The 144,179-nt window shown below is 40.2% G+C and overlaps 3 protein-coding genes, 3 non-coding genes and 1 pseudogene across 8 annotated transcripts; 4 read left to right on the top strand and 3 right to left on the bottom strand.

The window, feature by feature from the left end:
- The window catches only part of LOC138089711 (vascular non-inflammatory molecule 3-like), a 10,625-nt pseudogene extending 9,733 nt beyond the window's left edge, over positions 1-892 (bottom strand).
- Positions 893-8,376: 7,484 nt separating this feature from the next.
- VNN2 (vanin 2) lies at positions 8,377-32,840 on the bottom strand. 2 transcript variants are annotated; one of them, XM_068984926.1, is made up of 7 exons: positions 32,628-32,840; positions 32,377-32,507; positions 21,700-21,892; positions 17,794-18,082; positions 15,604-15,977; positions 13,916-14,086; positions 8,377-8,778 (listed from the first exon to the last, which is right to left on the bottom strand). In XM_068984926.1, exons 1-7 carry the CDS (start codon positions 32,838-32,840, stop codon positions 8,587-8,589), a joined length of 1,563 nt encoding a protein of 520 aa, XP_068841027.1. In that variant the 3' UTR covers positions 8,377-8,586. The 2 variants fall into 2 exon arrangements, with proteins under 2 accessions (XP_068841027.1, XP_068841029.1); XM_068984928.1 differs by lacking the exons at positions 15,604-15,977; positions 17,794-18,082.
- Positions 32,841-46,399: 13,559 nt separating this feature from the next.
- On the bottom strand, positions 46,400-81,805 carry SLC18B1 (solute carrier family 18 member B1). Of its 2 annotated transcripts, none has more exons than XM_068984826.1 (14): positions 81,646-81,805; positions 79,868-80,007; positions 68,567-68,662; positions 68,177-68,250; positions 67,319-67,466; positions 65,021-65,177; positions 58,429-58,565; positions 54,281-54,382; positions 52,881-52,972; positions 51,323-51,418; positions 49,581-49,655; positions 48,172-48,265; positions 48,024-48,076; positions 46,400-47,792 (listed from the first exon to the last, which is right to left on the bottom strand). In XM_068984826.1, exons 1-14 carry the CDS (start codon positions 81,686-81,688, stop codon positions 47,726-47,728), a joined length of 1,374 nt encoding a protein of 457 aa, XP_068840927.1. In that variant the 5' UTR covers positions 81,689-81,805; the 3' UTR covers positions 46,400-47,725. The 2 variants fall into 2 exon arrangements, with proteins under 2 accessions (XP_068840927.1, XP_068840926.1); XM_068984825.1 differs by having other exon boundaries at positions 80,402-81,779.
- A 19,408-nt stretch (positions 81,806-101,213) lies between these two features.
- RPS12 (ribosomal protein S12) lies at positions 101,214-104,473 on the top strand. The gene is made up of 6 exons (XM_068985084.1): positions 101,214-101,285; positions 101,411-101,461; positions 101,639-101,755; positions 102,667-102,769; positions 103,207-103,308; positions 104,351-104,473. Exons 2-6 carry the CDS (start codon positions 101,448-101,450, stop codon positions 104,411-104,413), a joined length of 399 nt encoding a protein of 132 aa, XP_068841185.1. The 5' UTR covers positions 101,214-101,285; positions 101,411-101,447; the 3' UTR covers positions 104,414-104,473.
- Positions 101,976-102,048, top strand: LOC138090033 (small nucleolar RNA SNORD101). The gene has a single exon (XR_011145856.1). It is a non-coding gene; the product is annotated as a small nucleolar RNA SNORD101 (small nucleolar RNA).
- LOC138090040 (small nucleolar RNA SNORD100) lies at positions 103,049-103,125 on the top strand. Its single transcript, XR_011145863.1, has one exon. It is a non-coding gene; the product is annotated as a small nucleolar RNA SNORD100 (small nucleolar RNA).
- LOC138090039 (small nucleolar RNA SNORA33) lies at positions 104,101-104,230 on the top strand. Its single transcript, XR_011145862.1, has one exon. It is a non-coding gene; the product is annotated as a small nucleolar RNA SNORA33 (small nucleolar RNA).
- Positions 104,474-144,179: the final 39,706 nt, after the last annotated feature.

Consider the following 144,179-nt stretch of genomic DNA (forward strand, 5'->3'; position numbering starts at 1 on the left):
AAAAGGACCTCGTGTTCAAGCCCTGTGCAATTTCCAGTCACCATACTGATGCCATTGCACGCCGATATCAAAGCCCTCTGGAACATAAATACATTCATCATTTTACCATTCCTGCAAAGGAGGCAGGTATGCATGGGTGAGCACTTACTTACATGTGAGAACCCAAGTCCTAGATTTCACAACTTTCTCACTTTGTTGAAACCACTTAATCACATCTATTATAAAACTTGTGTGTACACATATTATTCATCCATAAATAACCAGCCAGACATCATCAAAAATCATTTACCAAACAGGAGACATGCCAGATGGTGCACAATACGAAGAGTTAGAGAAGTTAAAGTCCAATCCCACCGACTGTCAGCAACAATACTAGTCAAGCTTACTAAATCTGCTGTTACAATATCACAACGTATTGTTTAAAGATCAAAAGGTAATGACTTTACCTCTGGGGTCTCTACATGGAATCCAGTTTATTTCAGGGTCTGGGATATCCTCCAGATAGGGATAAAAGGTCTCCCTTTTGAAGACCTAGCCATAAATTCCATCTTCTGGGGTCGCAATGATATGTGCTCCCTGCTCAAAATAAGTAGGAGCAAAAAAATTTCTACTGAATTCGAAACACTCATATTCTTGTGAAGTTTCAGATTTTCTTTCCAATATCCCAGCCAGTGTATCAGGGGCAATACCTGCCTGGCTGCCAGTTTAAGTGCTTTCTCTAAAACATCTATATTCTTGTTCATCAGGAGCAAAGCTTCTTCTTTTAGCACAGGTGTTTCTGTTCTGTTTGGGTAATATAACAGCATGCTCAAACACTGCAGCAAGAAAAGTATCCAGTGCACCAACCAAGCACCAAAATGGCCACATATTTTAGAAAATATGATATAATCATAGATAAAATTTAGTGCACTTTGTTAAACTCAGATTGTTGTACTTTGTATTACTGGAAGAGCTTTTATGTTAAAGACCTGCCTATCTGCTACCACTATTTATACTATCTCAGGAATAGATTATACAACACAGTATTGAGAAAGGATATTGTGCAAGAAGTACATAATTGGATTGACTCTAGCACATGATGCTACTGTTGGCACTGTTAAGAGATCCACCCAAATCTAAAATTGGAAGTAATGAGCCAGGCAGATGAGTCCACCCCCTTCCAAAACACATTTGGGGTTGAACTCTTTTCTTTTAATAAAATATTTTATTAAACTATTTCAATATTTTCAATCAAAATATTTTATTAAATGGCTCAATATTTCCATTAATAGGACCAATGTGGAATCATTGTAGTAGGAACTATCATAGCAACAATTCGTGAAAACTTACATAGTTAGCTGCTGCTGCTGCTGCTGCTAAGTCACTTCAGTCGTGTCTGACTCTGTGCGACCCCATAGATGGCAGCCCCCCCAGGCTCCCCTGTCCCTGGGATTCTCCAGGCAAGAACACTGGAGTGGGTTGCCATTTCCTTCTCCAATGCATGAAAGTGAAAAGTGAAAGTGAAGTCGCTCAGTCGTGTTCGACTCTTAGCAACACCATGGACTGCAGCCTACCAGGTTCCTCCATCCATGAGATTTTCCAGGCAAGAGTACTGGAGTGGGGTGCCATAGTTAGCTGTGACAGACACAAAACAGAGTCTAAGGCAAGCCTCAGTTTTAATAGAGCTCCCAAACTAACAGGAGAGAACATTTGCATACATGCTAATGACTGAAGTCAATGTTTATGACCAGTGGCCCTAAATGTTTGTACTATAAGAAGCTATCGGCGGAAACCACAGTTGCCAGTTTCTCTTGGAAAACCTGCCTAATAGTCTCAAATATTGGAACTTTACCTGAACACTGTGTAAAACATAGATAGATGACAATATGGTCAGTGATGGTGAGTGCCCAGCTGGCTGAGTCTCTGGGCCTCTCTGGAACCCAGCCAATGCTGTAAAGTTTATGTGCAGAAACCAAAGAGCTAGGCTTTGGAGGCATACTATTTATTCATCTTTATAGGATTTGCTCACTTTTCAAGGGAGGCCCTCTTCCCTGTGTACTTATACATGACTCAAAATCTAATCTGCAAGAGATTTTTTCCTTATGCTTCATCTGATGTAGGGAAACTGGCAAGTTTTGGATATTTGTGTCTTTTTTGTTTCTTTGATTGCTTCAGTTCTACAATTGTAAACCCTTAAACTGGAAAAACCTTTTTTCATTATCAGAATATGCCTTCATTTTCCCAGGTCCCCTACTGAGTTTGCATGTGATTTTATGCCCTGAGATAATAATATCAATCAAGTGCAAATTCATTTCAGAAAAAAATAATCGAGGACAGTATTAGAATTACATAAGACAGATGAATTGCTTTATAATGAGTAGGAACTTATTTTCATGTCAAGTTGAAATTGTACCTGTTGCTTCGCTTGACCTGACTTTCTGAATAGAATCAGAAAGAAACAAAGAAATTTCCCTTCACACTCCCTAATTCCAGGAAGTATACCAACTTTTTATTATTTTGAAATCAATAGAATCATGTTTCAGATAGTTTGTTACCAAGTATGATTAATAATGTCTTGCCTCATATATATATGAGGAGTAGGAAGTGATTATGGATACAAGTTGTTTAAACAAGGTTTGAACTTAAATATTCAAGTACCTAACTTGAATGACAGTTCAAAATTATTATGGCATTAGGTATTTAGAATCTAAAGTTCTGTATTAAAATAAATATAATTATGCTTTTATTAATAAATATGTAAGTCACAAAATTTTAAAGTAGAGAAGGACCCCTGGAATTATGTCTCTGAGAGTTTACTGGGTCTCCCCAGGTCTTTAGTTCCAATATCCATTACAAAACCTGCTCTTAATTAAGTAAAATTCTTCCCATGTGTATATCAAATCAAGGCAGACAGTCAGAGCCTTCTCCCACTCTGTCCCACTTTATCTTTCCTGGTCTTAGCCAAGACCACTCTTCTTTTTACATTTTAATACATATACTACCACTCTGATCCTGGATTGATTCCTCACTAACTCGTGCCCCTCCAACTCAAATTTCTCACCTCTTGCCTTTGTCGTTGTTCAGTTCTCTGAACTCTGAATGCACTGATGGTCAATAGCCACAGTGTTAGCTTCCATTCCTTATTCTATCATTTAGCCCCTACAGCAGAGCCTTTTCTACGTCATACCTTTAACTTCCCTCTATGAACTGTTAACTACTGCCTCTATCTTTAGCTCAGACTTCTTTCCTGAACTCCAGGATTGTTTATCCAGCTAAATAGACTTCCACAAGCTCCTACAAAGCATCAGTCCACTTGCCAGCATCCATACCTATCAATTCCGTCTCCTATCCTCTCACTATCAATGACTGCTCCTGCTCTTCTCTAAGTCCATTCCCTATCTTTGTCCACTAGATCCCAAAGACAGTGCTTTGGAAATTCTCTCTTCGTCCCCATCATCAATTTTTCTTTGTCTATTGGGTTAATTATCTTGTTGTATCCCTTACCCTAAAAAAAAAACAAAAAACAAAACTACCCTCTCTTGATCTGACATCACCTTCCAGTTCCTGCCTCCTTTTTTGGCTCCATTGTACAAGAAAATTTTCCACATGATTGTATTTTCTCTCTTAATTCCTTCCTTCCCATCAGGATTTTGCCTCTGACTTAATCACCTTGTCAAGGTCACCATTGACCTCTCCTTTACTAAATCTGGAGAAGGCAATGGCAACCCACTCCAGTACTCCTGCCTGGAAAATCTCATGGATGGAGGAGTCTGGTAGGCTGCAGTCCATGGGGTTGCTAAGAGTCGGACACGACTGAGCGACTTCACTTTCACTTTTCACTCTCATGCATTGGAGAAGGAAATGGCAACCCACTCCAGTGTTCTTGCCTGGAGAATCCCAGGGACAGGGGAGCCTGGTGGGCTGCCGTCTATGGGGTCGCACAGAGTCAAACACGAGTGAAGTGACTTGACTGACTTGACTTACTAAATCAGTTGGTCAGTTCTCATTCCCAGCTTCATTGCCATGTTGGCTACCTCATTCTTAGAACAATTTCTTCCCCCCACAATCTCCTGGTTTTCCCTTTTCCATCCTCCAAACCACTATCAAAGTAATTTTTTATTGAAGTATAGTTGATTTACAATGTTGTGTTAATTACTGCTATACTGCAAAGTGATTCAGTTACATACATATGTATATTCTTTTCCATTAGGCTTTATTATAGGATACTGAAGATAGTTCTCTGTGCTTTACAGTAGGACTTTGTTGCTTATCCATTCTACATATAAAAGTGCAAAGTAATTTTTAAAACTATTTAGTTCATCACGATACTCTAAAATCCTTTGATGGGTCTTTTAGCTTCAGGATAAAGTCCAGACTTCATTTGTTCTTCAATGATCTGATCCTTGCCTATCTGTCTGGCCTCATATGTTTTCATTATGTCTCCTTATTCTTCCTCCTTTTACCCTCCCCTGCCTCAATATATTGGTCTCTGCTTGCAGCATGCCATTCTTCCTCATCTCTGCTGGCATGGCTAACTCTGCCTACAATGTCATGATTGACTTACCCAGCTGGTAGCTGACAACTCTCTTGTCTCCCAAGGCAAAATTAATCCATCATTACATTCTGTACCTTTCATCATGTGTTAAATAAGATGCCTGAATGCATGACACAGTGTGAGGTGTGAGGCATATTCCACTTGCTCAATATTTGATTATTATGATGAGTAATAAAAATGACGTTCTGTCTCCTCTTCTCGACTGATTCTTGGAAAAGTAGCTTTTGTTTTATTCCTCATTACCATCCAGCACAGGATCTTCCCAGTCAGCTGTAGGAATCTAAAAAAACATTGTTGGACACAGGGAGACATCCCCAAAAAAGATCAGAGAACCTTTATTATTTATTTATTTATTTTTTTTTTTTAGTTATCTTAAAGTTTAATTACATGCGTTAGTTATTATCTTTTCCTGATGATAGATGAAAATTTTGAGTTATTTTGCTATAGGGCAGGAACCTTTATTTATAATGTGAAATAATATTAATGATAAGTATCGTGAAGTCATGAAGTCGCTCAGTCACGTCCGACTCTTTGTGACCCCATGGACTGTAGCCCACCAGGCTCCTCCATCCATGAAATTTTCTAGGCAAGAGTACTGGAGTGGGTTGCCATTTCCTTCTCCAATAAGCCTATATCCCCAAAGTAAAAAACCTAAGCAAAACCACAAAAACACATGTAGGGACAAAGACTGTTGAAACTGATGATTCAGAGTCAGCTGACGTTACCTTTTGATTCAGTTTGTCTTTGAGAAATCACGTAAGTCCCAAAAAGTATATACTCAAAGTCAAAGATATGCGGCCACAAAGCCTGTGTTCTCACATAGGGGCACCCAAAGTTTATAGTTTCAGCAACCCTCCTGTAAGTGAAGAACATGGCAGCTCAGAAGTAGCCAGAGGATGGGCCCGCTATGTGAGAGGCCATGAGAACATGCCTGGGACAACCACTGTATCACCACTGACTGATTCCACATTTTGTTCTTTACTACATTATCCCAGCTGGCATTAGTAGTTAAGAATCCACCTACCTGCCAATGCAGGAGACTTAAAGAGACTCGGATTCGATTCCTGGGTTGGGCAGATCCCCTGGAGGAGGGCATGGCAACCTTCTCCAGTTTTCTTGCCTGAAAAATCCCATGAACAGAGGAGCCTGGTGGGCTACAGTCTATGGGGTCGCAAAGAGTCGGACATGACTAAAGCAACTTAGCACATACGCACATTATCAAACTTCCCAAGATTTCAGGGCAGCAGGTTTGCCATGCCCACCATATTCATCAGCAGGAAAGAAAACAAATGAATATTGTCTTATCTGCTGTATCAGACAAAATGCAGCCAAGAAAACAGAATCTGCACCAGTTACTTTGAGATAACTTGATGTAGGGATTTGGTTAAACAGGTATTTTATGACTGAAGGACAAAAAAGGAACACTGGGGTAACACAGGCAGTAACTACCATTCCTGGCATTCATGAACAAAAGGAAAAGGAGAGTGTAGGGGCTAGAAGCTTTCCAGGGAACCCTGTGGAGCTGAGGCTCAGAGCCCTAGGGTGGGGTGCTCTGCAGCGGTGTAATAAGCCAGCTCCTCAGGGGAAGGCCCCAACAGAGCTGGGACTCATCTCTTAAGGAGATATTGGTTGCTGCTGTTATTTCTGAAGGCGGTCAATGACATCAGTTCTGGGTATGGGAAAAAAAGCAGAACTAAAAGCTAGAACCAACTGGCACTGGAACAAACGACTGCTGCCAGGCGCAGGTACACTGTACTGTCAAAGTGCGCAAACAGAAGCTCCTCCGCTCCTTGTCCAATCTCTGGTGTCCCTCTAGCGCATTCTATTGGCAGAACCTAACAGGAAGCCGGGGGGCAAAGGAGAAATGTGTTTGCCTGCCCTCAACCTCATCATCACAAAGAGGACTACAGCGGTGGGTTTGGAGCTGAGACAATAGCTGAGTGACTAGCACGCTAATGTAACTGGACAGCAGACACTGTGAAAATGCATGAAGGAAACCGATGCTCACTTGCATAGATTGAACTCATAATTCCTTATGCAAAAAAAAAGAAATACGCAGAATATGTGTAATTTGATGCCATATATACAAAGTTTAAACAGATGAAAAACAGTACTCAGATACTTTTATGCATATGTAATCAACTACCAAGAAGTCATAAGAACGATCAAAAATAATCTTAGGATAATGACTTCCTTTAATAAAAACAGACACGAAAGGAGAAGAATGCATTTGGAAAGGAAATACAAAAAGTATCCACTCTGTAACATCTTATTCCATAAACTGGGCAGACAGCACATATTCTTTCACTTAATGTCTTGTACTATCCCTTTATTATTTTTTCTAGTATATTTGGATTTCTTTTACATTAATAAGAAATTTAATTTATGAATAAGTTGCTAGCCATGAGGCATGAGTTATGACTGACTAGTAAGGCACACATCTACTCTCCAACTACACACTTCCTATTTTTATTTTCATGGGTCAAAAGCATGTTTATACCAGATGTCTTCCAGCAAGAGTAAATTATAAGCAATTTCTTTTACATCATGTCCAAGTGACAGTGCTCTCACTAATTTACCGATATGTTCTATACATCCCTAAGACACGTAAATCTGAATTCATATATGGTCATATTGGGAGTATGGTCTGGCCAATGAAAAATTCATATCTTCTACAGTAGGATTTACAGAACTATCATGTCCCAAATACAGACAGACATCCATTTTGGGTGTCCATTCTTTCTGTTCTTAGTAATTTATTTTTTTTTCACATGCACATTTTATTTTTTCACATGCACATTTTATTTAGAAACTAGCTCTTTCTAAAGAGCCACTCCTTCAGGTGCATTTCCCTGAATCAAGGCCAAATTAAACTATACTTGAGTTGTTTGGTAAATAAAATGTGCATGTGAAAACCACTGATGAGATATGGATTAAAACATCGTAATGCAAACAATTTTACAGTTAAGTACTCTTAGTTTTCCTTGGGACTGGTGCTATTTGTTTTTCATTTTTGCTTTCGCTTTTAATGAGTTCTAGTATAGCTGACAACTCTAAATGTGAATCAGGGAAGAACTGTCCCTTAGAATCTCTGAGGAAATCCTTGTTTATATCTTTCTCAAACCAGTGAGTTTAACTTCAGAGGCTGACTACCAGTCAACACTGCAACTTCTGAAAGTTAAACATGATTGTGCATGCTTCATAAAACACACCACAAAACCATTGCATAATGTCTAACTTCCTCAAGCAAGACTGACAAATCTGAAATGTTCTATATTTTATGAAGAGATAAAAGAGCATACAGTGTTGAAGATTTTGGAATATTTACATACATGTACATTCCCCATCACTAAAAACAAACTACTCAATGTTGAAAATAGTGTTACTATTAACAGTCATGGTCTTTGTGTTATGGTATTTGTGACTGTTAAATTATACCACAACCGTTAAGTAGGACTTTTTGGAGCTATGACTACCCAAGAAACTGGACTAGGTATTAGTTTTTCTAGAATATCTCAAAACAACTTTTTTGTTAAGATAAACTTAAACATTGGAGTTTATGTTTCCAATGGAATTCCAATGAGTTTGTTTCCATCTGATTAGAAAGCAAATCCCCCCCACAATCATTAGCACAGAAAACTGAATAAATTCAAATTGTCTTTAATGTCAAATGGAATTCAGTCATAAATCTCTCAGTTCCCCTCATTCCCATCATTACTGCTCTCTTCCAAGGCCATCATTACATTTAAAATGTCTCTGAATCTCTTCTGCTCCTGCTAACACACACACAAGTAGACACAAAGTTATAATGCAAACAAGGCTGGAGCCAGGATTTGATCCTCATCTATCTGGCCCAAACATCAATCATACCATTATACCATACTGTGACATTTCAGCATAGCCAAAAAAAGAGGCAAAATTACTGTAGCCCTTAAAAATAATCCTTGATGAGGAAAAAATATTTGAAAATCATTGGTCTATACTAGTGAGCTAGTCATTCAATATTTCTTAGTAAATCTGAGATGAATCAGTGAATATGATAAAGCGATGTTCTACACCATCACAGTATACTGCAAGACTATGATCATTAATAACGTGGGTATCATCAGATACGTTGTTGCTGAGTTGCTGGTCCCGCCTGAGATGGAAAGTACGTCCTTGGTGTACCACCTCCCAAAGAGCGACACTGTTAGGACAGGTTCAGATAATCCATTCTTGTTTACCAAACGCCCATCTTCTAGTACCTAAAGGAAAAGTGGGAAGAGTATAGCCAACTTAATTAAAATATACATTACAAGCAGACTCATGATTTTGAAACCATTCTAGATATCACAGTTGATCAAGTAGGTTACTAGGAAAGGGCCCTGGGGCCAGGGATTGGGGAGCAGGTGGGAAGGGTAGGGGACAGCTATTTTATATGTAAGGAAGACTAGAGCCTTCCTATGAGGTTCAATAATTCAGTTTACACAATCAAATGTAACCTTTAACAGAAAGTCAGAAATCATCAGTAGCAAAAATTTATTGAGTCCAATTATATGCAGGATAACCAGGAGCCAGAAGAGTACAAATAGCACTCTTCCCTCAAGAAGCTTAAAAGTTAATGGTAAAACTGAGCAGATTCCAAATATAAAGAGAGAAATCAGTATATTAGTATCTCGGCAAGAGAAACAGGTATGTGCTTAGGAAGTCTGAAAAGTAATAGCTGAAATGGTCAGCTTCCCAGAGTGGGAAACAACCTGCTACAAGGAGGAGCAGTTGGAATTATGGAATTATTATTGTTATTATATTATTATTATTATGGAATTATTATTGGGTTGTATTATGGAAGACTCTGTGCCAAGTGGAAATCAAGCAGCAAAGGCTCATTCTAAGACAAATATGTGTGTGGCAGAGGCTGGGAGGGGTGAGGTGGGTGGCCTTCCCCAGGCTCACAGTGTGCTAGGCAATGTGTGTGCTTTCTCATTCCCATTTGGTTAGAACCAGTGAGATATTCTCCCCATTTTATAGGTAGGAAATTCAGAGGTTAACTGACTTGCACAAACTTGCATAATTAGTTTCAGAGACCAGTGCAGTGGTATATAAGCTCACAACAGACTGTTAAATCTCCAGGAACTTTGACAGCTGGTTGTTAAGCATGACTTTTCTTGAAACTGATCATGGTGAGAGTATTTACACCATGATAACTGGCAAATGCCACAAATCAGAGCTTTGTTTCTCCCTTAGAGAGTGGCTTATTACAATTTATAGTGCATCACTAGTTGAAGATTAGTGAAGAGAAGACTAAACCATATGGTCAAAAAGAAAAAGCAAGGATGAGATGTGCAAAAATTGTGAAGTCACAGAAGCTTCTCTGTAAGGGAGTAATGTATGCAAAATAATGGAACAAGAAACACAAATAGACAACAGAACAAGAATAAAGCAAATGAATTTATAGAAAAAACACAAATAGAGAGACAACAGAACAAGAATAAAGAAAATGAATTTATCAGTTGTGGAAAGGACAATTTAGATGGGGAAAGAACTTAGAAGGTAAGAAATTAGATGCTTCATAACTAGAAGTAGAAAACAGCTAAATATCCTTAAAGATAATGATTGCGGTGACACATAAACATAAAAACACAGCTCACTAGCAAGTTGTCAAATGCACAGCCTGTTGGTAGTTAGCTAAGTGTTCATTGTTTCTAAATTGTTCCTTGTTTACTAAATTGTTCATTAAAGGAACAAAAATGAAATACCAGAGGTATATTTCAAAGTATAGTTGGGTGAAAGTTTGAAACAAGTTAAACAAAAATATTTAGTTTTCATGTGACTTTTCATTAATACAGTAAAATCATGTCTATGTTAATTTCCTTGGGATTAACTTTTCCATATCAGTGATTGTCTCTTAGGTTCTAGCTAGAACTTAGCATTTTTTGCTAGTTTTCTGTTACAAATTTTCCTAAAATATACTGTATAATTAATTGACCTCCTAAGTAGTATATACTCAGTATAATTTGATCTTTTTTATTATTCTCTTACACTGGTAGTTCTTACCCACCAAAATCAAATCAATCAAGCAACCCACCAAAATGTGGGACGATGGAAAAATACAGGTCTCACCCCCAGAGACTCTGATTTACTGATCTACAGTGGGACCTGGTCTCTTCCCCCTCCAGTCTGTCTGCGCATTGACCTATATTTACACGATGTTCAGCACATGTGGCCTAATGCTGGCAACATTTTCCTCTAGTTGTTGATAAACAGTTAACTAGGGAAACCTCCTGAGGTAACTAACTAAAAATACATCCTGATACTTGTACAATGCTTCACTGTACAAGTGCTTTCACATGCATTCCCTAATCAGTGAGGAAGATATTCCCCCCATTTTATAGGTAGGAAATTCAGAGGTTAACTGACTTCAACAAAATTACATAATTAGTTTCAGAGGCCAGACTTCTGATAATATACCAGAGTTAACTTCAAATAGTAAAGCAATGTTTCCCAGTTGCGGTCAATAACACTTCATACTCTTAGCAAGAACTGGGGGTGGGGAAAAGATAAGAAGTAAATGTGTTGAAATCTCTGCAGATGTGATCTTCAAAGATAATGTGTAAAATATATGTTGATGGAGAGTCCATAACCAGGGAAACTGGGGAAATACTCAAGAAAACACGGTTGGTGTGACTCTTGCAAAGCTCTTGTCATCTATGGTGTTAGAACCGATATCTCTAGAAATAGCAAGTTAACAGATTAGCAAGTTAACATGATCTGCAAAGTTTCTAGAGAAAGAATAACTAAAATATAAAATTCTTGATTTTTTTTTTAACTGTTCATTTGGTTAGTTGATTCTTCCTTTTGTCTATCTTATGTGTTTACTTGGTGTCTGTTCCTTAGAACCTGATGAACTTTAGGGAAAGTCATGCCACAGAGAATCTACACTTGTGAAATGAAAACCAGTACGCTAACTAGGGAAAATCTTCCAAGGAACTGGTATACCAAAACCCCTGCTTGCCAGCAGACAAATGCCTCTTTTATAGCTCTGAGGAGTCAACACACAGTATATCTCATTTCTTCTTTGGGCAAATGAGCTGGAGTACATGAGATATGGCCCAAATGATAAATATAATGTAAGTGCCTAATTTATTTATTTATTATCATTTTGGGCCATACCATGCAGCATGCAAGATCTTACGTCCCTGATCAAGGATCAAACCCATGTCCCCTTCATTGGAAATGCAAAGTCTTAACCACTGGACTGCCAGGGAAGTCTCTGTAAGTGCTAAATTTAAAGGGTAGATACAACCCCTCCCTCTCCTCCCTCCTTCTATCCAAAAATAAAGGGCCAGTGTCCAAGGACGGGAGGTAGCATGACTAATTCTGAGAATTTTGGGTTGAGATCAACAAATACTACCGAGTTAAGTGCTTAACCAGTTACTGTTTTGTTCTATTGTCTCATTGTTTCCTACTGCCTGAAACCATTTGTGATGAAAAGTTTAAAACCTCATCAACTAGCACCACCCACTTCTTCAAGTATATTGATGTGGTTCAGAGTGATAGTCACATGGCATCTCAGACTCTGGAACTTTAACGTGATCCAGAAAACGCCAACAGTTTTTTATCTTTCTCCCATGGATGAGATTCTTTTGTGAGATAAATGTTCTGTCCTATTTTGGAGTAATGTCTCAAAAAGATACAAGTCTAAGAGAACATGGCATGGGAAAAATTTTTTCAAAATAGTACCCAGAAAATTAGACTGTGTGCTCAGTTGAAATGGCAAGGCTTAGCTAGGTGGGATGAGTGGTGACAAGGGAGATCCAAGAGGGAGGGGATATATGTATACATATAGCTCATTCCCTTCATTGTACAGCAGCGACTAACACACCATGGGAAACTAATTATACTGTAATTAACAAATAAAATGAATGGCAAGGCTTACAAGATACACACATACCACTAGACCCCATGTCTTCCTAAGCTTACCTGAGTGAACCCTACCCTCCCTTCTTTCACTTCCTTGAATTCGCAGATAATTTCAACCTATCGACACATGTTTGTGCCAGGCTATCAACTTTTAACTATTGGATTTCAGTTCCATATCTCTTACTTCAGATCTGATCATGGTTTTCTGTAGTTGGCACCAAAGTTTTTATTTCAGCCTCATGTGCTCCTGAGATTCTCTGCCTTACTGGGTTCTATGGCAGCCAAGGATTCCAGTTCTCTGTGTTTCCCAGCCTTACGGCTGCACTATATGTTAAATTGTTGGTGTCACAGAATTAAACACTTTTACAAATATGGCATATTCCAATCTGATAATACAAGCAGACACAGATATATTATCATAAGCAGTCTGCAATTTTAAAGGTTCCCTTGTTTGATGCTTTAGACTAATTAGCTTAGATCCTATTTTTCTTTGGTAAAAACAAAAAATGCAGTGATTCCATTCTAATTTCTAAAACTCTGTCACCATTTGTCACAGTTCGATGAAGACATTAAATTCCAGACTTCTGGAGTGTGTGTATGTACATGCGTGTATATGCACCATGTACTACGTAGCAGACATAAACCTGCAGAATCTTAATTTTAATTTGAGACCAGCTTAATTTGTGGATGAACTAGCTATGACCACTGTGGTTTATGAAATAAATATTTGATTTTCTGTTTGTCTTCACATGTTAGAAAAAAGAAATTAAAACTCTGTAAGTGAATATTCTGCAATGAATGGTCCCTCAGACTCATAGGCCTTAGGTATCTTATTGTGTTATTCCAACAAAGTGTCATCACATAAGAATTAGTTGCTGTAAGTTACAAATATGGTCACAACCCCCCCCCCCCTTATCCATACCCTTTGCAATATGATCTCACAGCTTTTCCCATTGAGAGTTTAGCATCATTTATTTCTTCACCCTTTGAATCTACATTGGTCATGTGACTTGCTTATGGTAGATGAAATATTTGCAAACGTGGTCCAAGCAGAGACTTGAACTTGCCTATTGTGTCTTTCTCTGTTTATGGTCTTGGACTCTTTCATTTAATATGTGAACAAGCTCAGGCTTCCTGGAAGTTAAGGGGCCACAGAACGTGCCTCCAGTCATTCCAGCTGTTCAAGACATGGCCATCACAAACCAACCAACCCCAGCCAACTCACTCGCTAGCAGCAGATGCATGAATGAGCCCAGCCAAGATCAACTGAGCCCCTTCTAGTCCAGAAGAACAGCTTAGTTACTTACACCCAGTTCACAGCACCAACCACAATATCAGGCTGAAGAAATGGTTATTGTGTAAAGCCATGAAATTTTGAGGAAATTTGTTACACAGCAAAAGTTAACAGAAATTGTTTTCTTGGCCTGTTTTGTTTGACTTCAGAAAACAGATAAAATGAACAAATTCTTAAGATGCTCTTACCTCAAATTTTTCAGGTGCCAGCTTGATTTTAGTAAGTAGCACTTCAGGAAAAACATACTCTGTTCCAAATGTGCCGCTTAGAGAGAACATTTCAAATCTCGTGAGAGCAGTTTCTACTGACTGTCCACAAGTTGTCAAATTAGTAGATCTGCATTTCAGCATTGTGCATACCTGTGCAGAAGAGATGCAGATGAAATCCAATACCTTGCATCTAAATTACTTGTACTAGAACTGTTGACTCAGTTTATAGCAAAGGAAATATTTTCTCCATTTGCTAAAGGGATTTGGATCATACAATTACTTGATTTATTGGAATTGGCAAATGATTAAGAGCCAACCCACACATCCTGGGCAACCAGTGGATTGAAAGAAAGAAGCCAGTTTTCATAACAGGAAAGAACAAATCTGACTCCATATTGGATCTGGTTTTTTTACTTTAACCTTTGTATTCTCTTGTTTTTGCTACAAGTTAATCACTAAATGGAGATTGGTAAGCTCAGTTGCTTAGTCATGTCCAACTCTTTGCAACTCCTTGGACTGTAGCCTGCCAGGCTGCTCTGTCCATGGAATTTTCCAGGCAAGATTACTGGAGTGGGTTGCCAATTCCTCCTCCAGGGGATCTTCCTAAGTCTCTGACATCTCCTACATTTGGCAGGTGGATACTTTACCACCGTGTCACCTGGAAGCCTAAATGGAGGTTGTCTATAAGCTTAAATTAACATAATGAACTGTCTCTGAGAATCGTGCCTTTCGTGTAATAAGCTAAAATACCTTTGTTTAGTTCATAAGGAATATCTAGACTAGGTCCACGTATGAATGACTACAAGAAGAAAAAATTTACATTTCCCTTCCAGAGTCTGACTGGAACCAGGACTTTACCTTTTTCCCTTTCAGTATAAAAGAAGCATGACTTCTACCTCAGGAAAGATGGTTCTTTGGGACACTAGTCCACCACCTCAGTCTGCTGGCTCTCCAAATAAGGTCACTGTTCCTTGCCACAACAACTCATATCTCAATTTATTGGTCTGTCCCACAGTGAGCAGTACAAGCTTGAATTTGGTATCAGATACAAACCATTCATCTAGCATGTCAGATGATGGCATTTGGTCCAAGAAAGTGGAACTCTTTGGGCAACAAAAGTACTAAAGTCAAAAGAATGATTAGAATTTTGACCATTTCTTTTTTTTTTTTTTCCATATCTGTTTCCTTAAAAGAAAGCAATGAGGTACAGAGTATAATAATAAAATACAAATGCATAGCCAACACTACATAAAAAGCTTACACTTAAAAAATTTGTCATTGGAAGGGCAGGAAATGACTAGGACATATGGTTACAAGAGCAGTTAATATATCCCTACTTATTGTTAGTTTTAAAAGTTAAAATAAGACTTTATATTTAGATATGTCAGCAAAATTACTTAAGGAAGCCACTTAAATATGCAAGCTAGTTCATTAGTCAATTAGAAAATCAGGTTCATATTTTTTTAATGTGTTCAGAGCAAGCAATCAGATGATACTTAGCTCCCCTGCAAATATCATATGATTAATCCCAAAGCGTGTGTGTGTGACGCTGGCAATGCATGGAGTCAAGCCAAGAAAAAGCACTTAATTCCCTGGGACAAATATAAAAAGTTAACCCTGGAATTTACTCACACCCAGACACTCGTTTTCACTTGAGTTGAGATTACCTGCCAATATTCTCTTCTCCTTCTCCCATGAAGTCCTGCAAAAGCTCCTAGAACATACACTTCATCCTCCTCCTTTCCTAACATTCTGTAGCTTAAATGACAGCAGAGCTCTTTTTGACAGACTGTAAGGTTTCCTGTGCTTTCAGAGAGCTTTGTGAAGTTGAACTCATCACGGGAAATAAATCCCCTGAAGGAATTTTTAGGTCCTGGAAAGGGTGTGATGGAGGTGGCGTAGGCACTCCAATTCACGGCTGGTGGGGAGGTCGAGGAGTTTCGGGGATGGGAATCCACCACTGCAAAGAGGATCTTTCCTGACTCTGTTTCCATATCATGATGGTAGACTTTGGGAGAGTGTGGTGCATAGATACCACTGCCTGTGAATGGAAGACAAGTTCTTTTAAAACCAAAAAACCAAACAAACTCAACACCCCCAGTTTCCCTATCAGAACTGAGCATATGGTCATGTCACAAGATTAGTCACGAGACAGCACAAGGCACTGAACACCTAAGTACTTCCCCTATTCTCCACTGGAGGAGATTAAATTGAATGATCAGTGGTCTCATTCAATAAACTTTGCACATAATTTATTACCATAACAGAAAATTAAGCCAAATATTAAAACCACTGAATCACCAAAGTGTTTGAGATGTGCGTGCTAAGTCACTATAGTTGTCATGTCATCCTCTGTGATCTTATGGGCTATAGGCCACCAGGCTCCTCTGTCCATGGGATTCTCCAGGCAAGAATACTGCAGTGGGTTGCCATTTCCTCCTCCAGGGAATCTTCCCAACCCAGGGATAGAATTGGCATCTCCTATGTCTCCTGCATTGGCAGGCGGGCTCTTTACCACTAGCCCTTTGAGAGGTAGGGAAGGTAATATAAAAGAACAGTTCCAAGTAATTAGCCTCCAATTAAAATAAGTAAGTTTACAATTAAAGAATAAATAAATAAATAAAACAATTGTTTTATCACTTTAAAAAAAAAAAAAAGAAAGAAAGAACAGTTCCTCCTTTTCTCCATTGTGGTGGTTTTCAGATATTTCCAAAAATTCTTCATCATTCCTCTCTCCAATGGGTGGATCTAATTTGTTTTACCTTGAGTGTGGGCTTGACTTAGTGACATACTCCTAATGAATATAACGTGATAGAAGTGACGGCTTGTGACAAGTCATAAAAAGCTGTGCAGCTTTCCCCTATCTCTCTCCATCTTTCTCTCATTACTAGCTCTGGAGAAAGTCAACTGCCATATCATGAGGAAACATCACACAGCCCTGTGGAGAGGCCCCTGTGGCCAGAAACGAAAGTCTCCTGCCAACAGCCACTGAGAAAGAGAGGAACCCTACCAAGAGCCACACACGTGAGCCGTCCTGAGAGCAGACCTGCCAGCCCCAGTCAAGTCTGCAAGTGGCGTTTAGCCCAGGCAAAAGCTTGATGTGACCTGAAGAGGTGGCCTGACCCACAACCTCCCAAGCTACCTCAAGCTCCTGACCGACACCAACTGTGAGATAACAGATGTTTGTGGTTTTAAGCCACTTCCACTTTTTACTCTTTGAGTGACTTATTGCACAGCAACATGCCAGCAGTACACTCCTCTGCCTTCACCAGTTTTAGAGCACATCTCGTTTAGTTTCCTACTTTGCTACATACTGCTGCTGCTGCTGTGTAGTCACTTCAGTCATGTCTGACTCTGTGAGATGCCATGGACTGTGGCCCACCAGACTCCTCTGTCCATGGAATTCTCCAGGCAAGAGTACTGGAGCGGGTTGCTATGCCCTCCTCCAGGGGATCTTCCCAACCCAGGTATTGAACCCAGGTCTCTGCATTGCAGGCACATCACCACTGAGCTACCAGGGAAGCTCTTGCTACCTACTAGCTGATGACTTTAGCAGGTTACTTGCACTTTTGCGTGTCTCAGTTTTCTAAGCTGCAAAACCAGACTGATAATACTCAGCCCACATGCAGAGTTGTCAGGATAAATGAAATAATACAAAAGTCTTAACACAGATATAGCTATTATAACCAACAGTAGCTGTTCTTTTCTTCTTCTTTTTTTTTTTTTTCATGAATGGATACAAGCTTAGTGAGAAGTCCCAACAAAGGACTAAAAAAATTACAACAGGTCATCTCCAAAGCAAGAGTTTCTCCCCACTTAGAAATATAATCTGCAAACCTCATCTGGTCAGGGATTACCTGTCATTTTTAGGCTGACATTATGTGTGTTTGCTGCAAGAAGATTAACTCTCATTCCCATTGCCCAGGCCGAATGAAATTCAATAGCTGTCAAAAAGGGCAAAACGTTCATCCAAGCTGTGGGGAACAATATGGTGTCCACGTGGAACTCTTTCACCAGGGTCACAGCAGGATCATGGAAGAGAATATCAAAGCACGTGAAGATGCCAAACTTCCCAAAGGCGGTGTTGAAAGTCACCAGCTCTGGCTTTTCGGGGACATCAAATTGAAGCTCACGGTAGAGGTGGTACTGTAATAAACACACAGGATAAAACCAGAAAAGCCTTATTTATTGAAGAGATGACACATGAAGACACTCCAAGTTAGTAATTACCTGCTCAACAGTGGGAAATCTATAGAAGGTGAATGCCACTGTGATTGGAAGCTAATTTTCAAAGAAAAATATGGAAAATATAGTTTCTCTCTGTCTGTCTGTGTCTGTGTCTCTGTCTCTCTTGCTCTCCTTTTCTTTCTCTCTCTCCCCCCTACTATTCCTCCTTACCTCCCTCCCTCTCTCAAGTAAGGGCCAAATACCTCCCCATGAATTGCAAATACTATGCGCTTCTTGAAAGCTGAAGATATACATCACTTTTATTTGAGTCCCTGAAACCTAAAAATATAATTGTTGTTGTTGCTTAGTCACTGAGTTGTGTCCAATTCTTTGCAACCCCACGGACTGTAGCCCACCAGGCTCCTCTGTCCATGGGATTTCCCCGAAAAGAATACTGGAGTTGGTTGTCATTTCCTTCTCCAGGGGATCTTCCTGACCCAGGGATTGAACCCAAGTCTCCTACATTGGCAGGTGGATTCTTTACCACTGAGTCACCAGAGAAGCAGAAATATAGTTGATACACAATAAATATCTGTTAAGCAGGTGAGGGAGGCCCAATCCCTCTTTACCATGTCCCTTCCAAAGTAATCTCATGGACTGTTAACCAGTTTTGAAAGTTCTTGTTTAAACATAAATGTTTTATTTCATTCTGATTTCTTCCAAGTAAGCTTGAGAAACAAACCTAGCCTCATTTGATAATCAGGGTCAATAGCTCAATAAAATCATTTGCAAAACAGGAAAAACTTAGAGTTGGAAGTAAGACTATTAAAACTCCTCTCAAAGTTTATTTTCTATCTAAAATTTTTTAAATTGAAATTTACTAGCATTTTAAGAATCAGTTGACAAAAGTTCTCTTATCAGATCCGTATGTCAGAGGATATGGGTCATGAACTGTTCTGAGGTACCCTGATGGGAGAGTGAGAGCTTCTCACTTTAGGATGACTCAGGTCCTCACTAGCTGCCCACATCCTGTACACTGTGCCATCCTGCCATTTACTGGGTCTGGCTAAGTGGATTGATCAACTATGTCATCAGTTTAATTTGGTCAACGCTTACAGAATAGAAGAGTAGCTGCAAAAATAGCCTTTAAAATGATACTAACAATGCAAACACAGTCTCCAAAATAACGAAAATGACATTCCTATTCCCAATTTGAGACACATTTGTGAAAACATAAAAGTTTAATTACATTTGAAAACAAGTTGTCAGACCCACAAGATTACATAGAAAACTCTTTGAAAGTTTTGGGTCTTATTTATAAACACACAAATAAATGCATAAATAAATATAAACATATTTTTAAGGACTCGTGTGAAATTTTTTTCCATAGAGGTATGTGATCAAAAACATTTGAAAATCACTGATGCTATATCTTTCTTCTTGACTAAAATTTATTTTTTACCTAGGACTTCCAGGAGATAATTTCTCCACTCAGAAGATTCTGAGGTTCCAATATAAGATGATTAGAAAAAAGAATATGGGACAGGAAAAGGGACATTCACACTGACCTGCATACCTCATTCAAGTAAAAGGTCAGTCTCTCTCCCTGCCCAATTTGGTACAAAACTATGACTTTAGGTTATTTTACTCAGATTTCAAAGTAAAAATTTTATAATTTGATGTTAAATCAATAAAAGGATAATTAAATCAACTGGTACAGAATCTAAAAAGTAAAGATCATTTTTGTAACTTGATAGAAAGTGAAGAAATTAGCTTCTGTGAAATTAATTCATACAATATGAAAACATCTTTTATCATTTAAGTGTTAAATGGTATCCAGGTCAGGAAGCAACAGTTAGAACTGGACATGGAACAACAGATTGGTTCCAAATAGGAAAAGGAGTATGTCAAGGCTGTATATTGTCACCCTGCTTATTTAACTTCTCTACAGAGTACATCATGAGAAATGCTGGGCTGGATGAAGCACAAGTTGGAATCAAGATTGCCAGGAGAAATGTCAATAACTTCAGATATGCAGATGACCCCACCCTTATGGCAGAAAGCAAAGAACTAAAGAGCCTCTTGATTAAACTGAAAGAGGAAAGTGAAAAAGTTGGCTTAAAGCTCAACATTCAGAAATTTAAGATCTTGGCATCTGGTCCCCATCGCTTCATGGCAAATAGACGGGGAAACAGTGGTTGACTTTATTTTGGGGGGCTCCAAAATCACTGCAGATGGGGACTGCAACCATGAAATTAAAAGACGCTTACTCCTTGGAAGGAAAGTTATGACCAACCTAGACAGCATATTAAAAAGCAGAGACATTACTTTGCCAACAAATGTCCATCTAGTCAAGGCTATGGTTCTTCTAGAAGTCATATATGGATATAAGAGTTGGACTATCAAGAAAGCTGAGTGCCAAAGAGTTGATGGTTTTGAATTGTGGTGTTGCAGAAGACTCTCAAGAGTCCCTTGGACTGCAAGGAGATCCAACCAGTCCATCCTAAAGGAAATCAAGGACTGATGCTGAAGCTGAAACTAATACTTGGCCACCTGATGTGAAGAACTGACTCATTGGAAAAGACCCTGATGCTGGGAAAGATTGAGGGCAGGAGGAGAAGGGGATGACAGAGGATGAGATGGTTGGATGGCATCACCGACTCAATGGACATGAGTTTGAGTAAACTCCGAGAGTTGGTGATAGACAGGCAGGCCTTGCTGCTGCAGTCCATGGGGTCGCAAAGAGTCGGACATGACTGAGGGACTGAACTGAACTGACTGGTATCCAGATGACAGTCATCTCAGTATCCTTTGTATCAATATTAAAATTATTTGTTTTATATATGCAAAAACTTTATCATGATTCTGGACTTACAAAACCTTTCTTACAGATCTCAGTCTACAATTTAATCCACATTTCTAAAGTGTCATTTTTTTTATTGCTCTCTTTTAAAAAATATTGGTAACATCATATTGACAAACCTAGATGACAAACCTAGACTGTGTATTAAAAAGCAGAGACATTACTTTGCTGACAAAGGCCCATTTGGTCAAAGCTGAGGTTTTTCCAGTAGTCATGTATGGATGTGAGAGTTGGACCATAAAGAAGGCTGAGAGTCAAAGAATTGATGGTTTTGAACTGTGGTGCTGGAGAAGACTTTGAGAGTCCCTTGGACTTCAAGGAGATCCAACCAGTCCATTCTGAAGGAAATCAACCCTGAATACTCATTGGAAGGACTGATGTTGAAACTGAAGCTCCAATACTTTGCCATGTGATGTAAAGAGACGAATCATTGGGAAAGGCCCTGATGCTGGAAAAGATTGAAAGCAAAAGGAGAAGAGGGTGGCAGATGATGAGATGGTTAGATAGCACCACCGACTCAGTGGACATGAATTTGAGCAAATTTCAAGTGATAGTGAAGGACAGAGAAGCCTGGCAAGCTGCAGTCTGTGGAGCTGCAAAGAGTCAGACATGACTTAGCAACTGAACAACAACAATAAAACATTGTATTATAAGGAAATGAAGCTCTATCTCCTAAACATAGAATATACCCTTCTCAAAGGAGGCTCCATTTTACACACTCACCCCCTCTTACCTTATGGTAACGCGCCACCAGCTTTCCCTTTGCATCATATACCACGTTGGTGTTGTACTGATAATGGCCATTAGAAGGACACGTGGTATTACGGGAACTACATGGCTTTTTGTCACCCATATTTGCCACGACATAGATAGAGTTGTTCTTGGCCAGGCAGCTGAGTCTTGCTTGTACTGGTGTATGACCAAATCTAAATCAAATTTTAATTAAGACATTTCAGTGTCAAAGAGAGAAAGGCCAATACTGTATGCTATAACTTATACATGGAACTTTTCAAAGTCAAACTTGTAGATACAGAAAATAGAATGGTGGATATCGGAGGTTAGATTGTGGGAAACTGGGGACATGTAGTTTAAGGGTACAAACTTGTTACTAATAAATAGATAAATCTCAGAGCCTGAATGTATAACATAGTGCTTATATTCATATATATGCATATATGATACACTTTAAAGTTGCTATGAAACTAAGTCTGAATTTTCTCACATACACACAAAAAATACTAATTATGTGACATGAAAGAGATCATATTTAGAAGTCACAAATTAAACTTGATGAGTTTTTTTTCCAAATTGTATCTATTACTCCAGCAATTCACTCTCCTGTAGCAGCAGTTTTCATCTCTTCAAGAGATCACTCCATCAGCACACACATATACACTAGTACCTCCCATCTGTGGAAAATAAATAAAATAAAAACCTCTCTTGACCCCCACATGCCCTTCTAATGGATTTTTTTCTTAGGTGCCCAGGTTCTTAGGTCCCTCTTACAACAAAACTCCCTGAAGGAGCTGGCCTTCTTCCTGGATCAGCCCATCTTCTCCCGTTCCCTTTGGAAGTGCTCAGATCAGGCTTCGTTGCTTTCATCCCACCTGACAACCCCTCCTAATGCAAGTGATGACAGCCACACCTCACCTTATCCTGTACTACTTCTGCATCAGCTGACGGAGTTACGCTCTCCTCCTGGAAACACCTCACCCCACTTACTGGACCCCACTCTCTCATTCTCCTACTCTGGGTGCTTTTCTCCATCTCCTTTTCTGGTTCCTCCTCTTCTGCCCTGAGTCTAAACATTGAAGTTTCCTGTGGCTCAAGCATTAGATTTCTTCTCTTCTAACTCATTCCATAGGTGAACCCATCTTGGTGATAAATATTGTCTCTCTATTAGAGATAAGTTTCTCTTCTTTTTCTAAGAAAACCTTATTCTTTTATTATTTCCAACAATAATCCAGTTCCTAAAGTCTTGAATTTTAGATGTATTGGGGAGTTTGGTTCTTGGTAGTTTGGGAATAGCCAAATGAGCTCTCCTTCTGGGTCGTGGAGGCGAGGGTGTCTTAGTTTGTTAGTGGTGCAATCCAAAGCTAAATTTACTATCTGGGTGGTGGAATGCCACTGGAACCCCCGGGAAATGGTAGCAGTGTGAGCCACTGCACCAAGGCCAGGTCTGAGGGCCATCACCTTTGGACTCTGGAGATTCCAAACAATGAAGTGACAAACAGCAGAATAAAAAAGAAGGGACATGATTTTTCCATTTGTGCCTTTCTTTCTGGCTGTGGCTCTGTGGCCTTATGTAGCAGTTATGCAAAATAGTCTATAATTCTTATCTTTGGGTTTGAAATGAGTGTAAAAAGGAATGTTTGCATGGCTTATTGAAAAATCAGACTACTGTGTCTTTACAATGAAAGAATAACTTTCTATGATGAAACTAATGTTTTTGTTCTTACTGTAGAAATACTTTTTTTTTTCAAAGTTTGTACATGATTAAGGACATAAAAAATGTAATTGACAGGTCTCTTGTTTTACCCAGAATAAAGAGTATGCAGACCTGTGGTTACATCTGTGAACAGATCATTCTTTGAGACAGTTCTTCCTCCTCTGAGGACCAAGATTTTTGCTCTTTAACATTACTGACCAGTGTGGAGTTGGCATACCTTTGTGTGTGCTCAGATGGTCAGTTGTGTCTGACTCTTAGCCACCCCATAGACTGTAGCCTGACAGGCTTCTCTATCTATGCGGTTCTTCAGGCAAGAATGCTGGAGTGGGGAGTCATTTCCTCCTCCAGGGATCTTCCCAGTTCAGGGATCGAACCCACATCTTTTACGTCTCCAGCATTGGCCAGCAGATGCTTTACCACTAGCGCCACCTGGGAAGCCCAGCATGGCTTTATTGATAAGTTATTAATATTGCTTGAGAATAGTCACACTAAATGTAAAAGAAATAGAGTAAGTGCCATGTCAGGATATCTTTTTTAAACTAAGTATGATTATCAATATAATCATAAATTAAAATGCAACTACTATTCTTTTATAGATGATAGATATTTTATTTCTAAAGCTTAATAGGTTTGAATATAGACTTTATTTGTAGAAAGCAAATAAGAGGAAATCTATAAAAGCATGTCTCAAAATAATTACCTATTTATCCATCCTATAAACTACATTATGACATGTGTTTCATTGAGAGCAATGTGATTTGAAAAAAAAGTGAGATTATGGGGGACCCAGATCTACTTAGATGTTTATAGATGGTTCCTAATTTGAACTGCCTCTGCCAAAGTACATCCATGACCTCACCAATGAGAATCTGATAAGATTCACTTTTGATTTTTAAAGCACAATTAAGTGTTCTGGGGCTTGCTTTTAGCAGGCAGTGTAAATTCAAACCCCAGATGACTCTTTCTCATGACTGCATTTCTACTTCCTTACTGTAGATCTCTAGACATTTGCCGGTTACATGGGTGAATGAGTGGATGAATAAATGACAAGGAATGGATTGATAAGTACTCTTATCCATGTTAATAAACCTGATTTGAAAATGTTTTTCTCCCTGATTTTCCACCTCCAACCCTGACCTTGTATTTCATGCCAGACTCAAATATATATCCACCAGAGTTACATCTCCACTTGGATGTCTATTAAATTACAGCTCAAACTTCAGATGCACAAAATTGATTTCCAAAGTTCTATCCCAGACTCGCTATTCCTTCAGTGGCTCCTGTAACTGACCAGGACCCTAGGGGACCTAACCAGGACAGACTCCCTCACCCCACCCCCACCGTGCTATATCCTCTACCTGCCTCTTTTTTGTAGAAAAACTTTAGTCTCCTGGGCCTCCCCTGAGTCACAAAAATTTAGCTCAAGAATTAATGACTGTAAGAATGTAAAGATATAGTAACAAAAAAATAGCAGTTGGGCCAGGAGGACTGGTAACAATTTAAACAATGGATCAGCCATATAGGAGCACAGAATGTTAGGTCTTCCCCTGAGGACAAAAAAATCAGTGTCTGACACACATTCTTAGTTGTTTTGCAGACACAAAAACCCTCACCAGATGGAAAAAGCTAAGTGCATGAAGGCCATGAGCAGGTAGCGCCCAGACCGGCTGGAATCTGAGGATTGATGACGTTAACCCCTGTGACATCACCCTATTACCTCTCCATCAGCTAATCAGAGAATTATGCATGAGCTGATCACATACCCTGCAACTCTCTCCCTTACTTTGTCTTTAAAAACCCTTCCCTAAAATCCACCAGGAGTTTGGTTCTTTTGAGCATTAGCCACTGGGATTCCTGGCTTGACATTGAGCTTTCCTTCACCACGACCTTGTATCAGTAGATTGGCTTTCCTGCACCTGGACAAGAGGAACCAGCTGGTTCACTAACACTCCCTATGTCCATAAATGGTAAGTTTGTGTCTCCAACTGCTTAGGCCAAACATTTGGGAGTCACTCTTTTGTTAGTTTGTTTGGAGAATTTTGTTTTGGTTGTGAGGCAAGGCTTGTGGGATCTTAGTTCCCTGACCAGGGATTGAACCTAGCCCCCTAAAGTAGAAGTTCATAGTCCTAACCGTTAGCAGTAATCTTTTGATGTTGGACTACTTTGTTTACTTTTATTTGTTTGGTTTTTTCTTGGAGGTGGGGGGCGTTGCAAAAACCCCTATATATCTTGGCTCCTCCCTTACCTCTTTGGAACAGTCCAAAGAAGTATCTGAGTGACTGAATCCCAGGCTTAAGGCTTTGGTAAAGTCCCAAATAGAACATAATTGTCAAGTTTTATATTGTACTTGGTTTTTTCCCATCAACACCCCTATTATTATCTCCAAATGACATTCTACATAATAAATGAGTTTGTTTACATCTATCTTCCCCCGCAAGAATATTCATAAGCCACGGGAAGGGCAAAGACTTTGCTTTAATAAGTGCTATATCTCCTATTCTTAAAATAGTATCTGGTACATAGCAGGTGCTCAAAAAGTAATCATTAAATGAATTAAATGTGACTACAGTAGATGACAATGCAAGCGCATTTTCTTTCAAAATTTCTTTTTTGTAGCATAGAGCTATGAAAGAGGAATAGAGGTAAACACCTCTATTCCACCTGGAATAGACCTGTCGTCCAACCGTCACCATGTGGCTCTAGTGGTAAAGAATAAGCCTGCCAATGTAAGAGACATAAGAGACGTGGGTTCGATTAGGAAGATCCCCAGGAGGAGGGCATGGCAAACCGCTCCAGTATTCTTGCCTGGAGAATCTCATAGACAGAGGAGGTGGGCCAGTGTCCATGGGGTCAGAAAGAGTTGGCTACAACTGAGGCAACTTAGCATGCCAACCTTCACCAGTTTTCATAGCTACTGTGATGTTTGACTAGCCCATAAATTGGCAAAATATGTTGGTTTTTTTTAAACTAAGAAATCCATCTCACAAACCTACTGTGAGATGAAAAACAAATGGGTTGTCCCCTTCTCAAAACTTCTAGTCAGAAAGACTGTCCAGCTGTCACCCCTTTTCTTCCACAACAAACACCATGGGAAGCATCAGCTCAGAACAAGAAGAACAGGAAAGTGGAGCTGCTCACTGTCATGGAACCCAATATTCTCCTCATTGTGTGGTTAAGCCCTTTAGAGCTGAGAAAAGCTGTTTTCTGATAACCCTTACATAAGCTTCAGCCTTATCAGTAGTGCCTCAAAAAGCATGGTCTCTATAATCCCCAGGAAAAGCATGGCAGAGGAATGTTTAATAAACTTAATTTGAGGTACCAGAGTGAAAAAAAGTATAAAAGGGTAAGAGATGGTGAGAAGATCTGAGAGTTGAGAAAGAATGAGTATGAAGTATAGAAGTGTGCAACCTGTACCTCAATATTTCAAGCCTTAGTAGATAGTGGAAATTATATATTAATATACATATATATTAAATATTTTATATTGGAAAGTGTCTAAATTAATTTTTCCCAGGAAATTTAGCTTTATGAGCCTAGGAAACTGCAAAATGTCAAAGCATAAAGTCTTATGATTCAGGTCTTTCTGCATGGGAAACAGATTCTAGAGCACAGAGACTATGAAACTGAAGTCTGGTACCGTCAATAGAGAGTCTCAGGGAGTGTTTAACAGGAGAATTCCTACGTGCTGTTTCTCACAAGCCCTTTGTTTCTTTTTAAGCAGAACAGCACGCTGCTCTCAGGAACTGAGGTCATTGTGTGAGACAGGCTTCAATCTCTTTTAGTAAACATTCTCTTTATGACAAAACTGCTTAGTCTCGATCCTCTTTCTTGAGATATGGATTGTCTCCTGACCTTGTTCCCTTGGTAACAGTTGCTGTACATTTGTTTTCTGATCTTTATCATAGTCGAAAGTAACTTCTTATACCCCAGCCTATATATACTCACAGAAAAATTATTTGCTCCATCAGAGCTTAGGTCCCGGTGTTGTTTTTGTTTCCCTCTCTCTCTCTCTCTCCGCAGCTAATTCTCTGGAGCGTAGAAACCTGTCATGCTCACCCTCCTGCCCAGGCTTCTAAGACCCTCTCAAGAAGGCACCCTGTGGCTTCAACCCCTCAAGAGGGCGCCTATACAAAAAGTCTCTTGCCAAACTGCAGAAATTTCTCAAACCAAAGCACAAGAAGTTTATCAAAATGTTCAAATCTACCCGTATGAATGACCAAAAGGCCAGCCTGCAACATTAAGATCTTATGTGATAGATGCACCCCTTAATCTAACAGGAAGGGACTTACTTATGCTATGGCAAACTCAGATATACATTCCACATTTTTCCTAAGGGCCACTGCTCATTTAACAAACAAAAGTGATGTCGCTCAGTCGTGTCCAACTCTGCCATCCCATGGACTGTAGCCTATCAGGCCCCTCCGTCCATGGGATTTTCCAGGCAAAAGTACTGGAGTGGATTGCCACTGCCTTCTCCAGGGGATCTTCCCAACCCAGGGATCGAACCCCAGTCTCCCGCATTGCAGGCAAACGCTTTACCTTCTGTGCCACCATGACGAGCCTATTTGGACAGAGAAATGGCCCTTTATGAAAGAAAAATTACAGGCTACTAAGGACTTCCCTGGTGGCTCAGACGGTAAAGTGTCTGTCTATAATGCAGGAGACCTGGGTTCGACCCCTGGGTTGGGAAGATCCCCTGGAGAAGGAAATGGCAATCCACTCCAGTACTATTGCCTGGAAAATCCCACAGCCAGAGGAGCCTGGTAGGCTACAGTCTATGGGGTCGCAAAGAGTCGGACAGGACTGAGCGACTTCACTTTTACTTTCAAAGAACTTATAGACACACAATTAGAATTAAAACATATTGAGGAATCTTACTCTCCTTAAAACTCTATTCTTATTATAAAAAAGAAATCTAACAAATGGCATCTCTTAACAGACCTTAGGAAAGTTAATGCATCTTTGAAACCTATGGGTGCTTTACAACCAGGGATCCCATCACCTATTACTATTCCTCAAAATAGTAATAGGCACGTTATTATTACTGATTTACAAGGTTGCTTTTTAAATATACCTTTACACCCTTTAGACTGGGAGAGATTCACTTTCTCTCTCCCTTATACTAATCATATTGGGCCTCATAAAAGATTTCAGTAGATTATGTTACCTCAAGGTATGCTTAACAATCCTACTATTTCTCAAAATTTTATAGCCAAGGCTTTACATCCAGTGTGACAGCATTTGGAGTCCTAGATAGAGTGGGCTGTGTATCCCAAGGACATGATAAGAGTTAACTTTAGGTTTTTTCTTAGGCCTGTTTTTGTTTCCCAGGCAGAAATGGAACTCCAAAAGAGTATTTTAACAAGTTAACCTTTTCCTAACTGCATGTGTAAGAAGAACTGGTTTTGCAATTTCAAAACAGATTTTATTTTAATCAGTTTTCTCTGGAGTCTAAAGAATATCATGGCGATTCAATGTCAAAAATATCATTTTTCCTTTTTGTAGTTACAGTATATTATTAATTATATATACTGGATGAGGGAATCAACCCATTAATTCAAAACCATAGCCAAATACCAGTCCCCAAACGGATTCCTAGATGACTTTTTTTTTTTCTTTTGGACTGAAATATTTCCTAGGAATGTTTTCATTATTATCACTTTCCTTTCTTTCTATAACTATTGTTAATATAGCTTTATTTGTTTTAAATTTTTTAAACTTACCGCAAGGAAATATTTTGACAAAAGCAGAAAAACATTTCGAGACATTGAAGGACACCTCCCTTCCTTTGCCTATTTGGTATCAAGACAGGTTAACTAATAGATGGAAATCTAAGAAACTGATCTTACAGGGAAAAGGGTATGCTTCTATTTCTCCAGATGGATCCAACGAACTCAGATGGCTTCCTCTTCGGAAGAGTCAACCTACTGGGGTTCCCAACATTCAAACTAGAGATGAAACAACAAAAACCCCAGGAAGAAGAAATTCCAATACAAGCCATGGCAGCTTTAAAAATTTCCAAAAAACACCTCACTCGACGCATTGAGCTTATGATCTCCCTACTTGGGGACAGATAAAAACCCTTACTAATCAAGCTGAAAATCTGGTTTCTCAACAGGGAATGCCTTGGAATCCTGAAAATATATATATATATTTTTCGCTATGCTTGCTGTGCTTGCTTTTGCTTCCCCTGCTCAGGCTGACTTGATTGATCACACTTATCGGGCTTATATACCTAACCCCCCTTTTTTATTGAATGGACAGATATAGTACCAATCGTATCCACTAATGACTCAACACATATGCCCCCTCCTTGGAGCTTGGAGAAAGAAGGAAGACTAATTAACATTTCTCTAGGCTATGATATCCTTCCTTTATGCATGGGCCCAACAAAATTATGTACTAATGTTAATTGACAAACTTGGGCTTTCGTCCTGCCTTCAAAAAAAGAACTTCCACACATTGCTTGGATCATTTACTGCCCTTTCTTTGTCCATGAACCATGTTTATACTACTGAAACTTTAGGGAAAGAATTAAAGAAAGAACAAAGAACACTAATACAAAGGTTTACTAATAAGAACTTTAAATATATTCCTGTTGATTGGGACAAATGTCAGGCCAAATTAGGAAAATTAATGTTTATGGCTAATCATACAATTGTCTATTGGGGACCCCATGGTATGTGGTTAAGAACTGCTCAGATGATATTAACAGCCTGTGTGTGATTATGTTACTCAAGTAGCATAGAAGGTTACTAATACTACAATGAAGCATTACCATGACAGAGGACTTCTTGGATGGCTTGATGGTGGAATGGCTCCCCCTCGACCTCGAATCGTCCTTGATAAACAGATTGGGCCTGAACAATGGGACATCTGGAAACTTGCTGCAAGCACTGAGGAACTTGGGACTTGGACTGGACATTTCACAGGGACCAGTCATAACCATAGGAATTATTTCTTTCACTATAATCAATCGTATTTTATACAAACCTCTGTTCCACTTCCTTTTGTTATAGGAAAATTTGCAATTCAGTAAGACTTTATGTTCTGTAACTTGCATAAATTGTAAATTATATACTTGTCTTAACTCCTCTATTTCCTTGAGAAATGATTCCCTTTTGAATTCTTTGATCTCAACATAATCTGTGGTTACCAATAAATCTCCCGCAGCCCTGGGAAGAAGGTCCCATGGCTGGACTTGCTTCCCGGTTACTTACTAAATTGCTCCAGCAAGCTAAACGATTCACTGGATGGCTGATTTTTGGCATTTTGGGATTAATAGCTATTTGTACCACTGCTGCTGTCACTGATGTTGCTTTACAAACCTCAATTCAAACACATAATTTTATTCAAAATTGGACTAAAATCCCATACTATGTGGGCCACTCAGGCTCAGATGGATAAGGATGTTCAAGAGGAAATACAGGAACTAAAAACAGCTATCAAATTGGTTGGAGATCAATTAACAGATGTACAGAAACAGGTAATGCTAAAATGTGATTGGCATTCTACTCAATTTTGTGTTACTCCTGTTCACTTCAATAATAGTGCCTACAACTGGGAACAAATCAAATTTCATTTACAAAACATGCATGACCCACGCAGATGGTTTCAAAGCATTACTCACAGCATCGGGTCTGGAACTGTAATTTTGGTGATTGTCTTGACAATTATATTTGTCATCTACCATTGCCTTCATGCAAAGATTGTTAAAACTAAACAAACTCTAATGGTCAGAACTCTTTTTACAAATATTATAAATAAATAAGGGGGAATTGTCAGGGAGTGTTTAACAAGAGGATTCCTACGTGCTGTTTCTCACAAGCCCTTTGCTTCTTTTTAAGCAGAACAGCAGGCTGCTCCCAGGAACTGAGGTCATTGTGTGAGACAGGCTTGAAGCTCCTTTAGTAAACATTCTCTTGACAAAATTGCTTAGTCTCGATCCCCTTTTTTGAGATGTGGATTGTCTCCTGACCTTGTGGCCATTATTAACCCCTTGTTCCCTTGGTAATGATTACTGTACATTTGGTTTTCTGATCTTTATCATAGTCGAAAGAAACTTCTTGTACCCCAGCCTATATATACTCACAGAAAAATTATTAAAGCACCTTTGCTCCATCAGAGCTTAGGTCCTCGTGTCGTTTTTGTTTCTCTCCCTCTCTTTCTCTCTCTCTCTCTCCCTGGCTAACTCTCTGGAGTGTAGAAACCTGTCATGCTCACTCTCCTGCCCAGGCTTCTAAGACCCTCTCGAGAAGGCACCCTGTGCCTTCACCCCCTCAAGAGTGTGCCCGGCGCCTTTGTGAGCAATGCAAACCCTGTGTCAAGGGCTTTCTTGGTTCTCTGTGTAAACCAGAGGATATCAGCCTCTTTCTGTCTTTCACTTTCTTATCGTCAACTCTAGACCACCAGGTTCCGGTCTGTTAAAGAAGCCCAACAAGAGACCTTGGAATATTTTCCGAACACAACCCACTGTCCATTTCAGAAACTAATTTACTGTTTATATTCCCCTTAGTTTCTAATCCCAATGATAAATATTTATATATTTCTCCAAATTTAATAAGCATATTAGATTATAAATAATTGTTAAATGGTATCTAAGTACAATTTTTAAAAATCAAATGAATGTCTATATATATATAAAACTTATACCACATACATGAACAGTTAGGATTTATCATTTTCTGTCGTAAGCATATACATTTTAGAGAATCACAGTACTTTGTACAAACAACTATGACTGGGACTTCCCTCATGGTCCAGTGATTAAGAATTCACCTTCCAGTGTAGGGGATGCAGGTTCTATCACTGGTTGGGGATCTAAGGAACTAAGACTCCACATGCTGTGGGGCAATGAAGCCCAGGCATCACAACTGGAGAAGTCTGCATACCGCAACAAAGACCCAGCATAGCCTAAACAAATACACAAATATTTTTTCAAAAATTGGATACTTCAAATACCTGTAGGGGTCTTGACATGGAATCCAGTTCACCTGAGGATCTGGGATATTCTCCAGATAAGGGAAAATAGTTTCCCTGGTAAATTTCCATCCATAAAGTGCATCTTCTGGGGTGACAATGATCTGAGCACCCTGCTCAAAACAAGTTAAATCAAAATTATTTCACTATGTATGTAGACAATTCAACACTCCAGTCTTCATCAGCTCTCATGCCTGTCTTATGAATTATGATTAGCAGAAATAAAAGAATACCTGCTCAGCTGCCTGCTTAATTGCCTTCTCCAGGATATCTATGTTCTTGTTCATGAGGAACAAAGCCTCATCCGGAGAAACAGGTGTTTTTGTGTCGTTTGGCAGTATGACAGCATGTTCATACACTGCAGCTTTAAAGGTATCCAGAGCACTGACATGTAGAATTATTAGGGCAAAAACTGCCACAGAGGTTTGTAAAGAGGAAGTGATCATGACCAAAGTATCCTCAGTTCTGCAAGTGAAAGTAACATTCATGCAGTATTTATAGAGGAAGGAACATTTATGTAACATGTGACTGCCAGCTCTTATTTTATAATCGCATGAATATTATGTCTCATCATTTGGGAGGAAAAAAAATTTCAGTTCCATGAATACAATCAAAAAGTATTACAAGGACTGTACAACATGTACCATTGATAAAGTGTAATGACAAATTTCAAAAGAAGAATTCAAATATAACACAATTGTACCCTTTTATTAATAGAAAGAAATTAGTTAACGAAATTAACTCTCATGTGAAAACAATGATACAATAAATTTCAGTTTTAAAAAGTACAAAAACCAAATAATAATTTTTTTCTGTTCTGTTGAAGGATCTACATTGTGTTTATTTTCAGAAGATGAAAAAAACTTTTAAAATATTTACCACTAGGAGGATGCAGTACAGGGTGATACTGGGGGCAAAATTCACCCAGATCAACACTCTGACTTACTTATTAAAGACTCCGAATGTGCACTCCATAAAAACAAGATTTTGTGTCTGGTTTGCTCATTGTTGCAACCTTAGTGCCCAAAGCACTGATCCTCCAGGAGCTAGTCCCTGGTGTTTGGCCAGAAGAGAAATCAAGAACCTCTCCTTAGGGAGCCTCTGTTCTTAGGGAGCTAAGCCTCCTTCCTCCCGCACTCATTTCCTTGCTTCCTTTCTCTCTTTGGAAATAGATGCAAGGAAAGGGGAAGCATCTCACTTGGGCTAGCGATTACAAAGATCATCTCTGCTGTAAACCCAGATAAGACGGAATTTCCATTTTTTTTTTTAGGAGCAAATGACCACAAAAATGAGCTTTAAAACACATACGCATACATTATGTGACCACTGATAGCCTCCTGAAAGAAGTGGAAGTGTTAGTCGCTCAGTCGTGTCCGACTCTTTGCGACCCCACAGACTGTAGCCCACCAGGCTCCTCTGTCCATGGGATTCTCCAGGCAAGAGTACTGGCGTGGGTTCCCATTTCCTTCTCCAGGGGTCTTCCTGACCCAGAGATTGCATCCAGGTCTCCTGCATTGCAGGCGGAGTCTTTGCCATCTGAGCCACCAGGGAGCCTGGTCCTTCCTAGGACATCCATATCTTCCCTTCTCCAGTCCAATTCTATCACACAAGCATTTAGTGCATTTTGTTTATTTGTCTGTTTGATTTTGTTTTTTAATCTGAGTCTTTCTTTTAAATACTTTTAAACAGCACAAAAGAGTAAAAACAAATAAAATTCTTAATATAGGTGAGGTCTAAAGGTTATAAACCAGGTCTGCCCAAATTTTCTGCATTGAATAGAAATGTTTAGTAAAGAAATAACGTATTCAGTTCAGTTCAGTCCCTCAGTCGTGTGTGACTCTTTGTGACCCCATGAATCTCAGCATGCCAGGCCTCCCTGTCCATCACGAACTCCTGGAGTTCACTCAGACTCATGTCCATCAAGTCCGTGATGCCATCCAGCCATCTCATCCTCTGTCCTCCCCTTCTCCTCCTGCCCCCAATCCCTCCCAGCATCAGAGTCTTTTCCAATGAGTCAACTCTTCACATGAGGTGGCCAAAGTACTGGAGTTTCAGCTTTAGCATCATTCCTTCCAAAGAAATCCCAGGGCTGATCTCCTTCAGAATGGACTGGTTGGATCTCCTTGCAGTCCAAGGGACTCTCAAGAGTCTTCTCCAACACCACAGTTCAAAAGCATCAATTCTTCGGCACTCAGCCTTCTTCACAGTCCAACTCTCACATCCATACATGACTACTGGAAAAACCATAGCCTTGACTAGACGGACCTTAGTTAGCAAAGTAATGTCTCTGCTTTTCAATATGCTATCTAGGTTGCTCATAACTTTTCTTCCAAGGAGTAGGCGTCTTTTAATTTCATGGCTGCAGTCACCATCTGCAGTGATTTTGGAGCCCAGAAAAATAAAGTTTGACACTGTTTCCACTGTTTCCCCATCTATTTCCCATGAAGTGATGGGACCGGATGCCATGATCTTCGTTTCCTGAATGTTGAGCTTTAAGCCAACTTTTTCACTCTCCTCTTTCACTTTCATCAAGAGGCTTTTTAGCTCCTCTTCACTTTCTGCCATAAGGGTGGTGTGATCTGCATATCTGAGGTTATTGATATTTCTCCTGGCAATCTTGATTCCAGCTTGTGTTTCTTCCAGTCCAGCGTTTCTCATGGTGTACTCTGCATAGAAGTTAAATAAGCAGGGTGACAATATACAGCCTTGACGTACTCCTTTTCCTATTTGGAACCAGTCTGCTGTTCCATGTCCAGTTCTAACTGTTGCTTCCTGACTTGCATACAGATTTCTCAAGAGGCAGGTCAGGTGGTCTGGTATTCCCATCTCTTTCAAAATTTTCCACAGTTTCTTGTGATCCACACAGTCAAAGGCTTTAGCATAGTCAATAAAGCAGAAATAGATGTTTTTCTGGAACACTCTTACTTTTTCCATGACCCAGAGGATGTTGGCTTTTTACCTATATAGAATAGAAAACTGTAAATAATTTTTTAGAAAAATGTTCAAGTCTTTTAGTGGATAATGTGAAGAGATTTTTTATCATCTATTTTCATACAGTAAATCATGAGTACCTTTAGAGTCTAGAGAGTGTGTAATACAAACAACACTATAGGACAGGAATTGGAGCATAGAGAGACAGTGATTTAAAACAAGGTGTAGAACTTCTCACTCTTTATTCCAGAATCTTTTCCTGATACCTAAGACATTATGCATGTGTCCGTATTCTAGTTTAACGTCTGTATCCAGGTGTCTGAATGTTCAGTTGCATCTTTTAAGGAGTCCTATTCAAAATGACCATCTTAGGATGATCACAGGTAAATCTAAATATTGAACAAATATTTGATGTAGCTGTTGGAAATAGCATGTACAGTCATTGATGGTATTTCCTCATAGGTAGCAAGGATGACATATCAAAAATAAGGAAGCAAAACAGAAAAACCAGGCCCTTCTTTTAAAATTGTTTTCTCTTGATACTATATACCAAAAAAAAAAAAAAAAAATGTAGTTGAGGCCTTTAAGCTCTTGCATTTCTACCAGTATAATTTTGGTCATGATCTACTTCTTTGTCATTTAATCTCACCAACTGGTAACAGTATCTTTTTCGCTTAGTAGTATTTAGGTAAGCTGGTGAAAATACACAAACAATCTTTACTTTTGGAGGGTAGGAACAGAAACAGTCTTATCTCTTTCGAATCTCAGTGTCTTCAGATTTCCTGGATGTTTTTCTCTCTTCGTCATTATACACAAGAGATATAGTGTTTTGTTTATCAGAGGTGCTGGAGGGCGAAAGGGGAAATGGTCTCTGATGCAAAGTCAAGGTGATGAAGTTCCCTTTTTTCTCTGTAGCATTTCAAAATTGTCTCATAAAAATTGACAATTTGAATAACAAAATATTGGAAGAGTCAGAAACTAGCAAATGAAAAAGCAATTTAAATATGGAAAGATCTATAATATATAAGAAAAAGAGAATGAGTTTTACAAACATTTGCCATAGAGTAGCTGATACACTTTTAAATCTTCACCAAATTCAGGACCGAGAACTTTAAGAGTTTACATTTTCATCTTCATAAATGTGATTGCTTAAGTAAGGCTGAATTAACTTCTTTAGTTTAACTCAGCTATAAAATAATGTTACTTGGCCACAGGGAACATTGATTAATTATAATTTATTGCTAATAAGATCTATTCCCTAATTTACCAGTTTGTGATTAATGGAATTCATTACAAGAGTGAAAAGTTCCAATCAATTCAAAGTTTTGAATGAAGAGTCACTATAAAAACTAGACAGAGCTCAAATATTTGTTTCTAACTGGGATCTGATCATCTCAAAATAGTACTCAATTGAGCTTGGTTTTCTGGCTCTAATAAGTAAGAAGAGTAGAAATGTAGCTTCTTTTCTTTTCTTTTTTCCTTTTTCTCATTTTTGACAGTACGACACAGCTTATGAGATCTTAGTTCCCCAACCAGAGATTAAAACCAGGCTCACTGCAGTGAAAGCACCAATTCTTAACCACTTGACCACCAGGGAATTCCCTAGACATGTAGTTTCTGCTTTGCATTCCACTTCTCTGAACCTCTATTTCTCACCTAAAAGTTCAGGTAATAATACATGATTTATCATTTTCACAAAGTTGTCCTGAAAAGTCAAAGACACATGAAAGTCCTCTGCAAGACTATGATGGAATGACAGTAATTAACAAAAAGGGGAGACAATTTATGTTAGGGACACAGAACCACTATTTTTCAGTTGAAGATCTAGTCCATTTGGGGCACTGTGCTGAGGATGAAATTAGGAACACAGCACCTGGGCACCAACTCCTGGAACATGCACAGCTGCACCTGGCAGACGCACATCCATGGGGCAGTGAGAGCACAATAAGAATACCAAGGCCCAGAAAGGCAAGGAGTAGCTCCTGGCTCTGACTCAAGCCTCAGCACTTCCTGGTTTCCAAGGCTGAAACAGCATTAACAAAGATTTGGAAATAGCATGTACAGTCATCGATGGCATTTCCTCATATGTAGCAAGAATAGCATCAAAAATAAGTAAACAAAACAGAAAAACCAGACCTTTCTTTTAAAATTGCTTTCTTTTGATACTATATACCAAAAAGAAAAAAAAAGATAATACTGTACCCCCAAAAAAGTACTTAGTGGTGAAGGACAATGTTTTGTCCTCATTGGGGTTGTGCTTTGGTCTTCAGCATGCCTCTCTGACTCAGTCTCTGAGAAAGAAAATGCTGCTTGAGCCAAATCAGCCTGAACTTAAGCAGAACCAGCCTGAATTTTAACCATGTTTTGGAGTCATGTCCCACCCAAATGAGGTGCTCCTCCAGCTCTGCACTTGAAAGGGTATTCAACTCTTCAGACAGTTTAAGCAACTCAAACCAAGACAGAATCTTAGAGAGTAAGGATTCCAGCCTGGGTCTCCTAGAATGGATGGAAGGGTTGCTCATAGGAAGTTGCTAATTCCCTCCTGTTTTTCACCTCTGGAAACAGCGATTTCACATGGTTCAAACTACCCTTCTGTTTTCTCGCTCTCAAAAGTTTAGGACCATGATATGATAAGCTATAGAAGTCTCTTTGATCTGGCTTCTATCAGTATGCTCCCACGCTGTCCTCAAAAGAAAAAGAGTAACAAGCTCTATTCTTAATGATTTCACTTGCAAATCCTTTATTTTGTTCTAATCCAACTCTGCCAGAAGTTCATTGACTTCACCAACAGGAACTTCTGAAATGTCTCTTAGTTGGTGCTATAGACTAAATATTTGTGTTCCCCCCACAAACAGATTCACAAATTTGTATGTTGAAATCTAAACCTCAGTGTGATTGTATTAGGAGGTGAAACCCTTGAGAGGTGATTAGACCATGAGGGTGAAGCTCTTATGAATGTGATCCCTGCCTTTATAATGTAAACCCCAGAGAACACTTGGTCTCTTCTACCACATGAGGACACAGTGAGAAGATCACCATCTATGAACCGGGAAGTGGGTCCTACCAGACTGGAATCAGCCAGCACCTTGTTCTTGAAGTTAGCCTTCAGAACTGTGAGAAAGAAATTTCTGTTGTTTTAAACTACCCAGTTGATGATATTTTCTTGTAGCAGCCTGGACTAAGACAGTTGGATTCAATGCTTTTGGTAAGGTCAGGATGACTGCCACAAATGACACGAATCCATAGGACCTAAATCAAAGTCACTTTTTTATTTGGGTAGGCAGATGTAGAAGCCTGCATTTGAAAGTGTTGTTGTTTAGTTGCTAAGTTATGTCTGACTCTTTGCAACCCCATGGACTGCAGTATGCCTAGCTCAAACTCAGTCCAGTGAGTTGGTGATGCCATCCAACCACCTCATTCTCTGTCACCTTCTTCTGTTGCCCTCAATCTTCCCAGCACCAGGGTCTTTTCCAATAAGTTGGTTCTTTGCATTGGGTGGCTAGGGTATTGGAGCTTCAGCTTCAGCATCAGTCCTTCCAATGAATATTCAGGATTGAGATCCTTTAGGATTGACTGGTTTGATCTCCTTGTTGTCCAAGGGACTCTAAAGAGTCTTCAGCACTACAATTCAAAAGCATCAGTTCATCCATTTTTTATGGTCAAACTCTCACATATGTACATGAAAAACCATAACTACTGCAAAAACCATAGCTTTGACTATACAGATTTTGGTCAGCAAGGTGGTGTGTCTGCTTTTTAATATGCTATCTAGGTTTGTCCTGTCTAGCTTTTCTTCCCAGGAGCAAGTGTCTTTTAATTTTATGGCTGCAATCACCATCTGCAATGATTTTGGAGCCCAGGAAAATAAAATCTGTCACTGTTTCCACTTTTTATCCTCCTATTTGTCATGAAGTGATGGGACCGGATGCTATAATCTTAGTTTTCTGACTGTTGAGTTTTAAGCAGCTTTTCATGCTCCATTTTTACCCTCATCAAGAGGCTCTCTAGTTCCTCTTCACTTTCTGCCATTAGAGTGGTATCATCTACATATCTGAGGTTGTTGATATTTCTCCTGGCAATCTTCACTTCAGCTTGTGATTCATCCATCCCAGCATGTCGCATGATGTACTCTGCATGTAAGTTAAATAAGCAGGCTGACAATATACAGCCTTTTGTATTCCTTTCCCAATTTTGACCAGTCCACTCTTCCATGTCTCGTTTTAACTGTTGTTTCTTGGAGTGCATACAGGTTTTTCAGGAGATCAGCACGGTGGTCTGCTATTTCCATCTCTTGAAGAATTTTCCACAATTTGTGATCCACACAATCATGGCAACCCACTCCAGGATTCTTGCCTGGAGAATCCCACAGACAGAGGAGACTGGTGGGCTACAGTTCATAGGGTCGCAAAGAGTCGCACACAACTAAAGCAAATGAACACACACACACAATCAAAGGCTTTAGCATAGTCAATGAAGCAGAAGTAGATTTTTTTTCTGGAATTCCCTTGCTTTTTCTATGATCCAACGGATGTTGACAATTTGATCTCTGGATCCTCTGCCTTTCTAAATCCAGCTTGTACATCTGGAAGTTCTCAGTTCATGTACTGTTGAAGCCTAGCTTGATGGATTTTGAGAACTACCTTACTGGCATGTGAAATGAATGCAATTGTATGCTAATTTGCATATTCTTTGTCATTGCCTTTCTTTAGGATTGGAATGCAAACTGACCTTTTGCAGATCTGTAGCCACTGCTGAGTTTTCCAACTTTGCTGGCATACTGGGTGCAACATTTTAACAGCATCATCTTTTAGGAATTGAAATAGCTCAGCTGGAATCCCGTCACCGCCACTAGCTTTGTTCATGGTAATGCTTCCTAAGGCCCACTTAAGTTCACACTTCAGGATGTCTGGGTCTAGGTGAGTGACCATGCCATTGGCTATCTGGGTCATTAAGATCTTTTTTTGTATTTGAAAGGGTACATAGGATATAAAAATAAAACTGAAATCTCAGGTACTTACATGGGGGAAAAAAATGAAAAGATAGGTTAAAAATAGAAAAGCATCAAGCAGTGATACATTTACTGTCTTGTTGAGCAATATGAGGGCACCACAATAATTCACCAATAATTTACCTTGTTCTTCATGGGCAAGGATGTGTAAAAGCATGTTTGTTGCCTGAGGTAACTACTTACAAGTTTGGTCTACGTGAAATCCTCCACCCACCCCTGGCTGGATCCTATCTGCTTTCTTCTTTCCATGACCTGTAGCTCCTTCAGTCACCTCTGAGTTTTGGTTTACTTTCTGTATAGAGAGCAGGTGACCAGGGGCACCTTAGGCACCAGGAAAAGGAGTATGTATATTATTCTAGTGTGCCAACTCTGATTAGTGGGGTTTTCTTTCAAACAGTCATAGAGGCCAGATGGAACTATAGGGTTGGCCAAAAAGTTCATTTGAGTTTTTTCCATAAGATGTTACTGAAAACACAAGTGAATTTTTTGGTCACCTCAATACATGATTTCTATTGAACAATGACAAAATAGCCAGGAGAAGTAATAGAACAATAGAAGCTGGGCACTTCCTAGCCTTCAAGGCCTAACTAAAGTTGACTCTTACATTTATTTCATATTCTTTCTCTGTAGCGTGTTTTTCTTCTATTGTAAAACATATCCACTCTTGGACTTCCCTCCAGGTAGAGATAACTAAATTCTGTATCTAATTACTATTTGCTTAGATGGCATGAATTTTTTCCCACTGTATTGATGAGTGTCACGATCATATTGGATAATATTTAAAGTATGGACCCTGAAGACAGAATTCCTGGGTTGAATCACTCCTTGTGTGTATGGCCATGAGCCAGTTACACATCCTCTCCTTATATTTCTCTCAGCTGGAAAGTGTTGATGTGGGCTGAATAGCTTTTGCTGTTATTATTATCTCACACCCAAAAGGTGGAGGCCCTTTGGTGAGGGTAATGCCCACTACAGCTTTGACACAGGTCTTTAAATCTCCCAGGTGAGATGCCTACCTGTTCTTGGCCACTAATTTGCTAAAAGAATGTCAATTAGTTCACTTCTGTATTTTCTCATTTCCACAAAATCATTCATGTTTCCTGTCTTCTAACGTCAGCCTGACTTGAATGGCTTCTCTTGGAATTATTAACTTACAGTCCATTTCTATGAGCTCATCTGGATGGTTTTTCCCCTAGCAGTCCCACAGATTTGCTCTCTGATCAATAACTTCCTATTTCATGCATCACTCTATTATTTTATTTTATCTTGTTTAAACCTATTTACTTAAACATATACACGAAAAAAAACTTACTGAGAAACTGGGTTAGTCATACATTACTGTTGGGAAGATTGTGAAATGGTACAACTGCTCTGGAAAACCGCTTGGGGGTTGCTTTAAAAACTAGTCACAGCTCCACCCCTCCTGAGTGACAGTCATACTCGGAAGGAGGGCGAGGTCACAGTACCTCCCACAGCCTCTTGTTCCCTGTGCTAGAAGAGGTCAGGCAAATGTTTGTGGAGGATTTAGAGGTCTCAGTGAGGGAGGAACTTCTTTATGAGCAGCATCTTCTATTTCTTGTAAGCTGGGCCATTCATCAAAGTGACTAAATTCAAAGACAGAGAAGAAAAACTGAAGTTTGTGCTTGTCTGCTTTGACCCACTCAGAATCCAAATCTTAGGCTTTGCTAAGTGAAATTTATTTATATGAAAGATCAATTAATATGTTGAATCTGTTTGGGAGTACTTGCTCCTCTGAGTCCTGAGAACAAATCAAGATAAATTCACCAGGTACAGGAATGAAAAAGTGTGAGGAGATCTTTCTTTCTTGTGCAGTTATTTTTTTTTTCCAATTAACAATGTGTTTGACCTCAAGTATATTTTTTCTTTCAGAGAGTTTGCAGTGGCATGCATGTAATTAAATTTTGCAACTTCCTTACTACCAGATGGCAGTGGTACGTAATGCACCTCCTTGTCCTCATACTGTTTGTGTTCCAGATCTGCAGGTTGGACCCAGCTCTTAGGAATGGACACACTGACAACCAGGTAACTCTGATGGTCATCAGATACATAAATAAAAGAGGCAACAGCAAACCAGCAATAGCAATAGAAAACAACAGAGGAAATGAATATAACCATTCATTTCACTTACATTCTGAAAAGGTTTGAATGAAAAGTATTAATATGATGTTTGCAAAAATTTAGTAAACAGAAATCTCAATTAAATAGAGTTGGAAGTTCAGAAGGGAAGCTCTCATACCCTGCAAGGATAGCAGAGCCCAATGGGGAAAAGAAAAATTCATCTTCTTTCCTGGAAAGGATTCTGCCAATGAAATCCCAAGGCCTGTTTGTTTACCAGAGCCCTTCCAACTTCCTTTTTCCCTTTATAAAAGTGTTCTCCTTCCCTTGCTGTGTGGGGACTTGTGCATGGCTCACCATGGCTACGAACCCCGAATTGCAGTTCTCTGTTGATTCCAAATAAACCCATGTTTTTGGAAGAAATATCTGGCCATCTATTTGTTTCAGGTCAACGTGTTCAAACAAAATATTTACCTACACTGGCTTTAATTCTCTTAAAAGAAAAAAAAAGCTCTTTTCAAATTCTGATTTGAAACTGATTTTATGCCAACAAGAAACTGAAATCAGCCAACAACTGGTTTCATGGCTGTAATTTTTGAAACATATAACAACGTGACTTAACTGATTCGGTATTCAAACTTACCTTGAATGACGAAAACTTAAAAATGATAATAATGTACTGCTTTTTGCATTTGTTGTGCTACTGTTGACCATGATCAGTAAGAAATACATTCCAGATTGTTTTGGTACTGCTGATGCAATTGCGCTAAACTATAAACCACAAGCTATTACTGAACATCATGTTTCTTAGATTGTCACCTATAAATAAACTGGGATTCAAAGTGGATCTGTCGATTTTCTGAAAGAAAGTCAACTTAGAAAACGCACAACATGGAAGTTGCCAGTTAAGTTTTATTTTGGGCAAAATGAGGACTGCAGCCTGGGAGACTGCACTTCAGAGAGCTCTGAGAAACTGCTTCAAAGAGACATATGGAGGAAGGTCAGTATATACATGATTTTGGTGAAGGGGGAAATACATGCAATCAAGCACATGTTTTTCCAGAAGTTTTCTGCTAGTCAGGAGGAACAGTTTCCACCATGAAGGATTTTAGTGCTTTTCGAGATATGAGGAGATACAAGAGTTGGCCTCATAAAATAGGCTCCTGAAAATGTCTAACGATGTGAAGACCTGTCCTGCCAGTTTTTTTCCTCCTGAGCACAGAGTGCCTCACTTTTGCTCTCCACACTGAACTCCTTTCAGAGGGTGTTGAAACTCAATAGAGGTGGCAGCAAATAATTTAATCTTCATAGAGATAGAGGGTAAGTACCCATGGCAAACGCCAATTTGTAGTTGACGGAAAACAGTGCAAATATTTTAAGAGTTGCAAGTTGTTCTTAATGGAAAACTGAATATGTGAAGTTTTGTTTCATTTGTTAATACTTTGGATAACATTTTACTTTTTCTAAGTATGCTGTTTCAGAGTCTTACTCTCCTGCGTTTATTTCATAAATTGAAGACATATGATACTGATATCAAAGGGAAAAAGCCCATCATAACTAGTCTTTAGATCATTCCCTTTTGCAATGATTGTATATAAATAAAAGATACCAGCTCTTTACTTCTCACTTATTAATTGTATTTAATGAAAATCAGTTGGCAGTTCAGTATTTGTTACCCACCTCTCTTGCCAGCTAGATATGAGAAGGTATGGTTAACATATTTAAATCTGGATAACTTAATAAGCAAGTAAATAGAATATTTCGTTGATGTATAACATTTACTATTTATTGTCCAAATCTAATTTCCTATATAAAATATATGGGTTATGGGCGGGGGGGGGGGGGAACTAATCATGCAATTACATTACAACTCAACAGTTGTATTCCTGGGCATTTATCCCAGAGAAGACATTTTCACACAAAAACTTGTACATGAATGTTAATAGCAGCTTTGTTTTATCTGAAAACTGAAAACAACCCAAATGCCCTTCAATGGATAAACAACCCAGGTGTATGCCCATATCACGTAATACTACTCAGTGAGAAATGACCTACTGACATGCGCAACAATGCGGATGGGTTTCAAGAATCTTATGCTGAAGGAAATAAGGCGATCCCAGAAGATAACATACTACATGATTTTATTTATGCAGCATTCTTGAAATGACAAAATTACAGAAATGGAGAACAGATTCGTGATTGCCAGAGATTTAGGAAGGAGTAGGTGTGAAAGAAAAGTGGCAGCCTGGGCAATCTGAAGACTGAGAATCTTTCTTTATCTTGACTCTACCAATATAACCTGGTTATAATATTGTACTATGTTACAAGCTGTTACCATTGTGGGAACCTGGATAAAGAATAAGATGATCTCTGGGTATTATTTTTTATAACTACATGTGAATCAACAATTATCACAAATTTTTTTAAGTTTAATTTCTAAAAATCTGTGATTTTTATTTGTTGTTTATTTTTTCTTTGGATTAGTCTATGTCATATTTGTATAGGGTGCAATGTGATCTTAACATAAAAGATATTTTTTACTTATATTCTACATTCAGCCTCATTAAAAAAAAAAAAGGAGTTATTTTAAACTGGGTACTTTTGTTACATGTTGTTACATTTAGAAGACCACAACTCAGTCGATAAATCATCTGCCTCAATGCAGGAGACCTGGGTTCGATTCCTGGGCGGGGAAGATCCCCTGGAGAAGGAAATGGCAACTCACTCCAGTATTCTTGCCTGGAGAATTCCCTGGACAGAGGAGCCGGGCGGACTACAGCCCATGGGGTCGCAATAAACACAAAGATTCCCCTTGATAGTTTTGACCTACTTCTTGGTTTCATTGTTAAACGTTCTGCTATCATTTCTCATACGTCTAACCTTTCTGTCATTTATTTTAATATTTCAAAATCATAACATGAGGAAAGTGCAAAGCTGGTTTGGTACAAAGTGGCTTTAAATAGTCCAATACCCACAGCACGTATGGACAGCGGTGTTTTGGGAGAGGAAACAAAAACTTCTCTCGCCAGACAGCCTGGAATCTTTGCGCTGACTTTGAACTTCTCTCCAACAGTCAGCAGCGCGCTAACGGTAATAGGCCGACAGTCCTGAGTGACGTCTGGACTCCAGGTCGGGGCGGTGCAAGCTGCGCGCCACTGCCCTGCTTTGAGCTGCTGACGGATCCCGGCGGTGCTTTAATAGCGGTCCTACGTGGCAGAATTGGGAACTGCAGGCACTCGGCGGCATCCTGGACCCCTGCGCGGAGGAGCGGCAGCCCCGTATTTTCCTCTAGCCTTCGCCCAAGGAAGAAAAGCACTGGAATGGAGCCAGGATGCTCCGGGCCTGGCCCTTGCCGCACTGAGCACGAGTGCAGCGGCCCGGGGTCACAGTCCTAGTGCCGCTCCAGCAAGCGGGGGAGGAGTGATAAGCCATTTGTGCTTGGCTTGGCACGCCCTGGACCACCCTGTGGAGTTCTCAGGGTTACCGGGCTTGGAGGAAGGAGGGGAATGAAGAGTTCATTGGGCTTGGGAATGTTCAGTTTGGGAAATTAATGCCAAGCAGCCTTCCGAAATGGTCCTTAGGTCCAGTTTCTGTTCGTATTATCCAGTCTGGGTGTTGTGATTTTTTTTTTTTTTTCCCTTCTAGTAGTGTGAAAGGGCAAGTTTTAATTTGCTTCTTCAGAACCTGCTTTGCTCCCATTCTTCCCCATTTTACTAAGAGGCATCGCTGCCCGCCCATACCCTCAAGCCGGATCCTAGGAGTCGTCCTGAATTTCCCTCTCCTCTCTCCGTATCAACAAGCCCTGTTGCTTCCACTTCCAAACACGTCCTTTTCTCTCCACTTCATTAATGACTTTCTCAAAGCTTCCAAAGATCTCCCTCTGCCCCTAGTATGCAAACACAATGAGCTTCCTGAAGTATGAATCAAATTCTGGCATCCTCCATTCAAAAGCCACCCCCTCCCCACCTCTCCAAATTCCTCTGTTTACTGGTCTCCAGCCTTGTGGACCACCGCCGCCTTCTCTTTGACCATGTCAGGCCTGTTTGTACAAACTGAGGAGGGCTCTTCCCTGTCAATGGCGGCCTCACTGTCATCCTTCAGATCTCACTTCTAAAGCCCCTCCACAGAGAGGCCTTATCTAAAGGAGGATCCTCACACCTAATCAACTCCAGCCAACTACTCTTTCATATCACCAGGTTTCTTCTGTCATAGATAGAGATTCTGGTATTTATTGTTTATCCCTTCCACTGAAATATTAGTTCCATAAAGGCTAGACTGTTTATCTTGATCACAGCTAACTTTGCAATACCAACCACAATGTCTGCTTAGAGAAGGCATTCAATATGTTTGAATTACTAAATAGATGAAAAACCATTTAGTCTACTAAAAAATTGGGGATGGTGGTAAATGTGGCTACTACACTATGAAAATGGATCAGGAGGTATGAGAGTTCCACAGCAGAGATTCACTCAAAACAACGACATGCATTTTACATGAAGTCAGAGGAACCCCTTCCCAAACACAGAACAAGTATTCCTGTGGACTCACCTGCTCTGGAAATGGGATACATCTATTGGAAATATTTAATTTTTTTAATGTTAGAACTAAAACAGAGACATTAAGAGAAATGAATAACATTAAACCAAGCATTATTTATAAATCAAGATCCTAATTCACAGTATGTTATAAAATTGGAAGTGCTAAGTAATATTATTCTTGTATCTTTCACATAAACAAAATTTTTAGAAGAGCTGATGGCCATGATATACAATAGAGTTTTTATACCATAGCCTGGAAATTGCTTTTTGAACAAAAACAAACAAACAAACAAAAACTCAGGACACAGAGAAAGCAACTATTTTAAAAACTGATTTCACAGTAATTATTCTACATATTTTGAGTTATCTTTACATTACTTATAGGCGTGTCAAATAAATTCATTTCTTTTCCTGTTAATAAAAAAGGTACATTCACAGAATCAGTGCACTCAATAAAAAGTAAACAGATGAAACAGGATACCTAGAGTCAACAATATCTTCAAGGCCAAGTCTAGCCACTCAAAACCACCAACTTCTGTTCATTTTCAACGACTCCTCTCATATTTAAGATTTCAAATATGACTGGTTCAGTAGGCCAGTTCTTCAGGACGACAGGATGTGTAGCCCAACACAGGATTACCCAAAACTACGTTAACATTTCCAGGATGCTGGTGTGAAGTCCACAGAGTTTTGTGCATAAAAATTAAGAAAGTCCAAGACTGATGTTCAAGGCCAGGAGCATCCATCTTCCAGTCCTGTACTGGTTGAAATCCTAAGGCTACCTTTCATCAGACAAGAGAGCAGTCCGTTCCTCCTCTGTGCCAAGGATATTTTGAAGTTCAGATCTATATTGAAGGAAAAAAGAAGCCAACCTCAATATTTCTCACCTTAAAAAAAAAAAAAACTCAGTACCTACATCACTACCCAACTATTTCCATATATGTGTCTATCAAGTGATGAGGCACAGAGTGCCCAGAGATCTTCAGACTGGAAGAATGGGTGTAAAATGCTGTTTGTTTTCCACTCCCACAAGCCAAATTTTACAGGGAGGAAAAGAGCTCCAGAGCTGACCATACCTCCTCCTTCTCCTCGAGTGCTCCAACAGGTAAAACAAGCCCATCACTAGTCCCTTTAACACAATGAAAGATATGGTTAACATCAATTATTCAAGTCATGTTTCTCCATAAACATAAGAAAGATGAAAGGAAAAGACTAATTACTCACGCTTGTCAGAGCCCAAAGACCCTGTAGAGCAGCTGCCCACTCGAAACCAATTTTCTCATAGAGAAATCCCCCCAGCGTTGGTCCTACAAAAGCACTAACAATGGAAAGAAGAAAGAGGATTAAATAGAGCCAAAAAAAGTTACTTCTTATGGGCTACATGACCTCTTCAATTCATTATATTGAAACTACGCGTGTGTGCATGCTAAGTTGCTCAGTCCTGCCCGACTCTTTGTGACCCCATGGACTGTAGCCTGTCAGGCTCCTCTGTTCATGGGACTCTCCAGGCAAGAATACTGGAGTGGGTCGCCATGTCCTCCTCCAGGGGGTCTTCCCGACCCAGGCACCAAACCCTTGTCTTTCCTGCTTTGTAGGCAGATCCTTTACTACCAGTGTTGCCTGGAAAACCCTGAACAGGGCATTAGGTGTAAGAAAATACAAAGTCAAAGTCGCTCAGATGTGTCTGACTCTTTTCGACCCCATGGACTGTATAGTTCATGGAATTCTCTAGGCCAGAATACTGGAGTGGGTAGCCTTTCCCTTCTCCAGGGTATTTTCCCAACCCAGGGACTGAACCCAGGTCTCCCACATTGCCGGAGGATTCTTTACCAGCTGAGCCACAAGGGAAGTAAGAAAATAATTCTACCTGAAAAGGATGATGTTTGAAATGTTTAAACAATCCTAAAATTATGACTGCTTCTGAAAAGTTGGTGCCTTATATGAGAATTTTAAAAAGATGGCATGCATTCAAAAGAGTCTTTATTATATTCTCTCCAGGTATTTGTATTTAAAATAACTCAGTACATACTGACTGATGATAGCTACACAGCTAGCATATAATTCTCTCTCTGGTATAGTACAGAGTGGGCTTCCCTGGTGACTCAAAGGAAAAGAATCTGCCTGCCAATGCAGAAGACACAGGAGATGTGGGTTTGATCCCTGGGTCGGGAAGATCCCCTGGAGGAGGGCATAGCAACTCACTCCAGTACTCTTGCCTGGGAAATCCCATGGACAGAGGAGCCTGACAGGCTACAGTCCATGGGGTTGCAAAGAGTCAGACATGACTTAGCAACTGAACAACAACCTAGTACAGAGTAAAAATTAGATACAAAAATGAATGAATAAATGAATACATCTTTAAACCTGAGACATGCTCCTGTTAAAAGAACTTTAAAATTTCACTTACATAAGACAAAGTATATAAGATCATTGTGGTCACCTTGTTAAAACTGTTGGTATAACCACTGATCTTGAAGTCAGATAGCATGGGTCAAAACTGCAGCATTGCCCTAAGAGAATTATGCAGCTTCTTGTAGTTCATCTGATCTCTGAGTGTCTGAATTTCTCCATCGGTAAAATGGGAATAGTAGTCTCCAACTTACAAGTGTGAATTAAATTCCAAAGCTACTCACCCAACTGACCACATTGCACCAAAGAGACCTGACACAAGTCCCAGGGTACTTAATCCTTCTTCAAATCCATTTTCACTGCAAAAAGAAACAAGAGTATATTCATGGTTAAAAGGGGAACTTACATGAAACAAAGGAATAGCGTATGGTAGATAAACTAAACCAAACCAGGGATAATCTGGACAAACTCAACAGCAAGAACACTCCATTTCTAAAATAAAAAGTTAACCTCACTTGAAGATATTCTCCTAGTTATGGTTACTGCAGGGTTTTCTAGAAATGCTTCTACTGTATATATAGGATATAATATTAAGAATCATGACCCACTTACATTACATGTTTATTAAAGTATACAATTAAGAAATCTTAAAATGAAACGAACATGTAAAGAGAACAATGGGCAACTTTCAGAAAGTACAGAAGCAGCTCCTTATTCCTATGAGCATTGTTGAACTGGCACATCAGAACCAACAGTTATTTTCCTGCTCAAGTTCACTTTGTGTTCTTCACCATCACATCTACTAAAGACTGACGGCCAAGTGACAAATGCCTGGTGTGGTACAGTACTTCATAATAAAAAGATATATTTGGTCTTCTTCCCCATTCCTGGCACAGAGCTAAAAGTTGTGGAATTTCCTAAAAGATGAAAGCTATTTTTAAAAAAGTATCTTTTGTTGTATTAATGAGATGATTTTGGGACCAGCACCCACATTGCATGGAGAATCAATATGGATTAGAGTGTTGGAACTTTCAGCCCCACAAATCCCTTCCCCATAGGGATGAGAATGGGGCTGGAGATTAAATCAATTGCCAATTGGTCAATGATTTAATCAGCCATGCTTATGTAATGAAGCTTTCATAAATATCCAAAGGGACTGAGTTCAGAATGCTCCCAGCTTGGGAAGCCAGAATGCTTCCACGTGCCAGAGTGCTGGGCCCAGACAGAGGCTCCATTGCATGGGACCTCACTGCCCTTTGTATCTTGTCGTCTGACTGTTGACGAGTGAACTGGTTTCCTGAGATCTATGAGCTACTCTAGTAAATTAATCAAATCCAAGTCATGGAAACTGCTGATTTACAGCCAGTGGGTCAGAAGCACAGGTAACAACTTGCACTTGATATTAGCTTCTGAAGCAGAGAGAGCCCTTAAACTGTGGGATCTGCTGCTATCTCCAGCTAAATGGTTTCAGAATTAATTGAATTTCAGGACACCCACCTGGTTTCAGAGAAGTGCTTGGTGGTGTGAGGGAGGGAAACACACACGCTGGAATTGGTGCTAAAATAATTTTACCTGGTCACTCTGTGTCCTTGTGTGGACTTCCACTGTGAGAGGGAAATGATGCTGAGGTCTTTCCACTGTGCTTTGGCTTTATTTTAAAATTTATTGAAGTATGATTGATTTACAATGTTGTATTAATTCCTATTGTACAGCAAAGGGCTTCAGTTATGCATATACATATATATATATGCTTTGACTTTTTAAAAGTATATCTGTACCAAGGTGTAAACCGAGCCAAGCTTCTATCCACAACCCATTTTACCTATCACTGTATTAACATTACTCTATATCATCATTTATATTATTGTATAGTTGCTTATAATATTATAACAATATTGTGTGACATGAAATCATGAAGATTTAGTAGTATAAAAAAATATCCAACATCCTACAAAATTGAGAAATTCAAGAAAGCTTGTGATGTTTACTGTTAATTACAACAGTTCAAGCGATGGAAGTAACTTACTGTGCGCAACTGAGAATCTCTGGGAAAGTTGGAATCAAGCCAATTCCAGCAGAGATACCATTTATGACTAATATCAGCACCAACAACCAGAGTTGACTGCAAAAAAGTTTTAGAGAAAAAAAAAAATTAACATTGAAAGAGACAACAAAGCTTCATGCCAGAAAGGGCAGGCAGGATCTTGGCAGAAGTTCCTTTCACAGATTACAAGACTAGTCTGATTCTTATTCCCATCTGATCTTTACATTTTGATGGAAAAAAATCCATTCATTCTGCTGTCCCAAGGTCTTTGGCCACACATGTCACATGCCTGGAGTCAACTTGCCTTATCACCATAAAAAATCCTTTCAAAGTTGATTAAAATGTCAATGTTAACGTCACTCCTTCAAGCACTTAGTTTTAAAATTCCATTGACTGAAAAAGGGCACAGAAGGTATGTGGTAAAGGAAGTGACAGGAACCTGCTATTCCTTCCATGCCAGGCCCTATGTCAGTTACTTCCTATCCACTGCTCTTTTGAATCCTTGCAGCAACCCTGCCATGTGAGTCTGTTAAAACAATCAAAGAAGACAATCTAGGTGATAGAAGCAAACTTTACTTAACACTTCATGAGGTGTATGGTCTCCTTTCAGAGGACTGCAAAATGGGATGGAAGGCAGGAAGCTTTTATGGCGTAAAGAGTAAAGAACAAGGAAGAGAAAATCAGAAAATATCTGATTGCCCAGGGCCACACAGTCTATTTCGTCTAGGGTGAGAAAGCCAGAGCAGGGTTGTTGATTCGAGGGTGACTGGCTGACTGCTTTCTGGTCAGGAGGAGCATTTACAGGGACATGAAAGTTTTCTAAGCTTTGGTTTGCTGATATGGCACCCTGGGCTGGAGTCACTCCATCCTGAGCCTAGAAAGTTATTCCAGTGGTACTATTATCACCTGTTTTGTGTGTGTGTGTGGATAAGAAAACCTAGGCTCTTGGAAGTTAAATGAGTTACCCAAGTTCACACACCAAAGAAGGCAGAAAGTCCAAATACAAACCCAAACATGAAGGACTCTGAAATCCTTGCTTTTTTCCATGTCATGTTCTGTCCCAGAGGTACCTAAAAAGCTCTAAGTAGCTCACTTTATTTTAGCAAAGAAATTATAATAAACAAGCTTTGGTAAGCAGCTACCACATACTAAGGATGACACAGAAACAAAAAAAATTTAGTTCCTACCTCAAGGAGCAAGAAGTAGTGAAAAAAAAAAAAAGTGTATCCTACGAACAATCAGCTAAAGGTAGATAACAAATGCTATTTTTAAAATAAAGTACAAATTGCAATTGAAACACAAAGGAAAAATAAGCGTTTTTCTCATTTGATATAGATTTTATGCATTGATGTTCCCTTAGACCATTGCTAGCATACAGTAAATACTGTCAGTAAAACAAATATTTCAATATAGTCCTAAATCTGATAATTATTTAAATAATAAGATTCAAAGATACTAAGTGTATCAGTGTTACACCAAAATTTCTAAAATAATTCTTAATAATATTTGGCTGAAAATTTGAAAGAAGAAAAAAAATTACCTCTTAATGTGCAAGAATGGGGCAGGTCCTAAGAGCATGTAGCAACCTGCTAAGGTTAAGTTTCCAAAAACCAGAAGCCATTTCCTTAGGTGCTGAGAAAGAAAGTCCAAAGAAACTTAGAGGTAAAAAGCTCCCATAATCCAAGAATATAAAGAAATCATCAAGGAATACAAGTCATGATATTTTAAAAAAAATCAATACATTGAAGAAAACAAAATTTTACATGTAAGAGAAAACAGGGTAGATGGTAAACACAAAAGCAAGTGTAATCAGTATACCTCAAGACAGGGTGTGAGCAAAGGACAAGATCCTTGGAAAGGGAGTATATTGTGGATTTTGCAAATGATGAACTGTTTCAAATATAACAATTTTAAAGAAGCAGTCACCACAAGAAACAGCCAAGTAGATGCATTATCTAGAAAAATTTACATTTAAAAAAGTATCAAATAAAATGTTTTCTTATAAACTACTGAAAAGCAGGCTAAACATTACAAGGGTATGATATCCATTCAGTTATATATATGGCTACATCTTAAAACTAAGCTCCAAACACTTTAAGACACTTGCTTTTTGTCACCTGGATTACCAAGTAATCTCCACATAATCAGTCTTCATAAATATATACCCACGTGCAACAAAGAGGGGAAACATGAAAATAAGCACTAGTATCACAGAAGCTTGAGACTTGGTGAATAGTACTAAGCTCTCTATACTAGTCATCTAGACTGAATCATTTAAACCTAGTTAAAGGAGAATAGAAGAAATTTTCTTTCAGGATGGCTCTGGGATAATAATGCATATTGTCATGACCAGTCCTTTCACTTTCGTAGAAAAACTACATTTTATCCTTTCAAGTTGGTCAAGTCATAAGTACCTTTGAGCTCTGTCCTGATTATTAAGGTCAATCCATTTTTTTTTCATCAAGGGAATTTTTTCCTTTAGAAAAGCTAATTCAGGAGTTTTTCAACAGTTTTGGCATAAGCTTCCACTTTTCCCAGCTGAGGCCATTAAAGAGTGAATCTGCTCAGGGTGATGACAAGTTGGAACATACTGAGATCTCACACTGAAACTTCTCCATCAGCTCAAAAAAAAATGAATATTTAAGAATTTAAATGTTCTCACTGCTCCCCCCTCCCCCACAAAGATAACTGTGGGGATGGATATATTAACTAACTAGATGGAGTGAATCCTTTCACAAAGTGTAGAGATACCAAATCACCATGATGTATACTTCAAATATCTTAAAGTTTTATTTGTCAACTATACTTATATAAAGATAACATTTTGAAAAATTTGAATATGTTCATTCTAATCAGTAGCCCTGCAGAACTCCAGAAGTACAGTTGGACAACCACCAGACATACAAAAGTCATTCTTAAATATCAATGAAGTGTACATACTGGCATTTTATCACTGAGTAGGCCCACCAATGGTGAAGAAATGGCATAGGATAATGCCAAACCCAGGAATACCAGTCCCACATATCCAGCTGGTAAATTAAACTGTAAAAGAAATCCCATGTTAAAGTTACATGGTTAAGTCATTTAAAAAAAATAAATATCTATCTTTTCCTTCTGCATCTCTTCAGCTCTTATCACCTGCCATGAGGCTACGACTAACACTTAGCATCCTTCGTGATTTTTGTCTTACGCTTATAAACGGATTATTTTTTTTCATTATAGGAGAAGAAACCTAATCAGAGGTCAGAAATACAGGATGTTTTGCTTTGTTAGCATTTGATAGTAAATATTGTATAATTACCCTTCTATGAACCACAGCATTTTTACATGTCAACCTGTGCTTTGCAAACATTAGTATACACAAAAGATTACCTGGAGAACTTGTTATAAGAGGTTTGTGAACCCCAGCCCAAGAATTTCTAATTCAAAAAGTCTGGGAAGAGGCCTGAGAATCTGCATGTCAAACCACAATCCCAGGTATGCTGTCTGTCCACAGACTAAAGTGCATTGCTGTAAAACGCACTGACGATAATATCTACTCTATCCATCTCAAAGGGATATTAATATCTAATTAAAGAATTAGATGGTATGACACTTTGGCTTTTATAATAGTAAGCTACCTCATAACTCTGTTACCGTTACCAATATGATATGATATTTATTGGTTATCTGAGTTATTCTCACTTTCCTTAATTTCCTTCAGTTCAGTTCAGTTGCTCAATCATGTCCAGCTCTTTGTGACGCCATGAATTGCAGCACGCCAGGCCTCCCTGTCCATTACTAATTCCCGGAGTTCACTCAAACTCACGTCCGTCGATTCGGTGATGCCATCCAGCCATCTCATCCTCTGTTGTCCCCTTCTCCTCCTGCCCCCAATCCCTCCCAGCATCAGAGTCTTTTCCAATGAGTCAACATTTCCCATGAGGTGGCCAAAGTATTGAGTTTCAGCTTTAATATCATTCCTTCAAAAGAACACCCAGGGATAATCTCCTTTAGAGTGGACTGGTTGGATCTCCTTGCAGTCCAAGGGACTCTCAAGAGTCTTCTTTAACACCACAGTTCAAAAGCATCAATTCTTCGGCGCTCAGGAAATGGCAACCCACTCCAGTGTTCTTGCCTGGAGAATCCCAGGGACGGGGGAGCCTGGTGGGCTGCCGTCTCTGGGGTTGCACAGAGTCAGACACAACTGAAGCAACTTAGCAGCAGCAGCAGCAGCAGCAGCAGCTTTCTTCACTGTCCAACTCTCACATCTATACATGACCACTGGAAAATCCATAGCCTTGACTAGACAGACCTTTGTTGGCAAAGTAATGTTTCTGCTTTTGAATATACTATCTAGGTTGGTCATAACTTTCCTTCCAAGGAGTAAGCATCTTTTAATTTCATGGCTGCAATCACCATCTGCAGTGATTTTGGAGCCCCAAAAAATAAAGTCTGACACTGTTTCCACTGTTTCATAGGAAATAGATGGGATTTCCCATGGGACCAGATGCCATGATCTTCATTTTCTGAATGTTGAGTTCTAAGCCAACTTTTTTGCTCTCCTCTTTCACTTTCATCAAGAGGCTTTTTAGTTCCTCTTCACTTTCTGCCATAAGGGTGGTGTCATCTGCATATCTGAGGTGATTGATATTTCTCCCAGCAATCTTGATTCCAGATTGTGCTTCTTCCAGTCCAGCGTTTCTCATGATGTACTCTGCATAGAAGTTAAATAAGCAGGGTGACAATATACAGCCTTGACATATTCCTTTTCCTATTTGGAACCAGTCTGTTCTTCCATGTCCAGTTCTAACTGTTGCTTCCTGACCTGCATATAGGTTTCTCAAGAGGCAGGTCAGGTGGTCTGGTATTCCCATCTCTTTCAGAATTTTCCACAGTTGATTGTGATCCACACAGTCAAAGGCTTTGGCATAGTCAATAAAGCAGAAATAGATGTTTTTCTGGAACTCTCTTGCTTTTTCGATGATCCAGCAGAGGTTGGCAATTTGATCTCTGGTTCCTCTGCCTTTTCTAAAACCAGCTTGAACATCTGGAAGTTCACGATTCACGTATTGCTGAAGCCTGGCTTGGAGAATTTTGAAAATTACTTTATTAGCATGTGAGATGAGTGTGATTGTGCGGTAGTTTGAACATTCTTTGGCATTGCCTTTCTTTGGGATTGGAATGAAAACTGACCTTTTCCAGTCCTGTGGCCACTGCTGAGTTTTCCAAATTTGCTGGCATATTGAGTGCAGCACTTTCACAGCATCATCTTTCAAGATTTGAAAGAGCTCAACTGGAATTCCATCACCTCCACTAGCTTTGTTCATAGTGATGCTTCCTAAGGCCCACTTGACTTCACATTCCAGGATGTCTGGCTCTAGATGAGTGATCACACCATCATGACTATCTTGGTCGTGAAGATCTTTTTGTACAGTTCTTCTGTGTATTCTTGCCACCTCTTCTTAATATCTTCTGCTTCTGTTAGATTCATACAATTTCTGTCCTTTATCGAGCTCATCTTTGCATGAAATGTTCCCTTGGTATCTCTAATTTTCTTGAAGAGATCTCTAGTCTTTCCCATTCTGTTGTTTTCCTCTATTTCTTTGTATTGATTGCTGAAGAAGGCTTTCTTATCTCTTCTTGCTCTTCTTTGGAACTCTGCTTTCAGATGCTTATATATTTCCTTTTCTCCTTTGCTTTCCACTTCTCTTCTTTTCACAGCTATTTGTAAGGCCTCCCCAGACAGCCATTTTGATTTTTTGCATTTCTTTTCCATGGGGATGGTCTTGATCCCTGTCTCCTGTACAATGTCATGAACCTCCGTCCGTAGTAACTAGTCTTTAATTAAGCACATGGGATCTACTTAGGTCAGTATATGTTTTAACAATTTTTATGACATAATTCAAGCTAAAAATTAGCCCTTTAAAGACAGTAGCAAGATATAAAAGTCAGAAATATCCTCTTCTGATTTTAAAACGGGGTGGACCCCTTCCTTCCCTAAAAGACTGGTCGACCAATGACGGGACAGTAAAAAGTCAATTCAAACAACAGATAAGGCAGAAAAAGGGCAACAGGAAAAAAAAATGTGATAGAAAAACAAGGAAGTACATTTCTAAAGATTTTTATAAATTAGACATGAGCAACCTGGGTTTATGAAAGATTGTTACAATTTTTTCAAGATTTGGACAGAGTTCTTAAAAGGAAGAAAAATGAGTCTTAAGCAGACTCGTTGTTGATAATGTGAATGGAATGTGTCATTGAAAACACAAGATATTTTTCTTATGCATTACCTCATATGCTCACTGCTTAATTGTGATATTATATTATTTTCCAAAACTCGGGCCTGACAGTAAAATTACAGTCCCCAAGTTTACCTGTAGAATACCCCAAACTGTCGAGTGACTTGAAGGGGTTGTATTTCTGATAATGGTGCTTTCTTCATTCTGGGGCCTCAGAGTGAACATGGGCTGCAGCTAGTAGATTTCTGTCTTCATAAACACAGATTAACTCTCTAGTATAATTAACTATCAGACTCAGTAATATACTCTGTTGCATTATTTCTTAATAATCGTTTTTCAAAAACATCAAAGAACAAATTGCTATGACATCCAACTTTAAAATTCAGTCATTTTCAGCATTAAAAAAATAGAGACTCCTGGTTCCTTTCTCCCATTTCAGATCAGTACAGTTCATAGTCTTTCACATATATGCAATAGACTAAAAGTAAATGGATCCAGAGGGGATCTGTTAGAAAAGAAGAACACCTCACATTAAATGAGCCACTCAGAACCTCAAATGCCTCAGTGGAATTAAAACAGAGGAAAGTATCCTTGTTAAGTAGTCAGGATGCTGCCCAAGCCAGATCTATGATGACTAGAGCGAGGCCTAGGAGAAAGAGACCAGATGAAAGGCATCTTTCATTTACACAAATCAGACCCCTAGTTATAGGGACATCACAGAGGGAAGGTACAGGCTCTCTTGATGTATAGATTTCATTCTGCCTCCTCCTTGCAGCCACACCCGGAACTTTCTAGCAAGCAGGGCCTGAGAACAAGCAATTATGTGCACCTACCACAATGGGGAGTTTTCATCACCAGGCTACTCACCTTCTCCAAAACAAAGAGGGACAGTGTAGGCTCAAGGAAGCCAAAACAGGAGCTGAATGAGGTGATGGCAAAGGATAAAAAGGCAACCTTGGGTAAAGTGATGAGTTTCCAGAATGAGTGTTTCCCTTTATCAGACTCTTTGGGGTAAAAATTTAAAAAGAAATTAGAGTAATTAACACTGATGAACTTAATCTTTCAGTCTATTTTCAAAAGTAAAATTGGTAACACCATCTTTATCCAGTAATCAAAACAACCATGCCTCTGAGTTTGCCTAAAATTGCACATTATCAACATTTGCATATAAGTTATTCAAACCTAGAGGCCATTTCCAGGTACTTAAGAAATAATTTCTCAGATTCAAAAAAAAATCAACTGGAATCAGAGTATAAGGAGAAGTGGTCTTGGTTATAGGTCATCATCTAGAAGGCTTTCCCCAGATGGGAGAGAGAACACATGAAGTTGCCCTTGGTGGTAGGAAAAATCAGACACTTTATCAGGCAACAATGTGTGTGTGCTGAGGAGGAATCTGAGTCAATCAAAGAACACAAGACTATTTTTTTCTGCTTACAGAAAAACACTGGATTGAAAGGGATGTTAGTGAATCACGAGTACATTCAATTTGGCATCAAGGTCAGCTGAGAGCCAACCTCGTGTCAGTTGCTCAGTCGTGTCTGACTCTTTGCAACCCCACAGACTGTAGCCCACCAGGCTCCTGTGTCCATGGGATTCTCCAGACAAAAATACTGGAGTGGCTTGCCATTCCCTTCTCCAGAGGATCTTCTCAACCCAAGGATCGAACCCTGGCCTTCTGCATTGCAAGTAGATTCTTTACCGTTTGAGCTACAGGAAAGTCCTTTGAGCTATAGGGAAGCACCAACCTCAGGTGCTGCCATTTCCCCAGCAGCAACACAACTTCTGCATTGTCCCAAGCATCAAGCATGGTTGTTCCCAAGCCTCCAATCATATCCTATAATTCCCTTCTTTTTCCCCTGCTAATTTTTCAATCTCTAGCCACTTTGTAAAGCCTCGTTCTGGTCCTAAGCATCCTGCAAATTTCACCTCTATTACCATGTAACTGAGCAACCTAAACTGCATTTCATCTTACATGGTTTATTGTTGGGTGACTTTCCTATCTCCCAACTAATGTGCTCAACAAAATCTTTGCTGAGTCAGATATCATGCCACATCACTGGACACACAAAGCCAAAGAAGACAAACTCAGATCCTGACCTCACAGAGAAGTTACCAAAAGGTGTGGTGAGAGCCAGGATGGAGCTAGGAGGGTAGCAATTGGAGCATATGAGAGGGTTGCCTAAAAAAGAGGGAAAGCTGTTTAGGAGAGAATCTATGAAAGTAGTAATATCTAAATTACTGTCTAAAGGATGAGCTTGAGATGAGCAAGCAAAGAAGGAGGAAAGAATAACCCAGGCATATTATCCAGGAATGGCTCATTGTGAGACTCGAAAGCGAGGGGAAAGTATTCTGTTTGAGGAAATGAAGGAGCAAAAATAAAGAAGGAGGGTGGACATTGGAGTGTCAGGAGGAGAGATCATACCGCAGAAGGATGTAGTGATAAGATGATGCAGGGCTTTGTAAAGTAGGCTAAGCAGCCCAGGAAATCACTAGAGGTTTCAAACAAGAAGTGAGAATCAGATTTGCCATTCAAAGAGCTACACCTGTGGTCTCCTGGGAAATAGAGACAGGAGGCGAGTTAGGAGACTGTGCAGTGAGCTAGGCCATGAAGCTCTGAGGGCCAGAGCAGCACTGACCTATCCTCATTTCAACAGAACTCATTATGTAATAAATTCTTGGTAAATAATGATTCAGTAGGAAGCAAAGAACAAAAGAAGCATCAAGTGTGGTCCAGCTATATTTGTCAGGATAAGAGGGATAAGAGGGATAATTTCTTAATTATTAGCCAAATAGTCAATGATGAACCAAACGTGAACCCAACCTGTTTCGCTACTGATTTGACTTAGAAAAGGGCTAAGCCCACCATGTGGCTCAGTGAGGCAGGCCAGCAGGGAGACTTGACTGGTTATGGATTTTGGATTGTGTATTGCCAATGTTTAAAATAACAATGATAAAGGATCAACTTTAATCAATTACATTTATTGTGTATATAGAAGTATTATGGGTCTATGGCATAAGACAAAGTATTATGAAATAAATAGTCCCTTTCTCTGCATGCAGAGTGGGAAAGGGGATTATCACCATAAGAACATACAGGAATGTCCATGAAAATGAACACATCATGAGTTTAGCTAAGCTGTTGAAGAAGCCCAAGTAGTGAAAACTTAGGGTGATACCTGTTTCTAGAGACTCACAGCAGAATCACCCAGGGAGCTTTTCCAACCTCCTTAAGCAATCTCTCTGCTTCCTCCAATTCTGATACATTCTTCTTGGAGGACATGACTCCATGGTTGACAATGCCTGCCACAGGAAGCTGCTCTGAGAGGTAAGGAAGCGGAGAGGCCTTCAGGTCCGGAGGGACAGGAAGGATGCGGAGCACTGCGGCACTCCTGCCTCAGCATTTAGATCACTGATTGAGAGGGCTCAGGGAAACTTTCCAGAAGAGGTCATACAATTAAGTTTTGAAGGATCAGTCGGAGTCAGATAGAGTGGAAGTGGGAGGCAGTCCAGCTCATATGACTTGCCTGAGAAACCTCTAACAACAGCTTCTAGTGGCTTTCAAGGTAAAGCTCACAATTCATGGATTAAGGCATTTTTCTTAAGAGGACTGTCATCCCTACAGGGGGCTTCCTCAGTGGTTCAGTGGTTAAAAAAAAAAAATCCACTGGCAACACAGGAGATGCAGGAGATGTGGGTTCGATCCCTGGGTGGGGCAGATCCCCTGGAGGAGAGCATGACAACCCACTCCAGTATTCCTGCCTGGAGTATCCCATGGACAGGGCAGCCTGGCAGGCTACTATCCACAGGGTCTCAAAGAGTGAGACATGACTAAAGGGACTGAGCACCACACACAGGCATCCCTAGAGGGGTGGGAGGAGCGAGTGGTGGGGGGAGGGAGACTCGAGAGGAAGGAGATATGTGCATACTAATGACTAATTCACATTTTTGTATGGCAGAAATCCGCACAACATACTATAACAATTATCCTCTAGTTAAAAACATAAATTTTAAAAAGTTTAAAAAAAGAGGATTGTTATGTACATGACTGTGTTTTAAAAATATTTCTTTAGGGACTTCCCTGGCAGTCCAATGGTTAAGATTCTGCATTGCACAGCATAGGGCATGGGTTCATCCCTGGTCCCCTGGTCAGGGAACTAAGATCCCACACGCCAAATAGCATGGCTGGGGCCGGGTGGGGCGGGGGGGGGGGGGGTGGTGCGGCGGCACAGGATTTTTCTTTAGCACAATACAGAAGAGGAGACTTGGCAAGCAGATATAAAGGATAAGAGACAGCAAGGGGCTGAAATTGACTCTTAGTAACCCAAATCCACAGTGTTTATGGGTTTAAAAGGAAGTAAATGAGCGGAGTAGAACTTACAGAGTACAAAATTCTGCCAATATCATCAAAATAAAAGGAAATTTAACTTTCCAGCCTTACCTATAAGCTTTCCTAAAACAGTAAATTTTAAAGGTACTCCTTAATCTGAACACCTAAATCTATATTTATAGCTTTAACATTATAAATTGTGAGATTTAAAAATATATATATCAGTTTTCCCCATTCCATCTAAATACAAGATCCTTACTTAGATTAACAGAAAGCTTGCCAAACCATTTTGTTCACAAAAACATAGTGGGCCTTAGGAAGCAAAACAAAGCATAGTGGGCCAAACAAAAGCTAGTGGAGGTGATGCAATTCCGGCTGAGCTATTTTAAACCGTAAAAGATGATGTTGTGAAAATGCTGCACTCAATATGCCAGCAGATATGGAAAACTCAGCAGTGGCCACAGGACTGGAAAAGGTCAGTTTTCATTCCAATCCCAAAGAAAGGCAATGTCAAAGAATGTTCAAACTACTGCACAATTGCCCTCATCTTACACACTAGCAAAGTATTGCTCAAAATTCTCCAAGCCAGGCTTCAATAGTATGTGAAGTGAGAAATTCCAGATGTTCAAGCTGAACTTAGAAAAGGCAGAGGAACCAGAGATCAAATGGTCAACATCTGTTGGATCATAGAAAAAGCAAGAGAGTTCCAGAAAAAAACATCTGCTTCTGCTTCACTGACTACACTAAAGCATTTAACTGTGTAGATCACAACAAACTGTGGAAAATTCTTAAAGAGAAGGGAATACCAGACCACCTTACTTGCCTCCTGAGAAATCTGTACGCAGGTCAAGAAGCAACAGTTAGAACCAGACATGGAAAAACTGACTGGTTCCAAATTGGGAAAGAAGTACATCAAGGTTGTATATTGGCGCCCTGCTTATTTAACTTATATGCAGAGTACATTATGCGAAATGCCAGGCTGGATGAAGCACAAGCTAGAATCAAGGTTGCATGAGAAATATCAATAACCTCAGGTACACAGATGACACCACCCTAATGGCAGAAACTGAAGAGAAACTAAAGAGCCTCTTGATGAAAGTGAAAGAGGAGAGTTGAGAAAGCTGGCTTAAAATTTAACATTCAGAAAACGAAGATCATGGCATCTTGTCCCATCACTTCATGGCAAATCGATGGGCAAACAATGGAAACAGTGACAGATTTTATTTTTTTAGGCTCCAAAACCACTGGAGATGGTGACTGCAGCCATGAAATTAAAAGATGCTTGCTCCTTGGAAGAAAAGCTATGACCAACCTAGATAGTGTATTAAAAAGCAGAGGCATTATTTTACTGACAAAGGTCCATATAGTCAAAGCTATGGTTTTTCGAGTAGTCATGTATGGATGTGAGAGCTAGACCATAAAGAAGGCTGAACGATGAAAAATTGATGCTTTTGAGCTGTAGTGTTGGAGAAGACTCTTGAGAGTCCCCCGGACTGCAAGGAGATCAAACTAGTCAATCTTGAAGGAAATCTATCCTAAATATTCATTCAAAGGACTGTTGTTGAAGCTGAAGCTCCAATTCTTTGGCCACCTGATTTTTGAAGAGCTGACTCATTTGAAAAGACTCTTATGCTGGGAAAGACTGAAGGCAGGAGGAGAAGGGGACGACAGAGGATGAGATGATTGGATGGCATTGCTGACTCAATAGACATGAGTTTGAGCAAGCTCCAGGAGATAGCCTGACATGCTGCAGTCCATGGGATTGCAAAGAGTCAGATATGACTGAGCAAATGAACAATGACTGGAGCTTTAAGTTAAAGATGCAGGAAAATTTTAATTGAGGAATAACAGGAACAAAGAGAAGTAAGTACCAAGTAACTAGGCTGACAGTGATTCGAGGGGCTTCAAAAGATACCATGTTGTGGGAGTGAGGGGCAGAGATGAGGAAAGCAGGCCGGGACTCAAAGAATTACTGATGCTGGGGCCAGTCCAGTGCTTAATCACAGAAGTTCTAAATGCCACATCCCACAATTAACTAGTAAGCCATCTTTTTCCCCTATATGATGTTATTGATAAAGAGTAAACAGAACCCTTTCCCCTACTGCAAGAGAATCTGACCTGGTGTCAGTCTCTTAGTTAATAGCCAAGTGTTCACCTGTGAACCCAACAGAAGGCCAGTCCGGGATGCCTGACTACAGAAACAACCATCAATATGCACAGAAAGACGACAGACTCTCCTCCAGCTCTCCAGCTAACTCGGTGGTTGTGTTGCAGCAGGAATCTGATAATGGTAAAATGCCAACTCCCATTACTTGGCAATCTGGCTTATAATGAAAGTAATCCCTGACTGGTAAATTTCATCTGTACAGAAGGAACTATAAACTAACCATAAATACTCGATGCTTTGTGCCTCCCTGAGCTTGAGGACTCTTGTACCCAGAATGTGCCTCGTGGAGACCCTGGCAGCTGTGCCTATGGCGTTGTTATGGGATAGGTTGACTCCTACGGGGCATGAAGCTTCAAAGCCAAGATGATTCCCATTACTGCCTGATGTGGCCCAGAGTCCTCACACTTGAGCTGTGCTGCACACACAGCTACAAGAAACCTGCGGAAGGCAGGTCTAACTTTGTCCTCCTGTCACAGTGCCTCATAATGGAAAGATTCTTTACATTAAAAGATGTAAAGAATCTTTAATTTAGAATTCAGGAAGACATCTGGTGGGCATTGCATATGTTTTATGATAAGAAATTTAATATTTGCTAGTTCTATAGGTCAGAAAGAATTTATGACAATTTATATAAACTAATTGCCTATCGTAACATTTCTGATAAGAGAATTGATTCTTTCACATACACTACAAATCTATTACTGGTTATATAAAATGAAAGAGTGTATATGTTAAATTTGGTCTCCTACAAAGGCATAAAAATACTTAAATTTGAGATTCTTTTTTTTTTTTTTTTTTGTTAAGTGAAAGTGAAGTCGCTCAGTCATGTCCGACCCTCAGCGACTCCATGGACTGCAGCCTTCCAGGCTCCTCCATCCATGGGATTTTCCAGGCAAGAGTACTGGAGTGGGGTGCCATTGCCTTCTCCCTAAGATTCTTAAAATGAGCAATAAATGAGGTCTTACCATAATTGGGTAAAATATACATGTTGAGGGGAACCATCAGCAGAACTATGCATCCCAGAAAAATGAAAGGCACCTCATAGCCAAAGGACTGATACAAAAAGCCACCCAAAGGAGGCCCCAGCACTAGTCCCAGTCCAGAGAAAGTCTCAAGACTTCCCTAAAAATGGGAAAACAAAAGAAAATTGAGTTAATATGTTTTGTTTGAAAAATGAACAAAGCTTTAATGGAAAGTTTTCAAAAAAATTCTATCCACTTTACAATTTATACACACAACACCCACACACATCCAAGACAGACCAAAAATTTAAACATGCACATTGAAATGATAAAAGCACTAGAAAAATAAAATATAGAGTTTTTTCCTAATCCTTACAGTGAAGCAAATTTTCTAATTATGGCATAAAACCTCAGAAGACACAAAAGAAGACTGATAACTCTGGTTACATGAAAATATGAAAAACTATGGGCAGCAAAAAAAGAAAAAAATACAAACGAATAATGGGGAAAAAGTACTGACAAAAGACTAATTTCCCAAAAGCACCATGACAGCAACTGTTAATGAATGGGACAAATCAGCAGTACTGTGGGAAAATGGGCAAATGTTATAGTCTGTTCACACATAAAATGAAAACAACTCACGCTAATGTGAACTGACCAGCTCTAACTTGCAGGACAGCAAAGCCCTACTCCAAACTTGTTCAGCCACAAAACCTTGTTTTACAGAGCACGTCAACCGACTAGCATCTTTCTGAACCCCTTCTGAAAAATATACTTTTTGGAAATGGAAATAGTATATCTGTTACAGTGGCCAGCATGGCATGACAAATTGCTTAGAACCTAAAGTGAATTTATCCAGATATACAATACATATACAGATATATGTACTTACATTAACTGCATAAATATATATGGGTATATACTTAATAAAAGTGTGGATATTTATATTTATACAGCAAATAGTTTACCTGATGGTCAAAACTTTCAAACTGTAGTATTAATATGGGTAAATGAGGGAACGTGGTACTGAGCTGATTAGATCTGAGGTCTCTGAAAGTGAAAGAAAGAAAGAAAGAAAAGAAAGTGAAAGAAAGAAAGAAAGAAAAGAAAGTGAAGTCGCTCAGTCGTGTCTGGCTCTTTGCGACACCATGGACTGTAGCTTACCAGGCTTCTCTGTCCATGGGATTCTCCAGGCAAGAATACTGGAGTGGGTTACCATTTCCTTCTCCAGGGGATCTTCCCGACCCAGGGATCGAACCCAGGTCTCCTGCATTGGAGGAAGATGCTTTAACCTCTGAGCCACCAGGGAAGCTGAGGGTGGTGCCTATTCTCATATACAAACCAGGAGTCCTTCAGGAATGCCTGAGTCCAGAGGAGAGAATGCAGCAGCTAAAAGCTGGGACAAGAATCTGCTATGTCACTAATACTCCGTGTCAAGGCATCTGGGCAATATATGAGAATGTATGTCAATATGATGCTACCAGGCTCTGGATTTTTATGGTAAAGTAAGTTGGAGAAGATTCTTGAGAGTCCCTTGGACTGCAAGGAGATCCAACCAATCCATCATAAAGGAGGCCAGTCCTGAGTGTTCATTGGAAGGACTGATGCTGAGGCTGAAACTCCAATACTTTGGCCACCTCATGCAAAGAGTTGACACATTGGAAAAGACCCTGATGCTGGGAGGGATTCGGGGCCAGGAGGAGAAGGGGACAACAGAGGATGAGATGGCTGGATGGCATCACCGACTCGATGCACATGAGTTTGGGTGAACTCCAGGAGTTGGTGATGGACAGGGAGGCCTGGCGTGCTGCAATTCATGGGGTCGCAAAGAGTCGGACAGGACTGAGCAACTGAACTGAACTGAACTGAAGTCCGTCCTCAGACCCACTGCACAGAAGCACATATGGAATTCAAGACAATCTCTAAGATCCTTTCCATGACTCTGGGAAAAGTGGAAGCAGGACTGTAGTATAAATCTGCTTCAGGCAGCCCAGCCACAATCTAGGCTACAGAGAGATAGCAAACATTACTAAGGAGGTTTTTTTTTTTAAGAGGTTAAAAAAGAGTATTTAGTTTTGCCCATTTAGGGGCTTGTAAGCCCAGGAAAAGCACCTAAGTAAGACTAAGGGTACATTTATTGACAGCCTGCTGCTGAAAGTAGAAACTGGGGTAAAAGGTAACAAACACAGAGAGTAGAAAAAAAGCAGGTCTAGAAGAATGGGCCCCAGCTTTGGCTTGAAAGGTCAAGCAAACATTTAGCTACACTAAAAGGAAAATAGGAAAAGTGTATAAAATACTTACCAATACTGTAGCCACATTGTTTGGAAAAGCCTTTGCAAGAATAGAAGAAGACGCAGTTATTGCTGCCTCGAAACTTATTGCATCAGTTATTCTCAGTAGAAAACACATAGCAATAAACACTGCTCCTTCTGGAACTTGGTCCAAGAGACTAAAAAAGAATAAGACAATCCTCAAATGCCAAATTGATTTTATTTAACTGTACTCACTGAAAACAGTAACACTTCAATCATTAAAATAAGTCACTTTAGAATATGAATTTTTAAGAGTTTCTTTGTTATATTTTTAGTAGGAGGCATTTGAGTCATAATAACAGCCTCATTGTCCTTTTCTACTGACATATTTGATGTCTTAAATAATAATACTAAGTAGGCCTTTAAAAAATGTAGAGTCAATCTAACAAGAAGCTATGCAGAAAGACTTAGATTTAGGTCTTCCCCAAGCGAAAAAAAAAGAAAAGCAAAATCAGGAACCTGAGAAAGACTTCTGATAACATTATCTTAACATCTACATTCCGATCTTCTTTAGCTGATTGTTTAGACAAGAAACTCACTTTTTTGCTTAAGCCAAAAAAATTTGTGACTCAGAAAAGTGTGTTAAGTTTCTGTCACTCAAGTCACAGAAGTCCTAAAGAACAGATTCAGCAGCCAACTTAATGGTGATCCCCTAGAAGATTTTTTTCTTAAGATCAATGTCATTCATGTCATTCACCACACCATCCAACGCCCTTCACCATTACTCATATGCCAGGCATTTGATAATCAATGGTAATGATTGATTTAAAGAAAACATTAACATTTTCAACTGAAGATAAATTAGGAAATCTGTTCAGGCTCCCAAACATATCAGAACATGACTTACCCAAAGAGAACTGTAACTGCTCCTGAGACAAACATTCCTGCTACAAACATAAATTTTGCTCCAATCTGTACAAGCTATAATAAACGTCAAAGAAAAGTGGTAAATTGATAACTGCTACAAGTCTACAGTGACATAAACAAGTCCACTGTAACAGGAAACAGAAGATTTGGGGAATATATATACAGTTAACAAAACGTAATTCTTTAGCAGAATGACAACATGCATTCTTACAAACATGGAAGAAGTTAAAAATCAATCAACCATAAGAATGGAACTGTCAGCTGAAACACAGTTCATAACATAAGATGCCGGTTATTTCTGCATCAGTGGAAATTTTAGACTTGTAATTAGAATAACTCATTACACCATTTAAAAAAAATTAATACTTACATATTTTCCAAAAACTAAAGATGCCAGAAAGTCAAACAAAGCATAACATCCAAAGATCATACCAATAACTGTATTGCTGGCTCCTTTCTTTTCAGCCTTTAAAAAAAAAACAGAAAAGAAAAAGTTTGAAAGATAAATTAGCAACAGTATGGGAAAAAATGGAGCTACTAGATCAGAGGATCATCCTCCTGTAACCTTTATCTCTAAAGCAATTTCAAAGATTATTATTTCAGAATAAACAGGCCAAGAAGGGAAAGGGAACGGTAGTAAAACTTAGTTCTCTGACATGAAAATAATTCACTCACTTAACTTTATGATCTTGAGAAAAAAGAGCAAAACTGGAGGTATCACACCTCTTGATTTTGAAAATAGATTACAAAGGTGTAGTAATTAAAACAGTACAATACTGGCCTAAAGACAGCCATATGGATCAAAGGAACAGAACAGAGAGCTCAGAAATAAACCTAAACAAGCATGGTCAATCCATCTTCCATGAGGGTGCCAAGAACACACAGTGGGGAAGAGATATTCTCTTCAACAAACGATGTTGGGAAAACTGGACATCCACATGCTAAGGAATGAAACTGGATCCCTATCTTATAGCACTCACAAACTAAACTCAAAGCAAACTAGACTTAAACATAAAATCTGAAACTGCTAAAACTTTTTGAAGAAAACGGTGGATGGGGGACTTCTAAAAAATTATTTTTACTGGAGTATAGTTGATTTACAATGTTGTGTTAGTTCACCGTACAGAAAAGTAAATCAGTTATACATATACACATGTCTACTCTTACTTAGATTATTTTCCCATATAGGTCATGACATTGATCTTGGCAATGATTTCTTGTATTTGACACCAAAAACCTAAGCAAGAAGACAAATCAAACAAATGGAATTACACTAAACTAAAAATCTTCACAGCAAAGAAAACGATTAACAGAGTGAAAAGGCAATCTACAGAATAGGAGAAAGCAATTTGTAAACCATCTCCATATAAGTAGCTAATATCCAAAATATGTAAGACTCTCCTACAATTCAATAATCTATTAATAAAAAGCCACCACAAAGAACATGACGTAAAAATGAGAAAAGGATTTCAACAGACATTTCTCTAAAAAAGAGACATACAAACGGCCACCAGGTATAAGAAAAGCTGCTCAAGATCAGTAATCATCAGGGAAATGCAAATTAAAATCATAATGAGATATCATCTCACACCAGTTAGGATAGAGAGAAATAATTGAAAGCACAGAAGATAACTAGTGTTGGTGAGGAGGTGAAGAAATCAGAACCCTTATACACTGTTGGCAGGAATGCAGAATGGTGCAGCCTCTATGGAAAACAATATGGAGGATCCCCAAAACATTAAAAACAGAACTACCATACAATCCAACAATCCCTCTTCTGTGTATATACCCAAAAGAATTAAGAGCAGCATCTCAGAGATATTTGCAATCCCATGCTCACTGTGGCACTAGCTAAGATAATACAGAAACAACTAAGAAATAGCTAAGATAATATAGAAATAACCCAAATGTCCATCAACAGATGAATGGACAAAGAAAATGTGGTATATATATAACACAGAATATTATTCATCTCAAAAATAAGGAAATCTTGGCATCTGCAACAATATGGATGAATCCTGAAGAAATGACACTAAACGAAGTAAGCCTTCATAGAAGAACAAACACTGCATGATTCCGCTTGTATCAAGTATCTACAATAGCCAAATTCATAAAAGCAGAGCTTAGAATGGTGGTTGTCAGGGACTTTGGGAAGGGGGCAGTGGGGAATTATAGCTCTTTAGATATAAATTTTCTGTTAAACTCATGTTATGTTCTCACCACAAGAAGAAGAAGAAAAAAAAAAGTCCACAAGAAAACCTAAGGGATTTTTTGGAGGTGCTGAATAAGTTTAGTATTTTGATTGCAGTGATGACATCACAGATGGTGTGCCTATTTCCAAACTCATCAATATACATATATTAAATAAGTGTAAATTTTTGTATAACAATTATACCTCAATGAAGTCTGCCCTCAACCAAAATAAGAATTGTTAGCTTTAGCAGGCCAAAATCAGAATTAGAGTATAAACAAAACAAAAAGCCTTGGTTGAGGAAATGTAAGCTCTGCATCTCCTGTAGAACTAAGCCAACAGTTGATCTTGAAATGCTTTCTTTTTGGTATCTTTGATTTCATAGAAAATATACTTATTGGTCTCTGCCCCCAGTTCTTGACACAGAACTCTGACTATCCTTGTAACTTCCTTAGTGATAAGAGCCCTAGGAGTAATGATGTTCTAATATTTGGTCTTTGACCCTGGTTCCTGACACCAAGCGCCTAGTTCCTTGGTATCTCCTGGGTGACTCTTGGTGATTCCTGCTTGGGGATTAGTCACCAGAAAGACCAAGCCATGATTAGAAGCTTAGAGCTTTTGGTCCCACACCCCATTCTCCAGAGAAGGGCTGGAAACTGAGTTAATGATTGATCGAGCCTATGTGATTAAGTCCGCATAAAAATCCCTAAGGTGTGGGATTTGGGGACCTTTGGGCTCGGTGAACACACGGAGGATCTGGGAATGTGGCTCACCTGCACGGGACGTGGGGGCTGCCACATACCTCCCGTTCTGTATCTCTTCCATCTACAAGCCCAGCTATATACTTTATCACATCCTTTTATAATAGTGTTAAGCAAGTGTTTCCCTGAGTTGTGGAAGCCATTCCAGCAAGTAACTGAATCCTAGCTGGAGAAGTGGGAGGGTCACTGTGTCTTGCCTAAAGTTTTACCTATAAGTTCAAAGGATTTGCTAACAGAAGAAACTATTCATTACACACAAATAAATAATTTCAATTTTTATAGATTTAATTTCAACATGCAGTCATTAAAAAAAAAAAAGAAATAGAAACAAGAGAGAGAACTAATAGACAATACACCAACAACCTACATCCAGACTTGAACGGATCTGGCAAGTCCCTTGTTAATAGCAATCTGGAGTCACAATGGGAAAGGGTCCTGAGTGGTGTGCCCACCCCATGGGTGAGACTTCAAATTGTGGTTGGGGGCTCCCACTTAGAATCCCAGGCCTCAAACTGATATCATCATCAGTTTGCATGCAAAGCTGCAGCTCTGGTTTTGGGGTTCTTTTTTAACATCTACACTGCAGTTTGTTTCGCTTTGTGAGTCATAGGATTTTGTTAGACCCCAGGGATTGGCCAGATTTTCAGAGGCTCAAGAATTCCAAGACCCACTCCTTTTCTTATCTAAGCACTAGCTGTGCTTGCCGGCAGGATCCGCGGTGTCCAGGCAGGTCAGAAGTAAGTCAGAGGCCCACTCTCCTGCTTCTGAAGCCTGAACAAGGTTTCCTCCATTTTAATTTCCCTAACACATGGAAGGGCTTCCCAGGTGGTGCTAATGGTAAAGAACCCGCCTGCTAATGCAGGAGACAAGAGGCACAGGTTCAATCCCTGGGTAGGGAAGATCCCCTGGAGCAGCACATGGCAACCCACTCCAGTATTCTTGCCTGGAGAATCCCACGGACAGAGGAACCTGGCGGGCTACAGTTTATAGGGTCACAAAGAGTTGGACATGACTGAAGAAGCTTCACACACACACACACACACACACACACACACAACACATGGGAACCTGTAACTTGTAGCCAAGTTGGACAGAAGTTGGGGGTAACATGGAGACCTGCTACTTGCAATTGGCATCTGAAGCGGAGGGCAGTCTTGTGGGACTGAGCTCTTAGCTTGTGGGGTCTGGGCTAATACAGACCAGTGTCAGAACTGAATTGAATGGTAGGACATCCAACTGGTGTCACAGAGAATTGCTTGGTGTGGGGAAAGGACCTACACATCTGGTGTCAAATGTGTTGTGAGTGTGGTAGCAGTGTGAGCATAAAGGTGAAACACAAGGGAGGAAGGTTTTCCAACTCAATATCACATTTAGTTACAGGATCAAATGCCACTAAAAAACCCAAAAAAATCCCAAACAACCACTTTACTTTGCTGGTTAAAAAAATCTAACAGAAAATTCCTTAAGCTAGTACATGAGTCATCCCAAGGACCGTTCAGACCATTCAGTTCTCTATTTCTGATACCAACTACCTTACAGTTCGCAGAAGATACAGTTTCCTTTCCTGACATCAATGACACAGATGAAAGAAGCTCCCTCTCCTCCCAACATGCTGCTGAAACATCTGGAGTAATTTATCGCCCATCAGTGGTTCCTATGATTGTTTATGGACTACTCTATCGTGGCTCCTAAATTTGCTACAGGTGGTGGTGGTGCTGGTGCTTTAATCACTAAGTCGTGTCTGACTCTTATGACCCCATGGACTGTAGCCTGCCAGGCTCCTCTATCTATGGGATTCTCCAGGCAAGAATACTGGAGTGGGTTGCCATTCCATTCTCCAATTGCTATAGAGGATACAGTGCTTATTCTAAAACTACTTCTTTTGAACTTCAAATGCTACTATTAGTTGTGTTGTACAACTGAATAGACAGAGGTTTGAAAACCTTTCTAAAACCTTGGAATTATGGTGGATCCTTAGATCAGGTTCTAGGTATAACCGTTTAAGGGGTTAAAATATGAGTTTAATTTTTTAAGATAAGACTGGCAACTTGGCAAACCATGAAGCACTAAGTCTGAAACACACATCTGTCCTCTCGGGCAGTCAGTGGTCATTTATCCAGCACCTTCTATGCATCACACAGGAGCCAGCAGTGAATATAGTTAGAAGATGTGACTTAGATTCATCCTTTCCCAGAGCTTCAGCTCTTCCACAAATCACTCTATTCTGAATACAGAAATGTGTGTGTACACACATACTCCCTTTAAAATCTGTCATCCACAACAGTCTTAATTCTATTTATTTATCTTTTCACTCTAACTACAATTTTAAGATAAAAAATAAGTTTATCACTTCCTATAGGAAGTTATGATAATCATTCAATCTTTGTCTTTAAAAAAATATATTCTTACATTGTGTTTCTAAATAAATCCTACATTTCGCAAAGCATCATACCGCAGGAATCCAGATGGGTGAACTCTATCTTTTTCTAATTTTGGCCCTATCACATGGCTTGTGAAACTTCCAGACCAGGGATTGAACCTGTACCCCCTGCAGTGGAAGCACAGTCTTAACTCTTAGACCACCAGGCAAGTCCAGGTGAACTCTACTTTTCCTTGCGAAACTACAGGAAGGAAAGCCCCTCTCACCCTGGGAAGCACGTCCTACCCTTGAAGTGCAGTCCCTAAGTGCCTGGTTGTGGGAGAGAGTGGAGAAGTTGAACCTAAAGCATTCTGGAAACTGCTTGGGTGGGATTTTGGCCCATAATTTGATGAGACTCAGGATTAACCATTTCCATCACTAATCATCATACGAGATAACGGTATAGAGAAAAGAGAGCTCTCACCATGAAAAATTTCTTCATTGGCATCCTAGCCAAAGGTTATGCTGTATGTAGACAGGAACATGGATTCCATGTTTCTACCACATCAAGCGTCAAAGGTTATGCTGTATGTAGACAGGAACATGGATTCCATGTTTCTACCACATCAAGCGTCACGGGGTGCCAGGGGGCTCACTGTGTCCCTCAAACTTCTTATGCTGATGTCCTAACTCTCAGTACTTCAGCTGTTGTTGTTTGTGAGTCACTAAGTCATGTCTGACTTTTTGTGACCTCATGGACTGCAACATGCCAGGCTTCCCTGTCCTTCACTATTTTTTGGAGTTTGCTCAAACTCATGTCCATTGAGACAGTGATGCCATCCAACCATCTCATTCTCTGTCACCCTCTTCTTTTCCTGCCTTCAATCTTTCCCAGCATCAGGGTCTTTTCCGATGAGTCAGTTCTTTGCATCAGGTGGCCAAAGTATTGGAGCTTCAGCTTCAGCATCAGTTCTTCCAATGAATATTCAGGATTGATCTCCTTTAGGATTGACTGGTTTGATCTCCTCGCTGTCCAAGGGATTCTCAAGAGTCTTCTCCAGCACCACAGTTCAAAAGCGTCAATTCTTTGGCACTCAGCCTTCTTTATGGTCTAAATTTCACATCTGCACATGACTACTGGAAAAGCCATAGCTTTGACTATATGGACCTTTGTTGGCAAAGTGGTATCTCTGCTTTAAATACACTGTCTAGGTTTCTCATAGCAACTTAGAAGGTGACCTTATTTGGAGAGAAAGTCTTTGCGGAAGTAACCAGTTGAAAGAGGTCACGAAGGATGGAGTCTAACCCAGTATTTCTTGTATCTTTGTGAAAAGGGGAAGTGTCTTCAGAGAGACACGTGTAGAGGGAAGATAATGTGAGAAGACACAGGGAGAAGTTGCCCACCTACAAGCCAAAGAGAGAAGCCTGGGACAGATCCTCTCCTCATAGACCTCAGAAGGAACTGACCCTACCAATGACAATGATTTTGGACTTCAGAGCCGTGAGACAATACATTTCTGTTGTCCCCAGTCTGTGGTACTTTGTTATAGCAGCCCGAATCACATAGAATAGGTAACTCAAAGGGAAGGTGTTATCAAAGAGGTCAATTAAGATGTGGAAACAAGAACTTCCCCGGTGGTCCAGTGGTTAAGACTCCATGTTCCCAATGCAAGAGGCACAGGTTCGATCCCTGGTTGGGAAACTAAGATCCCAGTGGCCGAGATGCGGCCAAAAAAAAAGATGTAGAAAGAACACTCATAGGTCAAGTTATATCCATGTCGTTTGCTTAATAGATCTGAAAGTTATTTAGTTCTCAAGTCTGGCTGAAAATATATAGTAGTTACAGCAACTAACATTTATTGGCTCCTCATTATGAGCCATGCTGATCTACATGGTTTCAAACAAGCAAGGGATGTACTTTTAGCTGGCCCCCTTTTACAGATGAGGACAAAGACTTGCAAAAGTTACTTGTGTTATGGTCATAGCAGGCCTACCAGTTTCCATCTTGCACAGGTTCCCACATTCTCTGTGAAAGCGGGATGGGGACTTAGCACGTTCTAGAATCACACACCACAGCAGCAGCTGAATACTGCTTTTGACATGCGGATCCTGCTGCATGTTAGGATGGCAAGAACGGTTGTCAAAAACAATAGTTTATTCATTATCCTCTGCCAAAGGAGGAGGGGGCCAGAAAAAGGATAAGTAGAAACATTAATTCTATACCACAAGTTAAGAAGAAGAACCTTGTTTTTCCTTGACCTAATTAGCTCGTTAACAAGAAGCATGATGGGGCTTCCCCAGTGGCTCAGTGGTAAAGAAACGGTCTGCCAGTGCAGGAGATGAGGGTTCAATCCCCGGGTCAGGAGGATTCCCTGGAGGAGGAAATGGCAACCCACTCCAGTATTCTTGCTTGGGAAATCCCATGGACAGAGGAGCCTGGCAGGCTACAATCCATGGGATTGCACTGAGTCAGGCACAACTTAGCAACTAAACACAAACAAAACAGTAATGAATAACAGAATAAATAGGGGGAAGAGCAAGTTTTGCCAGTGTGTTTGTCAACTCTAATGCTTTTATTAAAAATGAAAAAGAAGAGCTCACTCTTCATGTCTATGCCTTTTAAAGTTAGAATGCTCTCTCTCCTGCCTCTTGCAAGCAAAAAACTAAATCAAACGCTTAAGAAAAAAGAAAGAAAGCACACACCCACAGCCTGCTTTTCCTGTCTGTATTTCACTGCTGCTAAGTTGCCTCAGTCATGTCCGGTCTGACTCTGTGTGACCCCATAGACGGCAGTCCACCAGGCTCCCCGGTCCCTGGGATTCTCCAGGCAAGAACACTGGAGTGGGTTGCCAATTCCTTCTCCAATGCATGAAAGTGAAAAGTGAAAGTGAAGTCACTCATTTGTGTCTGACTCCTAGCAACCCCATGGACTGCAGCCTACCAGACTCCTCTGTCCATGGGATTTTCCAGACAAGAGTACTGGAGTGGGTTGCCATTGCCTTCTCCACTGTATTTCACTAAGAAAAATCTTAACTGGTTACTCTCACTGAGTTCCAGCTGAATTGGACATGTCCTTCTATCTAGCTGTCCACTACTCCTGTTCTTCTCTGTCTTAATTCCACAGCTTCCATTCCTCATTTTCTTTCCCCCAAATCCATATCTGTCCAGTCTAATCTGTCTTGCCCAAATATCTCTGATGACTTCTCACTGACATATTTGATCTGCATAGGAGGACCCTTGCTTGCATTTGAGCACCAACCTGCCTTTTCAGATCCTCAGTTCCCATGGACCTTACTGCACCCAGACACAAGCCCCACCATTGTCCATGGTTCCCTAAGAACATGCTATTTACCTTGCTAATTTCGTGACTGTTCCTGTGAGTTTCTAACCTAGAGGACACTTGCCTCTCTTGTTCACCTTGGAACTAACATTTCTTAAGACTCACCTTGGGCTTACCCTGCCAAGTCCCTTTCAGTATTACTCCTTCTCTCCTTCCCTCCCACATCTGCCAGCCTCACTCATCACAAAATTAACCAGTCCCTTCCCTAGAGTCTCCTTAAACCTTGGACATCCTCTTCAAGGAGATTCAAATACTCTGCAACTTTCTTTTCATACTTTTTCCCTCCCAATGGACCAATGAGAGAGGGACATTTTCCTAATTTTTTTCCAGCCCTAATACATCCAATACCTAGCACACTCTAGGGTGGGAAATGGTTAAACATCCCACTCCCATTTAGTAAACAGAACTGAACTGGGCCAGTCACTTAACTTTGGGGTCTGTTTCTTCATTTGCAATAGGATGGGATTCTGACTATTCTGCCTATCTTACAGAGTTGCTCCAAAAACCAAATGGGATAAACATGTTGGGAAGTACACTGAAAACTAAAAAGAACTTAATGGGCACAGGGTTGTACTACTGTTCTTTTAGCAGAGAAGCCATGTTTATCATCTTTTGTAGCACACAGAAAGAAGGACCACATGTTATCAAAGAAGTCAGAGAACTGGGAAGGACCCCTGCATCATGAGCTGAGGCTTTCAAAGAGGGCATGAAGCAGAACACACAGGCATATTGTGTACACCCAGCCAAGACAGTGTCATTTCCTCCATACTACACCTCACCAACCTCCAGATTCCAGGTGGATTCTCTAGGGGTTATTTCTTTGTGTCTGTGCCATTATCCATAAACCCAAACATCACATAAAATGCTATAATTAGAAGGACCTATGGACCTAACAGAAGCAGAAGATATTAAGAAGAGGTGGCAAGAATACACGGAAGAACTGTACAAAAAAGATCTTCACGACCCAGATAATCATGATGATGTGGTCACTAATCTAGAGCCAGACATCTCGGAATGTGAAGTCAAGTGGGCCTTAGAAAGCATCACTACAAACAAAGCTAGTGGAGGTGATGGAATTCCAGTAGAGCTCTTTCAAATCCTGAAAGATGATGCTGTGAAAGTGCTGCACTCAATATGCCAGCAAATTTGGAAAACTCAGCAGTGGCCACAGGACTGGAAAAGGTCAGTTTTCATTCCAATCCCAAAGAAAGGCAATGCCAAAGAATGCTCAAACTACCACACAATTGCACTCATCTCACATGCTAGTAAAGTAATGCTCAAAATTTTCCAAGCCAGGCTTCAGCAATATGTGAACCGTGAACTCCCTGATGTTCAAGCTGGTTTTAGAAAAGGCAGAGGAACCAGAGATCAAATTGCCAACATCCGCTGGATCATCGAAAAAGCAAGAGAGTTCCAGAAAAACATCTATTTCTGCTTTATTGACTATGCCAAAGCCTTTGACTGTGTGGATCACAAGAAACTGTGGAAAATTCTGAAAGAGATGGGAATACCAGACCACCTGACCTGCCTCTTGAGAAACCTATATGCAGGTCAGGAAGTAACAGTTAGAACTGGACATGGAACAACAGACTGGTTCCAAATAGGAAAAGGAGTACGTCAAGGCTGTATATTGTCACCCTGCTTATTTAACTTATATGCAGAGTACATCATGAGAAATGCTGGACTGGAAGAAACACAAGCTGGAATCAAGATTGCCGGGAGAAATATCAATCACCTCAGATATGCAGATCACACCACCCTTATGGCAGAAAGTGAAGAGGAACTAAAAAGCCTCTTGATGAAAGTGAAAGAGGAGAGTGAAAAAGTTGGCTTAAAGCTCAACATTCAGAAAATGAAGATCATGGCATCTGGTCCCATCACTTCATGGGAAATAGATGGGGAACAGTAAAAACAGTGTCAGACTTTATTTTTTTGGGCTCCAAAATCACTGCAGATGGTGACTGCAGCCATGAAATTAAAAGACACTTACTCTTTGGAAGAAAAGTTATGACCAACCTAGATAGTATATTCAACAGCAGAGACATTACTTTGCCGACTAAGGTCCATCTAGTCAAGGCTATGGTTTTTCCTGTGGTCATGTATGGATGTGAGAGTTGGACTGTGAAGAAGGCTGAGCACCAAAGAATTGATGCATTTGAACTGTGGTGTTGGAGAAGACTCTTGAGAGTCCCTTGGACTGCAAGGAGATCCAACCAGTCCATTCTGAAGGAGATCAACCCTGGGATTTCTTTGGAAGGAATGATGCCAAAGCTGAAACTCCAGTACTTTGGCCACCTCATGCGAAGAGTTGACTCATTGGAAAAGACTGATGCTGGGAGGGATTGGGGGCAGGAAGAGAAGGGGACAACCGATGATGAGATGGCTGGATGGCATCACGGACTAGATGGACGTGAGTCTGAGTGAACTCTGGGAGATGGTGATGGACAGGGAGGCCTGGCATGCTGCGATTCATGGGGTTGCAAAGAGTCGGACATGACTGAGCGACTGAACTGAACTGAATCAATATTAATCAGAATTCCTCCTTGGCACAAATATTGCAACTAGATTCCATACAAAATTTCATACATAATTCAACTCAGAAAAGGGAGTGGACCATGTCTTCCTAATTCCAAAATATTCATAAACCCAAAATCCAGGGAACTTTAACTGTCTTAATATAGATCTTTCGCAATAACATTGAAATCTCAGTTATTCAGTGCACTTCCTTCTTTTTTTTTTTATTGGTTGCAGAAGCCAAACAGATGAATCAGACTTCATGGTAAGCAAAGCAATCTCCAGAAGGTCAATTATATTTAGGTGAATTACTTCTCAAGATGATGTTATGACTAATTTTTTTTCCTTCTGGTAGCAAATACTCTATAAGAATTCTTCTGTTGGCTTAAGTTCTATACATTATCTTTGCTATATGCAGGTTTTCACATTCTCCATACTGTCAAGTGAAATTTGTCAACGGCTTTTTAAAAACATCAATAGTTCATATGAATATCAAAATGTCTTACCTCCTTGGGGAAAAAGGGTCCAAGGATAGAATAGCACATCATGGAACCTAAGTTAATGGAAGCTGCTGATATCAGTACAAAAATCTGTTCTCTTGAAAGCCGCCTGGATGTCTCCACTGCACCCCCTGGAGGGCCATCACCTTGAAAGCAAATAGGCTGCAGTTAAAGACATGTAACTGGGGCTATTGACCAAAGTACAGAAATTTCTGTGTACAGACAATGTACTCTGAAGGTAATATCTGCTGAGCTAAAGGCTATTTTGAATATATCATATTTGGTCTAATGTAACACAATCCTTGTCTATCACTGCAATTTTCAAAACATACCACTTTCATTTACATTACTGTTCCCTATTAGAATTTCAGTGCAGAATTTATCAAACCATCTGCTTTGTTTTGCCTTCACCTTAAAGCTTATTTGTTTCACCTTTAATAGATTCTTTCAAGAATGATGAGGCCACAGGATGCTCTCCAAATGGTACTGTCCTCTGAAGTAATGTAGTTTCTCAGGTTGAAAAGTGAAAGTGTTACTCACCCAGTTGTGTCCAATTCTTTGGAACCCCTTGGATTGTAGCCTGCCAGGTTCCTCTGTCCATGGAATTCTCCAGGCAAGAATCCTGGAGAGGACAGCCATTCTCTTCTCCAAGGGGATCTTCCCGACCCAGGGATCAAACCCGGGTCTACTTCATTGCAGGTGGGTCCTTTACTGTCAGAGCCGCTAGGGAAGTCCACTTTCACAGGTTACTAGCTTCGTGTGCTACACGGACTCAATCATGTTTTAACCACTTCCTGTTAGTGGTTTATTAAGGTGGCTCAGTGGCAAAGAAGCTGCCTGCCAAGCAGGAGATGTGGTTCAATCCCTGGCTCAGGAAGATCACCTGGAGAAGGAAATGGCAACCACTCCAGTATTCCTGCCTGGAGAATCCCATGGACAGAGGAGCCTGGCCGGCTATAGTCCATGGAATCCGAAACAGTCAGACATGACTTACTGACTGAACAGCAGAAAGACTATTGAAGTCAAGGGAAGTGTAAGTAGGAAAAAACAAACTAAATCATTCAGCTGGAGAAGTAATACTTAGTGGCAGCTCCTGGAAAAACAAGTGTCATAAATCTATAAATCAGTAGTGTTTTACAGTAATTCCTGGTCTTCTGCATCAATTAATTTAATATTTATTCCCAGGGCTAAATTACTATTTCATTTAAAGACATCAGGTCAATTACTCAGTTCCAAACACCCAGTAAATCTATTTGCAATTTTAAAATTGTAAGTGGTTTTGAGAGAAAAGAAGTTTAAGAAAATATATTTTGTATTTTCTGTATTTTCAGAGGTTGCCATTGTTGTCTAGAAAAAGAAATCCGTGAAACAGAAGCCTTAAGAAGTTTTAAAAATTTTGGTAGTGGACGAGGAAAGGAACTGAAAGAGTTAAAAGGGTTAGGGGGATAACAGTGGGGCTGGAAACGTCACCATTTGCCTTTTCCTAGGTCGCAGAGTCGGACAGGACTGAGCTACTGAACTGAACTGAACTGAACTGAAAGGGCATACTTATTTGAACGCGTTCTTAAACACACACACTACGTAAAAACAGAGCCACAGAAAGTCATCAGAGACCACATCCTGTCACAAACTTTAACCCTTTCCAGGGAGAAAAAAAACCCACTGCCAGGACCCTGCCTTTTCCAATCTCTCTAAAACAAACCGAGCTAAAGGCAATTCAATCGCTGTTAAAGACACAGAACCCAAGCCACAGAGGGGCAACTGGCCCCCCGGCTCTCCGTCACCTCCTGGGGGGCGTGGGCCTTCGGAGTCTCCCGGTGAGTCCATATGCGGTGCGCGGTCTCCGGCGCCTTGGCTCCCAGGTCCAAGCCCCTGGGACTCGACCTCGAACGAGCAGAAGCGCAGACGGCCACCGCTCAGCGCGGCCTAGACATCCCGGATTGCCTAAGGACAGCGCGGCTCGGAATTCCACGCAGATCTGGACAACGGAGACCAGATCCCGGAGGCGGGGCGGGGCGGGGGCGGAGCAATGACTTTTTTTTTTTTTTTTAAGGCTCAGCCTGTTACCCAACAGCCAGGACCTGTCCTATCCACAAACACTCATGTCTTGTCCATTTTCTTTCTGTGTGGGAAAGAAAAAAAAAAGGTCTGTATTTCATATAACTGAACCCCATATCTTAAAATGAGTAAAATTTAGGAATACCAAGAGTAAGAAAGGAAGCTTATATAGACACAGAAAAGATAGTAGTACATAAAATTGAAAACTGGCTTCCCTGGCGGTTCAGTGATAAAGAATGCAACTGCAGTGCAGGAGACGTGTGATCCATCCCTGGGTGGGGAAGGTCCCCTGGAGAAGGAAATGGCAACCTACTCCAGTGTTCTTGCCTGAGAAAGCCCATGCACAGAAGAGCCTGGCGGGCTACAGTCCGTGGTCGCAGAGTCGGATACGACTGTGAAACTTAAAAATGCAAATGTGAATTAGAAAATTAGGTTTATAATGACTCTTTTTTAAAAGTAAAATCAAGTTTATTTAGAGAGATGCATATTCCATAGGCAGAATGCAGCCCATCTCAGAAGCGGAGAGTAGCCAGGACAGTTTATTGAGTGAGTTATTCTTTAGAATGGGTGAATGGCGTAGTGTTTGTAACCACTGAAGCCAGACATTAGTAACCTGGAAATGAATTAACTGATGTGAAGTACTCTGAGTTTAAAAAAAAAATTGCAAGAATTATAATGAATGTTGAAGACACATGGTGGAATTGCTGGGAAAACCACTTCTGGAAGGAGAGGCTTGAAGTTCAGTTCAGGCACTTGTTCTCAGCAGGACATACCCTCCTTCTGCATTCTTGGGATTCAAATAAGGAGGAAGGAAATTGAAAATATTTTTAAAATTTATTTCTAGAAATTTCCAAAAAGCAAAGCTTGAATTTGCCAAGCAGGAGCAATTATTTGTAAATTATTTAAATTTCATTTATAACACTTACATTGCATTGGGTATTATAAATCACCTAGAAATGATTTAAAGCACATAGAAGGATGTGCTATAGGATATATGCAAAGACTATGCCATTTTACATAGGGGACTTCAGCATCTGTGTTGCGGTGTTGGGGGTCCCGGAACAGATATCCCTGGATATCCAGGGATGTCTGTACTAGCTGATTGTGACTCTGCGTCACAGGTCAGTTTCTCCATCTGTGTGACTGGGAATGTAATGCCTGTCCTGGAGAGTGGTTGTGAGCACTGGTGATAAAGTATGTGGAGGGCTTGGCTCTGGAAAGTGAAGGCTGCTATGTTATCCTCACCCTGACAGTTTTCTGGCACAAAAAAAATAGAGGCTTCACTTATCTTCAACCGATTTACTATTTCAGTTCAGCTCAGTTGCTCTGTTGTGTCCGACTCTTTGTGACCCCATGAATCACAGCACACCAGGCCTCCCTGTCCGCCACCATCTCCCGGAGTTCACTCAAACTCACATCCATCGAGTCGGTGATGCCATCCAGCCATCTCATCCTCTGTCGTCCCCTTCTCCTCCTGCCCCCAATCCCTCCCAGCATCAGGGTCTTTTCCAATGAGTCAACTCTTCGCATGAGGTGGCCAAAGTACTGGAGTTTCAGCTTTAGCATCATTCCTTCCAAAGAAATCCCAGGGCTGATCTCCTTCAGAATGGACTGGTTGGATCTCCTTGCAGTCCAAGGGACTCTCAAGAGTCTTCTCCAACACCACAGTTCAAAAGCATCAATTCTTCGGCACTCAGCTTTCTTCACAGTCCAACTCTCACATCCATACATGACCACTGGAAAAACCATAGCCTTGACTAGATGGACCTTTGTTGGCAAAGTAATGTCTCTCCTTTTGAATATGCTGTCTAGGTTGGTCATAACTTTTCTTCCAAGGAGTAAGTGTCTTTTAATTTCATGGCTGCAGTCATCATCTGCAGTAATTTTGGACAGAATGTGGTCCACTGGAGAAGGGAATGACAAACCACTTCAGTATTCTTGCCTTGAGAACCCCATGAACAGTATGAAAAGGCAAAATGATAGGATACTTGTTAGGGACCAAACGACGGTCTCTAGGACCTGAGTCATGTTTACCAGAAAGAGACAGGATATGCGCTCATCCTTCCTGGCCAATCATGTAACGCCAGCTACTCCTGTAACTGAGGCAAAGAACTGCCTGTATATAAGCCGCCATACTCCTTTGTTCGTGGCTCTTGTCAGATTCCCTTGTGTGGGATGAGACTTGGGCCCTAGCGCGCTAGGAATAAACAAACTCCCTTCTTGCGTTTGCAATACTGTGGTGGACTTGCTCTCTCGGTCGGTTCGGAGATATGGGCTTGGAGCATAACATCTGGGGGCTCGTCCGGGATCTCCGTCCCGCCGGGGAGGACAACTCTCCTGGTAGAAGGGAGTAACCTCGTTAGGAGATAAGAGCTCTGAGCACCGGTGCTAACGTTGCAGAAACCCAGATTAAGTCCGGGGCCTAGTATCTTACTGGGGAGGCATCTGGCTGTAAAGTGCAGAGGCAAGTCAGCGTAAGGCCGGGGCCTGGTTTCATGCTGGGGAGGCAGCTGGCTCTGATACTGGATTAAGTCAGCGTAAGGCCAGGGCCTAGCTTCGTGCTGGGGAGGCAGGTAGCTCTGATACTGGATTAAGTCAGCATAAGGCCGGGGCCTAGTTTCATGCTGGGGAGGCAGCTGGCTCTGTGAACATCCTGCAGGTAAGATTGAGTGCATTGTCAGTGGCCACCTTGTGTTTGTTATCTGTTTGTCTATTTGTGGTGTCTGCGCTGCTCTTTGTGTGCTCTGTTGGCTCCCAGTGTACTTTTCTGTGATCATGGGACAAACAACTTCTACTCCTTTATCTCTTATGATTAACCACTTCTCTGATTTCAAGTCTAGAGCTCAGAATCTTTCGTTACTGGTAAAGAAGAGCAAACTGGTGACTTGCTGTTCTGTCGAGTGGCCCACCTTTGACGTCGGATGGCCACAAGAGGGAACCTTCAATCCCCAAATTATCCAGGCAGTTAAAGAGAGGGTGCTTACTCCTAGTCCTGCCGGGCACCCAGATCAGACTCCCTACATTCTGGTCTGGCAGGATCTAGTGAGGAACCCCCCGGAATGGCTTAAACCCTTTGTTCTCGCTCCTCCTAAACCTCACCGTCCCTCTTCCCCAACTCCAACCTCACCAAGCCCACAGGTGTTAGTAATGAAGGCTTCCGAAGAAAAAGAAGAAAAAAAGGACGAAAATTGACCAAAGCCGGTATTCCAGGAATCTTCTCTGTATCCTAATCTGATAGATCTGGAGACCGAATTGTTCCCACCCCCGTACGCGGATCCACATCCGCCCTTGCTTTCACAGGTTTCATCGGGAGAAGCCAGGAGGAGAATCGAGCCTTCAGCTCATCCCAGAGAAAGGGGCCCCGCCCAGGGAACTCGGGGAAAAACAAGAGAAATGGCCAATGTAGCGGAAGAAGACCCGGAAGTCCCCTCCTCCACTGTTCACGCGTTTCTGGTCCGGGCGGGACCAGCCAGAGAGGGTGGAGAGCGGACATATCAGTATTGGCCCTTTTCCACTAGTGATTTGTACAATTGGAAAACCCAGACTCCCTCCTTCTCTGAAAAACCGCAGGGTCTTATTGATCTTTTAGAGTCTATCCTTTTTACTCACAATCCCACTTGGGATGATTGTCAGCAACTGTTACAGGTGCTTTTCACTACAGAAGAGTGCAAGCAGATCCTGTCAGAAGCTCGAAAGAATGTGCCAGGGGTGGATGGGAGGCCCACAATACAGCCTAACCTCATTGAGGAGGGGTTCCCCTTGGTGCGACCCAACTGGGACTTCAAACACGCTGAAGGTAGGGAGTGTCTCCGGGTATACCGTCAGACTCTTATGGCCGGCCTTAGAGCGGCCGCCAGAAAGCCGACTAATTTGGCCAAAATAAATTCAGTGAGGCAGGAACCAAATGAGAGCCCAGCAGCCTTCCTTGAAAGGATAATGGAAGCTTTTAGACAGTATACCCCTATGGACCCACAGGCAGATGAGTCATGAGCGGCAGTTATGTTAGCATTTGTAAATCAAGCAGCCCCCGATATTAGAAAAAATTACAAAAGATAGAGAGGTTAAATGAACAATCCTTGCAAGATCTAGTGAGGGCAGCCGAGAGAGTTTTTAATCATAGAGAGGCCCCAGAAGAGAAAGAGGACCGCATTAGAAGAGAAGAAAGAGAATTTAGAGCTGAAGAAAACCGTAAAAATCAAAAAGAGCTGGCCCAGATATTTTTTGCTGGGGTTGAAAACAAAAACAGGTTCCAGAAAGGGAAAAGATTGGACTCAAAAACTGAAGAAAAAACAACAAGGCGTAAGCTTGAGAAAAACCAATGTGCGTTTTGTAAAGAGTTTGGACATTGGAAAGATAAATGCCCCAAGAAAAATCTAAAAGAGGGGCCCAAGAACCCCAAAAACGAGACTCCCTCTCCAGACAGTCATATCCTCTACACGGGTGAGGATAGCGACTAGGGGGGTCAGGGCTCGAAGCCCCTCCCCGAGTCCTGGGTAACTATAAATGTGGAGGGGAAACCGGTTGGCTTCATGGTGGACACGGGAGCCCAATACTCAGTCTTAAACCAAAAAGATGGACCCATGTCTAAGAAAAGTAGCTGGGTGCAGGGAGCAACCGGGACTAAACGATATGGATGGACTACAAAACGGCATGTGAACCTGGGGGCCCACCAGGTGACCCATTCTTTTCTGGTGATACCTGAGTGTCCAGCGCCCTTGTTGGGAAGGGATTTACTGTCTAAAGTAAATGCCCAAATTCATTTCGACCACGGACAAGTGTCGGTTTTAGATGGGACTGGGCATCCTCTTCAGGTCTTGTCTCTGGCATTAAAAGATGAATACAGACTCTACTTGCCAGAGGCCCCAGCGACAATAAGCCCCGAAGTACAACCATGGGTTCAAAGATACCCTCAGGCCTGGGCTGAAACTGCAGGAATGGGACTAGCCAAACAGAGGCCCCCTATCATTGTGGAACTGAAAGCCAGTGCTTCCCCGGTGAGGGTACGACAGTATCCCATGAGTCAAGAGGCTCGACAAGGAATTACTCCTCATATACAACGCCTCATAGATGCTGGGGTCCTGAAAAGGTGCCGGTCCCCATGGAACACTCCCCTGTTGCCTGTGAAAAAGCCTCGGGGAACTGATTTTAGACCGGTTCAAGACCTACGAGAAGTCAACAAACGGGTGAATGATATTCATCCTATGGTTCCTAACCCTTATACATTGCTAAGCAACTTGCCTCCAAACTACATTTGGTACACTGTTTTAGATTTAAAAGATGCCTTTTTCAGTTTGCCTCTTGCCCCCGCAAGCCAAGAGATCTTTGCCTTCGAATGGCAGGAAGATGGTGGTCAGACCCCTGTGCAGCTGACATGGACTCGCTTACCACAGGGTTTCAAAAACTCGCCCATGCTATTTAATGAGGCCCTGGACGAAGACCTCCTTGAGTATCGGGTTGAACACCCTACCATTGTTTTATTACAATATGTTGATGACCTTCTGCTGGCGGCGGCTACAGAGAAAAAGTGCCAAGAGGCAACAGGTGACCTTCTCCAAACCTTGGGGACTTTAGGTTACTGGGCTAGTGCCAAAAAGGCCCAGATTGCCAAGCAAGAGGTTACATACCTCGGTTATAAGATAAAACAGGGCCAGAGGTGGCTAACACAGGCTATGAAAGAAACCATCCTCCAGATCCCTGAGCCGGCTAACCCTGGACAAGTGAGAGAATTTCTGGGAACGGTGGGATATTGCCGGTTATGGATCTTGGGGTTTGCAGAAAAGGCCAGGCCCCTATATGAGGGGACCAAAGAAAACAAGGACTGGAAATGGACTGAGCCAATGAAAGAGGCCTTCCAAGAGCTCAGGCAAGCCTTGCTAGAAGCTCCTGCCCTTGCCCTCCCTGATCCATCTAAGCCTTTCCAATTATTTGTAGATGAAAAGCGGGGGATAGAAAAAGGGGTACTAACACAGAGATGGGGACCATGGAAGCGACCTGTAGCTTACCTTTCCAAGAGACTGGACCCAGTGGCAGCCGGATGGCCACCTTGCCTCCGTATCATCGCAGCCACTGCGCTCTTAGTCCACGATGCTGATAAACTGACTTATGGACAGAGACTCTTGGTCTACACTCCTCATGCCATAGAGAGAGTTTTAAAGCAACCCCCAGGTAAATGGATTTCTAATGCCCGCTTGACGCACTACCAGGCCTTGCTACTTGACACCCCACGGATTCATTTCCAAACGCCCTGCACTCTAAATCCGGCCACTCTTTTGCCCAATCTGGGGGAAAACCCCCTCCATGATTGTGATGAGATACTGGCCGGGGTAACAGCAATGCGAAAGGACTTAACCGATACTCCACTGGATAACAGTGAGCTAAAATGGTTCACAGACGGCAGCAGTTATGTAAAAGATGGACAGAGACGGGCGGGAGCCGCAGTAGTAGATGACTCTGGACAGACGATATGGGCAGAGGCCCTTCCCCCAGATACCTCAGCACAAAAGGCAGAGTTAATTGCCCTGATTCAAGCATTAGAGAGAGCCAAAGGAAAAAAAATAACTATTTTCACTGACAGTCGCTATGCTTTTGGCACGGTACACATCCAGGGCCCGATATATCGGGAACGGGGGTTTTTGACAGCTGAAGGAAAAGAAATTAAAAACTTGCCTGAAATCCGTAGACTTTTAGAGGGTGTACAGATGCCTCGGGCTGTGTCAATAGTACACGTACCTGGACATCAGAAGGGTGACAGCCCCACGGCACGAGGGAATCGTGCCGCAGACCTGGCAGCTCGAAAAGTAGCTGATAAAGATTTCATCACCCCTGTGTTGGCGATTGGACTTCCACCTCCAGGTATGGGAACTCTGCCCCCAACCTCTGAGTATTCATCCACAGACTTTGCTTGGATCCAAAAACACACCAACCTTCAAAAAGACAAAGACGGATGGTACCGAGACTCAGACGGCTACTTGATACTCCCTGCTCAGTTGGGACGGCAACTATGCGAGCATTTACACTTGTCTACTCATCTGGGAGAAAAAAAGACTCTGATGCTCTTTCAAACTGCGCGCCTGCGATTTCCCCGGCACCAGACAACTGTAAAGAACATAGTGCATGCTTGTAAGGCGTGTCAACAGATGAGGCCAGGAAAAGGACAACATGCAGGACTGAGGTATCGGGGAGAAGGACCAGGGCAACACTGGGAAATAGATTTCACTGAGGTAAGGCCAGGCAAGTATGGTTACCGGTACTTGTTAGTGTTGGTGGATACCTTCTCAGGGTGGGTAGAAGCTTTTCCTACAAAGGGAGAAACTGCGATGATAGTGGCAAAAAAGATTTTAGAAGAAATAGTTCCCAGGTTTGGCCTGCCAGTGACCATCGGCTCTGATAATGGACCTGCCTTTGTGAGTCAAATAGTTCAGAGCCTTGCCCTAGCCCTGGGGACTAAATGGAAGTTACATTGTGAATACAGTCCACAGAGCTCAGGGCAAGTAGAAAGAATGAATCGGACTCTAAAAGAAACTTTAACTAAATTGGCTATAGAGACTGGAGGGGACTGGGTGACCCTCCTTCCCTTCGCCCTCTTCCGTGCGTGTAATACTCCTCATCAACTTAATCTGACCCCATTTGAGATTCTGTATGGGAGACCTCCCGCTGTATGTCCATATTTGAAGGGAAAAAACTACCGCCTCCCACGCTGGGGCAACTCCAAGAGGCCTTGATGGCCTTAAGCAAGGTGCACTCTCGTGTCTGGAAACTGCTCCGGGAAATACACGTGGGTCAAAATAAGGGAACTATTCCCTCACATGACATTGGCCCAGGAGACTGGGTGTGGGTCAAAAGGCACCAAACCAAGGCACTAGAACCCAAATGGAAGGGTCCTTATGTTGTTCTTCTTACCACCCCAACTGCCCTAAAGGTTGACAGTATCAGGCCTTGGGTGCATTGCAACCACGTACGCCCAGCTGCTTCAGCAGAGCAAGAAGACGCTAAGAAAGAATGGGAAGCATCTCTGTACCCGTCCAACCCCTTGAGGCTAAAGCTTCGAAGGCACCAACAGGACCAGGACAACTTGGCTGGGCCCTCTTGTGGATGACCCAGTTACTCTGCTCCGGAGTTGCCAGCGTGAACCCACATCAACCCGTCAAAATCACCTGGAAGCTGCAAAATGGACTAACACGAGAGGTGCTAAACTCCACTACCGCAATACATCCACCAAACACATGGTGGCCAGACTTGTACTTTGACCTTAAGCTGATGGTAAATGTGCCTTGGGCTAGGGGTTATCTCCGAGAACAAGGGTTCTGGGCATGCCCAGGCGCACCCAGGCATGACTGGAAGACCTGTGGAGGGGCACAAGACTCTTATTGTAAAACTTGGGATTGTGTTACTTCTAATGATGGACCTCGGCGCTGGGAAGTAGGAAATCGAGATTTACTTAATTTTTCATTCGCCAAGCCCCTCCCTAGGGTCCTCAGAGATCCAACTTTTAGCTGTGAAAGTTGCAATTATGCACAAGTCAGAATAAGGTTCAATCCAGAAAAAAGCAAAAAAGAGGGGACCTGGATCTCTGGCCTATCTTGGGGGCTACAGACGAGGGAATCAGGAGGGTTTGGGGTTGATGGGAAAGGGATTATAGTAGTGAGCCAGGTCTTAGAGCCAATTCTTGTACACAGTATCGGGCCCAACAAAGTAGAAAAGCTGGCTGTAACCCCCCGCCTAACGACTTCCATGCCAACATCTTTGGCAGTGAGTCCCGAAGCAGAAGCGCTCGCTGAAATAGATCCCCTATGGAAGCTGATTAGGGCAGCTTATGCCACCCTGAATCAGACCCATGCTGAGGCAACTAAATCTTGTTGGTTATGTTACAACTTAATTCCCCCTTATTACGAAGCAGTAGGCCTCAATGCCTCTTATGACTTGGCAAACAGCACCGATCCTCCTCAATGTCATTGGGGGGACCAAAAGGTGGGTCTGACGATAAAAGAGGTATGGGGAAAGGGCTTATGCATGGGCACGGTGTTACCAGCAAAGTCTCCACTTTGTGTGCATGTCATCGAGCCTGATGATTTGCCTGTAGCTAAATGGTTAATACCTCAAATAGGGGGATGGTGGGTCTGTTCACACACGGGGCTAACTCCATGCCTGCATAGCTCAATCTTTGACCCCAAAGAAGAATTCTGTGTTATGGTGGCTGTCATGCCAAAGATTCTGTACCAACCAGAGAAAGCAATATATGATTATTGGGCCCAGAAATTAACTCTAAATCCTCCAAAAAGAACTTATAAAGTTAAGAGGGAACCTCTTACTGTCATAACCATAGCAACTATGTTCGGTCTTGGAATAGCTGGGGCTGGGACCGGAATAACAGCTCTGTGCCTGCAAGGCCAAGGATTTAACTCCCTGAGAGCGGCCATAGATGAAGACATTACCCGTATAGAGCAATCTATTAGTCATTTAGAACCGTCTCTAACTTCTCTATCTGAAGTAGTTCTGCAAAACAGGAGGGGATTAGATCTGCTCTTTCTGCAACAAGGGGGACTCTGTGCTGCCCTAGGAGAAGAGTGCTGTTTCTATGCGGATCATACAGGAATAGTTAGAGAATCTATGGCCAAAGTGAGAGAAGGACTAGCCCAACGTAAACAAGAACGTGAGGCTCAACAGGGATGGTTTGAATCTTGGTTTCAACAATCCCCTTGGCTGACTACCTTAATCTCCACCTTGCTGGGACCCCTGCTAGTACTTATACTGATGCTTACCTTTGGCCCATGCATTATCAATAGACTTGTAGCCTTTGTAAAGGAACGCATAAATACAGTACAGCTGTTTGTGCTTCGACAACAATATCAAACTGTGTCTCAGGACCGAGAGGAAGATTCCTCTATATGATCTAAGGACAGGGGGGAATGTTAGGGACCAAACGACGGTCTCTAGGATCTGAGTCATGTTTACCAGAAAGAGACAGGATATGCGCTCATCCTGCCTGGCCAATCATGTAACGCCAGCTACTCCTGTAACTGAGACAAAGAACTGCCTGTATATAAGCTGCCATACTCCTTTGTTTGTGGCTCTTGTCAGATTCCGTTGTGTGGGATGAGACTTGGGCCCTAGCGTGCTAGGAATAAACAAACTCCCTTCTTGCGTTTGCAATACTGTGGTGGACTTGCTCTCTCGGTCGGTTCGGAGATACGGGCTCGGAGCATAACAATACTGAAAGAGGAACTCCCCAGGTCAGTAGGTGCCCAATATGCTACTGGAAATCAGTGGAGAAATAACTCCAGAAAGAATGAAGGAATACAGCCAAAGCAAAAACACTACCCAGCTGTGGATGTGACTGGTGATAGAAACAAGGTCCAGTGCTGTAAAGAGCAATATTGCATAGGAACCTGGAATGTCAGGTCCATGAATCAAGGCAAATTGGAAGTGGTCAAACAGGAGATGGCAAGAGTGAACGTCAACATTCTAGGAATCAGAGAACTAAAATGGACTGGAATGGGTGAATTTAACTCAGATGACCATTATATCTACTACTGTGGGCAGGAATCCCTTAGAAGAAATGGAGTAGCCATCATGGTCAACAAAAGAGTCTGAAATACAGTACTTGGATGCAGTCTCAAAAATGACAGAATGATCTCTGTTCATTTCCAAGGCAAACCATTCAATACCACAGTAATCCAAGTCTATACCCCAAACAGTAACACTGAAGAAGCTGAAGTTGAACGGTTCTATGAAGACCTACAAGACATTTTAGAACTAACACCAAAAACGATGTCCTTTTCATTATAGGGGACTGGAATGCAAAAGTAGGATTTACTGTTTGGGAAGGGTTAAAGTTTAAGAAATGGAAAATTCTTAATGTGGGGCCAAGGTAAAATACAATAACTTAGAACTATTGAGTTACTATCCTGTGCCAGGCATTGTGAATTCAAAAATAAGTGAGCCCCGTCCAGTCTCTGCCCTTAGGTAACATATATACTCCCTTCTAGCAGATAAAACAGACACTGATTAACAATTTATTATAATGCAATGCGTTCTGTAAGAGAAACATATTGGAAGAACTGTTTACTTGTATTACAGTGTGTCTCGAAGATTATGTAAATATTTCTGGGAAAGCAAGTAGGTAAGGAGAGCCTGTAGAGACACTAAATAGGATTAGCTCTAGCAAAGTTTTCTTAAAGTGGACCCCAGAATCTTTTTGATCTAACCCCTGCCAGTTTCTCCAATCTTATTTCACTCTACATTCTTGCTCCAATCTAACATCAAACCATAGAAGAGAATTTTTTTTGAGTTACTTATTTGATGACTGCATTCTCTCACTCTCTCTCTCTCTTTTTTTTTTTTTTGTTGTTGTTGTTCTTGCTTTCCAGATTGTTCTTTATGCAGCTATTGGGTTGCTAGACTGGTCCTCTTACTTATTACTCTACTTTTCATCTCTTTCTCTTTTTGCTCTATCTTATAAGAATTTTCCTTAACTTCATCTTCCAATCAATTCTTCAACTGAATTTTTCATTTGTTGTCAACTCTTTCTCTGTATCCCTAGTCCCATTCTCTCCCCATCAACAATCCTTCTTGCATGTTTAATACAAAATTTGTTTGTATGTATTTTCATAAAATGTATATTCTTGTTTTGCAACTATTTTTAATTTACATAAAGATTTTGTGGTACATATATTCATACTTCTATCTTCCTCTCACATCTAAACTCTCCTTCCAATCCTCCTTCCAGATCCTTAGTGTTTTCATGGAAAATATTATCATGTTATTAGTTTTCTGCACCCACTGTAACAAATAACCTTGAATTTGGCAGCTTAAAATAATACAGCCCTGCAGGCCAATAGTTCAAGATCAATTTCACTGACACAAAATCCAAAATAACCTCTTAATCTCAAGATATTTAACTTAATCACACCTGGCCCCTTTTTTTCAAAAGGTAACATTTATAACTTGCAGGGATTTAGAATGTGGACATATCTTTGGGATCCATTATCAGCCTACCACAACTATCTATTCATATTTTTATATGTTCATCTAGACCTATATACACATATGAAACATTTTTTCTTTACAAACTAAAATGGAATAATAATATGGCCTTTGTTTAAATGTTACCTCCTCTGAATTCAATCTTACCCCTCTATCCAAAATATAGCACCATAACCTTTTGTCCCTTCATCCCTCTTTATTTTTCTTTATAGTATCTGTATCAATCAGGGTTCCCTGTTTCTAGTAAAATAACTGACTTCTGTTCATTTGAGCAGAAAATGAATTTACCATAAGTTATTTGGTAACACATCAGGAGGGTTGTACATACCACTCAGGGACTACATGCCTAAAATCACATCCAGTGTTAATTGGTTGCATGGTAAATATCTTTTTCCATCCTCTTAACCTATCCATGTCTTGGATATTAAAAATGCATCTCTAATAGAATATAGTTGATTTTTAAAAAATCCATTCTAATGATCTCTATTTTTAAATTTGAGCAAATAGTTTATTTACATTTAAGGTGAGTACTGACATGGTTGGATTTAAGTCTACTATTTTTTAAAATTTTATTTACTTTTTAATTTTTGGCTGTGCTAGGTCTTCATTGATGCTTCTGCTTTCCTCTGGTTGTGGCAAGTGGGGCTACTCTTCTTTGCAGAGCACAGGCTCTAGGCGTGGGGGCTTCAGTGGTTGTGGCACGTGGGTTCAGTAGTTACAGCTTGAGTACCGGCTCAATAGTTGTGGCACATAGGTTTAGCTGCTCTGCAGCACGTGGGATCCTCCCAGACCAGGGATCAAACCCACATCTCTCCTGCACTGGCAGGCAAATTCTTTACCACTGAGCCACCGGGGAAGTCCCCTAAGTTTACTATTTTATTATTTGTTTTATATCTTCCCATCTGTTTTTTTTTTTTTTTTAATTAGTTTCTTCTATCTTATAGTCTTTTTGTTTAACTGAAAACAAATTTTGGAATTACATTGGCATTTTTCTATTGTGTTTTTAGCTATGTCATTTTGTGTTATTTTTTAGTGGTTGCTTAGTGTTTTCAAAACACATTCCTAACATTTCTGGTCTATTTTGAGTTAATATTGTAGCACTTCATGCAAAGCATGAGAACCTTACCACCATATAGGTCCAGTTATCCAGTGTCAGCTTCCAATTATTCATGTTCTAGTTTTCGTAAGCATTACAATTTTTTGCTTTAAATAGTTGTATGTATTTTTAATTAATAGTTGTATGTATTTTTAATTAATAGCAGAAAAATAATGTATCATGAATAATACATTGTAGAAACTCTGGATTCTCTTGTGTTCTTTCAAAGAATATTGATTGCTTTTTCTTTTCTAATTTCAGCAGAGTTAAGCTACCTTGGCTCAAACTTCATGATTAGATAGCATCACCGACTCAATGGACATGAATCTGAGCAAATTCCGGGAGATAGTGAAGGACAGGGGAGCTTGGTGTGCTGCAGTCCAGGGTGTCAGAGAGTTGGACAGGACTTTGTGACTGAACAACAACACTGAACACTACGCATGTGTACAGGGGCCAATCAGAGATTTAGCTCTACACAGAATCACTACACAGAACACTGGTCTTCATCTTTCTGGCTCTCTCCTTCCTGGGACTACCCCTCCCCTCCATTTTTGGCAGCTGTGTTTGCTCTAAACTCTGTCCTCTGGTTTTCAAGGCAGTAAAATCGAGGACCTCTGACTATTAGCTGTTCCACGTGGCGCTGACTGGGGGCTCCCCTCATACTGATAACCGTAAACGTGGGAATGCAGCCAGGGCCGTTCCTTTTCCCAGGTGTCAGTCTCCAACCCCACTCTCCACTTCTGTCTGCTTTGGGCCATCCTCCAGGATCTGCAGGTAGTTGTTTCTAAACTTTTTAGACTTACATTTGTTATCTGCAAGAGGGTTAGTCTTGCAAAACCACTAGTAATGAATATTTATTGTATTTTATTAAACTATTTAAACTGTGATGGATTGGGTGAAAGATCTTCATTTAGTCATATAGTTAGCCAGATAGTTTGAGAAGCACTAACTTAAAATAATTTGTAAAAGTTCCTGTAACCAAAATCTCTGGAGACACCCTGTTTCTATCATTCCCTAAACCTGATTGTTCAGCAAACCCTTTTATTCTCAGAGCCAACTAGTTGCTATAAAGTATATTCATTTGGCAGTGGGCGGGGGTGGGGGAGGTTTACGTAGACCATAGGTTACTCTGTTGCATGCAATGAACTATAATTAATACAGTATTATCCAAATTTTCTATACTAAACATGCTTGCTGCTGCTGCTGCTGCTGCTAAGTCGCTTCAGTTGTGTCCGACTCTGTGCAACACCATAGACAGCAGCCCACCAGGCTCCCCCGTCTCTGGGATTCTCAAGGCAAGAACACTGGAGTGGGTTGCCATTTCCTTCTCCAATGCATGAGAGTGAAAAGTGAAAGTGAATTCGCTCAGTCATGTCCGACTCTTCGTGACCTCATGGACTGCAGCCCACCAGGCTCCTCCATCCATGGGATTTTCCAGGCAAGAGGACTGGAGTGGGGTGCCATTGCTTTGTCCTAATATAAAAAAGGAACAGTTGTCATTTACAAATAAAGAAACCATTTGTAATCCGGAGACATGAGAGGGAAGCTGTCAGCAACTACAGCTAAGTGTCATGTGGCTGAAGTCATACAATACTGCAAAATAACTATGGCAGACCATATAGATTTACTCAACATTTACTTATAGTTAAGATTAATGTTTAAATGATGACATAGAATGTCCAAACCATGTGCTAAAGAGCATCTCATCAATTCTCTACTTCATTTTATAGCTGAAGCACTTTTGAGACCCAGAGACTAGAAGTACTTTAACCAAGACTACAGAGTCAGAAAATAGTATAGAGTGGAGTCTATACGAAGAATTCTTAATTACCAGTCTGACTTTTAACTTCTTTGTTGGGGTTAAAACTGGTTGTGTAAGAAAGACTTTTTTTTCCCCCTTTAATATATGTGTTTAGTTGCTCAGTCGTGTCAGAGTCTTTGCAACCCCATGAATTGTAGCCCACCAGGCTCCTCTCTCCATGGGGATTCTCCATGCAAGAATACTGGAGTGGGTTGCCATGCCCTCCTCCAGGGGATCTTCCCAACCCAGAAATCACATTGCAGGCAGATTCTTTACTGTCTGAGTCACCAGGGAAGCAGCTGCCACCCCCTCCCCCCCGCCCCTCACCGCACCCTTAGCTCTAGTTTTAAGCACAGCAGCAGACCTGGCTTCATTCCAATGATTCTTGAATAAAAACTGCAGTTGTCGAGTACATGTTAGAGCATCAGGACCCATTTTTCAAAAAAAAAAGTTACACAGATAACAGCAGAACTGGTCTATAGGAAGCAGTATTGGGAGCTGAATTTTGCACACCCAGGTTCTCCTTGTTGGCCAAGTGAATAAATTTAATGTTAATGTAGGGTTTGCTCCATTAGCCACTATTTACTTGGTCTATAAATTGCCCATGTTGCTGGTTTATAATTAGTTTATTCATGAACATTAAGTATTGCCTCTAATTGTTTCGTTCCTACCAATCCTGAACCAAGCCTGTGGTGAGCCGCCACAGCACCCAGACAGCTCTGGGTAGCATCTGGTAGCAAGTAAAACAAGGGCTGAGGAAACATTTTTAGTAAGACTTCAGAAAACTTACATTATTTTTACAAACTGCTACTTAGGGACTTCATTAATCTATTCCATTCCACTCTCATTCATCTATTGCATTCTTTTTTATGCTGTTTCCTCTCACCAACTGCTTTCTCCTTTGATTCATCCTTTGATATAATTGGATTTTGCTACAGCTATTTTTCAGCTACAATTATTTTTCTTCAGTATGTTTAAAATCATATGCTACATAAGCTGAGGCTAGACCTATGTTCTGGAGCTTCAGCGGGATAATAGTTTTGAGTTGTTTTCATGCTTTTAGCTTCCATGTCCATCCATTATATTTATTTCTACTCCCCAAAGTGGAAACATTTAAAAGTTTTCAAATTAAAAGTGGTTTTCTGGGATTCCCATAGCCTCCAACTAGCTCACAACAGGCATTAATTTGTCACAGTAGATGTCAACATGCTTTCTTTTTGGTGTGCTGACTATCCAGATGCTTCTTTAATCTTATTTCATTCCATGAATTCATTTAGTACACACGGGTTTAGTAACTCCAATATGTAAGTCACTGTACTAAATGCTAGATGCTTTAGGACAGGAGAAAGGTTATATTAAGAACCTTTCCATGTATTCTCCTGTGAAGTTATTTATAAGGTAAGTAACTATGTCACTAGAGAAGACTCTTGACAGTCCCTTGGACAGCAAGATGATCAAGCCAGTCAATCCTGAGGGAAATCAACCCTGAATACTCACTGAAAGGACTGATGCTGAAACTGAAGCTCCAATACTTCAGCCACCTGATGTGAAGAGCTGACCCACAGGCAAAGACTCTGATGCTGGGAAAGATTGAGGGCAGAAGAAGGGGACGACAAAGGATGAGATGGTTGGAGAGCCTCACGGACTTGATAGACATGACTTTGAGCAAGCCCTGGGAGATGGTGATGGACAGGGAAGCCTGGCGTGCTGCAGTCCATGGGGTCACAGAGTCGAACGTGACTGAGACTGAACAACAAGAGCTACTGCTTCACAGGCAGTGGTGAACACTTTTAACAATTATCTCTTTTTACTCCTCACAACATTCTAGTATTATCACTTTACTGACTCAGAAAAATAAGCCGTTTGCCAACGGCCACAGAGTTAGCTGGAATTTGAACTCGGCTCAGCTAGGCCCCACCACTCCCTGATATAAAATCTTTCCTGTGCACTGGTTTAGCTTCTGTTCCCACCTTTGGTCTTTCAAGTAAACCTTTTTTCAGTTCAACACAAAGATCTTTCCTATTATTTAAACTGTTCTTCATCCTCTTCTTTTTTGACATCTGTCGTAGGTTGAATTGTGTCCCCACAAAATATATAGGTCAAAGTCCCAACCCCAGCACCCCATATCAAGACCTTATTTGGAAACAGAATTATTCTTTATATAATTAATTTGGACACAGAGACAGATATGCACACAGGGAGAACATCCTGTGAAGACTGGAGTTATGCTGTCACAAACGAAGAAGCATCAAGATTGCTGGCAAACCTCAGAAGTTAAGAGAAAGGCGTGGAACAGATTTCCCCCTTTAGTGGTAACCAGTCCTGCAAATACCTTGATTTCAAACTTCCTGTCTTCAAAACTATGAGAAAATAATTTTGTTATTTAAGCTACCAGTTTGCCATACTTTGTTATAGCAGCCCTAGCAAACTAGTACATCTACACTTAGACAAGTCAGAAACTCAGATTTCTACTGCTGTCTCTTTTTCTGCATGACACTGCAATATTCCCTTTCTCTCTTTATGTGACTTTTTACATGATGAAGGTAGAACCAGTGGTATCATTGCCAAATGTGAGATGTCAAGAGTTATCTTTGAAATCTTGATCTCCCTCTCACATTTGGGCAATCATCCAAATGGCTGAAGGGTTAGAAGCATCAGCTTTGAAGTCAATGGGCTCAAATACCAGTTTCCACATTTACTAGCTGTGTAGCTTGGGCAACTCCTTAAGCCTAAGTTTCTTTCCCTATTAAAAGGGCAACACCACCACTACCACATGAAGTTTCGATGATACTTAAGGGAGAAAACATAATAATTAGTACATAAACTGACATCTAAACAAAATTACCTATTATCGTTAACGTTTCTAAAACACACAAACTTTAGAATTTGTTTTTCATAGGTATTTCAGACACATATTTGTGTACACTAAGCATTATAACCTGCCAGTATGAGAGTGACTCTAGCTATTAACTCCCCTGAGGCCTTCAGGTGTTATCAACTTTGCCTCAAATCTTAATCTCACCAAAAACATGAGAGCAGCAGGAATAAATATACTCATATTTATAAACTCTGCCCCCCCCACCCCCGCCCAAAAGCTCAATAGTTAAGTGAATAAGTGAACAACTTTTTAGGATGAGCTAGTGACTTAGCAGCAGCAGCATAGATGGAAATACGTAGGTTTAACATTTATACAACAAAAGCTTGAAAGTTAATACTGAACAACATGGATTAAAATTCCAGTATATCACTACTCTGGCTAACTCTACCTCACAGTCTGAACATGTTACTCATTTATTTATTTATTTTTTCACAGTACTCAAAAATTTAACGTTATCTGTTTGCTCTTCGTTGTTCGCTGGATTCATAGGTGCTAGCACCTATCAAATGCTTAATTGCTATCTTGGCTACTTGTCAGAAGAGGAAGTTAGAACCCAAGAAATGGCATCAGGCTGTATTTCTTTACCATGTATTTCATTAGCGTTGGAAATGCTGGTGGGGGAATGGTCAGTCAATGCAAAATTCAGAATATTGCTTTCCGAGAAAGTCAAAGTTAAAACTGACTTCTCAGAGAAGATTCTACTAACTCCGCCAGTCCTGGAAGGCGAAATTAACGCCGGATTTCTCAGACTACGTTTTCTCTGTATTCCCAGACCCTGTCCCTATGTTTGGTACACTGCTTCAAATGCACCTGCTGAATCCCGATGTGGGCGGGATTACGAATCCACGGGGCAATTTAGTGTTAAAAACAAAACAAAACCTTAAAATCAAAAACCCCCAAACCAAAACTTCTTTTAGAACCAACTACATTAGGAAACCGTAACCAATCACTAGGCTGGCCAGGGGTTTCACTTAACAGTGGTCAGCAAAGTGGAATTTGAGATGTGCTTCAGAAGTAGCGAAAACGTGTTGGCTGTCGGTTTCAGGAAAACCCACGGACACACAAGCACGCGCGCGATCACCCACAGATTGACAAATTCACGAACATTCAGAGTGACTTAGAAACGAAGTGAGAGAGTGTGCCGCTCAGGAAGGCCCAGTTAGCGGGGTCGACAAGAAATTACAATTACGGCGTAGGAAGGGTTAAAATTAGTTTTCCGCCGCAGCCTGGGCTGCCAGGGCTCCGAGAGCTTTACAAGATCGCGCGGACAGCAGAGCCTGGCCCTTCTCGCGCTCCGTAGAAGCTCTCTGGGCCTCCGCAGGCTGCGCCTCCAGCAGGAAATGACGTTAAGAAGCTGCCCGCATTAGTGCCTGTTTCGTGAGCCAATGACCGGCCGAGCAGAGTCAGAAAGTTAGTAGGAGTCTAGTCTCAGGACCGCCTCAATCCGGAAACAGAAATTCTCCAGGCCCGGCATTGCCAGAGCCAGCTCTTCCATAGAAGGGAGTGCGCATGCGACCAGGGGTCCTGGGAAACCCTTAAATACCGTCATGCGGACGCATTTGTTCTCTTTCCCTGCCGCCGCGGAGCCGCGCGGAGGCGGAGGCTCGGGGTGAGTGGGGAAAAGTAGGAGTGTTGGTTATGCAGCGTGGCTGCATTTTATTTGGAGTTGGCGTTGAGGATGTGGGGCTAATCGGGGTCCTTTCTTTAAGTAACTTACTGCTGTTTGTTTTGCAGTGCATTCAAGATTCGGCTCCACCCGTAATCCACCGCCATGGCCGAGGAAGGGTGAGCCCAGGGCTGGGTGGTGGGGCGGGCAAAGCGTGGGCCTGGACCCGGTAGCGTGGTTTCTAGATGTTCCGTGGAGCCGTAAGCGTATTTGGGCTACCTTGCTGATTACTGCCGAGTCCAAGGCGTTAGATGGTGGGCGAGAATTTGCCACACTAAAAAACTTTCGTTTTTTAGCATTGCTGCTGGAGGTGTAATGGACGTTAATACTGCTCTGCAAGAGGTGCTGAAGACCGCCCTCATCCACGATGGCTTAGCACGTGGAATTCGCGAAGCTGCGAAAGCTTTAGACAAGTACGTGTATCAGTCTCAATACTGTGGGTTGTTGGAACCGGAGCAAAACTGCAGCCGAGGGAAGAAAGCGTGAAGTTCATGGTGTTAGCACAAAAGTTCTGAATGACATCCGTTCTACAGGAAACATAGGAAAAGGTATCAGCTCAGAACTCTAATGGCCCGCTGAGTGTGTCGGTTTTGAATGGGGATGAACGTTTGATTCTTGAAGTAAAACTACAGTGTTTGAGTGATGACTTAAGTTGTCGGATACCCCTTCACTCCTTCTATGAGTGAAATCTCATAGTCTGACAAACCTGTAGGTTTGGGGGCTAATTTCACTGTTCGGGAATAGATGGGAACCTTCCTTTTGAACTTTGGAGACTTAAACCACTAAATTACTGTGGCAGAAACGTTTGGATTTAGCATGAAGTTAGTAAGCAGTAGCTGTAAAGGTCAGTGTGGGTGAGAAATACTTGTAAATTTAATCAGTGAGGTTTTTGGGCTGGTTATCTTAGCAAAACAACTCTTAAGGTTTAAAGCCAAAATTAAGGCCCACTAAGCTGAATGAATATAAATCTATTCATTTGGGGTAAATTTGCCAAGGGGACCAGCCTTTCTTGGAAAGCTGGTAGAATCTCCTTTACTATTGTGCGGGAAAATACTGTGCAATATTAGATTGGGCCCAGTACAGTTAAACAATTGCTATATGTGAAATTTATAGTTTTACAAGTTACTGAAGATTAGATGGTTCTGTAGATAGATGGAAGTAAAGAAATATGCTTTCTGGCAGCTACATCAAACTGAAGTTGTGTTCTCCCAATGCCTGGTTAGGTTTTTGCCAGTGTATCCAGTGCAAAGATGATTCTCTTATACAGACTGCAGGTGGGTTTAGACCCAAATTTTAGCTTCTGCTATTGGATTTTGTATTTCAGGCGCCAAGCCCATCTATGTGTGCTTGCATCCAACTGTGATGAGCCTATGTATGTCAAGTTGGTGGAGGCCCTTTGTGCTGAGCATCAAATCAACCTGATTAAGGTAAGTTACTCTTTGGATTTTGTTTTTCTGAAAGAGAAATTAGCTTATTGTAAATTAGGCCAGTTACAGACCTGTGTCCACATAAAGGCTATGCATTTTTGTCATACCAGAGAAAGTTTGTAAAGAACTCTTTTCTGCAGGTCTGAAAAGCATCACAAACTTGGCATTTGTTGGCTATGCTAAAGCTAGTTAGGGAAGCATTTTTATTCCCGAAGATTTAAATGCTAGTTTTATGTAGAGAGAGGATAACCTGCGCAGGATATTGATAGGTTTCTTTGGGCTGTACATGATGACAACTGGCTCCCTCTACTGAACCGTGGTGAGGAAACTGCCATGTCACCCTATCTGACTGCAGCCACCTTTCATCTAATGTGTTGTCAGTAGTCTTAGTGCCTACTGGTGTGGTGATTTATTTTTGTTCTTATTCCCCCTAATAGGTTGATGACAACAAGAAACTAGGGGAATGGGTAGGCCTCTGTAAAATTGACAGAGAGGGAAAACCCCGTAAAGTGGTTGGTTGCAGTTGTGTGGTGGTTAAGGTAAGTTGATATTTATGTCTGGCATAAATGTTGTACTGGGTAACCATGCTTAACACAAGATGTATATCAATGTTTGTTCGGAGAAATGATACTACATTACCATGCAAAACTTTTAGAGCTTAAAAGTGATTGAGGGTTCATTATACAAAGTATGACTGTTACATTTTGTGGTTAGATTTTTGTCCCATCCTTGTGTATATTACAAGCACAAACATGTTATGGTAAAATTGTCAGAAATGACACAACGTGGAATTTTGTGTGGATTTTTGAATAAGTTTTATGTAGATACCTTCTGCCCAAGTGACATTAGTGTGTCAGATGATTGTTTTTCAGTGTGTTAGTCATGCAGTCGTATCTGACTCTTTGGACCCCATGGACTGTAGCCCACCAACAGCCTCTGTCTATGGAATTCTCTAGGCAAGAATACTGGAGTGGCTAGCCATTCCCTTTCAGGGGTAATCCTGACTCAGGGATCAAATTCGGGTCTCCCAGATCACAGGCAGATTGAAAACAAGCAAAAACATCTAAGTGATTGATTTTGATGTAGGAAGTGAAAATGAAACTCATGGTACTGGATAATACAGTTGTATCCATTATAAATATTGAACGTAATAGTTCTCAAAGTGTAAATGAAACAACAGTTTTTGGCCAGGCCACAGGTGTTAGTTTCAGCAAAAATCTCCTAGTCAGTAATGAGTTAACACTGTAATAAGTCAAAAATCACATAAAAGCAAAGGTGTAATTCTCAACAGATGTAGAAAGTCTTACAGAAAAAGGAAATAAGCCATAATTAAGCCAGCCAAAAAATCTGCTTACCTGAATGTGTTTCTGCAGAAATTTAAAAAATGCTGGCAATAGGAAAGCCATGTTACGAGCCTTAAAGACATTGAAGTCATTAAGGTCCCTGAAAATGGCTACAAGACATTTTAATGGTGGGAAATACTTCATAAGTTGTGCTTTTTTTTTTTTTGTAAAGCTTCACTAACTAGTGCTAACAACTTGGGAGTTTGTAAATTTTAGTAAAATCACATTTGTTTTTTAGGACTATGGCAAAGAATCTCAGGCCAAGGATGTCATCGAGGAGTACTTCAAATGCAAGAAATGATGAAATAAAAAATTAAGTTCTTGTTTTCCATCTCTGGCTTTTTATTTGGGGCAGTAAAATTAAAGTGTGTTAATGAAGGACAAAAGATTCATTGCAAAATATCTGGATGCATGCTGTTTGTCCTGGTTTCTAAGTGAAAGCATTTTTTCCAACCAGTAAGTAATTTCAGTTGGCAAGTAGAAGAGCCCAAGTGAAGATAGGCTTGGTGATGGTCAGGGTTTTATTGGGTGGATATTTATGACTGACAAGCCAACTTATAGCCTAGAAAAGTGAACTGGACAAATCAGCAAAATAGAAAGGGGACTGGATTGGATTTAGGCCGTGGGGCACTAGAAGGTACATGAAATGCAGGTGCACTTTGTACATACCCATTAGGGCAGGTCGGGGTTTTTAATTTAAATATCAGCCACAGAAACGTGCTTTCATGTGCTCAAGTCCCCAAAATTCTCAGGGAAAGGCAATGGTGATCTGTGTACTTCAAGCCTGAGTGAAGTTGAGATTGTAGGAATATGAAATTCCCTTATAGATAACCAAGTGGGGTACTTTGAATTTCTCTACCAGTCTAAATATGCAGTGACAGGGCACATGGGAAAAGGAATTGGTTTTAATTGCAGCTTCTTTATATGTCTTAATAGATTCTCTGTACTGTATTTGTTGCCGTTTGAGTCTATGCAGTGGGAAAACCATCTGTGATCTTTTATGGGAAATAGTGTAATTCAGACTAGGAAAAATAGAATTACTGCAATGTGCATTTTCATATTGACTCTGGCCCTTATCAAAATTAGTGCTAGGAAGGCTTTGTTTGGCCTTTGTTACTCTCAGTTCAGTCATTCAGTTGTGTCTGACTGCAGTCCCATGGATCTGTCCATCATGGGGCAGGATGATGGCACAAATCCCTTGAGTTTGAGCAAACACCAAGAGATGATGGACAGAGAAGCCTGGCGAGCTGCAGTAAATGGGGTCGCAGAGTTCGACAGGAATCAGTGGCTGAACAACTGATTTGTTTCCCCCTTTTTGTGTAAGAGTAAGGGGCTTCCCTGGTGGCTTAGCTGTAAAGAATCCACCTGCATTGTGGGAGACCTGGGTTCAATCCCTGTATTGGCCTGGAGAAGGGAACAGCTACCCACTCCAGTATTCTGGCCTGGAGAATTCCATAGTCTGAGCAAGGCAGGCTAGTCTATGGGATTGCAGAGTTGGGACACTGAGCGACTTCCAGAGCAAGAGGAAGAGCTCATTGATCTAGACTGAGTGGCTTTACTAGGCTCTGCACTAAATAGCTAGCTTGTGTTCCCCAAGCTAGATCCTTTGAGTGTCCTCTGCTCGTGCTTCTACCTTGTTTCACAGCCCATAGACACCAGGTTTCAGTGGCCCCCGTGTTGGGTTTGCGTTGCTCAGTTGCAGTGGAGTGACGTTCTTCATAACCTGTTCTACCTCTCCTGAGGCGCATCCTTCAAAACCCAGCTCTAAGAATTGCAGTTGTGATTTCTGGTTGTGACTTGTCTGTAGTTTATACGAAAGTGAAGTTGCTCAGTTGTGTCTGACTCTGCGACCCCATGGACTGTAGCCCACCAGGCTCCTCTGTCCATGGAATTTTCCAGGCAAGAGTACTGGAGTGGGCTGCCATTTCCTTCTCCAGGGGATCTTCCCTACCTAGGGATCAAACCTGGGTCTCCTGCATTGCAGACCTACACTTTTGCCATCTGAACCACCAGGGAAGCCCAGGTTTATATGAGGGAGCTCATCCAAAATGTCAGGGCAGAAGCAGGTGTCTTTAGTGGGGAAAAGAATTGGTATTACCAAAGGAATTTTGGCCAGTCCATTACACGATACTGGTTTTTTCTCCCAGGGGAGAGGCTTCCAGTTCACTTGAGCTGCAAGATAACCTCCATGGCAGTTTTTTTCCTGTTCCTAATTTTTTGCCTGGTCCTGATTTTATCAAAATTTCTAGTATGTGTATTTTTGATAAGCCACTTCAAATTCTTAACAAAGAACAACCAGGACATCCATAGAAAAACTGTAAAAACGCTGTATCAGGCTGAGACCTCCTGAGGCAATGAAACCACTGAGAGGGTAACAGGAAGGCCAGGGGTCTTCAAAAGGAGGAAATAGCCTGCAAGTGTCAGACATTTTTATCTCTTAAGTGGCAAGAGGAAACAAACGCGATATTTTTTTCTTCTCTATACAAATTTAAAAGGAGGTTTCTCTTAAAATACTGTGTTGTCATAATGACACCTGGTTTCACCTGAAGTTAACTATTCTCAAACCTTGAGATAACCAATGCATTTTTCTTATAGAAATGTTTGTCTTATGCTAATGTGTTTGTCTTATGCACACTGCGCTAATGTGCTATGCATTTACCCCAAACTCTGTCAAGTCAGTTCCGCCTCATGGCTCAACCTACTTGACAAACCAGTATGTTATACTCAGATATTGTTCCCCTAATCTATGTAGACAAAGCTATTTGTATGGTAATCTGTCCTACAAGATTCAAGTTAATCATTTTACGGCCCGGGTAGAACCATTTGATGCCAAGGTTATCCCAAAATGCATCTTATGGGTGAAGGGCCTGCTGCCATTCTGAGTTTTAAGACATTCCTTTCTTTCATTAACAAGCTGCTAGTGACTATATAACATCCAGCTGAAGACTAGCAGGGGGTTACTCTTTCTGCCCCCTTCTGATGCCTATGTCAGAAGCTTTATCTCCTTTATACTTTGTTGAAACTTCATTACACAAAGCTCTGAGCGATCAAGCTCGTCTCGCCCCGGACTGAATTCTCCGGAGGCCAAGAATCCTGGCTGTCTTTTCATTTCAGCAACAACTTTTCACCACTATATAGGCAGAGGTGTTACAAAGCCTGGAAACATGGAAATATCTGTTAGTATTACTGAAGATACTAAATATCTGTTAGTATTACTAACCCTTAATATGGTGCTTGAATTTGCTTTTTTAATTTCTTTGTAGATGAGTGTACAAAGAGCTGGGCTCAAGGAAAATGTTAGGCACAAAGATTTGAATGCACCCTACACTTAGTGGGAAGAGAGCGTATTTAACCAAGGAGGAGAAATAGGATCTTGGCCTTCATTCCAGGCTGAGGATGGGGCAGGATGATGGCACAGAGGGATAGGGCATTGTCCCAGCTGGAGTCCTCATGATGCTCAATCCGCAAGGCAGAATTTGAAGCGGTGATATCTAAGAGCAATGGAGGTGTCATGGCTGGGCTGTAGAGGTACCCAAAAGGCCATCACACCTTCCCAACCTCCCAGCGAGAACCTGTTGGAAGTCTTAATCGTTGCAGGTGCTCAGGTGCTGGGGGTAGAGGAGTAGTTGGGGATCAAAGTCGAAGATGAATTTCCCAGAGGGTGATCAGTTTGGGCTACATAAATAATACATCAGTGTTCAGAAGGACTGGTGGTGATGTTGCTCTTGGCAAAAACTTGAACCCTTTTTAAAAAGCACAGCTTACACTTCAGATGGCATAAGTACACCTAAATTAATGCTTTATCACGTGTGAGATACTTTAGCTTTTTATCCAAAACCTACAAGGCCGAGTCACAGTCAGCTGATTAGAATTGCATTGCAACCTGGGTTTTGTCTGAAAAGACTTAGAAATGAGGGAGGTGGGTTACCCTGAGTTTTTAAGACCTGCACTGAAATGGACAGTTTTCTAAGCTCTCTCCTAGTTTGTATGAAGCGTACCTTGCTTAAGAGTGTTGACTTATGTTCAGTGACTACCGTCACATACATTCCTAATTTGTTTTCAGTGGCATACTGGCTTTGGGAAGGGAGTGAACAGGAGAAGAAACCGAAGTGTTTTTGTAGGTAAAAGCTGAGCCTCAAATTTACTGTTAAGGGACTAAACTGGGTTGTGAAACAAGATAAAGACAGGTGGTTATTCCATGGCTCTGCCAACCTGGAAGATTCTGTTAACCTTGCATTTTCTGATGATAAAGGGTACATCTTAGTGGGATTTTATGGTGCTATACGGACAGAGTGGAAGGGCATTTGCTTAAAAATATTGCTTATTTTTAAGCAATATTCAGAAAATGTACAGTAAGACCACATTTTGTAAAAATTAAAGAAAGGAATATAAGGGCACATCCCTGCAGAAGAAAGAGTTATACATCAAGGTTTTAATGGTTGTTTCTGGAAAGGTGGATGTTTTGCTTCTTTTGCTTTAAGGTACATTGTGTTTTTAGTAAAAAATTCTTGAAGAAATGAAATAATGGTACAAGATATTCTTAGGGTTAATTTTAAGTAGCATTAATATAAAGGTTTAACAATTTTTTATGTTTTGTGAACACGTAGCACTTGGATGCATCAGGACAGGTTTAAAAGACTGAATTCAGACCTAGCCAGCAGAGGGCGGTAAGAAGCTAGTGTTAGAGCTATCTATCCGTGTGAAGATAAACATAGACTATACTGCAAGCTCCCAGGAGAAAAAGATTCTTCTAGCACCCCTGGAAAATTGTTGGGCTTTAGGGTACTATTTCTGGTTGCGCTTGCTTTTTGTTGTGATGTTGCAGAATCCACACTCCCTACCTGGGGAAGTCAATAGTGGTGACTACAACTAAGATATTGAAACTCTACATGTTCCTAGAGGAAGAGGTTTTGCTCTGTGATAGTCTATTGTATATTCTTATTAAGCCTCTTTCTCTGCACTATACCAAGAATTTATCTGATGCCACCTGAAAACCAAAAGGTTTCAGAGCAGGCCTATTCTGGAAAATGGGCATAATTTCAAAAGCAGCAAAGCCACAGCTGTACTCTGGATTATAATCCACGGTATAGCTCCATGGAAGCACTGACTTTGTTCTGAGCTGTATCTCTGGTGCCTAGAATAGCGCTTGGTGTAGTAGGCATTCAAATATTTTCTGTCGGATGAGTAGATATGAACTGCCAATTTATGTTTAGTTAATTTGAGAGTTCTCTTCATAGGCTTAAATTCCTCAACCATTTTTGACACTTTAATTTCTTATATATATATTTTTTTTCTGGCAACAGGATGACTCCAAGTTGGGCCTCTTCTAGACTAGGATGGTGCCAAATTGTCTCAACTTCCCCTGTCTCCAACTCTTCTCTAGGGAGCAGGGCAGAGAAACATATCTTATCCCAATATGGGGTACATGGCTCTAAGAGTCTGAAAAAATAATTTTAAAAGCTATTATGAGACCCGGGAACAGTAAAAAGCACACGAGTTCAGGGAAACTATTTTTACACTGCAGTAATTTCTTTTCGAAGCCTATTTATTGAGACACATGCCAACAGCACAGTATTGTACAACTGATGTGAATTAAACCTTACACAAATGTAGTATTTGTCTTTATTTTTCCTTCTCTCAACTGCCCCCAACTAAAATTTACAAACAGATATAAAAATCCCATTTGAACCTGGTTGACTTGTTAGAGAAATATGGGGTCAAAGGCTTGTGACATTTTGCAGGGCTGACACCAGGTTAAAAGGAGCAAAATGCACATAAAAAAAATAAATATGAGATCCGTAAGGGGAAAATAAAGTATTAACATACCAAACCCTGCAAATTAAAAATCCTGTCTTCTCTTTTAGATTTGATGCTTGGATATACTTTAGTGAGTTCCAGGGGTCAGCAGATGTGTGGCTAGATGTGTGTGTGTTGTGTCTTGCTGGGAGGTACCTACCCACACATGGATCATAAAGTGATAACAGTTATGCCATTATTTTAGTAGGGAATATACATGTATAATTTTAAAGAAGAAATAAAACCTTTTCTATCTCCATCCACAAGCTGCATTTTGAAATAAAATAATCCAGTTCAAAATTTGATTCCAGATTTCTGTCATGTAAAGAGTCTATAATTTTATTTTCAGGAAAATATGAAAATGATAATGCGGATGATGTTAACGTGCAGAAGCAAAGTTTAAAGCCTTATGTGGAGAGGAAACTGTGAGATTGTTTTAGATTTTTAAATTACTGGTCAAGGCATAAAACTTGTTATTACCTTTTTTATTGCCTGCCTAGTGTTGCTGTGTAAAGTGAGGCTCATTCAAATGGTCCCAGGTTGTATTGCTGCCCTGTGGATTCTCACTAATAGACTGCAGGGCAGATGGAGGTTTAGCTAACATTCAGCTACAGTTTGAAACTATCCTTTTGGGTGGCAGTAAAAATAAGACAGGTTAAGAAATGAGCTTGTCTTCAAAGAAATTTCTGTGTTTTGGTAAAACTTCTGAGGACCTTTCTCCTATCAGGCTAGTAGAACAGTGGACAACAACAGTGTCTTTAATGAAGCAGAAACCTGCCTGTTGGATGAATCTCAGGACTCTCCATTTTCAAGTAAGATTACAGATTATTTGTGGCAAGTGAAGGTAACATTTTTAAAGCAAGCTATATTTCTGAGGGATGCAGGAGAGAAGAAGGCAGAGAAAGACAAGACTGGAGAGGAGTGATGGGCAGGTGGAGAAGGAGACAGGAAGAGAGATGGAAGGAGGGAGATGTGGGGAGGGAAGGAAGAGGGGGAGAGGGAAATGATGCATATTCAGGTTATTATGAAATAGCTAAAAAGATTTATTTATTCTACACATTATTTTCTTCAGTTAAAAAAGAATGTGACCATTCACCTTTGATTTTAGAAGGTCAGCAGCATTCACTTAACATTAGAAATCATTAGTTGAAAATAAATATAATTTAGTTGCATATTAGCTGACCAGTCACACTTCTATTGCATTGGGTACTGCCCCAGTAGTTATTTTCCCTGGTGGGTCTCAATTGCAATGGTATCTGTATGCTTTAATCATGGCCAGTCCCCAGACTTGTACTTATGTGTTGAAATTTTTTCTCAGCAGCAAAGTAAAATATTTTGCTCTACCTATACAGTTCAACTCTGCTTTCCTAGTAAGGCATTCACGTTTGGCAGTTACCAACCAGTTTGGATAAGAGATGCAAAGTCTTATTTATTGCTTTATCTAAACTGGAAAATAAGCAAAGAAAAATTTCCCCAACATATAAACAACATGTAACAAAAACAAAACCCCTGTATCTGGTCCCATCACTTCATGGGAAATAGACGGGAAAACAGTGGAAACAGTGTCAGACTTTATTTTTTGGGGCTCCAAAATCACTGCAGATAGTGACTGCAGCCATGAAATTAAAAGACACTTACTCCTTGGAAGAAAAGTTATGACCAACCTAGATAGCATATTGAAAAGCAGAGACATTACTTTGCCAACAAAGGTCCATCTAGTCAAGGCTATGGTTAATCCAGTGGTCATGTATGGATGTGAGAGTTGGACTGTGAAGAAAGCTGAGGGCCGAAGAATTGATGCTTTTGAACTGTGGTGTTGGAGAAGACTCTTGAGAGTCCCTTGGACTGCAAGGAGATCCAACCAGTCCATTCTAAAGGAGATCAGTCCTGGGTGTTCTTTGGAAGGAATGATGCTAAAGCTGAAACTCCAGTACTTTGGCCACCTCATGCGAAGAGTTGACTCATTGGAAAAGACTCTGATGCTGGGAGGGATTGGGGGCAGGAGGAGAAGGGGACGACAGAGGATGAGATGGCTGGATGGCATCACTGACTTGATGGACGTGAGTCTGAGTGAACTCCAGGAGATGGTGATGAACAGGGAGGCCTGGCGTGCTGTGATTCATGGGGTTGCAGAGTCGGACACGACTGAGCAACTGAACTGAACTGATGTAGCGTTGAGTGGAACAGCATGTAAACTGTTCCTTTACTCCTATAATTCTATGATTCCTTGATTTCTGCTTTGGTACTTTGATAATGAAAGTTAAACAACTGTGAAAAGAAATACAGACATTTCTTTTATCTTGACATTTTGCTGTCCTAGGCAGTTCCCAAACTGCTTCATGTTTGATTTTAGTCCTTTGAAGAGAGTCTACCAGGAAGAGGTTCTTAGGTAATTCTGGGTTCTGGATTCTATTTAAGATGAATCATTTAGTGTGAAAAAAACCATTATATTTCTATAATATCTATCATGATTACCTCTCAGCTTATTTCTAAATGATACAAAATTTAGGGATTTAGACAAAGTCTTCTACTTAATGGCACAAGTGATATTCTTTAATATGATCATCTAAGATAATCATTAATGGTGACTGTGGTAAATTATTCTCTAGAGTTAGTAGTATCATTACTGGCTGTGTTATTTTCTAGAAGTAACTGTGTATGCTGACCAAAATGTGGCCTTGCTACTTTCTTCCTGTGTTTCTGGAGAAGATGCTCTGTCTTGACTAGAGAGAACTGAGCTGGGAATTTAGGCCAAGTCTCCCATTGCAGACTCTACTTGCAGTTAGAACCTGAATTTTTTCAGTTGGAAAGACCTGAAAAATGATCTCATTTGGTTCCGTCATTTTCCATCTGAGAGGACAGAGCCCCATATCCCAGGATATGCTCCAAGAAGCCTTTGGACATGTGGCTAAACTGATGATAGGAACTGTCATTTTGTTGAAGATTAAAGTATTGTCTGTTTTAATGTATGTGGAAGGAATATACTTTGTAAATTGATATGGGTGTATTGATGAAGAATATCAGGGATGAGGACCATAAATATACTATGAGTCCATAAACGCTTTTTAGTACCTGAAAAATAAGCTAACAAGGGCAATTTGTTAGCTTCCGTGGAGGTGTGTACAGATGTGGAAGAATGTCTTTTACAAAGCCAATATTTATAAGCATCATCTTGCTCAGGCCATCATTTGCACTATGTATTTTGAGGTTGTGCAGTGTTTGCCTGATCTGCACTTGTTCTCTTCAATTTAGGCCACCAGCAGTGATGTAGGACAATGGAGTCTCCTGAATTAGGGACTTAACAGCAGAATCCTTGTTGGGCCCTTAATACACAGGTCAACTAGCAGATTCAACGATGTGCCTTAAAAGAGAAGGAAAGATGAGGGGAGCCATTTGTCCAGGAATGAGTGATGTGAAGAAAACCTGCCTGAAGGTGAAATCATGAGAGAGTATTTTACAAAAGATTACAGCTAGTTCTTTGCCTTGCCATCAAATAAAGTAAAAAAATAATGTAATTTTTAGAAGCAGTTATAAATAAAGGAATATTGCTATCTATAATTGGTTGTTAGGGGAATTGGACTTTTAAAAAATAATCCAGGATTAGGTATCCATTCCATAGTGTTGACAGAATGTTGCTAATGTTTGCCGAGAAGAATCTCGGCAAAGATCTCTTTAAGATGAATGAGCCTAAGACATGGATTCTCATGCTAGACTAACATGCAGTTCCTGTCCGCAAAAATCTGAAGAGACAATTGCATTAATATGCCAGTTATTGATTTGCAGTGATAACAAGAGCAGAAGAAAAACTATTTTTTTGAGATATGGAATTCTAGTGGATATGTTTTCAGATTCTGAAAGTTAGAGACAAAAAGAACCTTTTGAAAAGTGCCTTTATTTTCTTGTATTTGTGCTTTGGTAAAATTACAATGTAATTTCTGTTGTTGTTAGCTTTTGTCTTCCACTTCCTTGCTTCCCTTTGAGTGTTTCTAAATTTGGATTCATTGGAGAGAAATAGAATGCCTTAGCCAATATTACAGTTTACCATACATGATTGTTATTTTTAATATTTTAAAATGTTTTATTTATGTTTACATTGTACAAAATAGATAATTAAAATTTAGGTAATATGAAAACCATATTCAAAAACATCAGAGCTATCAATTTAATGTTTAGATAAAGACTTCAAAACTTCTCAGGAATAGCGTCTATCTAAAACATACCAAATTTAAAATTATTATAGCATTGCAATCTTGAATAAAATTGGTTTTAATTTACTGGCTGAGAAACACTTTATAAACGAGACAACAATCTCTCATTCTCCACTTTGCATTCCTTTCGAGGGTCATTTCAGGACATTCTGTGCAGTGACCAGAAGAGGGCAGCATGACCTCAGCTGTGGGAAAAGCTGCGCAAACCAATGCTTTCTACTGAGAAGGCTGGAAGCTGACAGAGAGCAGACTTACAGCAGCAGGTGCTGCAGTGTGTCTATCAAGCAGGATACACAGGAAACAAATGTGAAATAAAACTGGTTAATGCCTCTGAATGCTGCGGATTTTTACGCATATTTTCCAGAGCAGTCGCCCCTTCCCTTGTAAAAATGAAATGGGTCAGATGTTGAGATTTTTATGGGATTTAGAAAGCTGTACATGCCTAAGCCCTTGACTCCCCAGCTGGGGGGTTTCTAATCTCTATTTTTTATCCTATGGAGTCGTAATTTTCTAAGAACAGTAAACTCATCTTCCTTATTTCTTCTCAAATTTCTAAAGTGATCTTAATAATAAGGAATAAGGAACCCAGATCTCAGGCCGAAAAAACTACATGCATGCATCTGCACTATTACCATCTGTTTTGTTGCAATATTAGTACAGGAGAGAAATGATTAGATTGGTAAACCTATGGACCTCAAGATCTTAAGACCTCAGCTTCTATTTAGTATCCAGTTTGCTTTCCTTGAGGGGGCAGCTTCCAGGGAATACAAGCCTGCAGTGTGCAACTGGGATATATTTTGCTGAAATACATATATATCAATATCTCTATATATCTATATCTATCTATCTATATACATAAATTTGCATGTGTGTGAAGAACTTGTATACTTTCTTAGCTTCTTTCAGGAAATTTAACGATGGCAAATTACCATGTATTGGTTTTAAGAAAAAGAGGAGAAAATGAGGGCCGAAATTGAGAAATTTTCTTGCTACTTATGTTAGGTCTTTACTCTGGTTAGAAGAGAAAAGATTCAAAGGATTATTTTACTTTGGTGAGTTGCATTCCAGCCTCAACTTTCATTTAAGAATTCTATATTCTTTAAAGTTTCATTTCGGAGATATTTCCCAAAAACCTTATCTCTGAAATATGGATTTCTGTTGCTCATTTTCATTTACTTCTCATTTTTAATTTCCTCATATCTGCATATAATCTGCTTTGGGTAGTGCTTGCCTTTCCCCTACCCTGGCCCCATTTTGAGAAAGCAACCCTTCCTTAATGGCATAAATTTGACTTGTGTGTTCTAAATAAAGCCTTTTATTAATATGTTCATTTTTTCCATTAAAATCTTGGGTTAACAAATGCATAAATATAGCATTTATGGATTCAGCAGATGAACTTGAAATCTAGTTTACCGCTTGGCAGCTAATATCACTGGCAGGATTACTTTATCAGAAATAATGACTTGAGTGTGAATTTGAATAAATGAAAACCATAGGCATTTAATCATAATGCGGTCAGAGGTTTATCCTGGCTTCCATACTTAGCATGTGTGCACTCAATGTGTCTGACTCTTTGCAACCCCATGGACTGTAGCCCACCAGACTCCTCTGTCCATGAGATTTCTCAGTCCAGAATACTGGAATGGGTTGCCATTTCTTCCTTCAGGGGATCTTTCTGAACCAGGGATTGAACCTTCATCTCCTGCATTGGCAGACGGATTCTTTACCACTGAGCCTATACTTAGTAGGGAGGGAATATCTGATTTTAAAACCCATTCCATTCTTTTTCAATATGCTGGATCTCCCCATTAAATAATTGTAAATAAAGACACTGGTACTAATTTTCATCCCTTTTGACATATGAAGAATTTAAAAATGGGATTTGACAGGTTTTTGGTGTTTTTGTAAGGCTGATGTCTGGGCATCAGATTGGTTAGTATAGGTTGTTATAGTGTCCATACCACTTGATAAGGGTATAGCTGTGTGTGCATGTGCTCACGCGTGCACACACACCCACACACACACACACATACATACACATAGTGATTGCTCAGCCCACACTGGCTTTATGGTGAGTGATTGGGGTGGAGGCTTGGGTGTGAATCCTGGTTTCGCTGGTTAGTTATTATGAGATGCTAGAAAAGTCATTGTTTACTGAAATCCCCATTCTTTTTCTCTAAAATAGAAATACTATTACTATTTCATAGTTTTGTGTGTATGTGTGTGTGTGAAGATTAACTGAGAAAATATATGTAAAGTCCTTAGTTTAGTGTCTAGAAGATAAATGATGGTGGTTATTATGATGATAAAGAATTATCACAGCAGATTTGAATACATATAAAAAGTATAATCAGACTACTTTTTCCTTGCAAATCCCTAACCTACATAAAGATAGCTTTAAGATCTGTTAAAAACTTGGATATCCTCTAAGGAATAGGTTATAACTTTTCATTACACAGTTCTTGAGACAATATATTTGTGTAACCTTCTCAGAAAAGTTTTATAAATAGCTTTCATAGGCCATGGACTTTATTAGGGTCCTGTTCCTAAGGGATTCATAGAAGCTGGTCTGAAGATTATTTTAAAAGATTATAGAAAACTGTTCTGCCCAGTGGGAGTTTATGTCTGTTCAGACTTCTATTCTTGGCTTCAGCTCTCAACTGGCTTTGTACCTCCATAGATAACATGCGTGTTGAGTTAAGAGCATTGGTTGTGGTCATTTGGAACTTTTATTCTGAGCAGTATTTCCCAAACAAGAACATTTTGCTCTGTACTAATATACTGGATGTTTAACACAATGTGTTCACTTTATTTCTGTAGAATTACTCTGTTGTTGTTTTTGCCTAAGAAACAAAATAAGTATTTTGAAAATCTTGGTCTTTTCCTTGAAAATCCTTTGACTTTGGGTCCTTTGTTTGTTTGTTTGTTTGTTTGTTTTCAGTTGCAATTTAGGTCTTTGAGCAAAGAGGTCAGATAATCATTCTTCTTTCCCTGTCCTTCCTTCCGGTTGCCCATTTGTGCTGCCCATATTAACTTATAAATTGCATACTTGAGTAAGAGTTTCTTGAAGGTAGGAAACATTCTTCTTATGTACTTTCCCTAATGCCTAGTAAGATATTTTGTTCAAATGGTGCTTAACAATGAAGATGTGACTATGAACTGTAGCCATATTTTGTGTATTAGGGATATAAACACTGCCAAGAATGATTAGGCTGAAATGGAGGCTCTTTATCCTGGAAGGATGACAACTGAATATTATGATGGGGAATACGTATGGTATAGATTAACCAACAGTCTTCCCATTATAATTTAGGCTAACTTAGAAAAGAAATAAAATAGAAAGCTACTTTATATACTGAGTAGGTAATACGTAAGTACAAGTGGTGATATGGGCTAAGAAGAGTAAGTTTCATTAAGTGTAGAGGCAAAATGTAGAAGGAATAGTCAATGAAAGCTGCAGGTTTTAAGAAATCCCTGAACTTTAAAGCTACTGTGAGCTGCTGCCATCTTGGCAGTTCTACCAAGATTCAGTTCAGTTCAGTTCAGTTGTTCAGTCATGTCCAACTCTTTGTGACCCCATGGACTGCAGCACGCCAGGCTTCCTTGTCCATCACCAACTCCCAGAGCTTACTCAAACTCATGTCCATGGAGTCCATGATGCCTTCCAACCATCTCATTCTCTGTCATTCCCTTCTCCCACCTTCACTCTTTCCCAGCATCAGGGTCTTTTTCAATGAGTCAGTTCTTTGTTCAGGTGGCCAAAGTATTGAAAGTGAATATTCAGGACTGATTTCCTTTAGGATGGACTGGATCTCCTTGCTGTCCAAGGGACTCTCAGGAGTCTGCTCCAGCACCACAGTTCAAAAGCATCAATTCTTTGGCGCTCAGCTTTCTTTATAGTCCAGCTCTCACATTCATACATGACTACTGGAAAAACCATAGCTTTGACTAGACTGACCTTTGTTGGCAAAGTATGTCTCTGCTTTTTAATATGCTGTAAGGTTGCTCGTAGCTTTTCTTTTTTCCAAGGAACAAGTGTCTTTTAATTTCATGGCTGCAGTCACCATCTGCAGTGGTTTTGGAGCCCCCCAAAATAAAGTCTCTCACTGTTTCCATTGTTTACCCATCCATTTGCCGTGAAGTGATGGGACTGGATGCCATGATCTTAGTTTTCTGAATGTTGAGTTTTAAGCCAAAATTTTTACTCTCCTCTTTCACTTTCATCAAGAGGCTCCTTAGTTCTTCTTCGCTTTTCGCCATACAGGTGTTGTCATCTGTGTATCTGAGTTGCTGATATTTCTCCTGGCAATCTTGATTCCAGCTTGTGCTTCATCCAGCCTGGCATTTCATATGATGTACTCTGCATAGCAGTTAAATAAGCAGAGTGACAATATACAGCCTTGATGTACTCCTTTCCCGATTTGGAACCAGTCTGTTGTTCCATGTCCAGTTCTAATTGTTGCTTCTTGACCTCATACAGGTTTCTCAGGAGGCAGGTCAGATGGTATTCCCATCTCTTTAAGATTTCCACAGTTTGTTGTGAGCCACACAGTCAAAGGCTTTGTTGTAGTCAGTAAAGTAGAAGTAGATGTTTTTCAGGAATTCTCTTGCTTTTTTGATGATCCAACAGATGTTGATCTCAGGTTCCTCTGCCTTTTTGAAATCCAGGCTGAACATCTGGAAGTTCACTGTTTATGTACCTTTGAACTTGTCTTGGAGAATTTTGAGCATTACTTTGCTAGCATGTGAGATGAGTGCAATTGTGCAGTAGTTTGAGCATTCTTTGGCTTTGCCTTTCTTTGGGATTGGAATGAAAACTGACCTTTTCCAGTCCTGTGGCCTCTGCTGAGTTTTCCAAATTTGCTGGCGTATTGAGTGCAGCATTTTCACAGCATCATCTTTTAGGATTTGAAATAGCTCGACTGGAATTCCATCACCTCCACTAGCTTTGTGCATAGTGATGCTTCCTAAGTTCCACTTGACTTCGCTTTCCAGGATGTCTGGCTCTAGGAGAGTGATCACACCATTTTGGTTATCTGGGTCATGAAGATCTTTTTTGTATAGTTCTTCTGTGTATTCTTACCACTTCTTCTCAATATTTTCTGCTTCTATTAGGTCCATACCATTTCTGTCCTTTATTGTGCCCATCTTCACATGAAATATTCCTTTGGTATCTCTAATTTTCTTGAAGAGACCTCTAGTCTTTCCTATTCTATTGTTTTCCTCTATTTCTTTGCATTGAATGCTAAGGAAAACTTTCTTATCTCTCCTTGCTATTCTTTGGCACTCTGCATTCAAATGGGTATATCTTTCCTTTTTCCTTTGCCTTTAAGCTTCCCTTCTTTTCTCAGCTATTTGTAAGGCCTCCTCAGACAACCATTTTGCCTTTTTCCATTTCTTTTTCTTGGGGCTGGCCTTGGGCACTGCCTCCTGTACAATGTCACGAACCTCCGGCCATAGATCTTCAGGCACTCTGTCTAGCAGATCTAATGCCTTGAACCTATTTGCTACTTCCTCTGTATAATCACGAGGGATTTGATTTAGGTCATACCTGAATGGTCTAGTGGTTTTCCCTTTCTTTAATTTAAGAGCAAGAATCCCTTAGACGAAATGGATAGCCATCATAGTCAACAAAAGAGCCCAAAATGCAGTACTTGGATGTGATCTCAAAAATGACAGAATGATCTCTGTTCTTTTCCAAGGCAAACCATTCAATAGCACATTAATCCAAGTCTATGCCCCAACCAGTAATGCTGAAGAAGCTGAACTTAATGGTTTATGAAGACCTACAAGACCTTCTAGAAGTAACACCCAAAAAAGATGTCCTTTTAATTATAGGGGACTGGAATGCAAAAGTAGGAAGTCAAGAGATACCTGGAGTAACAGGCAAATTTGGCCTTGGAGTACAAACTGAAGCAGGTCAAAGGCTAACAGAGTTTTGCCAAGAGAACACACTGGTCGTAGCAAACACCTCTTCCAACAACACAAAAGAAGACTCTACACATGTACATCACCACATGATCAATATCAAAATCAGATCGATTATACCAGCCAAAAATGGGGTAGCTTTATACAGCGAGCAAAAACAAAACCGGGAACTGACTGTGGCTCAGATCATGAACTCCTTATTGACAAATTATACCAAGATTGAGTCGTTCTATTAGACCGGCAGGGCCCTGACTTTGACAATCGTGGTGTTTGGTTGCTAAGTCACGTCCAACTCTTTTGAGACCCCATGGACTCTAGCCCTCCAGGCTCCTCTGTCACTGGGATTTCCCAGGGAAGAATTCTACAGTGGGTTGCTATTTCTTTTCCAGAGGATCTTCCCAACCCAGGGATCAAACCCACATATCTCGTGTCTCCTGCATTGGCAGGCGGATGCTTTACTATTGAGCCACCAGGGAAGTCTGACTTTGACAATCAGGCTGTCTTTCCCCTAACCCTGGTTAATACAGTACTTCTCCTGGTCCATCCATGAACCACATAGGCAAACACCACTGCAGAAAAGCATACAACCAAACCAACTGGTTTCATGTTGAATATATAAGAATGTAGGTAGGAGGTTAAAATTGTGGTGGCAACTTGATGTTTCTTCCTGACTGCTTCTTTTTTTCCCCTCACTATAATAAGCAAAGTCACCAGCTAGAATCAGCATATAGGGTGAGGTGAAGATTTGAGGTGAGAGGAGAGTGACAAAGTCAATGGGCAAAGCATATGATCCCAAATCCCCTTCAGATATCATCCCTGTTATTCAGTTCTCATTTAGAGCAGAACTACCCACAAGAGTTGCCTATACTCCCTGTCTTCAGTTCTGCTTCCAGTTCGTCTTAAAATCACTCCAGTCGTGTATTCACTCAGAATTTCTCTGAAACTTCTCAGGGTCACTGGTGAGTTTAGTTCAGTCACTCAGTCATGTCCAACTCTTTGGGACCCCATGGACTGGAGCACACCAGGCTTCCCTGTCCATCACTAAGTCCCAGAACTTGCTCAAGCTCATGTCCTTGTTGTTAAACTTAATGGTCACGTCTCAGCCCTTACCTTTTTTTGACTTCTCAGTAGCATTTGACAGTTGACCACTCTCTCCTCTCTGAATTATTTTCTAGTCTTCTGTTTTTTGCTACTTCATTGGCTCCTTCTTACTGGTCTGCATCACCAATTCTTCATCCTGTCTCTGACCCAATGTTGGAGAATGCAGGTTTCATCCCTCGGATCTCTTCTCTGTTTGCACACACTCTTAGTGGTCTCATCCACACAGATGTGGAGGGCTTCCAGTTTATATGTCTGTTGCAGACCTTTTCCCTGAACTCCAGAAGCATACTCACACTGCTTACTTGACATTTGTGGTTGAATATGTAACAGGCTTCTCAAACATCTGGTATTTCCTCGAAAAACTTCCTTCCTTCCTGATTCCTCCCCATTGCAAAAAATCACAACTTTAGCCTCTTAATTCCTCAGGCTAAAAAGTTGGGAGTCAAACTTGCCTCCTTTCTTTCCTATATACTCCACATTCAGTTCTGTTAGAATATCCTGCTGCTTTCAAGATACAGACAACACGTGGTCACCTCTTAGTCCCTATAGAGAATAGAACAATCTGATGTCACATGGTTCAAGTCCATGGTGAGCATCACAAAAGTAGGAACATGAGTAAGGATACATTTTGGAGAAGTTTATAGACTGATGTTGCTTTTTCTTCACTACCAAACTCCAGCCAGTCAAATATTCATGGAGAGGTGATGATAATGACTCATTTTTTCTATTTTCTTGGCATCTGCACCCTCCAACCTTAATATCGCCTTCATTGTTAAATTTATTTAGCATGTCCTTTGATACTTACATGATACTGATTTGCAAAATAGGATTAACAAACAGACTACCACAAGCTCTCCTACGTCACAATAGCTCTAAAGGAGAAGCCATCTGTGGAGGATAAATAAGAGGCACTTACATGGTCAGAGGAATGTAAAATAAACTGAAGGAAAAAAAAAATCAGACACTGCAGAACTTGGGAGCAAGTTTTTTATATCAGTTCTACAAGGGTAGAGAGAAATTCAGGAGAAAATTTCATATTCACCTGTGATGGGGAAAGCGGGAGGCTGGGCACTCAGGGGATCAGAGGCATAGTTTTTCAACCATGTGTGTATTGGCCTTGTGTTTGTGTTTGCAAGTATGCACAGAGCTCATAGACTGAACATAAAGCACAGATTTTTCTTTATTATGGGACTTTCCTGGGGTCCAGCGGTTAAGATTCTTTGCTTCCATTGCAGGGGGTATGGGTTCAGTTCCTAGTCAGGGAACTAAGATCCTGCATGCCATAAATAAAACAATTTTTAGAAATTAAGAAAAGAACTAAGTGTTCTTTATTATAATTTAAACTTAGTGCAGCACCTAACAAAGGGCTTTGCATGTTAAAAGTACAAGCACTCTTTGAATGAGTAAATAAAAATCTACTGAAAAATGAGCACTAACTACAGTATATTAATGTTGGGTTGGCCAAAATGTTCATATGGGTTTTCCTGTTACATCATATGGAAAATCCTAAAAGAACTTTCAGACCAACCCAGTGAGTTAACACTTGGTCTCAGTGTAATGTTTTGCTTATTTAATGCTGTCTTGATTAGAATCTGTTAATTGAAAATAGCCAATTATTAAATCTATCCAAGAGATACATTGAGATACATATCTGTTTACTTTGCTAAAAGTTAATTGCTGTGATTTTATATACCTTTTGAATCTACCACTAAAGGAGTTACAGAAAAATCTATATTAATCTGTCAATCATTAATATACAGCCATTGTGACTTACATGTATGAATTTATAAACTAGATGCTCATGTTGTCAAGTTACTGCTTATTTATAATTTGCATCCTGTATTTCCTTGGCCACTTCTAACCTGATCTAAAGTATAGATTACAGAGCAGTGAAAATCCTGTGCCTCTACTGGGTGAACAAATAAAAGATGTGTCTGCACATGGAGGATCAGTAGCATCATTTTATGCACTTATGAATCATAAATCAAAGAGTTCAGTTTTAAATCAAATTATTAGAATTTTATCAATGCCTCTATAGTTACTTCAAAAGCTGATTTTGTGCTATTGAAAGTCACTAGGTAAGAGGAAAATGAAAAAATGCAGTTCATATGTTAGATTCACATATACTTTGAGGTGCAGTGTTAGGCTTCAGATGAAACACGGGGCTCCTATAGAATTTTTTACACACTGTATAATAAGCGTCTGCAATCCGATACTTCACACATCTGTATTAACCTTTGACATTGAATTTGTTCTATTCTGATTGTTTTTTCATTGATACAAGTGTTTGGTGAGGAATTAAGGAGCTTTCCTTCACAAATGTTTTGTTTGATTTATAGCATTTTTCGCTGTGATATTCCTGGTTAGAATACTTTACTGTTGAAATCTTAAAAAAAAAATTAGTTAAATTCCCAAAGGATAATGTGCATCAGTTCTATGTTAAGCTCTTTGTTCAGACTTATTATTTCAGCCTCCAAAATGTGTTTTCACTAACATTATAGTGTGATAAATGAAAAAAGTGTGTGCACAGCTTAAAACATTTGGAAAAGCTTCTATAAGTTGCTTTTATACTGGGCAGTTTACTTTTTCCATAAAGATATTTCTTTTTAAAAAATCTATTTATTTATTGTTTTTGGCAGTGCTGAGTCTTCGTTGCTGTACAGGCTTTTATCTAGTTGTGGTGAGCAGGGACTACTCTCCAGTCATGCGCGAGCCTCTCATCACAGAGGCTCCTCTTGTTGCCGAGTACCGACTCGAGGGAACACAGGCTCCAGTAGTCGTGGCATGTGGGCTCAGTAGTTGTGGTTCCTGGATTCCAGAGCACAGGCTCAGTAGTTGTGACTCACAACTACTAGTTGCTCCCAACATGTGGACTTTTCCTGGATGGGGGATTGAACTCATGTCTCCTGCATTGGCAGGTGGATTCTTACTCACTGAGCTACCAGGGAAACCCCCATAGAGATATTTCTATTCCATACTCTACTGTCCCACAGGTTTCTGAAAGGTGAGCATGAACTCTGTAGGAATTTTATTTTTGGACTCAAAAACTAGAGTTGTGTGGTAGACAGTTTTTGTTTAATAGAATTATCCAACCTTTCCCCTTCTTCTTTTCATAGACATTAGTTTTATTTTAGTTTTTTGAATATTTATTTTCTCTTCCTTAACTTACAGTACAAAAACCTTCCAGTTAACAAAGAGCTAAGTATCATATTCATCCTTCATTTTCCGTACTATTTCATTCTCCTTTTTGACCTTTCTAATCACTTTCTTGCCTCAAGCACTTAGTAGTTGTGAACCATCAAACTAAAGTACCATCACTAAGATAGTCTACGTCACTAAGATGATTTACTCCGTTACACTTCAGATCTAGTCTCCCCAATATGGCAACCATATTGGGCCATGGGTGGTTGTTGAGTACTTGCAGTGTGGCTGGTCCAAATTGAGATGTGCTGTGACACTCGATTTCAAAGACTTGGTACAAGTAGAAAGGATGTAAAATATCTTATTAATAACTTTTGTGTTGATTACATGTTGAAATGGCAATATTTTGAGCTTATTGATTCAAAGAAAATGTCTTAGTAAGAAATGTTTTTTTTCAAATGAGGCCACTAGAAAATCCTTTTGAAATACAGCTACCAGAAAATGTGGCTTGCATTATATTTAGATCAGACAGTACTGCTCAACACTAGCCTTCCTCAAACCTGGTTACCCATTAGAAGCATCTAGGAAACTTTAAGAAAACCTCACAGTTTCCTAGGTCTTACCCATTATTGTATCCAAATAATGGACATGGGTCTAAGGAATCTATACTTTTAGAAAGCTCTCCTGATAATTTTGAGGATGTCAGTTAGTAGAGCAATGCTTGAGAAATTCTGCTCCAAACGCCCCTCTTTTGCTACCTCATGGCAACACTTTTTGGCCTGAATCTCATGTATTACAGGAAATACTATTTTATGTGACTGACTATGGTTGTGGGAAAAACACAAGAACAAGTCCCTATCTACTTGCTAAAGTAGTTCCCTTTCCTTAACCTATTTAAATTTAGAACTTTTAAAACCAGCTTAGTGAGTAAGTATTTGAATAATGCTACATCTAATTTGGACTGTGAAGAAGGCTGAGCACCGAAGAATTGATGCTTTTGAACTGTGGTGTTGGAGAAGACTCTTGAGAGTCCCTTGGACTGCAAGGAGATCCAACCAGTCCATTCTGAAGATCAGCCCTGGGATTTCTTTGGAAGGAATGATACTAAAGATGAAACTCCAGTACTTTGGCCACCTCATGCGAAGAGTTGACTCAATGGAAAAGACTCTGATGCTGGGAGGGATTGGGGGCAGGAGGAGAAGGGGATGACAGAGGATGAGATGCCTGGATGGCATCAGTGACTCAATGGACGTGAGTCTGAGTGAACTCCGGGAGTTGGTAATGGACAGGGAGGCCTGGCGTGCTGCCATTCTTGGGGTCGCAAAGAGTCGGACATGACTGAGCGACTGAACTGAACTGAACTAATATCTGATTTGGGCTTCCCAGGTAATGCTAGTGGTAAAGAACCCCCCTGCCAATGCAGGAGACATAAGAGACTCAGGTTTGATTCCAGGGTTGGGAAGATCCTCTGGAGGAGGCATGGTGATCCACTCTAGTATTCTTGCCTGGAGAATCCCATGGACAGAGGGGCCTGGCAAGCTACAGTCCAAAGGGCCACAAAGAACTGGACAGGACTGAAGTGACTTAGCATGCACGCATATCAAATTCAGTTGGGACCAGCAATGGGACCTTTTCTTAAAGACATTTTACTTACTTTTTTAGAAACAGTTCTAGGCACACAGCAAAACTGAGAGGGAGGTACATAAATTTCCCATATACTTTCTGCCCTCACACATGCGTAGCTTCCCCAATATCAACATCCCGCATCAGAGTGATGCATTTGTTACAATTAATTGATGAACCTACTATGAGACATCGTCGTCACTCAAAGTCTATAGTTTACATTAGAGTTCACTCTTGGTGTTGTATTGTTTGCTTTCAAAAATACCAATACAGTCAGGAGGAACCATGTATTCATATACCAAACGTTAGATTTTAACTTAAAAAACATGTACAGACATTCCATTGTCAATCTTTTGATTTAGGGCCAGAAGGTTTTCTTGACATACTGGTCTGCTGATTAGAGATCTCTAGTATCTTTCTTTCAATAAGCAACATCCAAAATGCCTTCTTTACAGTGTCCACTTCTGTTTCTTTAAAATTCAGAATGATCTTAAATATACATATGAGGCAATTCACATACATAACTTTCTAGATTATTTTGATCTTTCTCCCTAACCTTCTGTAGTTTTGTCACTTAATTTGGCAGAAATCATTTTTCTCCTTATCTTTCCAAAGCATATCACTTAGCTTCCACAGTGATAATAACTCTTTGTTTTTGCTTTATAAGTTTATAAAATATTTATTAAGTTACAAAATTTTAATAAGAATTATAGTGCCACAATCAAGTTTGGGAAGAAATTTATTTGGCTTTTATTAAGCATAAAACTCAATGTACAGGCTTCTCAGATGTAGGTTGCTATTGAGAGCATTCAGAATTCCCTGGGCATCAGTCTTTATGCTCAACAGTAGAAAAGGATAATTAATTAATGGGATAGATAATTAATTAACTAATTAATGAATAATTAATATGGTTAATTAACCTGACAAATGAGTTAATGGACAGTCATTGATAGAAGCTTGACTATAAAAAATAAGGATATGAATAAGAGTAATAGTAACTGATCTTTATTGAACACTTACTATGTGCCAGACATGAACACTTTATATATCATGCCTCATTTTCACTCACAAACATCCTTTGAGGCACGATTTATAGTTAGTCTCCTTTTACGCTGGAGAGAATTGAGACTTCCAGAGGTTAAGTCACTTAAGGTCATACAAGTTTAAGTTTGGAGATAAAATTTAAACCCAAGTCAGTTTGATCCTGGAATCAGGGACCAACTTTTAGCTTCAAAAGCCTAACCTTGGTGAGAGGGTTCATGCTGTCCCTTGCTGGAGATCTCACTTGGCCTGACATTGATCTATAGGATTGGGTCAAGGGCAGAGACCCTGCAAAGCAAGCAATCACCATAACAAATAACTTGCATGTGTGTCTTAGATCAGAGGACAACTCTATAAAGTGTTTTAGAATATGATGGAGCATCATGTAATGAATATATCTAATGTCTTAAACCAATGAATAGATGGGGCATTTTAAAGCAAATTTTGCTGAGACTATTATTTGAGCTAGAGCCCAGGCTTGAAGGAAATAAATAAATTCTTATTCTCATTTCTGGACACTCTATCCTGGGATCCCCAAACCAGGTATTTATCATGCTGTCTCCTTTGTGATGCTATTCTTTGGTGTGATAAATGTGGCTTCTTGGAAAGGCTGCTTTACTCCAGCCTTGAGGCAGAATCCTTTTAGCTCAAAGAAAAATAAATTGGCTTCAGAAAAAAAGGATCATTGTCAACTTTTTAATCCTTCCTTTTCCATCTTCTTTCTCCTGCTATGGCACCATGCATAGTTCAGTCTTCAGGGATCCATTGTTCATTTCCGGAAGAGCATCAGGTGACCCAGATGTGCACTTTGAGTGCCTTTTAAATGCTTTGTCACACCCATATTTGTATGCAGTAATTAATCACCCATGGATCAATCACCTATAACACTGCCCCAGGCTATCTCTGCCCCCACCACAATTTTCCTCCCACAGGAAAGTGGGGTGGCTAGCTTTGCCAAGGTGTCATTTGGTAATAAAATATTTTTCCAAGACATTTTCCAGTGAGCTATGGAGCACTTACAGTGATTTGCACGTATTTTCTTGTCTTTTCAAGTGAATAATAGCATTTACTTTCTTTGAAGTATAATTATGCCCAAAGAAGTCATTCTATTTATTTGGTGGTTCTAGATTTTCTGAGACTTTACTTTTGAGTCTGCCACATTGAAAATGCTTTTTTCTAGTGATAATTTTGATCTGAGTGTTAAAAAATCAAGCTGTGTAGCTTCTTTTTTTGCACTGTTAAGAGCAATCAAAATTATTCTGTAAAGTTTTCAGTTCATAAAAACTTGCCAGGGAAGTGAGCAACTTTGTGAGTATCTTAAACTCAGTTGGACATAGATTGGCCATGCTGTGTCATTTGAAGTTAAAAATTTCTGAATACCAGAAAATAAGCAGCTGCCACGAGTAGGTCCAAAGAGAATAAAAATACTGAAATTTCTCTTCTGTCAAGGCTGTCTCTGGGTTTCTGTGAGACAATATTGAACATGAGTTTCATCTAATTTCAAAAACATTAGCTTTATGGTTAAAGAAGCATCACATTGAAAAGAAATTCTGTCATTGTTTTTCACATTTCAGGGCTGGAAATTAAATTGAATATCAAAAGTAGGTGGGAAGCTTGCACATGTCTTTATAGATGAACAAACACCAAAGGGCACTGGAATTTGGATAATGGCTCACATGTGTTTTGTAGAATAGATACTGCTTATGTAGTCGATCAGCAGTCCTTGCTCTGTGGTCCTGGGAACAGCCTACTAGCATCACCTTCATCTTCAGAAGGCAAATTTTCCATCATTACCCAAATCTTCTTAAATCAAAAACCCTGGGGAATTCCCTGGTGGTTACGACTCGGCTCTTTTACTTCCAGGGCTGAGTTTGATCCAGCTGTGTGGCGCCACCAAAAACAAAACCAAACGAAACAAAACAAAAACACGCTGAGAAGCGGAGTCCAGTATCTGAGTTTAAACATCCCTCCAAGTGACTCTGTATGCAAATGTTTAAGAACCACCACCGCATATAATCGTTTTATTTAGCAGGAAATTTTGCCATCCTCTCTCCAAACTCATCATTTCATAAGTGAAGGTTGGAGGCTCAGAGAAGTTATGTAGTTCATCTAAGATATTTTCAAGTTGCAAGGAACGATATCAAACAATAATGATTTAGTTAATGGACATTTTGTATCGTGTCACTAATCACAAGTCTTAGAGTCTATTGTGTGGATTCCGGCATCTTTCTCACTGTCTCTGTTATTTCTAACATTTCTGACCAAAGAATGACCTTCTCTCCTCTGTTTCTACCTCATGGCTTCTGCTTCTGTCTTTTATTGCCTAATTGTTTTTGCTTAATGCCTTCCATTGATAGTTTTGTGTTGATTTGTCTCGTTTTTCAGGTTCTTTATAGTCCATCACCTGTATTCCACTCTGTATTACTCTTTAAATAATAATAAACTCTCTGTATTACTATTTAAAGTCTTTAAGAGAGAGGATCTGGTATAAATTATGGAGTTCTTCTATGAGACAGAACTCTAGTGCCAGACCATTTCATTCATTCATTCATTCACTCAACAGCTGTTTATTGAGATTGTGTGTCTTTATTCTAGACTTTGGAGATACAATGAAAAAGATAAACAAAATATTCAGGTCTCCACAGCTCTTAAATCTTAGTTGGGAAGCTGGGTAGAAAATAGACCAAGAATAAATATTTACAATTCCACAGTCTTTTATCTGTGATTCTGAAATTCAAAAAGCTCTTCAAACTAAAAGGTATTTCCTAACTCAGTTGGCAGCAAAACCTGACCTGACTTGAACTTCTCTGGCAGCAGAATGTGACCTGGGGAAAGGTGAAGCTATTTATAGTCTTTGTTTATCCCTCTTGGTATGAATGCCCATGCACTGCATTGAAGGAATGTTAGTGTTTGATTATAAGGATTCATCACAAAACCTAATGGGAGTATGCCATAAAGCCTTCATAAAAAGTCTAAAAATATAAATTTGGAAGTTAAGTGGTACCAAGGATTTTGGATAAAGGTTACAACTCTGTAATCAGGGTTGTGAAAGTGCTATGAAGAAAAATTATCAAGGAAAAATGATAGAGATAAATGGGCAGTGCCCTGTGGATCCTAAACATTAATGATTGTTATCGTTCTCAGTATTCATCCAACTCTGGGAGCAGTCACTAAAGTGTGGAGATGAAGAAGTGTAATGACCAGAGGAACTGTTGCAGATAAGTCATGCAAAAGGAACATGCTAATTTCAAAACTTCTAGTCCATTCCTACCAAGTAATTCCCTAAATGTAATGGAAAATATTATTAAAATTATAGCCTGTTCTAGTTACACATTAAGGCTTTTAAAGCATTTAGAGTCCAAGGAGATGGATTTGCATGATGCCCTTCTATAGTGACGGCATATATAAGTTTAGAGAAATGATGAGCAAGTGGATTAATTAGTGACATGGACAAGAGAGTATGAAGAGCAAGAGGATTTGAATGATCCCTCTGTGTGTGTGGTCCAACCTAAGCAAACAAGTGACCCTGTTTTTTACATGCAGAAACAGCATATGGAAATCTAGGCAATGTTAGTGATAGCATCAGTCGTGCCAACTTCAAATTCTGTGCCACTGTTTATATTTAAATTGTTTCTCCTCTCATACTGCGTGCAACATAGTCTTCACCTGCTAGAAGTATTATTACTAAGCTGTTATCAACATGTTTCAAAATATAAGTGCTGTCTGACTCTATTGCCTTTCCCTATTATTTTAGTGTATAATTTGTAACAGTATTTAATGTACATTGAAACATTTAAGTGATTTCTGGCTTTTTGATCTCTAAAAATTTTAAATAAAAAGTTATGTTTGGCAAAGGATCATGCATTGAGAGCCACAAAATCATAGTGCTGGGTGAAAAGTTAAGAATTTCTTCATTGTCCCCCTTGGCACATGATCACAGGATCTCTGCTAGGATGCTCAAAGTAATAATAGTCAGCCACCTCTATTTCTTTTTATCACTTTATTTCTATGGAGTAAAATATTGTATTTGCAACAGTGCCTGGTTGTGTTTTTGAAATTATAGAGACTGGTCTACTCTTCCAGTTTTTGACATATATCACCGTAGCCTATCCTCATTTTTCTTTTGCCAAGTTGTCACAAAAATTAATTTATGCAACTTTTCCTCATAGCTCATGGTTTCTAAACCAATCCTTCTCCAGTAGACATTTATTTTGTGTTGCTCATCTAAAGTTGTAATGCCCAGATCCAAGCATTTAGTGTTGTTTTGATCCATACAGAACAGAATGACACTAAAAGTTTCCTAAATCCAGAACCATACTGTTATTTCACATTCCTGTCATATATTTTCTTATTTATGTTCTTAGAGCTGTCATCTTTGGCACTTTCCTGGCACCTCACTTGGGCTGCTCTGTATCTTAGATCATGGCTGATGGTATAACTGCTTCACAGAAATCAGCTGGTTTACTAGTAAGTCGGTAGGTTGATGTGATGCTACACATAGGAACAGTTCCAGATAACTAGAAAAAATGATTACATTCACTGAAACTTTAAAACCAAGATTTTCATTCTGTTTTAAATTTTGAAGAGTAGTACAGTTGTTAACCCTGTGGTTCACAGTATTCTCATTGCTGTGTTCCCTACATTTACTGATTTTAGAAAGCTGAAATAGTAATGGCTTCAAGCAGTGTTGATGTATAAAAAGTTTTTTGAGAAAAAAAGCTCTTCTATCTTTGTACTTGTTTTCTAGACTTGACCATAAGGATTATGGTTAGAGGATTTTTTTTTTTTTAAACTTCTGTGCTTAGAAGAATGAGTTACAGTGTTGATTACAGATCTTCATTGCAGACCCTCGGCTTACGAGGTTAGGGAGTGATTTATAATGTTGACTATAGGTCAAATTGTCTTTGAGAAAGCTGTGCTTTCAACACCACAGGATTAAACGGAAAAACCAAAAGGAAAAACAGTATATTAAAAACAACCGTCCTCCCAGCTCCTATTCTCAGCCCCCCTCTCCCCAATATCCTGGTTTATAAACCAGTGTAAAATTGATGCTGGTGACTGAAGGTCTTTGCCTCCAAGCATGGACTTCCTTCCCTACCGTTTCACTTTTCCCAAACTTCTCTGTCTGCGCTCATTACTTTCACTCACTCTGGTTATATCAGGATTATTAAAGTGGTTGGGTCCTGCTTTGTGGTCTCTTCGAAAGGAAACTCATAGCTGCAGCCAAAGATAACGGGGGAAATGTCACTTCCCTGGTTTTAGTACCACATTGCTAGGGGAGTTACATTGTGTCATGAAAAATTCGTTGGTTACCAGATTTCCAAGACCTCACTCATGGATGTAACCCTTATGAAATATCAATAAAGGCAAGAATCCAAGAAAGCCATATTAAACTCCCCGATGGGAGTTATATTTTCAAGATAGTAAAGTTTGAAATGTATTACGTATGATCCTTTTAAATGTTATAACTGATATCCTGATTATAGAGAGTGAAGTGGCCAAAAACACAAGTAAGAATATAGAAAACAATAGTTTAGAAAAACTGCCATTTAAATATTCAAACAGACTGTTTGTGGTAATAATGTATACTGCATATTTTTTTCACAAATGAATTAGACTTTTATTTAAGATTTTAAATGGTCTTACATTTTATGTTTTATTCCAACCTCTTCCCTCATTCTGACAAAACTTTCTTAATTGTACCTCTATTTAATATGGATAATTTAGAAATTAGAAATTCTAATTCATCTGGTATAGAGCCAAGTTAAGGCTTCTCTGGTGGCTCAGATGGTAAAGAATCTGCCTGCAATGCAGGACACCTGGGTTCGATTGCTGGGTCGGGAAGATCTCCTGGAGAAGGGAATGACAACCCACTCCAGTATCCTTGTCTGGAGAATTCCATGGACAGAGGACCTGGTGGACTACAGTCCTCAGGACTGCAAAGAGTTGGACACGACTGAATGACTAACAAACACACACACACCTGGCTAAGTTACCAAAAATAGATGTGTGATATTATTTTTCAGAAAGATTATCCTCTTGGGAAAAAATTATTGACAATGATAAAGTGCCCAGATTTTATTCTTATAACAGATAACACAATCAGAAGACTTTTGGGAGTCAAGTCCTTAACAAATGTAAAATATTTCTTTGGAGCAGTCTAATTATTGACAAATTATAAGGGTCTTCAAATGTGCACCACTGTACAAATAGACTGTATTTCCACTGAACCTGTTTAATGACCTTGTAAGCTAAAAGAAAACCAAAGTCGAGTGGTTTATCAATGTCAACAACACTAGCTAGATGAAACTTGAGTCACATAAGGACTCCTTAAGCGTATATATGTTTCACATTATCAGTTCAGTTCAGTCACTCAGTCGTGTCCAACTCTTTGCAACACCATGGACTGCAGCATGCCGGGCTTCCCTGTCAATCACCAAATCCCAGGGCTTGATCAAACTCATGTCCATCGAGTTGGAGATACCATCCAACCATCTCATCATAATAATTTGCTTTCAAAAAGGCATGACTATATTAAATGTATATGGGAAACAGAATTGCCTTCTGGAAAGAAATAACCAAACACTGAAGTGTAGGCCAGAGATGATCTTCAGGTATGAACTCTGGATGGTAGAGGATGTTACCAGGAAGGCCAACCACCAGAGAGCTGGACTGGCATTTTGAATTATTGCTGATTGTCCTTCCTACCAGTTTATAGTTTCTCCTATTCGTTAGCTAACAGAGTAAAATTTTTTATTTATATCAGGGATAAAAGATTTGTGACAATTAAAACATGAGCTAGATTTCAGTTAATCTTTGCTCTGTGCACAAGTAACTCATTAAAGGCAGTGAACAGGATTACAATAGAAATGTGTGCTTTAGCATCAGACTAGAAATCTTGTAGTTATCGAAGCAAATCTTTCCAGATAACCACTGTGCTACTTATAAGTCTTCTCTAGTCTCTTCAACCAATCGGAATGATTCACTTAAAACTTGACACTTCCCCTCTTCCTAGTTCTAAAAGCAATGCGACCTATTTTTAAAAACAAGCCCCAAAAATCTTCTATAGTTTTTTCCTTATAATTTTATTGAAGTATAGTATAAAAGAAAATTGAAGCAGAAAAAATTTTTTTTAATTCTAAAGGTAATTGTTAGCATTACCTCCAAGTAATCTTTTGACTCCAGTAGTCTCTTCCAGGTTTACATTGCCACTGTGGTCTGACCAGGTTGTTCTATCTCAGCTTTCTTGTTGTGGCTGTTCAGTTGCTTTTGGCTAAAATTTTTGCCACCATATGGACTGCAGCACACCAGGCTTTCCCGTCTTTCACTATCTCCCTGAGTTTGCTCAAACTCATGTCCACTGTGTCATGATGCCATCCAACAATCTCATCCTCTGTTGTCCCCTTCTCCTCCTGCCCTCGCTATTTCCCAGCCTGAGTCTTTTCCAATGAGTTGGCTCTTTGCAGCAAGTGGCCAAAACACTGGAGCTTCAGCTTCAGCATCAGTCCTTCCAATGAATATTCAGGGCTCATTTCCTTTAGGATTGACTGGTTTAATCTGCTTGCTGTCCAGGGGACTCTCAAGAGTCTTCTACAGCACCACAATTTGAAAGCATCAATTTGGTGTTCACCCTTCATGCTCCAACTCTCATTTCCATATGTGACCACTGGCAAAACCATAGCTTTGACTACATGGACCTTTGTCAGCAAAGTAATATCTCTCCCATCTAGGTTTGTCAGAGCTTTTCTCCCAAGGTGCAAGTACCTTTCAATTTTGTGATTGCAGTCACTGTGAACAGTGATTTTGAAACCCAAGGAAATAAAATCTGCCACGGGTTCCACTTTTTCCCCATCTATTTGTCATGAAGTGATGGGACTGGTGGCCGTTATCTTAGTTTTATGAATGTTGAGTTTTAAGCCAGCTTTTTCACTCTCCTCTTTCACCTTCATCAAGAGGTTCTTTAGTTCCTCTTCACTTTCTGCCATAAGGGTGGTGTCATCTGTATATCTGAGGTTACTGATATTTTTCCCAGCAATCTTGACTCCAGCTTGTTCTTCTTTCAGCCAGGCGTTTTGCATGATGTACTCTGCATAGAAGTTAAATAAGCAGGGTGACAATATACAGCCTTGACATACTCCTTTCCCAATTTGGAACCAGTCTGTTGTCCCATGTCCAGTTCTAACTGTTGCTTCTTGACCTGCATACAGGTTTCTCAGGAGGCAGGTCAGGTAGTCTGATACTCTTATCTCTTTAAGAACTTTCCACAGTTTATTGTGATCCACACAGTCAAAAGTATTAGCATAGTCAGTGAAGCAGAAGTAGATGTTTTTCTGGAATTCTCTTGCTTTTTCTATGATCCAACAGGTGTTAGCAATATGATCTCTGGTTCCTTTGCCTTTTCTAAATCCTGCTTGTACATCTGGAAGTTCTTGGTTCACATACTGTTGAAGCCTGGCTTGAAGGATTTTGAGGATTACCTTGCTAGCATGTGAAATGAGTGCAACTGTACCACAGTTTGAACATTCCTTAGCATTGCCTTTCTTTGGGATTGAAATGAAAACTTACCTTTTCTAGTCCTGTGGCCACTGCTGAGTTTTCCAAGTTTGCTGGCATATCAAGTGTAGCACTTTAATAGCATCATAAATTAAATTGTGTTATTACTGCTTTTTAACAACCAATATTTACTTAGAATTACCAACATCTGGAGAAAAGGGAATCCTCCCACACTGTTGTTGAGAATGTAAATTAATGCAGCCCCTATGGAAAACAATATGGAGGTTCTTCAAAAAAGTGAAAAATTCTACAGTTTTGGTACTTGCTGATGACAGTTTAATGTACTAATTTCAGTTATTCCTAACATTCATGGTCTCTATTTAGGTCAGCTGTGCTTCTTTCCATCATTTTCTTAGATCCCAGTTCTGGGTGGCACAGGCACCAAAATTTGTTGTGAGCGAATGGTCAGGGCTGGGGGTAGGAAGTGGTGGTGGGCAAGGGAGGTTCAGAAGTCAGCTAGCCTGGAGCTAATAGACTCTCAGATCAAAGTGACATTAAGAAATTGGATCCTCTAACTCCTATGTCCTCAAATCTCTCTTCCTAGTTGTTTCCCTACCCTGGGAGAGGGCCAGTTATGAGACTGACTCCAAGTAGGGACAATACACTATGGTCCAGGTCTCGTCCAGCCATGGAAAACAGTGGGAACTCTCAGAGGACTAGAATGGAAGCTGTCCAGGGTTAAGGTTAGGAGCACTCAGTGCAGAGGCAAAGCTGGATCCTTCAAGCATTTCTTTTGGAAACTGAGTTTGGAAAAAAAAAAAGAGAATAGGGCCTAATCCCAAAGATTTGCAATGCAAGAACCATGAGGATGTTTGGATGGATTAGGAAAGAATGTGGCTTCCCTGGGTATCTGGAAGAATGTGCAATAACTTCTGAACACTATCAAAAGTTTTCACTCTGTTCATGGTTAATTCCTCTCCTTTCATGTCTTACTGCAGCCCTAGGGGTCTACCTAAGAATTGACGCTTTTGAACTGTGGTGTTGGAGAAGACTCTTGAAAGCCCCTTGGACTGCAAGGAGATCCAACCAGTCCATCCTAAAGGAAATCAGTCCTGAATACTCATTGGAAGGGCTGATGGGGCTGATGTTGAAGCTGAAACTCCAATACTTTGGCCACCTGATGTGAAGAACTGACTCATTTGAAAAGACGCTGATGCTGGGAAAGGTTGAAAGCAGGAGGAGAAGGGGACGATAAAGGATGAGATGGTTGGAGGACATCACAGACTCAGTGGACATGAATTTGAGTAAACTACACGAATTGGTAATGGACAGGGAGGCCTGGCGTGCTGCAGTCCATGGGGTCACAAAGAGTCGGACATGACTGAGTGACTGAACTGAGCTGAGGGGTCTACCAGATATTCTTCTGGGCACTGATTTCTGGACTTCTTCTTTGACATGGATACCAAGATGCTGATTTTTATTAAAAGAATTACAGTGAAGAAATACTGTCAGATTTCCCCCAAATATCTGAATAATTTTAAGGTAGCAAGAAGTCACTAAGAGAATGCTTTTAGACTCATTACAAGTTGAATTATACCCACCAAGTATTGTAGTCCTTGAGCCCCACTGAACTGAGCGCTGTGGGCCAAGTGGAGCAGCTCAGCTGCAAATCAGCACAGACTATGACCAGTGTCAAAATGGATTGGTTCAAAGGATGAATGTGATGGAAGTTCAGAAAAGAGAATGGACTGCATGAACTTGAGTGACCAAGGGCCCTGAATGGAAGAGGTGTCACTAGTTGGACCTTAGGGTATTCAGAGAAAAGATCAGAGGTACTTATCATATACATTCTCTGATGACAGGGAAGTTATGTTAACGGAGACGGTGAGGAACTCTGGCTAAAACAGGGGTAAAATTATATTTGGGTTTGAAAGTTAGTCTGAGGAGTATAAACTTTATACTGATGGTAATGATGAACTATTGATTTATGGACCAAATTTTAAAGCATAGCATCCTGATAAATTAAGGGTTTTAGAAAAGTTATTTGTCTAGCAGAAATGCAGTTTGGGTTGGAGAGTAAAGAACTGGAGTCAGGGAAGGCATTAAGCGAAAATCTCCGTGAGGCTGGCAAAGGCCTAGAAAAGGTAAGAAGGAGAAGAGGATGAAGTGAAGTAGCACTTTCTTTGTGTTGCAGAAATTATGAATAGTGAATGCGGGACCTCAATTAAGAATGAGCAGAGCTTTGGGAAGTGACAATCACGGTGTTCCACCCTGGGAGAAGAAACCAACATTATACATGGGGAAAATGACTCAGTGCCTTGATTTTGCATGACAAATCTTCATGACACAACTAGCTTAATTACCGAGGCGTTGAGCTCTGACTGGCTCCACTAGCAGGCATTCTGGAGAGGTTTTTCTAAGAAATTAACTCCATGGTGTATTGAGGCCTGTCGCGTCTATATTGGTTCTAATCTTTCTGACATGATTGTACTTGCCAAACTATGCATGTCAGTTTTATATTCATCACTTTGGCTGAGAATATTTGGAGCAGGAAAGTTAATTCCATGGCTGGAATTTCCTGGGTACATGGATTTCAATGCCCTCAGATGGTTGCCACAACTTAATTCCTGCAAGCTGCCAAGCTCCTTGTCCTTGAAGTTCTTTAAAAGCAAGTTGCAGAACCCTAGGAGATAATGCAAGCAATTGGTAGGCTTTCTATTGTCCACTCTTCTTGATCCTAATCGAAATTATTATGATTCCATTATTCTCCTAACACTTATTGACAGCCCATTATGTATCAGGTTTGCCCCCATGGAGATCACAAGGTAGTGAGAAAGTCAAATAACCAGACTGGCAGTAAAATGAAGCCTCAGACATACCATGAAAGGTGAAGTGTAAGATAGGACTCTGGAGCCAGACTGCATTCGAACTCCAGCTCTACTACTTACTAGCTGTGTGACATTGGCCAGGTGACTTCACATCTCTGTGTCTCAATTTTGCTATTTATAAATGAAAATAATAATAGCATCTAATTTATAGGATTATTTTGAAAATTAATTGAAGTGAAGTAAGAACAGTGTATAGAACAACATTTGGCACAAAGGAAGTGCTCAGTAAATATCAACCAATATATTTCTGTCCAGAAGAAAGATGGGGTGCAGTGAAACAGAGCATGGGGCATCTGGTTCCTGTTGGTACAGGCTAGTACATATGAGAGCTTGATAGCCAGCGTCCACTTTGACTATCATATCTGTCTTGATTGGTCAGTTTTGATTGATGGGGAATTGTGTTGTATGGGTTGTTTATTTTTACTTATATCATCTCAGAGTCAACATCATTGGTCCTAAAACATGAATAAGTAGAATGCTTGCCAAAAATGTAGTTTCCTGGACCCCAGCCCAGCGAAGTTTGATTCAGTTTACATGGAGTAGACCTAGAAATATTTTAAATAAGCTCTGCTGCCCTCTGAGAAACTCTAATTTGGAGGGTCAGGGAAGGTCATCTAGAGGAAAGTACCATTTAAACCAAGACCTGAAATTCTAATATCTGTAGGCAAGGAGGTGGTGCGAGCAGGATGGAGTAGGAGATTATTCTTCTCTGAGGGAACCTCCCAGGCAAAGGCTCAGAAGTTGATGGAGAGAAGTTCAGAATGGCTGTAGTACTGAGTACAAGGGTGGAAGCAGCGAGAAAGGCTCTGATCACAAGAGCATCGTAAGCCATGGAGCTTTATTTTATCCTGCATGATGAATAGAAAATTACTCACAGAGTTTAAGGAGCAGTGACAGGACTGTATTCACACACTTGAAGAGCTCTGGTTTTGTGCATAGGGAAGAAGGATAGGCAAGTCAGAGGCAAGAGGCCAGCCAGTGGGTTCTCTAGTGAGAACCGTCTCCTCAGTGGCCTTGCCTCTGTGCTCACTCTTGCGCTCGGCTCTCTTCCTGACTCCTCTTTCCTTGACCTTTGGACCAAACTTGGCTCACTCAACCACTCAGCCGCTCAAGTCTTATTGGCTTTTTGCACACCTCCCTGCTTCAGTCCCTGGCGAGACAGACACCCTGGCCTTAGTGCTTGGTCACATAGGTCCCTGAAGAAGAGGAGAAAGAGGAGGGAGAGGCTGGAGGTGATTCCAGTGTGCAATGTGGGAAGGCACTGCATGTCCATGTCTCTGTGGCCACAGAAGTGGTAATGATAGCAGCAGTGCCGAGGAGAGTAAGTGCAATGTGTGTGTGAGTGGCTCAGTCGTGTCTGACTCTTTGCAACCCCATGGACTATAGCCTGCCAGGCTCCTCTGTTCATGGAATTCTCCAGGCAAGAATACCGGAGTGGATTGCCATTCCCTTCTCCAGAGGATCTTCCCGACCCAGGGACCAAATCCGGGTCTCTCGAATTGCAGGTCTCCCGAATTGGTGGTCTTCTGGGCCACCAAGGAATCCCAGTGTACAGTAAGTGCTCATTAAATACTTGCTTGAAAGAAGAAGAGCTCTGTCTCAGACAGGAGACACATCCATAGATACCCAAGGGCAATTCTAACTGCTACAACCTGTCACTGTCAATTAGCAGTCATATTAATTCATCCGTTTGATCATATTTTCTTTTTTTCCTCCTTATTCTCTGTGTATTCCCTAACATGTAAAGACAACTGGACATCATTTTTTTCATTTGGGAGTCAATCTCAGAATGCTGTATTTTAGAGATGCTTGTTATCCTGCTGCTGTATCTTTGGCTTTTTGGAATTATTTTGCCAAAGCAGAGAAAGTCCAAATCCTAGAAACCTGTTCCTCTCTAAACTCACTTCATAAACCAGTCCCGAGTTATCTTCCACAATACAACTGAAAAAGCAAGAGGAACAGTTGGTAATAATGTGTAGCACTTTCTAGCTTTCCCTTTAGATCCTGTCCCTCAGCCAGCACTTTGGTTGGGGGTCCCAGAAGAGCAAGTAGAGCAGAATGGGGGTTAAATAAACTGCTCAATTTTCCAAGGGCCATGTTTTAAAACCCTGGGATTAGTCCCCGGAAAACCATTTATTTAAATAATTATTAAAACAAAGGTATAGATGATGCTTTTCCCTCTACCTGACCGGATGTTTGCTTGAGCTCGGCTGTACCCATGGACAATAGGGATTAGAAAGGCTTTGCTATTAAGGGCCAATGGTGTGTTTAATTGTTACTGCAAGAAAAAATGAAATTTACTGGTAAACTATGCAGAATTTGAAACAAAGTACCCTTTTTCCTTTTGTAGGAATGTGGATGCTAACCAAATGTGTCCGCATGGTTTCAATTAAGCAGAGGAATGTTAAATGTAAAGCTAAATTGATGAAAATAACCAAACTTTCTGACAAACCAATAAATTGGAGTCTAGAACTCATTGCCCATACTGTATGGCAGCCAGAGAAACATTGCTAGATCATCAATTTTTACTTAATTTTTTGAGTTAGTTTATACTTGAAAAGAAGAAAGGAATGCTAGGCAAGTAATTTAAATTCTTCCCAGCTATAAACAGAGAATGTGCACACTAGATGTGGGCCTTACCCTTCACTGTATGCAGTTGAATGGATTGTTTATTCTTCTAGCAATTTCCTCAGTGAAATTTTTGGAAACCTAAGACAAAGTTTTCAGGGAACTCTCATGTCAACATTTTGGCAAATGATCTGGCAAAATGCTAGTCACTGGACTATTTTTCTAAACTCCTCAGACTGCTCCATAGCAGTCCTTAATCTTTTAAAATGATGTTTTAATTTTCCTGCCCTCAAATTTTTTTACTCCTTCAAGCTGCTGTCGTGCTGAGATGACAATATTTTAAAAGAAAGTATGAGTTTGGAGAAAATTCTAAATTTCTTGCTGAAGACAGAGGATAAAATTACATAGTCAGGATCTAACTCTTTTCACATTTCTGCATATGTCAGAAATTTCTAGGACATAAATTTACCTCTGAATAGGTCTTTTTATTTTGTGGGAAATGGCAGGAAATAAACTGTTTAAATAAAAAATAAATTGTGGAAGCTGGGGCCATCATCTTTACCACTGTGATAATTGTGTGATGTGAAATGGGTACCCTTTGCTGAATCATGGCCAGGGAACCCAGATGCCACATCTTGGTCCCCACCACCCTACAGGTTCAAAAGTCTCCTGAGATCCTCGTGCTTAGAAAGTAGAATTGCTGCCAAGTGTAAGGTGGAGTCTCCTGGTTTTCATGGCCCCGTCTAAGGATCAGAAATTGCCAGTGTTCCAATTTGGAACATTCCTAGCCAAAGGCCTATCAAAATCTATTTTTTGCTATAATTTTAACAACATCGGAGAACAATCAATTTTTAAAAATTAGATGATCATCCAGCACATTTTGTTTGGTGATTGCTCAGCAAATGCTGTTTCTGCCAAATTATTATTATTTTTGCACTGTCGTGAAATAGTCTCTTTATGTGCTTTAAGATCAAGTTTTAAAACCCCTTTTCAATGTTTTTGTAATTCACCTTAAATTTAAAATCAGATATAATTAAATATATTACATCTTTACTTAGACTCTTCCTAAATTTCACTACCTATTTAATTTCACTGCCTATTTAAATGGTATCTAGAAGGGGGAAACAAGCTCGTTTGAGAGGAGGTAACTCAGTTTTTCCTAAATTTACCTTTGGATAATTGTTTCGAATGGTTCTGACTTACTCACTTAATATTGCTGCTACTGTATCCTGTTAACTGCTGTATTTAATATATATTAAGATGCTCTACTGATTATAAAGTATTCATAGCATTTTATTATTAACCATTCAAATGTTGTATCATTTGCACATTAAAACTTTATATCTTAAACCTCTAAGGTATTCATTCATGTCATAGATAAAAATGTTGAAAATCTGAGTTTTATGATCAGTTCTACTGAGTTCAGTAGATCTGAAAATATTTATTGTGCTCAGCCTTGGGATTTAAAGATAAAGATTATTGCATGGTCTTTGCCCTATTTAGAATTCAATAGAGGTTATAACCCACTGCAGTTTTCTTGCCTGGAGAATCCCAGGGATGGGGGAGCCTGGTGGTTGCCGTCTATGGGGTCGCACAGAGTCCGACGCGGCTGAAGCGACGCAGCAGCAGCAGCAGTAGAGGTTATAGTGGCTCAGTGGTAAAAAATCCACTTGCCAATGCAAGAGTGGCAGGTTTAATCCCTGGGTTGAGAAGGTCTCCCAGAGGAAGGCATGCCAACCCACTCCAGTATTATTGCCTGGAGAATCCCATGGACAGAGGAACTTGGTGGGCTAAGGTTCATAGGGTCGCCAAGAGTCATATACAACTGAAGCAACTTAGAGAGCACACATGTAGAAAATTCTTTGTATTTATTTTCCAAAATAATGGTGTGAAAATTTCCCATATTCCAGAATCTTAGACACAATCTTAGAACAACAAGAAAGCAAAATGAGAAACTTTTATGATTGGAATATTGTTATTTTTATTTGATTTTCTCAACAGAATTCAGAACAAAGTAAAGATCTTGTTTTGGGGAAATATATACATTTTTCCTTTCTTTTTCCTGCTTGAAATTCACAACAATGTACATAAAACATATTTAATAAATTTGTATTCTATATGAATTTTGATGTAAATATTCAAATTCAAACAATGGTTTGGATAAATCCAATTCATATATGAACGACATAATTTTGGTCACCAGGAAACTTGTGTAACCTACTTGCTAGTGAATTCCTTTATTTTCTTTTTTCAAAAGTGCTGAGTTGTCAGTGTTAATTAAATTGTAAAAAGAGATTAGCATGGAACTCAGAATAGGCTCAGAATTCAGATAGAACACCTTGTTCTTAGTTCTTATTTAGGCTGTGACATTAGCTGTATTCTTTTGCTTCTCCATATTTGGAATTGGTAAATTTCTATTAAATAACAATCTATAGGGATTCACTAAAAATAATTTTAATTTTAAGAAGTTTAAAATAATAATGATAATAAAACAACAGCAGCATCAATAACAGTAGCTAACATTTATAAGGCTGTTTTAAATATATCTTTTTTTAATCCTTATAATACGTTATGGTTGCAGGTTATCAAAATTATGTCATCTGAAAAATTGAAGTTTCGAGAAGTTAAATGTCTGCTATGTTCTTAAAGTATATTTTATTGAGCCTCCTTTAGGTTTTTTATCAGCATTTTGTTTGTCTTATATAAATATTTATGGTGATAATAGGTGTATCTGAAAACCCAAAGCCAATTCTCATCACCACTGTTTGACAGATTATGTGTAAATATGTGTGTGTGTATTCATATAAATGCTTCCCTAAATTGTGTATACAATCTGGTATAATATATAAAATTACTAAAGAAATGCTAAATTTGAAATTTTAGACTAAAAATAGGATGTTCAATTATTAGTAGCAATGAAGAAACATTTGAAAATAGTATAGATGATTAAACAAATGGGAAAGGGGTTACACTCTCAGGCAGTCCTTGAGATTTAGTGAGAAACCAATGGGGTCCTTACAACAGTCTTTAGAAAATGCTTTTGCACTGAATGACCTTTCTTTCCCCTTCAGGCTATAACAAAGGGCATTTTGTTAAAAGAGCAATTTATATCAAATTCTTTTCTGAGCCTAAGAAGATCAGAATTTTGCTCTTAGGTTAGATTTCTCTCATCCTTCCAAGGCCAAGTTTTGGAAAAAGAAAAAAATTATCTAAAAGCAAGATGCAATAAATACATGAACTTGCTAGGAATATTTAGTCACTTAGTCTTGTGACTGTGGCA

Source organism: Capricornis sumatraensis, chromosome 13 (assembly GCF_032405125.1).
Source record: "Capricornis sumatraensis isolate serow.1 chromosome 13, serow.2, whole genome shotgun sequence".
NCBI classification, from domain to species: domain Eukaryota; kingdom Metazoa; phylum Chordata; class Mammalia; order Artiodactyla; family Bovidae; genus Capricornis; species Capricornis sumatraensis.

Bases quoted from the DNA above. Each gene is read 5' to 3' on its own strand.
- RPS12 (XM_068985084.1), top strand. The intron at 101,756-102,666 runs GTACGTGTATCA...TTTGTATTTCAG, and splicing joins GCTGCGAAAGCTTTAGACAA to GCGCCAAGCCCATCTATGTG. The intron at 102,770-103,206 runs GTAAGTTACTCT...TCCCCCTAATAG, and splicing joins ATCAAATCAACCTGATTAAG to GTTGATGACAACAAGAAACT.
- SLC18B1 (XM_068984825.1), bottom strand. From the start codon at position 80,462: ATGGACAGAGGAACCTGGCAGGCTACAATCCAAGGGGTTCCAAAGAAT. The intron at 68,663-79,867 runs GTAAGACATTTT...TTTTTTTTAAAG, and splicing joins GACCCTTTTTCCCCAAGGAG to GCTGAAAAGAAAGGAGCCAG. The intron at 48,077-48,171 runs GTGAGTAATTAG...ATTGTGTTAAAG, and splicing joins GTCTTTGGGCTCTGACAAGC to GGACTAGTGATGGGCTTGTT.
- VNN2 (XM_068984926.1), bottom strand. From the start codon at position 32,840: ATGATCACTTCCTCTTTACAAACCTCTGTGGCAGTTTTTGCCCTAATA. The intron at 21,893-32,376 runs GTATTTGAAGTA...AATTTGATTTAG, and splicing joins CCATGTCAAGACCCCTACAG to ATTTGGTCATACACCAGTAC. The intron at 18,083-21,699 runs GTAAGAGGGGGT...TGTTTATTACAG, and splicing joins TGGTGGCGCGTTACCATAAG to TACCACCTCTACCGTGAGCT.